This window comes from Camelus ferus, chromosome 10 (assembly GCF_009834535.1).
Source record: "Camelus ferus isolate YT-003-E chromosome 10, BCGSAC_Cfer_1.0, whole genome shotgun sequence".
NCBI lineage: Eukaryota > Metazoa > Chordata > Mammalia > Artiodactyla > Camelidae > Camelus > Camelus ferus.
This window is the reverse complement of record NC_045705.1, coordinates 20,733,035-20,877,213: the sequence shown is the minus strand read 5'-3', so window position 1 is coordinate 20,877,213 and position 144,179 is coordinate 20,733,035. Positions and strand designations below refer to the sequence as shown.

The 144,179-nt window shown below is 43.0% G+C and overlaps 4 protein-coding genes, 1 long non-coding RNA gene and 1 pseudogene across 6 annotated transcripts; 5 read left to right on the top strand and 1 right to left on the bottom strand.

The window, feature by feature from the left end:
* The first annotated feature begins 2,820 nt into the window (after positions 1-2,820).
* LMO2 (LIM domain only 2) lies at positions 2,821-14,003 on the top strand. Of its 2 annotated transcripts, none has more exons than XM_032488439.1 (4): positions 2,821-3,065; positions 3,882-4,107; positions 8,163-8,378; positions 13,002-14,003. In XM_032488439.1, the coding sequence occupies exons 2-4, from the start codon at positions 4,067-4,069 to the stop codon at positions 13,219-13,221; spliced, it is 477 nt and encodes a 158-aa protein (XP_032344330.1). In that variant the 5' UTR covers positions 2,821-3,065; positions 3,882-4,066; the 3' UTR covers positions 13,222-14,003. The 2 variants fall into 2 exon arrangements, with proteins under 2 accessions (XP_032344330.1, XP_032344331.1); XM_032488440.1 differs by lacking the exon at positions 2,821-3,065 and adding an exon at positions 3,477-3,758 and having other exon boundaries at positions 13,002-13,999.
* A 49,384-nt stretch (positions 14,004-63,387) lies between these two features.
* LOC102505956 lies at positions 63,388-64,078 on the top strand (annotated as a pseudogene).
* Positions 64,079-70,272: 6,194 nt separating this feature from the next.
* FBXO3 (F-box protein 3) lies at positions 70,273-101,389 on the top strand. The gene is given in 12 exon segments (XM_006195055.3): positions 70,273-70,424; positions 74,482-74,571; positions 76,461-76,624; positions 85,119-85,233; positions 86,789-86,954; positions 86,956-86,994; positions 88,098-88,143; positions 90,846-90,930; positions 91,768-91,890; positions 93,212-93,327; positions 94,550-94,740; positions 99,770-101,389. Coding segments are annotated over 12 exon segments (1,413 nt in total). The 5' UTR covers positions 70,273-70,320; the 3' UTR covers positions 99,944-101,389.
* A 2,529-nt stretch (positions 101,390-103,918) lies between these two features.
* Positions 103,919-122,154, top strand: CD59 (CD59 molecule (CD59 blood group)). The gene is made up of 4 exons (XM_032488438.1): positions 103,919-104,043; positions 112,315-112,399; positions 114,486-114,587; positions 120,609-122,154. Exons 2-4 carry the CDS (start codon positions 112,324-112,326, stop codon positions 120,812-120,814), a joined length of 384 nt encoding a protein of 127 aa, XP_032344329.1. The 5' UTR covers positions 103,919-104,043; positions 112,315-112,323; the 3' UTR covers positions 120,815-122,154.
* Positions 122,155-122,291: 137 nt separating this feature from the next.
* Positions 122,292-126,238, top strand: C10H11orf91 (chromosome 10 C11orf91 homolog). The gene is made up of 2 exons (XM_006195057.3): positions 122,292-124,996; positions 125,989-126,238. The coding sequence occupies exons 1-2, from the start codon at positions 124,507-124,509 to the stop codon at positions 126,072-126,074; spliced, it is 576 nt and encodes a 191-aa protein (XP_006195119.2). The 5' UTR covers positions 122,292-124,506; the 3' UTR covers positions 126,075-126,238.
* A 9,118-nt stretch (positions 126,239-135,356) lies between these two features.
* LOC116666600 lies at positions 135,357-143,078 on the bottom strand. The gene is made up of 2 exons (XR_004323542.1): positions 142,782-143,078; positions 135,357-135,544 (listed from the first exon to the last, which is right to left on the bottom strand). It is a non-coding gene; the product is annotated as an uncharacterized LOC116666600 (long non-coding RNA).
* Positions 143,079-144,179: the final 1,101 nt, after the last annotated feature.

The window sequence follows — 144,179 nt, the reverse complement described above, 5'->3', positions numbered from 1 at the left end:
ACTCAGTTGATATAGATTTCTCTTTTTTAGATTTTTTGGGGCCTTTTCACTATATAGGACACCCGATTTATTTATCACTAATAAGTCCAACATCCTGAAAACAACCATTAACATGCCCTGAAATGTTCTGAAATGGTTTAGGAGCCAGATGCCTGAGACAACTGAGTAGTTTAAAGAATTCTGCATGGGAACTGAAGCCATATTAAGACAAATCTTTATTTTTGTTTCCATATGTGAATGTCACAACTAACAGGCATACGATGCAACTTGGCTTTTAATGGTTGGGAAATAAGAAAAGAGGTAAATTGTCATTCTTGGCATGTTCCCAATGACATTTGCATTTTCCTTTCTATTAGAAGCCCATTTTAGCAAAAAATGGAGCCTTAGTCACTTGAAACTGCTCTTCCCCAGAAAACAATTGTAGATGTAATACACAAAAAGAATAGAAAAATGCCAACAGGAAGAAAGTAATCCACCTAGGGTCGGATTCGTCATGCGAACTGATTCAGTCTTCCTCTGACATTCACACTCAGGAAAGAAAACTGGAAATTTTCTAAATTTTAAGGTATTTAAGATTTGCAAGGAGTCGGGGGAGGGTAAAAGGAATTAAACTGCAATCCCACTGGTTTAGGATCGAGTACAGATTCCCCCAGCTCTCAAGAACCATTTTACATGTTCGAATTGCCTCGCAGTTACTGAGTCCCTCTTCTGCATCAGGCATAAGGTTGCTATGGAAGGATACAATAAGGTCATGATTGCTTTAAAATTATTCATAATAAAAACACATTTAGAGATTTGATTCTAAATGTTAAACTTAAATTTGAGCAATTTAATTGCCCGTTGAATAGAAATGAAATCCCACTGGTAGGCAGTTATTTCTTACAACCACTTTGTGTGAAATTGAAATCTTAAGATACCATTTCAAATATTCACTTTCTCTAAGGAAGCTCTCCCCAAAGAGTTGTGAAAGATAAGAAACTGACCCAAAGTCATCGATAGTAATTGTTCTTTCTTTACACACTCTGGTCAAAACAGAAGCATATTATTAAAAGGAAACCTCAAGCCCAAAAGTTAGCCATTCAGAGGTTACTTCCCAGAACCCAAGGATATATTTAATTTAACAGCTATCTTGAGCCCCATGCAAAATTATATAGCAAGGGAAGTAGCAACTTAATCAGATTTAATAAAAGCAAGCAGATGCAAATGTATCATCTAGTCACCAAGATAGTGAACATTAAAGTGGAAAATACATATACGTTTTGTTTAGGAGCAATAGGCGGTGAGGTGAAGGGACCCCCTTTGTTTGCTTTATAAAAACGGGATTTTTTTTTTAAATTTTGGTCAGAAATTCTTATTTTTAACCCCCATTTCACCTTTAAATTTAATTTTAAACTCTTTTTCAACTCTTCCAATGATATTTTGCCATAACATAGCAGCCACCATTTATGAGCGCTTAATATACACCAACGCTTTCCATGCATGTAATCTCATTCTGTTATTACCCCCAGCACATTACAAGTCCATGGGCCACACTGCATGCATTCACTCATTTAATATTCACAATAACCAATGCAATAGGTTCTGGCACCCCTCTTTGACAGATGAGGATACTGGGAGTTTAAATTCCTGCTGTTTGTCCAGGTTCACACAGGTGGGAAATGGTGGGTTAGAATGCAGGCAGTCTGACTCCAGAGGCACTACACAATTCTCTCTCTGCAGATTAAGGAAATTTCCTACACAGGCCACACTAGCTGATAAGTAAGAGCCTACATCTAACCCAGGGAGTCTGATTCTCAAGTCCTGGCATTTAAACAACACATTGACTGGTTCTAAGTAAACTGCTGATCACAACCTATAAGTGCATTTTCATTTCTGATTGTAGAGTAGTAGGTTGTACATATATATCACATAATTTAGGCTGGCCTAAAAATTCTAGTTTTCTCTTTTAAAATTAAAAACAAGGGTCTGAGCAGGAGAAGGTCTTTTTAGAGACTGAAGGCCTTGAGTTGGACCCAAAGCTGCTCATAAGGCTTCCTTTCACACACACACACACACACACACAAACACACGCACACACGCACACACACTTAGAGGAGGGGAGGATATTAGGAGAGATTTTAATTATACTCATTAGGGACTCGAGCTTTGGACATGGAGGTAAGAAAAGGACAATAGCATGCAGACTATAGTAAATTCTGGTTATACTTGTGAAAAGTTAGTGAGGATCAGCTCTGAACCAGGAAAATGAAGTGTACAAGGATGCACATCTGATTTCAACCACCAACTTTCACATGAATTCATGCAGGCCCTTCAGTGCCATCTTTAAAATGGGAATAAAATGTCCATGACTATGATCCAGATTGTTCATATAAATTATGGATTCTGAAAGCACTTGGTAGTTTCTTCTTTACAAGACTTGTGACTAATGTCATGCACAAGGAGGCCTTCAGTAATCATTTCTGAATGCAATTATTTTTCAAGGAACTTCTGATGAGGCCCAAGGGACCTAAAGTTTTGCTCTACAAAAGGGCAGGCTATTAGCCTCCTCCTCTTTCCTTCTGCATTCTCTCACTTCCCAGAATCTGCCCTTGGGGTTGGAGGGGAAACTTGAACTCAAAAATCAAGTGTGGCTTCTCTCTCTTTCCCTGACCCAGGGCAAAAGAACCTCCCGAGTATTGCTCTCCATCATTGGAGAGGCACTTTTTTCTCTGCAGAGTACTATTGTCACCTTACAGAGGCCAGTTTAATCGCAGGAGTCCGATTTTTGAAAGATGCTGAGGGAGGGATTTCTGCCGCCAGCAGATGGAGTGGAGAATCAGACCAGCGTGGTCCCTCCCAACCACCCTCCCCCCGGGATTAGCTGCCCCTGGCACTGCTCAGGCGTACCCAGCCCGTGCGGTCCCTGCTCGCACATCTCCTGTCGCTTCTCTGGAGCGCAGACGCAGTCACAAACCCGCAGCCAGCAGAGCCGCGCAGTCCCGGGCATCTGCGCGCACGGTGTCCGCGGACCTGGGATCTCTAACCCCGGAACAGGCGCGAAAGCCACTCGGAACGCGTGCATCTCAGTATGTGTTTATTTCACATTTTTGTCTCTTCTTTTTTCCTTGAGCGGCCCGCTGCTTAGTTTCAACCTTAATTTACCAAAAGGGAAACGCCACAGAGGGGAAACCCTAAAGAATGATTTAGAGGCAACCCAGCCACCTCTCCAAAGAGAGGTGTTCACTGAGCGACTCTCCCTATCCCCGACGCTGGTCCCTTTAAGAAGCCAACTCATTCCTTCTGCTGCTGCTGCTGCTGCTGCTGCTGCTGCTGCTGCTGCTGCTGCTGCTGCTGCTGCTGTTTGTACCGCTAATCCCAGGAGCCCCGTTAAAAAAAAAAAAAAAAAGGAAGAAAAAAAGGGGGAGGACTGGGCAGCTGTCTCTTTAAATGTGATTTCCTTCTATTGTATTTGAATCGTGATCAGGAAAAAGGAAATGAAACCAGAGACAGAGGGAAGCTGAGCGAAAATAGACCTTCCCGAGAGAGGAGGGAGCCCGGGGAGAGAGGCGCGGTCCCCTCCCCGCCCCCAGGCTGCCACCCCCTCCCTGCCCTCGGCGGCGAGCTGCGCGCCGCGACCCGGGCCGAAGGTGCGAGGGGCTCGGGGCGGCCGGGCGGGCGCGCACGATCCTCGCGGGCGGTGCGGAGCCAGCGACAGCGCGCGAGCCGATCCGGACCGGACGGCAGCGGCGGCGGTGGCGGCGGTGGGACCAGGATGGAAGGTTAAGTCCTGAGCAGCAGCAGCAGCTGCAGCCGCCCGGGGCCAGGCTGCGCGCCCCGGTCCCCGCCTCGGCCGCGGCGCGCCGGCAGCCCGGTGATTCGCTCTCTCTCTTTGGCGTTTGAAGGGAGCGCGGTGACTGTCCTTGAGCGCGGAGGGGCGAGCTCGCCGCCAGAGCGCCGGAGCAAGAGGAGGCGCAGGAGCGGCGGCGGCGGCGCCCGAGCACCCGAGGGGGTCCGAGCCCCGGCAGCTAGCCAACCCCGCGCCACAAAGGGAGCGCCCCCGCCGCCTGGCACGCCACCTCCCTCCCCAATGTCCTCGGCCATCGAGAGGAAGAGCCTGGACCCGTCTGAGTAAGTGTGGCTCCCCTTCCCCCGCCACCCACGATATCCATGGCCTCGCGCCCGGGGGCAGCAGGGTGGTGGGGATAGCTGGCGAGTAGGCTCAAGGTGAGCGCCCGCAACGTGCCCTTGGCTCCCTCTGCCTTCCGCGGGGCTCCCCTGTTCTCTCGGGTGACTCCGGAGCACCGGGAGTGGGGCTGGGTGGCGGGCGGCAGGGAGAGGAGGTCGGCCCAGCGCTTCTGCGGGCCCCTCCCGCAACCTGGGACGCTCCCCAAAGCCATCGCCGGCCAGAAAGTTTACACAGGAGCAGGCACAGGGGAAACTCGGAGGCGCGCAGGTGCAGTCTCGAGAGCATTAGAGGCTCGACTCTGCTCCCTTCTCCCCTCTCATTCCTTCCCGGTCCCCCTTTTTCTTTGTCCACGTGGTCCTGGAAAGGGGGACATTCCAAGTGGAGGCCTCCCGAGTCCCCGATGGTCCCTTCCCGGACCGCAGGTGGGGCGGCTGCCTGCAGCGCCAGGGACAGGCGCGAGAGGGGAGTGCGAGCGTTCACCTCAGAGCTCACGCAGGCCTCCAGAGGCTTTAGAGTAGCTAAGTACGGAGTTAATCTCGATACACGTACCCTCCTCGCCTCTCGGGGTCCACCGATGGGGATCTTTGAACCTAGAAAGTTAGTGCACCATTTTGTGTGTAGGTGAATTTTTCTGGTGAGCAGAGTTTCACGACTTTTATCACAGTCTCAAAGGGTTTAGGGTCAGGGAACCAGAGCGCTAATGAACTGCATTTGTTTTCTGAGCCTCTTACTGGTTTGAAATATCCCCTTCCCAGCATATACCTTCAACCCGTTCCTTAGTGTTAACATTGGGGAGAAAGGGTTGTTTAAGATATCATTTTCGCTGTCAGTGCAAATGCCCTTTTAAGATTCATTAGCTGTCTGGTTTTGAGAATTTTTATTCCTTTGAAGTCCCCAACTAATCCTTTGAAGGGATTTGTTACACAGACCAAAGGAGCTGGTTAATGATTTGTCCATTTGTGCTTTTAAGAGGCATTTATTTTGTTTTGTTTTCTTTTCTTTTCTTGCTTTGAAAGAATTGTGCTTTCCTGATTGAAGTAGCCCCTCCTCCCAATTTCAGTCTCCTATGGTGTTTATATACCTGGGTTTTACCCTCAGTTACCAGCATAAAAGCTCAGCATGTTCTCATAAAACACAGGAAGTACCATGATCCAGTGAGAATATAAACATCACTATTCAATCTTGAAGGTTCAGAGCCAGTTCTATAAGGAGCTAGGTTGGGTCTATCAAAAAGCCCAGTTTCCTTAAATTCGCAGGAGAAAAATAACATTCCTTTTTAAAAGTAAATATCTACAAAAACACTGGGTTTAAAGGGGGGTGGTTTGCTCTTTTATTTTATTTTTTTACAAACCTAGAATTATAACTTAGCCCTGAGTTTTTAGAGCCTAGGCAAGACCATAGTGCTATAATAAAAGAGTGAATTGGATGAATTACCTTTGAAAGGTGCCTAATGTCTTTTCAGTCAGCAGAACTTAGTCACTAATCTTTTTATTAGAAGATAAATCTGGAGGTTTCAGTTCCCTGGAGGAAGTTTGCTCTTTTCAAAGTTTGTGCTTTTTCACAGAGATAAGAAAATTGAAACATCTTAACCTCGTAACACAGCAGACACTACTGAAGGATGCTTCGTCTGCTCCATCCTTTGCTTTACTATTTGCCCATTGAAGACAGGCTTTCATAAGAGATGGACCAGCTAGCTGAGAAATTACTGCAGCATATCCCCCCCTCCCCTATCTCTCTTGGAAATTGTTGAGAAATTATCCCAGAAATCCAGGCTGAAGTATATTCAGGTGTAATATTCAGATGGGCTCTAGGAGAATATAAAATATTCATTTGAGGGTGAATCCTACTCAGTTATTGGCTTGGAATATCCACCAAAGATAATGTGATATTATCATTAATTATAGAAAGATAGATAGAGCCAATATCTTATCCTGTCCTTTCCTATCTCATGTCAGGCCATCACAATAGCTCTTTCGCTTAACATTTCTACTGAGGACCACTATCCTACCAGATGCTCTATTGTGGGTTTACTTGGGTCAGTACAACTGGGGTCAGTCTGATCAGCATCTCCAAATTACACAGAGTAGCTTGCCTAGGTATATGCATGTGGAATAGTTAGACAGAAAGGCAGCCAGAATTCATGAACACGGTGATTTCCTCTACTGTGCAATCAGTGGCCCCTGCCGCCTCCCTGAGTAACAAGAGCAGTTCATTTTAATTCCAGGCAGTTTTGCACCAGCTAAGTGCAAATTCTCTCCTTTCACAGTTGGTTGGCAGGATCAGCATTAGGGCATTCAGCGGTGTTGAGGCTCCACGAGTGTTTTTGAAAGCCTTAGAGTCAGACCACGGGCTGTGGAAAGGGAAGAGACGCAATTCTGAGCTGACACACAGGAAAATGTTGGGTGTGCTGTTTTTCAGGAGGGAGAACGGCAGTCCTTACGTATAACCCGTGGAAACAAAGCAAAGCAAGTCAGGCTTCAGTGAATTCTTAAAAACTTGAATTTTTAGGAGAAAACTTGTTTGAATTTCACATTTCCTTGTTCTAAAAGGAGATCATCACACAAAGCACACATGTTCTACAAAGTGTTGGCTCAGTTTCAGTATTCTGAAATACTCCCAGGGAGGTGTGCACTTTACAGACAGAGTCGCCTGGGGCTGTCACAGTGTGTTATCAACAGTGATTCCCTGAGCCTCACCATCCCAAGTGTAAATGGTTGTGGTCACAGGCCAATCAGGACACAAGGTCACTTGGTAAGTTAGTGTCAGCTGGAAATGGGAGACGCAGATTGATAGCCTCCAGGTACTGAGGGGGAAACTCTCTTTGGGAATTTCACAGTTGGAAGCAGGTCCATTTTTCAAAACGTAATAGATTTTTGAAAAATAGATTTGTGTTTGAGTAAGTTTCGAAAGAGTACTTGTTAATTGATCAACAGGTATTCGGTTTTTCCTGTGTCCCACTTGGCGCAAGAATCATTTCTTCCACTCCCTTTATTTTCTTTTGGCAAATAAAGTTATTTCTTTTAAAATGAGAAACAAAAGTATTCAGATTCCGATTAAGCAAAGTGAACTAGAGATGCTATGTGACTTCGTAATGAAAGAACACAGATCTCAGGCTCACTGTTAACAATTGCCTGAGTAAAGATTTGAATCCTTTTAACTATCTTCCACTCTATCAGAAACAATCACTGCCCCCTCCTCATTTTCTTTCCTAAATCATCTTCATCTGAATCAGTTTAGCTGTTGTAAAAATGTTCACGTGCAGAAGGGTCTAGTTGATGTCCTTTGTAGGGTTAACAATGGCCTTAATTAACACCTGGGATTTTCCAAGGGTTCATTCAGTAAGAAGGACGGGATGCAGAATTTCTGTTAAAAAGTAGTAATAATGAGAATTCCTATTATATCCTGATGGAATTTTTATCTTGCAAAGGGAAAGCAGCCTACAATAATTAGGGGTCCCTTTTCTTCTTTCTTCCTCACCTCTTCTTTCGTGCAGTTGGTGGGCCTTGAGGCAGAATGGCACACAGATTCAAAAGGGAGTTTGCAGATTTTTAGCCATCTAGGTAATCCCTGCAGCAAGCAACTTTTTTAGTCCCAGATGTCTCCTCTGGGGTTGGGCGGTGCCCTTGGGTCCTGGGGATGTGAGGAGGAAAAAAGGGAAGTGTGGAGACAGAGTAGGAGGGAGAATAGGATAAAGAAGGAGGGAGACAGAGGTGCTGAGAATGCGGCTGGACTGTGTGTGGGGCTGGGGTACCAGCTACAGTCGCCTTGAGTGCCTCTTGGCGCCCTGCACTTGCTTCTTACGGGGCCTAGAATGTAAGGTCCTACCAAGGCTGGCCGGGCCTCTCTGCAGTCTGGCCTAGGTGGATGTCCTCTCCTTTCTCCTTATGTCACCAACAGGCAATTGAGTGACGTTCCCTGTTGGGCCCAGGGTGATCCCTGACCCCCACGCTCGTCTCCCTGGGATGACATTGTCCCTAATGCTTGGCCTTCTTCCCAGGGAGCCAGTGGATGAGGTGCTGCAGATCCCCCCATCCCTGCTGACATGCGGAGGCTGCCAGCAGAACATCGGGGACCGCTACTTCCTGAAGGCCATCGACCAGTACTGGCATGAGGACTGCCTGAGCTGTGACCTCTGCGGGTGCCGGCTGGGCGAGGTGGGCCGGCGCCTCTACTACAAGTTGGGCCGGAAGCTCTGCCGGAGAGACTATCTCAGGTACCCACCCCTGGCCCCCACCCCGGAGCCCCGGGCAGGGCCTGTCTCCCCCAGCTCCTGCCGCAGCCCACCTGAGCGAGGTCCGGCAGAGGCTGGGTCTCAGCCGCCCCACTCAGAGAAGCAGGTGGCCTTTCTTCTTCTTCGAGAAGCATGGTCTCGGGGATACATCCCTATGGGGTAAAATTCTGATATGTTAAAGGCGAGGGAATGATAAACACAAAATCAGAACAGCGGTTCCCTCTGGGGGGCAGACAGGGGGAGAGGGTCAGGCAGGAAGGCACAGGGAAAGCCAAAGGAACGGGGGCTTTGTAGTTTCTGAGTTTGAGGGTGGGTTCCTAGGAGCTCATTTCATGCTTCAAAACATACACATAGGATCTAAATATGCTTTTGTAAGGTTCCAATATTATGTGATGAGAAATTTTAAAATAGAAAGCATGTTCTTGCCAAGGCACAGCAGGCAGGCCCTGAAGTCAGCTATAGGTTTGGGCCCCAGGACCATGGCTTTCTAGCTCTGTAACCTTGGGCAAGTTATTTAAGCTTCCTTAGCCTCGATTTTTCTCATTTGTAAAATGGGGATAATAGTGATACCTACTTCCACGAAGGTGGTGAGGATTAGATGGGGTGATTGATACATGTAAAGGGCCTGGCCTAGTGCATGAGTGTCAAATAGGTGTTAGCTGTTCTTGCAAGTAACACTCGTGACATCCATCATTACACTCTTTAACTATCTAATGAACAAAGAGATGGAGGAATGGAAAGGCAAAATAGGAACTCTAGAACACCCACTGAGATGGGCACTGAGGCCATCTGGGATGCTCTGGGTCACACTCTTGGCTATGTGAATTTCCCTTTGCCCCGAATGTTCTAGCATTTCCAGTTTTATATTAGCTGCTGCAAAGGTAACTCTGTGCCCTCTGCTGTCAAATCTGCTCAGCTGTGTAACTGTCAGTTTTTCGCCATCTTCCTGGGGCAGCGGGTCTATGGAGCTTGCAGCCCTGATACATTAGGACCACCCAACCCAGCGAAGCTTGTTTAGACTCCAGTGCCCTTGGCTGCCAGGCCAGCTCTTCCTCCCAAACCTGCCCTCAGAGCATTTTACATTAAAAAAAAAAAAAGAAAGCAAGCAATTCCATGGTGAAGGAAGCTTATCTGTTTACCCAGAGACTGACAGAATAAGCCTTTTTTCCCCTCCTAAATTCCCTGATAAAATCCTCGCAAATTTGGTGGTTCAGAGAAAAGAAGTCAGGTTTCCAAGGATCATGATTTTAATTTTGGTCTATTTTTTATTAAGTTGCAAGAAAATAGAAGCAGGATAAATAGAGATTTTGCTCCCTACCAGTTTGCCAAGTCAGTGCAGAAAGCAGACGGGTAAATGATTCCCATTGGACCCCCTGACTACAGCCTGTCAAATCATTTGAATCTTATTAAATGAAGTACAGATAGAGTCAGGTCAAAAGAGCCCAGGCTGCTCCCTATCTCTGTGGTTTTATGTAACATTCAGGAATAAACCCCGCGCTGCCTGGGCTTGTTAATCTTTTGCATTTTTAAAAAGGAGAGGGAAAAAATAGTCTGGGAGAACCCAATGTTAATTAACTTGTGTCTTGGTGACACGAAATAATTCTTCTCCCTGCTACATTCCTAGGCAACATGTTAATTAACTCTGTGTTAGTGCAGGCGGTTCCAGCCATCCTTTCATATTTATGTTATTGTTATTAAAATGGGCAGGAGGAAGCTTAAGACATGACACCTCTTGACAGAGGAGAAAAACTGTTTCTTGCTGCAGGGATGGCCCTTTAGCCATGCACTTGTTTGCGTGCATTCTTAACATATCTGGCAGTGTCTTTGCAAAAGGCAAGTTGGAGGAGGGACTAAACGGGTCCTGTGATGGGGTTCAGTCCTTCTCCCAGCCACCCCCCTCACCTCTTCCCCAGTCCCAGGAGAACTTCTGATGATTTCCAATGTAATTTCCAATTACAGTCCTTTTCAGACACTTAGCCTCAGATATTATGAGACCTCCATGCAGAACCTAAAGAAACCCTGTGCTATTATATTGTTTCACTGGGAACCAAGCAGTAGCTGTTAATGCCAGTGCCCAGCCCAGATCCCCTTGGATCCCCACCCTTTTTTTTTTAACCAATTTTTATGAGGAGCACCCCCTTCCCGCTCCCTCCCAGTGTTTTACTTTCAACATCCAGCACCTGCATCTGTTATAACCAAAAGTTTGCCCACTCCACTCCCCAGATGCCCAGCGGACCTGGCCCAGTAATGACTGGCACTGCTGGAGACTGAAGTCCTGCAGTCTTGCCTGGAGCCAGGGCCACTTGGAGACGTGACTCATACTCCTGAGTCCCTGTGCAGTCAGGCTGAATCTCCCCTCCGAGGGACTCAGCCCAGAGATTGCAAATTTGCCTGCCTTCCACCCCTTTTGTCCGGCTTCCCTCGCCACCTTACCGGTTTCCCCTGATTACACATCCTCAATAAATCCTGGCTGCAGGGTCCACTTCAGGGGTATCCAGCCTAAGGCACCAATTCTTGGTACCAGGGGTGAATGCTCAAGTTTGATGTCAAGTCCTGGCTATTTTCACTATTAGGAAAGTCTCATCACACCAGAGCTGGAAGGGGCTGCCGAGGCCTTTCTGTTTCTGCTCTTTTGCTTTTCATCTGCAGACACAGAAGCCAGGGCAGGGGACATCATTGGCTTCGGGGCACCTGGCTAGTTAGAGGTGATGCTGGGACCTGAACTCGTCTCCCCAATGTTAGTCCTCCATCCTCTCCTTCGTTAGCTGCCTGATGTGTGTTGTAATTTACCCCCGACTTCCCTTTAATAAACGCTCTCCTTCCATAAGGGTCACACCCCCAGGCGGTTGGCTTCATTCCACACACACTGGTTTGAGTCGTTTATCCTCGCTCGGGCCCAAACTCAACTTACTGAATAGTCAGGAAACCAGAACTGTCTTTCCACTCCGTGACCTCCAAGGTGGCAGTTCCCTACAGCTCCACCATCTGCTGCCTCGGGATAAAATATTCTCCCCTAGTAATGAGTTTGCTCCCAGGTGGTGCCTTGAAAACACTCAGAGATCTTCAGATGAAAAGTGGGATGTGGAGGGAAATTAGCTGGCCAGGCTGTAGCCACGAGCTCTCTACCCACACACCACGTCTTCCTGATTCCATTCATTTTGCCCACATGTTTCAAAATTTGTCAACTGTCCTTACCTCCCCTACAACCCCCAGAGTGTACCAGCTGTTTCTTTGCTGTTCTGAAGTTAATAAGAACTTCCTGGGAGAACATGCATTCACCTGAAACTACCCTAAAGGTTTTACGTGGGAAGGACCTGCTGACATGTCATGTGATCAGGCACGTGCAAAAATGACTTCCTGCAGCAAGACTGCCACCATTGGGAATACCCCTGAGATGCGTTAAAATACAGCCAGCGTTGGCTTTGCCCTTGGCCACTGGTGCTTTGACACGCTGCAGTTGATCCTTCTAACAGCCAAATGAGGTGAACACTCTGATCACTGCCATTGCACTAGCCCAGAGCAATCAGATGTCTCGCCAGGGTTGCTCAGGTACTCAGGGCTAGTCCTGGACTGAATCCGAGTCTTCTGATTCCAGTGCTTGTGCCATCCCACTCTTGCGGGCTGATTCTCAAACTTCAGCCTGCATCAGAATCACCTGGAAGTGCTCAGGAACACACAGACACACAGCTGGGCACCACCCTGAGTGTCTCAATCAGGGCAGCATGAGTGTGCATTCCTAGCAAGTTCTCAGGTGATGCAAATACAGCTGGTCCAGGACCACACTCCGGAAACCACCGCCCTAGGCTCTGCCCTGTTGCATCTCTCACTCTGACATTGAATGTTGCTTGAAATCAATGACCAATCAACTGAGACTTAGTTCTGACATTTCAATGTCAGAAGAGGAGTTTCTCCAGAGCCTCATGCCATCTGGGCAGCGAGGATCTTGAATTCAGTCCTTCTGTTCTGTGTGGCGAGATGCTGTTTGTCCTCCAGATCTCTGCGGCATGATTAACCACACCACATGTTTTCTGTTGAACTCCCTCTGTCTCCCAGTGAACAACCATGTGGAGATGGCCTTTGTAGCTTTGGAGGAGTTTCAAAACCAACCCTCCCCCTGGGTGGAACTAGTGGCTGTTGATGTGATAGAATTTGGGGGCCTCAGAGAGATGCCCATTTCATTGCGTTCCTGGTCAGTTTCCTCTCAAAGGGGCCCCCAGGGGTTTACGCCTGCTCCTCCTCTTCTAAAATGAGAAGTTCCTCTGGGAGGAGGCACACCACACTTGCCTAATCCTCTTAAGTCACTTCAGCCTAGAGTCTTTTCCACAGAGGCGGGGCCAGGGCAGCCTGTAGGCATGGAATGTGGTTGCAGCAGGCAGGGAGAGAGCTCAGCAAAGGGATGTGAGTTATGCCAAACACAAATGCCACAGATACAGTTTCATCCCAGAGGACCCTCTTCCTTCTAAGAGCAACTACGCACGAGTCGGCCGTCTGTCTGGACCCAGCTCTTCCTTGCTTCCCGCCATCTTGGAAATCCATCCTCAAGCCCTGCCTTCCAGTGTTCTCTGCCACTATCTTCTTGGCTTTTCTCTCTTTTTTGTCCTCCAGGCTTTTTGGCCAGGACGGTCTCTGCGCTTCCTGCGACAAGCGGATCCGTGCCTATGAGATGACGATGCGGGTGAAGGACAAAGTGTACCACCTGGAGTGTTTCAAGTGTGCCGCCTGTCAGAAGCATTTCTGTGTGGGCGACAGATACCTCCTCGTCAACTCCGACATAGTGTGTGAACAGGACATCTACGAATGGACTAAGATCAACGGGATGATATAGGCTGGGGCCCAGCATCCCCGGGGAGGCATTTCACTGAAGTCACTGTCTCCGTGGGGTCTTCACTCTTAGGCATTTTGGGGGATTTGAGGGTGGGTTGAGGCATTTCTTAGGGGGTGTAGACCCTGATTGGGCACCAAGAAGTGAGACACAGCATCCAAGGGACAGAATGCAAGGGACAAAACTAAAGGTGACAAAATGACTGGCCTCTAGGGAGAACTTAAGGACAGTGCCCACAGCCTGTTGGTAATAACTGACATGACTAGTGAAGGACAGGAGTGTTGGGAGGCGCTGGGCCATCATGGTGGGACTTCCCGTCTACAGATGGGGACTTGTTCCGTCAAGACTCATTATGTCTTTGACCTTTGAAAACTAGAGACGTGCAATTGATTTCTTTTCTTCCTGGCTTTTATGACAACCCTGTTCCAATCACTGTCCTCCGCACAAGGGAAGGGCAGAGAGAAGAGTGGCCATCCTTTCCTTCCTGGCCACCTTCCCAAGGCCTTAAGCTTTGGACCCAAGAGACAATGCATGGAGACAATATTTCAGTTGAGAATGAAAACTGCAACTTTTAACCAAACAATTATTTAAAGCAATGCTGATGAATCACTGTTTTTAGACACCTTAGTTTTGAGGTAAGGAGTTCCACAGATTGTTTCTATATAAATGTAAATCTAAAAAAAAAAGTTGTTCAACTATTTTATTATCTTAGATTATATCAAAGTATTTGTTGTGTGTAGTTAGAAAAAACTCTGCAGACAATAAAAATGACTGACTAAAATGCAGTGTGGTTTATTTGGTGATGACTTACAATTTGGGATGGCAGAAAAATGGCTTTTTATATTGCAAAGGAGAAGTAAATAAGCAATTTACTTTTAAGTCGAATAAAAATGCGCGTTTATGGCTAGGGTTTATATGAGGCAGGTACGTTTCTATATTACTAGCAATTAGTATGTAACAGGTCATCATGTAGCTCAGAGGGATGTGGAATAATTAGATTGTTATTGTAAAACATGCATTTCACTTCAGCACTGTACAGAGTGAACGGAATGCAGGATCATTGCCTTTGGGAAACCTGTAACCTAGAAAGGACACAAATACATAAAACAGGTTCCCTTTGGGAGAGAAGGTAATTACCGAGTTTGAAATGTGGCAAAGATGCTGAGCTTGACACTTCGATTTTCCAAGACGTGTGTCTCAGGGTATTTTATGACAAGTGGTTAAGAGAACTTTACTTTGAGGATTTAAAGCACGCACCCTCCTCTGTGCATTTGCCTCTCACGGCTTCTAGGTGGCCATGAACTGGCTCAGAGCGCCACCTGCTGCTCATCACCTCTCAGCTCGCTAGTTCAAGAATGGCCCAATGGAAGACAAAAGGAGATGTACATACTTCTCAACTGTTACATTAAAAAAATATTGGCAGAAGGAGGGTATAGCTCAGTGGTAGAGCATATGCTTAGCATGCACAAGGTCCTGGGTTCAATCCCCAGTACCGCCACTAAAAATAATAATAAGAAGAAATATTGGCAAGTACCAAAGAAGTCTGAGTGTGTGTAATTATCAAGATGTCAGAAACATGCGTCTAATGCTACAATTAATTGTGATATTCCTTTAAAAACCATCATCACTGAGGTTTGTTTGGTTATTTTCTTCTGGATGAGGAGAAATAATTGTGATGGCTCTCTTGGCCTGTAAACTACTAAGAGTGGTTGGAAATTTGACTGCTTATGGTCACCTATTTAAAACAAATCTAATTATATTGCCTTTCAGCTCAGATGGTGGTAAGGGGCTGCCAGTGAGGGGATGTTTGTTCTAAATCAACAAAGGGCAGTGGTTCTAAGATGGTGATCCCTGAACCAGCAATATCAGAATCACCTGAGAACTTATTAAAAGTGAAGATTCATGGGCTCCATCCCAGACAAAGTGAGTCAGAAACGCTGGGGATAGGGGTTCAGCGGTCCATGTTTTAACAAGCCTTAAAGATGATTCTGACTCATGCTCGAGCTTGCAAATGGCTGTTCTTAAACATTTCCCAGTTAGACAGATCATTTTCTCCAAGTTGTCATTACCTAATATTTGACCCAAAGGGTAATCATTGAGTAACTTTTCCACATGTAGACAAACCCTGTCTACCCATGGTGACCTATTTTGTCACTCAGCTAGCAGTTGTCATCTACCAGATCAATCCCAATTCAATCCACCATTTTTAACCATATCGTCATTAATAATAATAATAATAGATTTTAGTTATGTAAACTATCTTGCAGTATTAGGTAAAAATTAAAATGATTCTTGCCTTTGAAATGTAAATTTATTCTTAGTCTCCATGATAGTACAACATACATAAGGTTCAAGAACTCAGCCAATACCTTTGCCATCCTTGATAAAGCAATAATGAACTTTTCCATTTGTCAATGGCACCATCTCGTAGAATTGTGAATGCACAGGCAGAGTCTTTGTGGCAAGTCACCTGAGGGGCCCAAAGGTCTAACCCACAACTGACTTGAGAGGAAGGACATGTAAAGGGCCTTCATGAGGAACAGGCTCCCAGAGTCCACCCTGGTGGCCCTTGTCTGAGTGTGTAGCCCATTTGCCTGAGACCAAGAGTCAGGGAACCAGGCACCTGCTCCCTTCCCCAGTCCATGCCCTAATTCAGCATTTTGCTGGAACATCTTGCTTCCTCTCACCTTAATAATGTCTTATATCCTGAATCAGCTTCCTTTGATTGCTGTCTCTGGTAGAATCACTGCTTCTTACGGAATCTTGGAAATCTACCAAGTTACAACAGAGCAGTGGCTGGGAACTTTATCATCCGAGGACTTGGATTTGGATTGCAATGACATGTCTTTATTTACTTAACAAACATTTACACAGCACTTACCATGTGCCGGGCACTGTTGTATGGGCTACACAAATATTAACTCCTTTAAGCCCCAGAACAGCCCTGTGTGGCAGCTTCTGTTTATTGTCATCCGTGTTGACTGCCAGGGAAACTGAAACAAACACAGGCTTAGTCACCCGCCTAAAGTCCTACAGCCAATACATGGCAGAAGTAGGCTATAACCACCTCACCCTGTGCCCTCAGCCTCTCTCAGGCTCACCTCCCTGCACCTCTGGTTTCTCATCGACAAAATGGGGAAGATGAATACCTTTCTACCCAGGTTATTTGAGAATAGTTGAGTTCAGCCTAGCCAAAGATGTACAATAAAGTACAACAATACAGGATTAGCACCATAATAAAGATGTGTAAAAAGTGCCAGGGAAACAGATAAGGGAACAATTATATCAGCCCACGGGTGGCTGTCTGGAGTAAAGAGGACAGCAAGGAGATGAGGTGGGCAAGAGCAAAGGCTCAGAGACCTTGACCTTGCAGAGCAAGAGGGCAGGTGAGCCCAGAGCTTTCAAGGTGGTGGCGGTGCTAGTGGTGAGCTTTGGCTGGAGAGAGGCTGATCCCATAAGGGAATACGCAAGGGAGATGAGGTTTTCCATAGTTTTGAGACTGAATGGCAAGTCAGAATCCAAACCCAGGAATCTCTGAGGGGCGGAGGGAGGGCACAAGGGAGGTACAGATGGGCCTGGAACATCTTACTATTCTAGGAATTAAGGAAGTACTAAAAAAAAAAAAAAAAAGATATTGACATGTCACAGGGAAAAAGAAGCCAGCTTGAAGGAACACTCAGTGGCCAAATCTGGGGCAATTTGACTACCAAAATAGAACAGTAAGGAGTTATTAAAGCATTGAGGGAAAATAAGAATTTGTGAATTCATACCAATAACAAATAAATGGAGAGAAGAAAAGGCTCTTGTTTACAACAGAATCTTGAGTGCCAACTGATAAATGCAAAAAGAGTATGGGAGTTGGAAAATCATCACTCTGCCACTAGCACAGTGTAATGACAGAATCAGGCAAGAATCATCAATAGTTGGTAAATTTCAACAAAAAGCAGGATACTTGCACGGTCTTTAAGTGCCTTCTCATATATTTTTATTAGTTGCAAGCAGGGGAAATCAGTAATTACACAGTGGAGAAATTGGACAGCACCTTGAGCAGGTGGTCAATGAGGGGCAGATGGACAGTGTGTGCCTCCAGATGTGATTCTCTGTCCAGGACACACAGTCACTGTTAGCATTCCGCCTGAGAATGCAAGGACCGAATCTAAGTATGGGACTAATTACCAGACAAACTCAAGATGATGAACATTGTATTTTTAAAAAGGGAGGAGATGGACTGACTCTATTCTCAAAATGTCAGTGTCATAAAGAACAAAGAAAGGCTGTGACAGTTTTCCAGATTCAAGAAGGCAAAGGAGACCTGACTACTAAATCCAGCACCTGGTCCTTTACTCCAGTACTGGAGGGGAAAAATGCTATCGAGGACATCACTGGGTCAATTGATAACATCAAAATATGAATGGTAGATTAGTTCAAATTATTGCACAAATGCTAAATTTATTGAGGTTGATAACTGTACTGTGGTTACACAAGAGAATATCCCAACTTTTAGGAAACGCACTGAAATATTTGGGAGTAAAGGGTCATGACATATACAACTTATTCTCAAATAATTGAGAAAAATTTACATGCATGTGTGTGTGTGTGTTGTATGTATGGAAAGACAGAGAGAGGGCGGGGTGGGAGGAATAAATGGCAAAGCAAATGGGTAAAAAATGTTAACAGGCGAATCCAGGTAAAGGATATATAGATGCATTATCTTTCTTCTTGCAACTTTTCTATAAGTTTGACACTTCTGCAAATAAAAAGCTGTTTTTTTTAAATTTAGAAATCTTGACTTTTTCTTGTTTGGGCTTTTAATTGAATGAGGAAAAGAACAGGAAAGCTAAAGAGAGGAAAAAGAGATATTCTATTATTTGCTTGTTACAATTTTAATGTATTTTTGACCTTAGAAATAGAGGTCTTGTGTCTCAAGCCAGCAATTCCTTCCAAATATACACATATAATGTAAATGATGCGTTTAGGCGGATATACTTAGTGCCATTTTCTGAAGCAGGTTATTTCTCAACCTTATAAAATGAGCTTGCTACAAATTCTGCATTTCCTTTGAAATTAGGATCAAGATGTAATCACCTCGCTCTGAAATATGTGTATTAAAGGACTAGGAATCTAAGCTATAATGTTTTGTATGTAGATCTAAGAGTTGAGTTGAAAGAAGTTTCAAAGCACAAAAGTGACTTTCGTCCTCTACCAGTGGCTGTGTGTTAATTCTCCCAGAAAACCATCATTTCTCTGAGTTAATAGAATCTTTGAAGCTAAATCAAGTCAATTTCCATTGTCACATTGTGAAGCTTTTGAACTGGGCTCACTGAATTATCCTATTTGATGGCCACCTTGAAGATAGCTTTGTGGTGATTCTAAGAAAACCCCACAGCCTTTCCACCCGACCCGACCCAATTTGTTCTCATTACTTAATGAGCAGCTCAAGGCAAATGCCACCACCCCACCCCTTAGATAGATAGTAGGTAAGATAGATATGAAGGCAACGTAATGCGATAGAAAGAACGTTGAAATGGAAATTGGGAACCTGATTTTGCCTCTAATTAGTGGTGTGCCTTTAGGCAGATCCCAGTTTCCTCATCTGCAAAATAAGGAGTTTATTATAGACTATCTCTAGGAACTTGCTAATCAAAATTTGGTTTACAGATGTGTGGAAATTGGGCATAAGCATTTGTAGTAGCCAGTTTCCAAGATGCCTCCAGTGATTCTTACCTCCTGGCTTCACCCTTGTGTGGTCTCCACCCACATCAGATAGGGCTAACCTAACCAATAGGATGATGCACAGACAAAGAGTGTGACATTAGGTTATTTCCTAAAAGACTTCCATCAAGCTGTCTCTTGGATGACTTGCTCTGGAGAAAATCAGCTGCCATGACATGAAGACGTTCAATCAGCTCTGTGGGGACGTCCACGTGGTAAAGGGGAACTGAGACCTCTGGCCATCAGCCAGCACTCCCTTATCTATCGTGTGAGGAGTCACCTTGAAAGCACATCCTCAAGCCTCAGTCAAGTCTTCAGGTGACTGCAGCCCTGGCACAACATGAAAATGACCTCACAGGAGTCTCCTAAGCCAGAATCAGTCAACTAGCAGCTCCTGAATTTCTGACCCACAGAAATTATGTAAGATAAATAACCATTGTTTTAAGCCACTGAGTTTTGAGGTATTTAGTTATGTAGCACGCCATAATTAAAACACATTTAGAAACTTTTAAAGCAATTTGAATGTGTAATCTTTTGTCTATTGAATCTAAGATAAAAACAAATTGGGCTTTTAGTTTGTAAGCCTTTAAATTAAAAAAAAAAAATTCCATTCACTTTTTGTTGTGTTTTACTGAAGTATCAGCCCATGGTGGATTGAAAATTAAAAAAAACAAAAAACAAAAACTGGTGCCACTCCCCAGTGAGTCTGAAAATTACTGATCAGAATAATACAATCTTAGAGCTGAAAAAGCTTTTTGAAATTATCCATTCTAAATTTATAGCTTTCTGCAATTTTTCCAGCAATAAAATTCTGATTCTCAGCAGCAGTTTTATTATCACCATTATTATTAAACATGCCTTTTATTGAGAGACCAGATGGGAGGACACTGCATAATCCAAGTGCAAAATGGCTTGGACTAGTGTTTGCAATGGGGATGGAGAAAAGTCAGGTTCAAGATATCTTCCAGAAATAGCTGAAATTACTTAGCAGACACTTAAAAGATGATTGTTTTCTTGTTATTACTATTAATAGGGACTTCTTAATCAACTTAGGTGCCATTTATTGCTGAAGAACCAACAGGATGTACTGTATTTATATATCAATATATATATATAGGGAGAGAGAGAGGGAGAAGGGAAATTTATTTTAAGGGATTGGCTCATGCAATTGTGGATACTTGGCAAGAACAAAATCTGCAGGGTAGGCTGGCAGGCTGGAGACTCAGAGAAGAGCTACAGTTTGAATCCAAAGGCAGTTTGCTGATAGAATTCCTTCTTTCTCAGGGAGGTCAATTTTTATTCTACTAAGTCTTTCAACTGATCGGATGAGGCCTGTGCACATTCTAGAGGGTAAACTGCTTCACTCAAAGTCCACTGGTTTAAATGTTAATCTCCATTCAAAAAATACCTTCACAGAAATGTCCAGAACAATGTTTTACCAAACGTCTGGGCATGGTGATCCAGCCAAAGTGACACATAAAATTAACCATCACACATGACTAGTTCCTAACTGATAATATAACATAAATCCACATGAACATATATTGTAGTAAAACTAAAGAATACCAAATAAGGAGCAAATCGAAAGAGCCAGAGAGAAAAAATAGATTGAAAAAAGGGATGACAATGCACTGACAGTAGACTTCACACAAGCAATGATTAAAAGCCAGAAAACAGCATAATACCTTCATACTGCTGAAGGATGAAAAACTCTTATACCCAGCTAAACTATTATTCAAGATATAAATACAGGCATTTATGGCAAAAAAAAAAAAAAAAGACAAAATAAAGGCATATTCAGACAAGAAAGATTGAGAGAGTTTATCACTCACAATTTCTCATGGAAAGAACTCCTTAAAGGAAAAGGGAAAGGAAGGAATAAAATACAAGAAGCAGTGGCCTTTAAAGCAATTGGTAAGTTTATATGAACAAATCTAAATAAGCATTGATCTTATAAAACGATAAAAATAATGAAGAATGCAGAATTATAAAAACAAGAAGGAACTAAATTACTAAGCCTGAGCAACATATAAGGCAAGAGGGCTTATGATAGGTAAAGAGTGCAGAGATCATTGTACTATTCAACAGAAGAATAGTGATATTGATGAATCCTAGACTCTATTAAAAAGTTAAGAATGAACACTAATAGAATAGAAGTCAGATGTATAACTACAAAACAGTTGAGAAAACATACAGAAATAAAAAAAAACTTAACTGGATAGTAAGCAGTTTAGAAATTTAAAATTGATCATCAAGATATTGACATTTCTAAATTGTTGCAGAATAAATAGAACCATGACTAATATTTCACAATTTATATGTGATTACAATTGTTTGCAAGTCTTATTTATTGTTGGCTACAAAAATATGTTGTTCTTTAGGAAGTTGAGGGAAGGATGGTTAGGCACCACGTCCCCAACACCACCATTGTCTGTTCAATGTTTTACTTATGTTTAGAGAGTATAGAAAAGGAAGTGCAGAAAGCTGGATTTGTTGAAAAGATTGATAGAACTGATAAACCTCTAGCTAAAGTGATGAAGAAAATAGAAGACATAAATTACCAGTATCAGGAATGACACACAGGCAAGATGACTAGAAACCATAAAAACATTAACAAGATAATAGGAACTTTATGGACAAATTTATGCCAACAATTAGACAACTTAAATGAAATTTGTTATAAGACACAAACTACCAAAGTTCATTTAAGAAGCAAGAGATAACATAAACAATCCTATTTCTAAAAAGAAACTGAATTCATAGTATAAAAATCTTCTCACAAGGAAAACACCAGGCCCAGATGGCTTCTCTGGTAAATTATACTACTACTAAATATTTATGGAAGAAATAATACCAATTCTACACAAATGCTTCCAGAAAACAAAAGAGGAGAGAATACTTTCATTTTATGAGGCCAGCATTAATCTATTGTCAAAACTAGGCAGAGACATTTTAAGAAAAGAATACTATAAACCAAAAGCCTTTGTAAATATTGATACAAAAATCTGTCACAAAGGTTTAGCAAGTCTCATCCAGTAACATATAAAGGGCATAAATCATCATGACCAACTGGGGCTCATCCCAGAAATGCAAAGTTGGTTCAAAATTCAAATGTCAATCAATGTAATTTTCCATATTAAACAGACCATATGATCAATCTATAGATTAGAAAAGCATTTGACAAAATCTATCACCACATTCAACTTTCAGCCAACAAAGAGAAAAAGGAAACTTCCTCAACCTGATAAAGAACATCTATGAAAAACCCACAATTAAGTTCATTCATAATGTGAAAGACCAAATACTTTCAATTTCAGTTTGGGAAAAATTCAAGGATGCCTATTCTCATAACTTCTTTTCAACACTGTACTGAAGATTCTAACCAGTGTAATAAGTCGGGAGAAAAGAAATACAAAGCACATGGATTGGAAAAGAAATAAAATTGTCTTTTCATAAACAGAATGACTGTCTGTAGAAAATTTGAAGGAGTCTCCCAAAAAAATTAAATTAGAACTAATGAGTTTTGCAAGGTAACAGAATACAAAAATCAACTGTATTTATATATACTAGCAATGAACAATCAGAAATTGAAAAAATTAAATACTATTTAAAATAGTATAATATTAAATACTTGGGGATAAATCTAATAAAATATCCCAAACCTGTACACTGGAAAATGCCAAACACTGCTGAGAATGATTAAACAAGACCCTGATAAATTAAGAGTAATACTATGTTCATGGATCCAAAGATACAATATTGTTAAGATGTCATTTCTCCCCAATTGCTCACAAATTCAACACAATCCCAGTCATAATCCCAGGAAGCTTTTTATGGGTTAGAAATTGACAAGCTAATTCTAAAATTTGTATAAAATGTGAAGGATCTAAACAGCCAAACAATACTAAAAAAGAACAAAGTTGGAGGACTCACCTCCTACCTGATTAAGATAGTGGAATACTGGTGTAAGAATAAACAATGGCGTAAAGTAGATAGTCCAAAAATAGACTCACACATATATAGTCAGTTGATTTTTGACAAGATGCCAAGGCAATTCAGTAGGGTCATTCAAATGGTGTTGAAATAACTGGAAATCTGTATGGGGAAAAAAGGATAAATCTTAATCCTTCACACCATGTAAACAAATTAACTCAAAATGAAACAAGTCATAGACCTAAACGTAACCCATAAAACTGTATAACTTCCATAAGTAAACATGCAAGAAAATTGTGCAATCTATGGGTAGGCAATGATTTCTTAGATGCAATATTAACAGCATAAATCCTAAAATTAAAAATTGATAAAACGGGCTTTATCAAAAGTTAAAAATTTTGCTCTTCCAAAGATCCCATGAAAAAAATGAGGAGGCAAGGTACAGACTGGGAGAAAATGCTTGCAAAACATATGTCTAATAAAACATAGGTCTAATTCAGGACTTATAATCCTGAACAAATAAAGAACTCTTACAACTCAGTAATAGAAGACAACTCAACTAAAATGGGCAAAAGATTTGAATAGACCTTTCACTAAAGAAGGTATACAAATGGAAGACTACTCAGCAGTAAAAAGGAAAAACAAAAACCTACTGATGCAGACAACATGAATGGATCTCAAAATCACTGCACAGAGAGAAGCTAGACACAAAAGGCTATAATTGTATGATTCCATTTACATAAAGATCTAGAAAAGAGAAAATCATGGTGATGTAAAATAAATCAATGGTTGCCAGGAGCTGGGATGGGGGGTAGGGGGTATGGATTCACTTCTGAGGGGCAGGAAGGAACTTTTGGGATGATGTAATTGTTCTCTGTCATGACTGTGGTCATGGTTACATGACTATACGTTTGTTAAAATTCATTGAACACTTAAAATTAGTGAATTTGATCATATGTAAATTATGCCTCAACAAAGCTTATTTAAAAAACCAGACATGAGCTCTCACCGGATAAAGTTAGAAATATATGAACAGCTTTCTGTATCCTTTGACCGTATACAATATCTATGTGACATTGGACAATTTAATTAACTTCTCTGGGTCTTGGTTTCCTCAGGTGTAATGTAGGGATGATCACAGATTTTTATGAGGACCAAATTAAAAAATATATGTAAAGCACTTTGCATGGTGCCTGAGACAAAATTCAATCACCAGCTCAGGAATGCTTTCTAAGCCTCTTGTCTTTGTTCTGACTCACACAACGGTCTTCTCAACAACCTTCTCAGCTCCCTCAACAACCTTCTATTATGGCATGGCTTCCCCGGTAGTTTCCCTACAGGGAGAGTTGGCCCTAAGAGTGTCCAGTTCCCTAGATGGTTTTATTTCAGAATGTTATGACTGCATTCTTGATTATAGTTTAACCTCACATGAGATTAAACTATAATCTGCCTTCCTGTATCCCACCATCTCCGGGACACTGATCAGATCACGTCTAGATATGTGAGGCTGAGAACCTGATTCCCTAGTGTGAACAAAGGAGGCCCAAATGAGTGGGCTCCCCTGGCACCATTTCTGGGCCATCATGCTCTAGTGGTAAGTCAAGATTGTGACAATAAATGTCAGGAGGAAGCTGACCTATGCCGTAATCTCCAGTTTTTAAAAATATTTTTGGATACAGGAAGTATAGTTTATCTTGCTCAGGAGAGAGAGAGAGGCAGGGATGCTAATGAAATAGGATTTCATTTTTCTTCGAATAGGCATAAATCTGGGTTAGTTTGTGTGGCTATTCTGGTTTTTTTGTTCTGCAAGGAATTCCTGACTTTGAAATGAAATAGACATTATGGTTGAATTCTCACTTCCAGTAAGCACAAGTGAAAAAGAGAATAAATGCTCTTCCAAGGCTTCCTAACATTTCCCTATCCTGGAACATGTGGAACAGAGCGCTGTAGTAATGAGAGGAAGCTGCTTGTGACCCGGCAGCTTTTCAAGGATGACACAGACCCAGCTGTAACCCTTCCTAGGCACACCAGGGTTTCCCAGCACACCATGGCTCTGCTTCTGGCATGACAGCTGCAAATGACGTGATTACTAACTAGGAAGGGAAAATGGTCTAAATGCCGGCCAGTTGTGATACTAACTTCGTAGCAAGAGACCTATAAGGCACTCAGAATGCCTCAGTGTGGATCCGTGACCACATTCCTGGACAGTTTCCATGAAAGTGAATGGATACCACTGCTGAATTTATCTTTGCTACTTAGACATTGGTTTAATGTCTTAAGTTGTGAATCCAGGAAAAAGGCAGAATCTGGGGACATGTTGATGAATTTTTATCTATTCATTATCTTCTTTTTTGCTTTTTTTTTTTTTGCCCTCTTTTTTTTATTGACATATAGTTAGTTTACAATGTTGTACCAATTTCTGGTGTACAGCAGAATGTTTCAGTCAACCATATACACACCATTATCTCTTTTTGACTGTCTGTCCAAAGTACTTCTGTAGCAGAAACAAGATATTATAAATTATTTCTTACAACTGTAAAATTGGAAATAATAATTCCTACTTACTGACTTCATAAGGTCATTGTCAAAATAAAGTATTAGAGTAGCTTTGGTCACAGAGTAAATGCACTGTAAGTGGCTGCAATTATTATTTACATGTTCACATTCTCAGAACTAATTAATAGATTAATAAGAAGAGTCAAAATGTTAAATTTGCCCAATTCATCTTAAAGAAATATGATTTTTCTAGGTAATGTGGAGTCAAGATGTCTGGGAACTTTGTCAATGTTACTATTAGTAATAAATTGTCAAACAAAATAATAGAATCAGAGAATTGGGGACCTGGAGGAAAAGGCTATCACTTTCCTTTTTTAGAAAGAGAAAATGATGTAACAGAGAAAGAAAACCACAATAGCAAACCTGAAATCATGCTCAATAGTTTCCACCCAGGGTTCTTCCTCCGAATGCTATGCCACGGATGAAAAGATTTTTTAAAATAAGCGCTTCCAAAAAGCTAGACACTCTGCGAACAAGAGGTGGCATGAATACTATATTTGGGCAAATAAAGTCCCAATCTGCTTATCAGTTTCCCTAATAGATACAACAACCAGCACAAGCAAAATGCCTTGTGATTCAAAAGCTAACAGGACCCAGCTGACCAGATCTCCTGTTATTACCAGCGGAATCCTCCCAGCTATTACACCTTAGAAAAATATTAACGTGTTCAGTCAACAAAGACAAATCTAAAAGGAGAAGCAAATGATGCTATACGTTGCATTGCCGCCCTGATATTCAAATGGGCTCTGCTGAGCTGTGTCTAATGCCAGCATCATTTTTTTAAAGAGACATATCAGTTTCAGTGAAGGTTTTTATTTCACTTTCCCCATTCTTCACTGCCTGGACTAGGAAAAAATAAATAAAAAGAATTACCAGCGACATTACTTTTTAATTTAATGCCCTTGAGTAAGGGCAATAACAACGAGGCATGATAGAGATTTTGGGAGGACAGAGAATGGATAACAGTTGTTAGTGCCACATCTTCCATGAATATTGGTTGCAGCAGCTGTCTCTGCCGTCATTTTCTCAAGGTAATGCCTTGCTTCCCATTGTCATTGTATCTCAAAATCAAATTATTTGAATTCCAGACACATCGGCCACACACTGAAGGGTCCCTGCCAATTTTTGCAGCTCGCTTGGAAAAGAGCATCATGAAGCATTACTCATTTATACGACTCCCAGGATCCCGCTGTAAATTCAGCGTGCAGGACTGCCTGCAGGTGCGGCCCTTCAGCTTAGCTCTCTAATCCTGTAACCCGTTACCAACAACTCCTTCCCATAAATATTTGCAGAAAACCCCCCAGCCAGGTGTTCTACCTCTTTGAGCTTCCGTTGGTGCAGATGGAGCCCAGAGCTGACCTGAAGGCAGAAGCCGGCTGTTTTGCCTCAGTCTGACCTAGGAGTGAAAGCCCCAAAGCACAACAATGCGGAATTGTCCCCACAGCCACGCCTCCAACATTTTCATACAGATGAAGTCTAGTTAAAGTTGACATCTGTCCTGCAATAGTGAAACAGCTGATGATGGCCCATCTCTTGTTAGAATATGAGGGAACCATTAGCAAGGATGTTTTTGAAGTTTTTTCTTTAAGACCTAGGAAAAAATCTCACAACATAAATGAAAAAAATGTAATCCCAAATCTTATATATGCACGTAGATATACTTAAAATATTTAACTAGGGGGAAAATATATCAAAATTAAGTGATTATTTTTTCTTTTTTTAATCTTTTATATTTTATAAAACAGTTATTACTTTTATATTCAGGAAAATAGATGCTGTTTATAATGAAAATTTCCATCAGGGGAGTTTTTTAAACAGAAGTACTGTTTTCAAAAAGTTCACTATACAATCAGCCCGTAAGCCCCCATTCTGAAAGCAAGGGCTTCCTGCCCACTGGCCCCTGCTTAGATTAGCTGCCCCTTAGCAAGGGGGTCCTCTTAGCATCCCCTTAGCAAAGGGATGCTGGTTAAGGAGTTTTGTCCAGCAGGGCCAAAAGTGACCATATTAGTCCAGTTGGATTATCTCCTTTGAATTGACCCACACAAAGTAGCAAAGGCGGAAGAAGCGAAGGAAAGAGGGAAAGAATGAGCCACTTGAATGGCCAGACTGTGGCCTGCTTAGGATGGACTAAAGGAACCTGACAGCCGCAGCTGCCATAGACCCTGGACCAGCTTCTGATTCCGGGACTCGATGACATCAGGTCCACAATTCCTATTTTTACTGTGAGGTCTTGGTGGTTGGTCTTTCTGGTATCAGGGAGGCAGACCCATGGCAGAGAATCCTGTTCTCCTTAGTACAAAGGACAGCCTTATAATAATCTATTTGGGGGCCAGATTATACTTTGGTTCTTTTAATCACACGAGACAGGAATTGCAAGATACCAAAACCCTGACACCTGGCAAATGGGTTTCATAGATCATTTTATTCCTTATTAAGTACACTATCCAAACTAGGGCTACCACTAGCCCATATGGCATTTTATACAAATTTGAAAAAGCTAACCCTTCCTCAAATCAAAAAAAAAAAAAAAAAGTTAATTATTTCTCAATAATAACAATTACTAAAGGAAAATAGTAATTTTATATAAATTACATAGATAAATGATTCATCATAAAATGAAAAAATTCAAATGTTTAATGATAATATCAGAAATTTAAGTCACTTGGATCTGAACATTTATTATAAAATTGATAGACATCTTGCCTTGGTAGAAATAATTCTTTTTGACAGTTTTAATGCTTAATTTTGATAGCTTATATTTTATAGAAATAATCACCAGATTGGTAGGTAGTCTTTCTTATAACATTGTGAACTTTAAATTGGTCTTAACATATTTAATTTTGAGATGCCACATTCTTCACTGATATGGATATTGGCAAAATTAGTTGTACCTTGAAAGTTTCAAAGTTATTTGGAAATAGATCTGGTAAATTATTGTCACAAAAACATTACAATATTTTAGTTGGATAATATCAGACTATAAAAAGACCCCTTTATATTTTTAGTTCTTTATGCATTGATGAATGATGCATAAAATTCTCTAATATGCTCATCAGTCAATTTCAATTGTACGTTTTTACCCAGCTTTGGTACTTCATATTGACAGTAATTCTTCAAATCACATGAGATATCTAGAACGTGGCTACTCCAGGCGCCTGGCATCGGGCATCACCAGGAACTTGTTAAAAATGCAGAATCTCAGGTCCCACCTCAGCATTACTGAATCAGAATTTGCATTTTCATGCACATGAAAACGTGAGAAGTGCTGATCTAGGTCCCTATAAAGGCCATGAAATTCTTTCAGCAATATAAACCTTTCTTTTAAAGATAGTGTTATTGTTAACAATATGGAAAAAACAGAAATAGATTTTGGATCAGAGGTGGATCGACTGTGGAAATACCATTTGAAATAAATCCCCCTCCGCTCTCTGGTATTTTTCTGTTGGAGAAGTTGGGGTCAATGTCAAGAAACTGCAGTTTGTTGAGCAGCAATAATATCCTTTTGTAATTACCATAAATTCATTTCTCTTAAAAGATTTTCTTAGCCGGTTATATGCTTTCAAGGAAATAATAGACATTGACATTTGGCTCCCATCTAATTTTGCTTACAACATTAATTTTACCTTCACTTCAAATTAGTACTGAGCAATGCATTTTAAAGAGAATATTTTCAAAAGTATACTTTTGACTTATTTTTGAGAATCTATGTTTTTATTCATATCATCCATATGCGCTGCATACTCCCGCTAATTAAGTTTTAGTAGCAAGATGGCATCTACTCAATTTTCCCATCTCATATTCAACAATGATTTAAAATTTTATGTCCCGTAAATGCATTTTCAATATACTTCAACATTTGGTTGAAGCAAAAAGAGTAGTTATGTAATTTCTTGGATGATATTAAAAAATTCAGTGCTGTCAAAATAGATTTTTGCCACATTATTCAATATCAAATATAAAGAAGGTGCAAAACAAAAAATATAGAATGCCCTCAAATATTTTTTGAGGATCTTCTGTAGCAGTGCTTGTGGCATTGCTGAATCCAATTTTTCTTTAGATTCAGTTGTTGTAAGTTGTCGTCTGAAAATACATATATGCTCTCTTTTATCTTGTCATTATTTGATAGCCTCCTTTGTCCAAATATTCACATACAAAATATTTACTTGTTAGAAATCCACAAATCTAATAATATTATGGGTTCTCCATAGCTTATACCAAGTGTTGTATTTGAACTAATCCAATAATATTTGCATTTCTAACCTTTTTCAAAAGTAATTCATTCATTGCATCCACAATAATCTTAATTATTTAGTTTTATATTTCATGCCTTAAACATGTGTCTAACGTTATTTGTTAATCAATGTGCCATTAGGTTATCGAATTTTGTGTAGTTTCTGCCAAAGGAAGGCAATTCTCATCATTGTACCTGTAGTTTCCTGGATAATCTCTCTAGATGTTGCCTTACCAAAAGTTGAATTATGAATAATATGTGCTTCCAATGTTGTTTCTCATTTTGATAGTATCCTTCTTTGTCTGCACCTCTCTCAACATGCAGCTTTCAAATCATATATCGACTTTGAATTCTTAACACGATTATTGAAGTGCATTTTACCTTCTGTTTATTAGTGGTATGTGATGTACACAGCCAGTCCATGCTCACGCTTTCATTTCTGAGTTGATTTTTTTTCCGTACCTGAAGAATTTTTAATAAAGGTAAAACATAGAAATTACTGAGGCAGAATAATGTGGGGTTTTTATCATTAGTAAGAATTTATGAATAAATAATTTCTGAAAACTTCCCACCTGTACCAATGGTAGTTAAATTTGATAAACTTTGATGAAATTTGATGAAAATAAATTTAATAAAACATTACATAATTTCTTACATAAGGTAGACAACTTTCAACTAGAGTGTTGTTAATATCAAAATTATTAAATATTCAAATTACATAGCCAGGTACCAGGAGAGATCGACAGATAGATAGATAAACAGATAGACAGATAGATCTCCTGTTTAATGCGTTCTTTTTCTCTTCTGCATCCTAATCCAGTAGTCTACCCCCCATTCCATCTTCTCCAAAAATGTGTTTAATGGTCTAAATTATTCTTTTTGACTTTCTTCTCTGTTTTCTGATTTGAAATCAATTTTAAAAACTCTTTCATAGCGTCTAAGCAAAAATCAATAATTAGTATTTTATTTTGGAACTTACATGTATGTAACATACAAAATCCATAACAAGCGCTAAATATCGTCAAGTGTTAATATTCTTACTAACAGACCATCCATAACAACAAGCAATTGCTATTATATAATCCCCAGATCATTAAATAGCGATTTCTGACTGACATGCATCAAATTTATTTTGTGGATAATTTGAGCATATGTAGTTTGATGGTGATTCATATAATAATGAAAGTTCTTGTAGATTTACACTGGGAACTCAGCAATACCTTCTGAGGACAGCAAATAAACAGCAGATGATGTGATGCGACATCAAGCATTAGATTAGCTGGTGCGCTAACAATGGGGATTTTTCTCTTGACTTTTGAAATACTTACCTCTCAGCATGTCAATTAGAAAAGCAGTCTCTTGTTTAGAAGCAGAAATAATTTTAGATGACGTTAGATCTGTTGTTGGTTTTGATTATTGACTCGTTTTTCTTTTGTGCGTGGAAGCTGAACAAAATAAATTAAACCTCTTAAAACAAGACACTTTACTGCCATCTGCCGGGAAGTTGTAATAAATAGACAAACTACCCATTTTTACGAGTACTAAACATGCAAACATTTTTAGAATAATAAAGGTGTCTCTGACATGAATTGGTGCCATCTTAGGTGAGAAGCAGTGTGCAGTGCCCAACTGAAATAATCAGAGGTGGCTGCCCCAGTCCCAGCTCCATCTAGATTTTATTCTTGTTGCTTTCCATCTTCTGCCAAAGGAAAAAAATTCCAATTATAAAGACATTCTTGGTGTCCAGTCTGGTGTTGCTCATTCATATTTTGGGTAGATAAATCGAGGAGGGGGACATAACCTACAATTCAGCCTCTACAGAATGGCCACTCACTCCAGCAGGGAAGACTGATTGTTTAGGACTTCCCTCACCCGCCCTAGGACAGAGGGCTGAGCCATACTTAGTCTCCTATGGGCTAAAGCCGTTGACTCTGCAGGGAGCGGGCGTGGGGGAGGGCCTGGGCCCAGGCAAACAGTCAAAGGGAAAAAAAAACTCTGCCTAAAATTAGGGATGAGCCAGCAGGATCCCTGAACAAGAGAAATTTAAGTGGGGGTGGGGGTGGGAGTAGCGAAGAAGCTTTACACATATTAGTTATCCTTCCATGCAAACTCACAAGCATTTTGCTAGAAAATGGTAATATAACCTCTGGCATACTTTGCTTAGAAATGATGGTCATAAATCCATTAATATTTTTTATTCTCAGAAGAATACAAATTGTTAGATGGCAAGGTGATAAGAAATGCCCATTATACAATCTCACATATGTGAAGTAAAATGTTGAGTAAGTCTATGTTCCTTATAACTCAAATAGTAAAACTCAATATTGCCAATTACTAACACAGGGCAGAAAGTACTCCGAGCACCTGGCCCATCCTGGGCATTCATTAATTGAATGAATAAGAACAGTTCTCCTCCTGAGTTACCCCAAAAGTGCTAAGAGAGTACAGAGGATGCAAAATTGGAAGAACTGGGGAAGGCTTCCGGGAGGAGGTGTTAATTGAGTTAGATCTTGACAAGGAGGTAGAATGTTGACAGGCAGAGATAGAGAGAAAAGGCACCCCAGGTAGAGTTAACAGTAGCAACAAGACTGGAGAAGTGGGAGAACCAGGGGCATCCGTTGTCCTGGACAGGAGAGAACACCAGGAGAGCGTGGTGACAGTGTCTGGCGAAGAAGTGTCTAGCAGGGGCCATAGGATCTGGTGACTTTGAGGGTGGGCATGGAAGCCAGATTGCAAGGAAGGATAATGATTGAGTGCAGAGGAGTGAGGGGACAGGGTACAGAAGATAGGCTACTCCCTCTTGTTAACTTTTATTGATATAATACATATTTATTATTCTATTCTATATATTATAATAATTTATATTAATATAATATAGAATGTATATTCTATATTATTATTTATATTTATATTCCTAACAGCATAGATTAGTTTTTAGAGCTACTTTTTTTTTTTAAAGAAAGAAGTAAAAGGACATAGTAAAAGGAGATAAATGGGATGGTAGCTTGAGTGGTAGGATCAATGGAAAGGGATTTTTTTAGGCCAAAGAAGCATTGTTGTTATGCCACAGGGAGCCAGTTAGGAGGGAGAGATTGGATATGTAAGAAGAGGGAACCATTGATGGAGCAGTACTAATGGACATGAAAGGAGCAGGCTCAAGGTAATGGATGTGGTTGATATTAAAAATAGAAAATTTCTCTTTGCAGTAGCAGGACCGAAGCAGAGAGATCAGAGTGGGGCAGTGGTTGGGTGTGTGGTCCTGGGATCAGACAGTCCCGGGTTCCATCTCAGCTGTGCCACTTACACAGACCGTTCATAGTTACTCTGGCTCCTCATCTAAACTTGAATCACCATAATAACAAATGCATCAGCAACAAAAACAGCAGCGACTCCTGTCGGAGTCCAGTAGCCCTGGGAATGCCCTGAAATGGGACCTGCTTTTAAACTGCACTCGACTAAGCCCATAAGAATTCTATTCTGACCCTAACCCCGCCCTATAACCTCACTGGGGAGAGCCCACTTGAGGCTAGCCCTGAGTATCACAGGAAGCACTGTGCCAGCCTCTGAAATTTCAAAAGATATTCCAAGCCAAATCAGTCTGATGTTCTTGGGGTAGAAGCTGGAAAGTCCAGCATTTAGGGGGATGTTGGCCTCCAGAGCCACCCCACTGGTGGGTGGCACTGGGGAAGGATGATGAGAAAACTCAGATGGGTCCAAGGACAGAACCTCCCCCTCTTGTAGAGATGGCCAGAGCAGAACATGACCAGCCAACATATGTTGCCAAACTGCCTTTCCAAGGCCCTTGTTCCCAGGGTCCATGTTTCCCAGAGAAAGGATTGGGGAAGAACGCTTCTGTTTTGTTCTTTTTGGTGGAGCATGGGGGTGGTAATTGGGTTTATTTATTTTTATTTAATGGAGATACTGGGGAGAAGCCTTCTGAATTCACCAAATAGTTTCTGAATGCTGACCTCCTGTTGGCCCTGATCTTGACTGAGAACCTCTCTCTGAAGGAACTGGTGCACTATGGCTAGGACAGACTCGCAGGTGAGGCTGAGCACATCTGGGGCTCCAATCAACAAGAAGTGGGAAAGCACTGGACAGGAAGTGAACTGAGCTGCCATCTCCAAACCCCAATCAAAGCTAGACTCTGAGGTGAGAACTGAAGGACACACGGGTAGGGGGAGGCCAGACCTGGTGGCTGCATTTTCACCTTTTCTTTGGGTTACCAGCCTCTCACGGCTTTTTCCGCCACCGACATTCTGGCTGCACAGGGACTCCGCTCACCCTTACTACTCCCTTAATCCCTTGTAAGGCATCTGGGACAAGACTGGAAAGTACAAATAGGACCTTAGCAGATGCTGGAGTGAAATCTAAATTCAAAGCCCGATGGGTTATAAATAGGGCCACAGAGCTACAGAGACCATGGGATCCAGAGAGGAGGTGAGATTTGCTCCAAGATTGCTGAAATCCGTATGAAATTTCTGCTGCCTCAGTCAAATCCAAAAGTGGAAAAGAAACCCAGCAGAGAAGCAGCAGGGTGTCATGGTTAAGGGACCAGACCCAGGAGCCAGATAACCTGGATTCATATTCCAGTTCTGATAGTTGTGTAACCTTTGGCAAAGATCTATTCTCTGGGAGCCTCAGTTTCCCCATCTTGAAAACAAGGATTATACTAGTGCCTACAGCTTAGGGTTCTTACAAGGATTGAATAAATTAGTATGTGTAAAGCACTTACAACAGTCTTTGGCTCATAGTAGGTGTTAAGATTGGAATCTTATTATTAAGGACATGCTCAAGGTGACTGAGGGAAGAGAAAAGATGGAGGCCACCTGGGAGATAGGGAAGGAGGCAGGAATGAGATGGAGAGACAGGAAGGGGATCCAGGAAATGGAGGCCACCAAGAAGGACGGAGGACTGAGAGAAAAACGACTTCGAGGGTGGGACAGGGGTGAGGTACAGGAGACACTCAGGTAAGCGAGACAGAGGTGGAAAGAGGCACTGCCGCCTGTAACCTGGAGAAAGAGACCCACACTTCAGAGAGCCTGGCTCTCCTCTAGACTCACCACCCTTCCCACTGGCCAAGAAGTCCTGGGGGCCTAGGGATGTGCCCCTTCAGCACCCCCTACTGTAATTCCCTGTCCAAACCGCAGGAACCCTACTGCCAGGTGCTGCCTTCTTCTGGTCATGCCGTGCCAAGGGTACAGGCTTTCCCCACACCCAGGTGAGCACACCCCTATATTCAGAGGTGGCCAAGGGGTGGCTGTTTGCAAGAGGGTATGGACAGAGCTTTAACGCGGGGCCTAAGGTGTCCATATGTGCGCTTTGAAGGCCCCTCATGGTGCGGGATGGAACTGGGGGTGATGGTGGCGTGCCCCTGTGAAAGGGGGAAGGGGTTCCCAGTGGGGGGAGGTTGGTTCTTCGCTTCCCTTTGAGGTCTTTCTAACAGTCTTCGCGCTGACCGCGAGGTGGTGCTCCTTCTCTGCCAATGTTCCTGTCGGACCCCAGTCCTCAGTCTCCCCAGGGAGCGCAGTGGTGCTGCTAAAAAGACCGCGGGGAAACTAAGGGAAATGAACGCGGAGGAAATTAGGTTTCCACCGCACAGTTTCCTTGCTGCGGCTGGGTTTCCGCCCAGGTGTCCGCGGGGCCAGGCGTCTGGGTCACCCCGTGTAGGAGGTGCTAGGGTCCTCGCTCCAGGCTCAGGAAGGTGAGGCCACCGTCTCCCACTTCGCAAACTCCGTGTTTCTGATTTTCGCTCTGTGAGCCGCCCCCTTTCAGAGAGAAGGCCGAGGAAAACCTCGCAGGCATTTACCAGGATGCGTGGATTTAAGCGCCTGACTCTGGGGAGCGCGCTGTGGGGGGCTCCTGCCTGCGGCCCTGGCGCTGCAGGGTCCCCATGTGCGTTGAGGGGGCAGGGGGAGCCGGGGGGACCCCCGATGCATCTGCGCACTGGCCTGCGCCCCGCTCGCAGCACCTGGCGGGCAGAGGCGGGCCGAGACGGCTCAGGGTCTCCGAGCATGGCCAGCGCCACCTTCGGGACGTCGCTGGTCACCTCGTCCCAGGGAAGGTGAAGAAAGGAACAGGAGGGCACAGAGGTTGCAGCGACGAGGGAGCCTGGCTTGAGGGAGAGAGGTGGTAATATTAGATGGTGCCGGGGAGCTGGGACCCAGGCCCAGGCAAGACTCCTCTTCCCTCCTCTTCCTGCCCAGGCGCTGGTTCCACGCTCGCTTTTCAGGCGCCTCCAGGACTCCAAGGAATCCTCCAACCCGGAGGGCAGAGCGCTGGATCCAGCCAGCCCCGCAGCGCTGCAGGGAAGCTGCGTTTCCGAGGGAACGCACAGAGGGACTTCTTTTCCGCCAGAGGCAGCGTTTGAGGACTTGCTACCCCATGCCCTAACCCTGGAAGATCTGGAGAAAGGCTTTCAGGGCTCTCGACGCTGCAAGGTGCCCAGGAGCAGGTGGAGTGTGTCGAGTGGTGGGGGCTAACATCCTTCCCCATCGGACTCCGGCGTCTGTGTTGAGGTTGTGTGCCCTGTGCTGGCCTCGTCATGTCCTGCTCTGTGTCTCCAAGGTGGGGAAAGAAGGCCTGTCCTCTCAACTAACTGGATTCTGCCCTTCTTACCTAGCTTCCTAGCAATCTGGCTTTGGCAGGAGCTTTTGAGGAAAGAACTTTATCGGGCGTTCCACCGACAAGGAGACAAGAGACAAAACTCTCAAATCCGTCTCCTTGATCCAGGATTCAGGGTGAAATTTAAGGGGTTAGGGGAATTTCAAACTTAGAAACTGATTGGCCAGTCTTGAATTAGTCCCTATAAGCTACTCCTGCTGCTGGAAGCCAGATTTTCCTTATTAAAAGACATCGCTTTTTAAAAGGCCCTGGTGGCAATGGTTCTATTCTTTGAGTTCTGTAGACTAAAGAGTCTTAGTTCCAGGGTCATCGTGAAGACAAGGGTTTCTGGCTTGCACAGGCACAGTGCTGTTTCTTTAAAATGACTCATGTTTTGATTAATCAATCAACCTATTTAAGAAGACAAAAACCACTTTAAGCTGGTGCAATTTTACCTGCTGTTTCACCCTCCTGCCTCCTTCAGTGACTATGGCCAGCAGGGAGGTCCTGGAGGGCAAGTTCCCCTCGAGGTGCTGAGCTTTCGTTCCATCCCCAGATCATGACACTGACCAGGCTTTGGGATGAGGAGTGTCTGAGCCAGAGCATTGCAGGAGTCTGGGACCATCCGGCCCAGTTGGGATAGGACCACCAGATCCCCCGTGGGAAGAAATAGAGACCAACCTGCTGCAGGGGGACTCTAAGGCTCCCTGTGATGATCTGTGAGGAAGAAGGGGTATCCTAAGTGGGCTCTCCCCTGGTAGGACTAGGGGCAGGGAGCGTGTCAGAATAGGAGTCTTGTGGGTTCAGGTGCGATCAGCATAAGGTCAAGTCCCACTTCAGGGTGACCCCAAGAGCAGTACTGTCACTGTTGCTGTACATGTTGCTGCTGGTCTGTCTGCTGATTTGAGTTGAGAAGATCAAGAGGTCTATGCAGAAGGTACAGGTACAGAGCAGAGCAGGCTGGGAATGGGGAAGAGAGGGGCTCCGAGCCCTTCAGCCTCTCTTCAGCCAAGCATCCAGAGAGAGTGACGCAGTACGTGGAACTGTGGACATTAACACCTTTCTCCACTAAAATGAATCAGGGCTCCATGGAGGAAGGTTCTATAATTTTGAGAGCTGGGATTCTCTTAGAGTGTGGGAATAAAATGATTGTTTCACCATTTGCTAACAACCCATTTGCTAACAAAACAAATGGGACCAATAAAGTACAAATTGTCTAAGCTTTAAGCAGTAGGGAAATCTGCTACCAATGTAACATTGGTAAAGATCACAAGTGAGTCAGGGAACTGTTGACTGAGTCACTGAACAAATATTGAGTACCTACTATGCTCTGGACACTGTTCAATAAATAACATATATATAAATATAAAAAATAAGAATGCAGCTATAAATAACTAGACAAAAACCCCTGGTGTACTTATCTCACTTGTATTTGTGCATGTGTATCTTTGGGATAGAATTCCTAGAAATGGAATCCCTGAGTCAAAGGGCAAGTACAAAGGTAATTTTGCTAGATAGTGGGAAACGTCTCTTTCTAGGTATTGGATTATTTTACATTTTCATTAGTAGTGTAAGAGCATGCCTGTTTCCCAAGCCTTGACAGCAGAGTATGGTGTCAACTCAGATTTTTGCCAACCTGATAGATGTGAAATGGTACTCAGTATGGTTTCCCTTATTATGAATGAGGCTGCTCACCTTTTTATGTGCTTATGGGGTTTCTTTTCTAATAACAGTTTGTTCATATTTTTGATCTTTTTTTCTGTTAGGCTACTGGACACAGCTATGGAAACAATAGGCAGTTGCAGTAATCCAGGCCAAGAATGGCTAGGATTTGGATGAAGGTGGTAGCAGTGAAGAGGGGAAATATGGTCGGACTCTAATTGTATTTTGGTGGTAGAATCAACAGGATTTACATATGGATGTGAAATAAAGAGAGAAGTCAATAGCAACAAGGTTTGATCTTGAGCAACTAGATGAGAGGAATTTGCCAAGACGGAGATGGAGAAGATGGGGAGAATCAGATGTGGTGGGTCAGAGCAGGATTAGAAATGTGTATTAGACCTCCAAGTGCAGAAGTCCGGTAGCCAGTTGGCTATATGAGCCTAGTGGTCTGGAAGAGGTCAGGGCTGGTGGTAGCAATTTGAGAATCATCAACAGATGTTTGGAATTTAAAGTCTGAGAAAATGAGTGAGCATGGAAGAGGTCCCAGGACTAAGTTCTGGGGAGCTGCAATGTTTGAAGGTCAAGGAAAGAAGGAAGTGACAAAGGACACTTAAGGAGAGGCCAGAGGAGGAGGAGCAAACCAAGGGTACATCACATGGGAGAAACCAAGGGAAGGAAGTGTTTCAAGGAAGAGAGTGATCACTCATTTCGAATCTGCTGATAAGTCAAGGAAGGTTAAGGCCTGAGAATTAACCACTGGAATTAGGAACAGGAAGTTCGGGGTGATTTTGATAAATTAGGCAAATGTTCTTCTGTATTTTCCCTTTGTTCATTATATATTTTTTTCTTTTTAACAAATGTGATATAATTCATGGGACCAGTTTTTTTCACTTAACAACATATCTAGACATCTTCCAAGGCAATGTTTAAAAAGATCTCTTTCTTACAAATAACCAAATAATATTGCATTGTAAGGATTTTCCATAATTTGCAGAACTCTATTGCCAGGTATTCAAATTGCTCCAGTTTTCGTTATTAAAAACAACTTCCTATCTGAGGATAGTTTTGTTTTGTTTTTCTAAGACGATTATATAAGGTTTAACTGCTCAATCAGAAGCACTGTGGGGAATGGAGGGCATAACTCAGTGGTGGAGCCCATGCTTAGCAGCATGAGGTCCTGGGCTCAATCCTGAGTTCCTCTTAAAAAAAAGAAGAAGAAGAAGAAGAAGCTCTGTGAAACTGAATATTACTAAGTCTTCATAAGCATGATGGGAGAGTGCAGCAAGAGCCATGGAAGGGACAGATGAACAAATCTAACTTACCAAAGATGGCTGAAGCTGATACTTACCTAAATTATTACCTAAAGGCCAGCAAAAGCCAATCTTTTGAGAAATATTCAATAGTTCCCAGGTCTAAGCCAAACACTCTTAATCATTTTGAGATCTATTGCATGTGGACAACTACACCTATTTTTCTGAAGGTGGAAACAGTGCATGGATAACGGCTTGAGCTATGGACAGGTGAATATAAAAGCCTGGAAGGAGCCAGAGTTTCACCGAGGAATGAGAACGCTGTAACATTCCACGTGAGAAGGTATAACTACCAAGAGTTGCAAAACTTCCTTCATGTAGAAGGGTGAATGCCAAGGGGTGACAAGGGAAATTTGTGAAAGCACAGGTTGAGTGTTTATAGCACCTGGATGAGTGAAAACAGTTCACTGGTGTCAGTACATGCTTAAATTTGTATCTTTCACAATTGTTATGAATTGTCCACTCTTCTTGTTAGAATAACACCTTCAGGTTGACAGCCCTAATGTCCTAGTCTCCTCATATCCCCCGCCCATGTTCCAGCATGAGAAAGCAGGTTCCCCGCTGTGTGCTTCTTTAGAAAAAGGGGATAACTTTTCTCTGTTGGATTGAATGGGTAGTGCTGATCGGAAATCCCTGGACTTCAGGCCCCTAATGTGAATGTGCAGGATGGAAATCAGAACACATCTTCCCCTCTTTATCCCAGGAGGCTGAGGTGAGGAGTCAGAGAGATCATGAATTGAAATGAATGTGTATCCGACACAAGCAGAAGACATTGCTTTATGGGGCTTCACTTACCCATGTTAAGAACAGTGTGGTTTAGTGGAAAGATAGTAGAATGAGGAGCCAACAACGGTCCAGGGCTCAGGTGCAGGCACCTGTTTTTATAATGTATATGTAGATTAAGTCTCTGAGCCTTGCTTTGAATGAAGGTGAAGAAAGACAATAATAGTTATTAATAATATTATATGGCAGCTCCACTTTACTATTAGCCATGATGTGTGTTAAGCACTTTTCAAACACTAACACTAATTTTCTCACTGAACCCTTAATATATCCCTTTAAGATTTACTCTGGGACTTTGAGAATTATTTTGTTTTGTTTTTAAGAGGTGTAACTTTTGCATCATAATATAGCTATTTGGTTGGTATTTCCTAATGACTGTGAAAAGCCCTCCACTTAGGGCTTAGCTTCCCTTGGTTGCCTCACTGGGAAGGCAGCAGCAGAAAGTAGAGCAGAAAGAACTTTGGAGTCAGACAGACTCAGTCAATGAGCCCCTCAGAGACTCCGTTTCAACACCTACCAAATGTGTTGAGTGTGGCTCCAGTCTGAACCCAGGGGCAATTTTTTATTTCCTCTTCAGGGGTCTGGGTCCTGGTGTCAAGGCTGCTTTGGATAATATTGCTTCTCCTTCACTCTCTCCACTGGACATGGATATGGCCCCTGTCACCTTGTGCTTCCTGCTTATCCAACATAGAACTGACCTACATCCCCTGCTTTTGACCTTTCCCCCAACTGATTTCTGGGGCCAATCCGGAAAGAGACACCATGCAGTAATTTGAACAAGGACGTTTAATATAAAGAATTGTTAACTATAATAAGGAATTTCAGTAACAGAGGGTTGCCTAGTAAGAAGTAAAGGGAACTCTAAGTGATAAAGGAATAGCAAAGTCCACGAACGTAAATGCTGGAGAGGGTGTGGAGAGAAGGGAACTCTCCTGCATTGTTGGGGGGAATGTAGTTTTGTGCAGCCCTTATGGAAAACAGTATGGAGATTTCCTTAAAAAACTAAAAATAGAGTTACTATATGATCCAGCAATCCCCTCCTGAGCATATATTTGGAGAAAACTATAATTCAAAAAGATACATGCACCCCAATATTCATAGCAGCACTGTTTAGCAGCCAAGACATGGGAGCAGCCTAAATGCCCATTGACAGATGATTAGATAAAGAAGTTGTTGTATATATACACAATGGAATACTACTCAGCCATTAAAAAGAATTAAATAATGCCATTTGCAGCAACATGGATGGACCTAGAGATTATCATACTAAGTGAAGTAAGTCAGAAAGAGAAAGAAAAATACCATATATCACTTATATGTAGAATCTAAAAAAAAAGACACAAATGAACTTATTTACAAAACAGCAACAGACTCACAGATGTAGAAAATAAACTTACGGTTACCCAGGGTGGTGAGGAAGGGGTAGGAAGGGATAAATTGGGAGTTCAGGATTTGCAGATACTAACTAATTTATATAAAATAGATAAACAACAAGTTCATACCGTATGGCACAGGGAACTATATTCAATGTCTTGTAGTAACTTAAGGTGAAAAAGAATATGAAAACAAACAAAAAGATTAGGGGGTGTGGGCCTGTAGGTGAAAAGGACAGGTTACAGACTTAAATAGCATGGTCAAGGTCAGCCTCATTGTGATGATGAGATGTGAGTAGAGACTTTAAGGAAGTAGGGAAGAGAGAAGAACATTCCAGGCTGAAAGTACAGCCAGAACTATTGCCCTAAGGCAGAAGTTTGCTAATACTGTAGGAACAGTAGGCTGGAGTGGATGGCCTGAGTGAGGGAGGAAATGGGAGAGAGAGTCAAAATGTAACCAGGACCAGATCTTGTAGGGCCGTATAGACTGTGATAAGAATTATGATTTTTATTCTAAGTGAAATGAAGAATCCTTCTAGGATTTATTTTTTATTTAATTTTATTTTAATGGAGGTACTGGGGCTTGAACCCAGGACCTCATGCATGCTAAACATGTGCTCTACCACTGAGCTATACCCTCCTCCCCTCAAATCCTTATAGGGTTTAAATAGTGGAGTGACTTGATCTCACTTAGGTTTTAATAAAATCACTTTGGCAGCTGTGTTGAGAAGGGACCATAGTAGGGTAAGGCACAAGCTGGAGAAGGTTAGGAGTTTACTCTAGCAATTTATGCCTGATAAGAAGTAGCCTGTGCTAGGGATGAGCAATGGAATGTTAAGAAGTGGGTGGATGCTGAGTCATTGTACCTGCTGTTCCCTTTGCCTTGAGTGCTGTTCTCTGTATATCTGCTTGTCCATCTTCTTCAGGTCTCTGCTCAAATAGCACTTTACTAGGGAGGCCACCCTTGACCAACCCATACAAAATAGCAACATCATACCTATATATACCCTCCATTTCATCCTCATACTGATTTTTCTACGTAGCATTATCACCATCTGGCATATCTCTTTCTTTCCTTTAATTATCTCCCTCCCCTGACTAGGGTAAAAGCTCTGACAGTAAAGACTTTGGCTATTTTGTTCACTGCTCTATCTCCAGGACCCAGGAATCGTAGCTGACCCATAGTAGCAGCTCAAAAGAAATGTGTTAAATGATGAAGTGAAAGGATGGATCCCATCTTCTGTATTAGTTACCTATTGCTGTGTAACAAATTACCCCCCAAAAATCTAGTAGCTTGAAATAACAGACATTTATTATCTCACACAGTTTCTGAGGGCCAAGAATCTGAGAGCAGCCTAGTGGTTCCTCCTGGCTCAGAGTCTCTCAGGAGGTACAGTCAAGCTGTCAGTCAGGGCTGCAGTCATCTGAAGGCTCCAGTGGGACTGAAGGATCTGCTTCCAGGATGGGTCACTTCATGAGATGTGGCTTTTGGCAGAAGGCCTCGGTTCCTTGCCTCATGGGTTGTCTGAGTATCCTTACTTCCCTCATAGCAACAGGGAGAGAGAGAGACCCCAATGGCTTTTATAATCTAACCTCAAAGATGACATACCATCACTTCTGCCAGTCACACAGAGCAACCTTGAGACAATGTAGAAGGAGGCCAAACAAGGGCACAAACACCAGAAGGCAGTGATCATGGGATGCAGGGCCATCTTGGAGGCTGAACACAGCACTCTCTTTTACCAAGATCTTTCTCCTCCCAGTTCCAGCTGTTTGTCTGTAACCCACAGGGAGTAAACTGGTGACCCACAGCTATAGTCAAGGTAACTAGGTGGATTTTTTTTAATTATCATGTTTTAGGTTATTAGAGTCAACATTTAAAAATAATGGGAAGGGCAGGGAAGCCATTGGGATGGTCAGTTAGTGAAGAGTTGGTGCTGGTTGACTGTTGGGCAGTTGGAATGAGGCAGTTGGGAGGAATCTGAGAGGCAGTTGGAAGGCAGCTCTGACCTGGCTGGTGGGATGTGGGAGACTGAGGCTGGTGGGGAGACAAGGGCAAATTTTCAGAGGCAGGAAGAAAGGATACATAACAGTTCCTGAGCAGAAATCGAGAGATTGGGAGGGGATATGATCTGAGAGAGAATTGAATCTGCCATCAGTGTCCATGAGGCAGAGAGAGGCACCATAAGGGCAGGGTTCTGCCTTCCAGTAGCTCATGCCGGGCACAGGAGACAGACAGGCTCACAGGAAACTAGCCTGTAAGGCTAAAGGAAAGAAATTCAGTGACAGAGGTGCAAGACTGCATTGTTTGAGGCCAGAGGAAGGGGTGTGAAGTAAGTTTGGGGCTCTCTGATCCTGAGATGAAGGCAGGCGATCAGGAAGAGGGAAGGGAACTGACCTTGGGGAATAAACCCACAAAGCTTTGTGAGCAAATGATCAGAGAAAGAGAGCATTGCTTCATGGGGAAGAGGAGTCCCAGACCCAGCCTAGGGCACTCAGAGCCACAGGCAGAATGGAGGCGTGGCTAAAGGCAAGGGGCCTGGAGCCAATGGCATGGATTTGAACACTGGTCCTGCCCCTTGTTAGCTGTGTCTTCTTGAGCCATTATTACCTTCTCTGTGCCTTAACACCTCTATCTGTTAAATGGGTTCTATTATTGTACCTGTGGTGGAAGCTACACATATTGATGAAGTAAAATGTGGGGAGCATTACCTGGTACCTAGTAAGGGTTCAGTCGATGCCAGCTAGATTTGAGTGCATTTGGAGGGGGAAAAAAGAGTAGTCAGGCTGGAATCCACACTAAGGTGGTGCAACGTCACTGAAGTTTTGGGAAGAGAGGGTTTTAAAGAGAATGGGGTCAGGATGAAAACAGGAAACAGACATTGAGCACATGAGTGCATTATTTCATTAAGGAACTGTTATCAGCTCGTTTATCGATGAGAAAACCGAGGCTGATAGACAGGAAGAGAGTAGGAGCAGGTCACACAGCTGGCCAGATGTGCAGATGGAATTTGAAGCCACGTCTGTGCAGCCCTATAGCCCAAATGCCCGCACCACCCGCAGGAGCCTCTAGAGAAGGCAAGGAGATTGAAGACAGAGGAGGGGCCACTCAAAGGTGGGAGGGGAAGGGGCAAAGCTTGCAGCACAATGTGAGGCTGCAGCCCTGGGTCTGGATCAGAGCCCCAAGAGAGGAAATGGAAGTGGTGGATGGAGGTCACTCATCTGAGAACTTTGGCCAAGGATGAAGTTCCAAGGAGGAAAGAGGAAACAGCTTGGGTGTGGGAATCGTCCTGAAGGGGTTTATTCAGAGCGGGAAATGAAGGAGGTACTGGAGAGCCAGTGGGGTGTAACTGATGCAGAAAGGCCCTTTGGGGTGTGGGAAGGGCCGAAATCAAGGCCACTGGTGAAGGAACTCAGTTTTGGACAATGAAGAAAAGGAATATATCACTCTACCAAAGGAGTCAAGGGTGGCACCTCTGCTGGCTCTGAGGGGGGACGAGCTGAATCCCGCCTTGAGACACAGGTGTCTGGGTAGCTGGGAGGACACACCCAGCTGCAAACCTCAGCATCCGAGCAAGGGCTTGGGGGTGGGGTGGGTTCTGGGGACAGAAAGCAAAGCTGGGTCCCCGGCGGGGGCCAGACTAGCCTGCACTCTGTCCACCCACACCCCCATCCGGCCAGGCTGTCCATGAAGTGTTAGACCTAACTGGAGAGTTGAGTTTAACAAAACAGAGATTCTGCCTTCACTGAGGCCATTCAGTCTGTCGGGAAGACAGACAGGGGGATGCTGCTGTGATGGGTGAAGCACATGGTGCTGGGGGCACCTGGGAGGTCATAGCGCAGAAGTGAGGTCTCGTCTCAGCTAAGAGCTGAAGGGAGAGGCGGTGGGGAGGGGAGAGGCAGGCGAGAGGTTGCAGGAAGGGGCAGCAGCTTCTGCAAAGGACTGAAGGAGAGTGAATTATACCACACATTCCAGAAATGAAGTTCACAGCTTCTGGAGTTTTGAGGGGGAAGGTAATTAGGTTTACTTATTTATTTTTTTAATAGAAGGACTGGGGATTGAACCCAGGACCCTGTGCACGCTATACATGCACTCTGTCACTGAGCTATACCCTCCCCCTGCACTTTGTCTTAATGAGGCTAATGGGGCCATTGATGTCTTTTGAGCAGGCAAAGCCAGGACAATTTATTTTAAAAGCTGCCTCCGTTTCCTCCACGTGAGGAGGAGCATGCTGGTGGTCATGCAGGAGGCGGGGATCTTGGCCCTGAACACAGAGCAGAAGGGCAGACTCAAGAAATAGTCCAGAGGAGGACTTGAGAGTCTTGGCAGTTGTGAGGATGGTGGTGTTGGCTTCAGTGTGAGGGTCACATGGGGGAGGGATGGGGGTTTTGTGGGAGCCTGCGAGATAAGCTCAGTTTTGAAGCTAGGTTTCCATGTGCCTGTCGGCCCTCTGGTTGGCTGCCTCCCACAGGCGGCTAGAGTCGTGGGACAGCTGGGCAGTCTGGAAGAGATCTGGGAAGGAGTCGATGACTTGGGAGCTGTCAGCACAAAAATGAAGTCCCAAGTCTGGGGCCAGTGTGTGTAAGAGTCCTGCTTCATCTCCCGGGGAACAGAAGACAGCTCAGCCTGGGAGAGATGAGGAGGTCAAGGTTTGGTTTGGATTTTTAAGGCAGAGGAGACACTGGCGGGAAGGACAGGACAGAGGAGCTGATGGATGACCACTGGAGGGAGGGGACAGTTATGGATGGAGGCCTCCAAGAAGTCTGGAGTGGACAGGAGTGCAGGGGTCTGCCTTGGGCAAGAGAAGAAGGACAGAAGCAGGGGCTGAAAGTTCGGGGATGGGGGATGCAGATTCACACGCTGCTCTAAAGGGGAGGAGAGAGAAGGGAGCAGGGAAACTTGGGGAGACCTGGCCAAGCAGCACAGGGGGCTGGGCTGGGCTTGGAGACGGTCACTCCACAGGGGCAGAAGAGGATAATCTTTGACTGCTTTTGTCCACAAGACTCACAGCTCAGGTTGGGGAAGGAAACTGACAGGAAGCTGAGGCTTAGTGGACCACACACCCACCCTGCATTTCAAAGAAGTGAAGTGAGGTATGCAGGAGAGGTGGTGGGACTGCCCTGACAGACCTCTCTCCCCAGCGGTTTGGGTAGCCATTTCGTGGGAGTGTAAGGGGCCTCCCAGAAGAACCTTCACCCTGAGGGCATCTGGGCCAGATCTGATCACAGACCTTTTGGCAAGAAGAGCAGAGAAGCGCCTTGGAGGGTCCCATAGGGCAGCAGCCAAGCTTGATGAGAGAGGGGTCATTTGTGAGAACATATATGTGATGCTCCTGGGGGAAGGGGGGTCGGCAGGGGGCTCTGCGGGAGGAGAGGAGCTGGGGGAAGTGAAATGACCACAGGTGCTTGTTTCTGCTTCACACCCAGCTGCTGCTGCCCTGGGAACACCCCATCAGTGTCCTTGCACACGGACTGCCTTTAACACGATGCTCACACCCACCATGTCCAGGTCGGAAACAATTGCCCACCAAGTACACCGTTGAACGCTCACAGCCTCACAGCTTTGATGCCCATTTTGTAAAGGAGGAAAGAGCAAATCGGAGAGTTTAAGTGATTTTTTTCCAAAGATGATGCGGGTACAGTGGAATCCATCCTCAGTTCATCCTCACCTCTTCCTCTCCAGCTCACACTCCATTGTTGTTACAAGCAGTCTCCCGTCCTTGAGCTTAGCCTTAGCCGGCAAGTGGCAGCCAGGTCAGGATCAACTCCTGGCCTGCTCCTGCCTCCAGGAGCACAGCTGGAGGTGGCTGGAGAAACCTCCCACCCTGCTTAACAAACTCATGACCTTTAAGCTCAAGTAGGCCCAGGGGGCCTTGGTGCTGTCTGGTCATGCACTCTCCTGGACCACTGGCTCATTCCTCCTCCTCCTCTGAGCTCCCACCTCCCGGGAGCTCCCAGGGCCCCAGCGCACTCCCTGGTTTGTGGTGGGGAAGACCCATCTCTCACCAAAAGGAAACTGAGGTCTGGAAGGCAGCACTGATGGCAGAGGTGTGCTTCAGTCCCTGGCCCCCTGACCCTGAGTGATTAAGGGCTGGGCCTGATCCTGCACTGACCGCTCCCCAGCCCAGTCCACAGGGATCAACTAAATGCAGAAACCATCCCCGGCGTGGGGATAGCTCCTCTGGAACTAATTCGCACATTTAATATGCTCTTTGAGAGTGAAGATACTTTGAAAAGAGGTTCCACTGATACCAAGTTTATCTCTGAATGCAGGGCTATGGGAACCATGACAACGGCCCCCCAGGAGGAAGGCAGTGGTGTGCTGCCCTGTCCTGTACTTCTGTTTGCATTGGGAGAGACTTGGAACTGCAGAAGGCGGCCATGTCTCACCTGGGAGGATGGGGTGACTTGAGGGAACACACCACTACGTGTCTAACTTCTTCTGGAACCCTTGGGGCCAGCAGAGCTGCCGTGTGGTCCACCCTGTCCTCGGGCACCACCTTTGCCTAAAGAGCACCTGGCACCAAGGAGAAATGTGCTGTCATGCTGTCCTTAGAGCAAGATAACTCCTCGGTATTAGTGCCAGGCCCAGGGTCACAGAGCAGGAAGTCACACTAGGCCCCAGCCTCTCCCTACCCCAGGGCCACTATCCTTTGCTTACAAAGATATTCACCAAAGTTAATTTAAAAGCATTCGATTTCTAATAGCATTCTTGCTCCCTATCTAATGGCTGCTGGAAACAGGTAGGTGCTTCCTCCTTAGGCTCTGAGTCAAAGGGCCCTTCCTCAGTGGCCAATATTGTTTTTTAAAACCACAGATCTCAGAGTTGGCTCTGGTAGGGTGAGTGTCTGTACGGCTGTGTAGCCACACAGGTAACCTGCCTCCTGTCCCCGATAAGAGTCTCTGAAGGGTAAGACACACAGGAATCAAAGTTGAAGAAGTGACAGGTATCCATAAAGTCCCCTCAGTGGAGGAGATGGTCCCCATGGAGGAGGCTGGAGTTGGTGTCCTTCTAACGAGGGAGACCAGGCTCGGTATCTTGCTGGGAGTGGGCTTGGCGGATGCCTGTTTGCCTGGATGTTTGGCAGCCCCGGGAAAAGCCAAGTCCACAGAACAAGATTTTTCTGTTAGGTCTCAGGTCTTGGGCAGCTTGCCTTCTGCTCTGTCCCTGTGACTGCCAGGCCAGTTCCCGGCCCTTCGCTCCTGTTAGAACAGCATCCCTACCACCACCGTCTCCCTCACGCCATTGGTGGAAGCCTCTCTTGGGAGCTTCTCAAGTACCCTGCTTCCTGAGAACCCTCTGCTGCCCGGAAGCCCTCAGGGCCCTGGGAGTTGCAGGGTCCTGGAAACAAAGCAGAAGGCTTCACAGACAGATCCCCTACAATCCCCTCAAGCCATGTGGCCTGGAGTTTCCATAGTGATGGTAACAAGTCTAAGAGTCTAAACTGAAACCACAGCCTCTTCAGGCTCTCAAGTGGGACAGTGACAGGGATGAGGAATTGGAGGGGAAAAAGCTCCAAGGTGCAAGGCGGCGGGTGGGGGCCGGGGTGGGGACAGGGAGGGCTGGGTGCAGACCCAAGGTCCATTTTTCTCTCCCACTCTCTGAAATGACTCTCACAACTTTCCGTCTCCCCTCAAACCTCCCACACTCTCCCTCCGCTCCCTCAGCTGCTGAAGTGGGAGGACGGGGGCAGGGCACAACCACTGAAGGAATGACACAGCAGTTGAGGACAGGACAAACTGGTTAGAACCAAGATGGCAGAAGACGCAGCTTCCAGTAGACCTTGAACCTCATGGTGCACCCACAGGCACCATGACAGTTGCCCGGCTGACCATAAAAGGACCAAAAGTGGGTGAGGGGCATTGCCTGGAAATCCTTGCCCCTTCCCCAAAGTAGTTGGAGTAATCCTCCTACCCATTAGCATGTGAAATTGCTGAGCCCATAAAACCTAACAACCCCGCACCTCGGTGGTCGCTCTCGCTCTGTTGTTCTCACCTTCTGAGACGGCCCGCACTCCGTCTACGGGATGTGTGTCTACTTTTTACTTTAACACCCCACACCTCTCAGCTTCTCTCTCACCTTTCAGAGATGGCGCACATTCTGCCTATGGAGTGTGCATCTCCTAAGCCATTTTCCCCTCTGAGAGAGAGACTGCACCATGTCTGTGGAGTGTGTATCTCTCTAAATAAAAACACAAAAACTTGCTTTCATTTTACCATGCCTTGCTCTTGAATTCTTTCCTGCACGAGGCAAGAATTTATTCTTCCCCTCAACACTGCCACACTGCTTCCTGTTGAGCCAAGAAAACAGATAAACTGCCCCTGATATTATCAATCGCCAGCTATTTCACTTGGCCTGTGGACCCCACCCCACTTCCTAGTCAAGGACATTCCTCCTGCAATTGACCTCTATCCACCCGCATCCTTAGATGTTCCCTCTCTGTGGGACTGTTTTCCAGCCAATGAAATCACTCTGGGAGAGTTAATTTTTAAAAAATCAACTCTCTTGAGGTACTGTGTGGATATAAAATGCACCCGTTGAAAGTGTAAAGTTAGATGGGTTTTGACAAATACATATCCCCGTGTAATCACCACCACCTGAGGCATAGATCTTTCCCTTCAGCCCCTGAGGCATCCCACTGCTGAGAGGCAGTCCCTTGCATGGACGCTGCACAATTTGTTCATGCATTCGCCTGTTGCATGCAATTGGGCTATTCCTACTTTTTGGCTATTATGAATAAAACGTGCAGTGAATATTCATGTATAAGTCTCTGTGTGGACATGTTATCATTTCTCTTGAGTAAATATCCACAGGTGGAATAACTGGGCCATATGATAACTATGTTTAGTCTTATTAGAAACTTCCAAACTTTTCTCCGAAGTGGTCCCACTGTGAAGGAAAAGCCCAGCTGGGCTAACGAGCTAAGTCACAAATCTAAGTGTAACAAGTGTCGGTTTACTGATATAAGTTCTGCCGGGCTAACTCATAAATCTGAAGTTTAGTGTCAGTTTACTGGGCTAACAAGCTAACTCGTAAATCCAAGCTCAACAAGTGTCAGTAACGTGATCTATTCCGAATTGATAAGCTTCAGTGTACTGATTCCTTGCTTTTTGTTGTTTGAGCCTTATTGGCTAATAGCCCATACTTGTAATTAACCCTATAAAACCTCATGTGCACGTCTTAGAGGTGCTCAGATCTTCGGAGCAGAAGCCCCTCTGAGCCCGCCGGCGTAATAAATCTGAGTACTCCAACCCTCTAAGTGGTGCTTGTTTCTTGGCTGGCCTGTCATTTCCGTAACACCACCACTTTACATTTCCATAGCAGCCTGTGAAAGTTCCAGAAGCTGCACTTCGCATGGCTAGTCTCCCTATCTTGAGACATTGTGTGTGTAAATGGATGCTCACTTTGGTTGTAATTTGCATTTCTCTGGACTAGTGATGTTGGGCATCTTTTCGTGTACTCATTGGCTATTTATATACCTTGTGAAGCGTAGGTTCCTTATTTGCCTATTGCATTGGTTTTCCACAATCACAAATTCATCAGATTAAAGCAAGTACCTGTATTGTCTCTCAGTGGGTCAGGCTTGGCTGGACTGGGTCTTCTGCTCAGGGTCTCACAAGGCTGCAATCAAGGTGTTGGCCAGGGCTGCAGGTCTTCTTCCAAGCGCACATGGTTGTTGGCAGGGATGCATTTCCCTGCAGCTGTAGAACTCATGGGGATTTGGGCCAATGGGAGAGCTCTGCTGCTGCTACTAGAGCCTCATTTAAAAAGGCTCACCTGATTAGGTCAGACCCACCCATTGGTAAACTCCCTTTTGATTTACTGCAAGTCTACTGATCAGGAACCTTAATTATATCAGGCAATCCCTTCATATAATGTAACCTAATCACAGGAGTGACAGCCATAGTATTCACAGGTCCCACCCATACCCCAGTGGAGATAAGTACTATACGTGGGCATGGGTCATCTTTGAATTCTTTTTACCACACCCATTTTCAATTGGTTGGTTTGTCTCCCTCTCATTGAATTATATGAGTACCTTATACATTCTTGATACAAGTCCTATGCAGATACATGTATTGTAACTATTTTTCTCCCAGTCCCTAACTTGCCTTTTCATTTTCTTAACTGGTGTTCTTGGTAGAAATTTTTAACTTCGATGAAGTCCAATTTATAACTTTTTCTTTTATGGTTCACACTTCATCATATTTCCTCACAGGAAATCTTTGCCTACCTAAAGGTTACAATATTGTCTCCTATGCTTTCTTTTAGAAGTTTAATAGTTTTAACATTTACATGTAACTTTTTTTGTGTGACTTATTTTAACTTTTGTGTATGATGTGAGTTGAGTTGAGATATACCTTTTTTTAAACCAAATGATACACCATTTTACCTGCACTATCTGTTGAAAACACCATCATTTCCCCCCATTGAATTACCTTTTGATATGGATCAACTTCTAGACTATTATTCCATTGATTTCTATGTTTATAATTAAGTCTATAGCAACCTACTTGATTACTGTGTATTTATATTGTATTAAAAATTACATAGATTCCATTCTTCTGCTTTGTTCTTTCCTGAAAACTTTCTAGCTATTTTATGACTTCTGAATTTCTATATAAAGTTTTGCACGAGCTTGTCAACTTCCAAAAAACAAAACTAAGCCTGCTGGGGTCTTGATTGGTATTGCATCAAATCTGTAACTCAGCCTGGGGGGAAACGCCATTTAATAGTATTGTCTTCCAACCCATAAACCTGGTATATACCCCTATTTATTTTCTCCCAGCATCACTTTATGGTTTTCCGTGTACATGTTTTTCACATTATTTCATTAAATTTTCCTTTAGTGTATATCACCTTTTTAGATGCTTTTATATGTTATTTTTAATTTTCCAATTGCTCATTGGTAGTGTTTGGAGTATAATTAATTTTTGTAATATTGACCCTGAATTTTGTGACCTAGCTAAATTCACTTAATAACGGTAACAGTAGATTTTAGAATCTACTATTTATTTAATGGTAGATTAAAAAAAAAAAAGATTCCTTAGGATTTTCTATGCACATGATCATATCATCTGTGAGTAAAGTTGTGGTCTTTCCTTTCCAATCTGTATGCCTTTTTGCACTAGCTGGGACCTCCAGCACAATGTTAAATAAAAAAAAACAAAAAACAAAAACTGAGAGACCAGACATCTTCACCTCATTTTCTCATTAGGAGAAAAGGCAGCCTTTCCTGAGGATTGTTCAGTAGCTGCTAAGTCTCAGGCAACAGGGCAACAGTTCTGAATGATTTTTTCTCAAAGAAGCACACACATACACACAAAATTTTATATAAATTTCAGTGGATTGATCCCCTTGGAGGCCGTATATGTACCTTACTTGGTTCCATGGACCCCAATTTAATAAATCTTTGATGGAGGTCAGCCCCTACCTATGGAAATGAGAGGAAGATACAAGTGGGGTTTCAGCTGCTGCCAGAGAAATGGAAAACAAAGGGAATTCAACTGCTGAGAGTTATGAACACCCCACCTCCTCCACCACTACAAGTCTAGCACTGGTCGATGCCTGCACCAGATCTATGAGGGTGGCAGTGCACGGGCCCCGAGCCCAGCTGAGGACAGGGGTAACCTGAAAGGCTAGGGGCCAGATCTTCCCTAAGGAAAGAGAGAGCAATGATGCCACCTCGAGAAGGTGACGTCTTCAAGAGCTGCCAAGTGTAAAATAGGAGCAGATGGGCTGGGCTGGGTGATTCCCAAAAGCCTTTACAGTTTTCAGGATTCAATGTTCTCCATTAATGATTCTCAACCTTTTACATATATCGGAATTACCTGAGAAACTTTAAGACTAGCAACACCTGTGCCCCTTCCCCAGGGATATAAGCTACAATTAGCTTATGATGGAGCCCAAGCACCTGTGAGTTTATGAAAGTTCATCAGGTGGTTCCAATGTGCAGACAGGGTTGGGAACCTGAGATCCTCAGCCAGCCCAGTATTCTGCTGATTAGAAGGACCTGTTTAATGTTCAGGTAGGCAGAGCTGTGGTCTCATGCTGCCATCTCATGGTCAGATTGCTCACTACAGGCAGATCTCCGCATGTAAGTGTTTTCAGCCTGGGTCAGGAAAAAGCTAATTAAGAAGAGAAGAGGAAGGGGAAGGATAAAAAGATGATGAAGAGGAAGCGAGGAAAGGAGAAGGCCTGGATTCTCCATGACTCCATGGGTATACAGGCATTTCCCTTCCCGTTTTTCCCAGAATAAATAAAGTGTCCCCGGGCTGGGCGTAAGGGAAATTCAGAAGGAGAAAGGTTCAGAGGCGTTCCTGAGTCAGCAAAGCCAAGCAGGAGACTTGAGATCATGTGCTAATACATGTAGAGTGCCCGGGAAATGAGGGCTCAGTATGAGCTTTACCCTTATTTACACGTCATTGCAACTTTGGGCAAGTTCATTTCTCCAAGCCTTGGTCATCACTGCCCACCACGGCACTATTCTGTGTTTTTTTTTTCCCCATGTCACATTATTCTTTAATTCTATGCAATGAATTCATCTCCAGGGTATAGATTTTTGGATTCAAAATGCTCAAAATGAGTTAAGTTTTGAACTCTGATAGCGTTTTTTTGAAAAAAAAAATTTTTTGCATAGTATTTGGATTTTTAAAAATCACTTCCAAGTCATTTAAAATAAATACCTCTCATCCTTCTTATCATTTTTTTTCTTTTTAAAAGATACCCTGGTGAGAGATGTGAGAACTGCTCTTCTGAACTGTGGGTTTACCAAGCAGTTCAAAGTTCATGGATCTTACAAATAATGTTGAGTACTCATTGATCTGGGTCTGGAAAAGCCTTTCCCCTTCACCTCTTCATGAAATTAAACCTGAACAAAATCTGAAAAGGCTAAAAAAGTTTGTCGGTAATTTTCCAAGACATTATGACTAAATACTGCTTATAAAATACTGCTTACAAAACTGCATCAGCTTTGTCCCTCTGATGAATGCCCCATCATCACCTGTCTTTATCTGCTTCATGTTTACATTGGTGCAGCAAGGGGGTGTCACTGGGTCAGTATCTCTGCGCTCTGGTCATGTTTAGAGGCTCATTCTTAGAAAAATCAATCAACTTTCAATGAACAATTAACTTTCCCAGCAAAAAAAAAAAAGTTGAAACCTTGATCTGTCTAGCCAACATCACATGAGGCCATGGAAAACCAGATAAAGGGTAAGGTTGGATAAGTCCCAACAGATTCGAAAGATGTAGGTTAGTGAACACAAACAATAACCCATCTCTTACAAGTTCAGCCAGCTCGCAAGAGCTTCTCATGTGATGACAGCTGGTGGCTGGAACCAGCCTACTTTTGAAGCCCTGATTTCTTCCTAAGCAAGAAACCATGTGAGTATTTTGTGGTAGTTGTTGATGGTTTCCCCTCGTAGAAAAAAGAAGATAAACCGCTGAATTGGCTTATCATCATTTTCATATGAGTTTAGGTATCAAAAGCTAGACTTCTGATCATCTGACCACCATAAAAAAGATGAAAAAGACTTTGTAGACTAAATCTGGCAATGGAGACTTATAAGCAAAACATAAAGTCTACCCTTTCATAATCAGTCAAACTAATTGTCCTCCCAACGCTGGATGTTACAAACTCTAAACTAATTAAGAACCTGTTACAGTTTGTACAGCTCTTAAAAATGTAAAAATCTAGTTTAACCACCTTATTGGTTCAGGTGATACTAAGACATTAAATGACTTGTCTGAGATCACACTTCTTGTTCCCATCAAAGCAAAAACTAGCATCTGGGTCTTCTGACATGGAATCAAGTGTTAACATCTCTCCCCCTATGCATGTGAAACGCAATGCCCCTCCTTATGGGAGAAGAACATGAATGACAAAACAGAAAAAAAAAGCACAGCAGGGCAGGGACCGCATCTGTTTATCACTGTATCTGGTATAGCCCAACATCAGGTACACCAGCACTCAGTAAATATTTGTTGAATAACTTGCAACAGATTATAATTCAGGGAATGTTTTCCAAATGAGCCACCACTGGTTAGGCAGTATACAGGGCACATTTACATCATTGCCTTCATTTTATATGACTCTATTACCATCACCATTGTTGTTATTATCAGAGTTGTGCACAGTTAACACATTAGCTAAAGACAGGGGTCATCATTTCCTCTGATTTGGGAGAGAAGAAAAAGAAGGTCGGCAGAAAGGGGTGGATAGTATTTCTTGTAACCTGAAGAAAGAAGGGTGCACCTTAGACATAATTCGAAAATTGGCAATTTCTGCAGTTTATAAAAAATTGTCTGTTTTCACCACGTACATTTTCGTACGATAAATAATGACCCCTGAATTTTGACCAGCTGATGAGATTCACAAAGGAATGCCCTTATTAAAGGAAAGAAGTGAAAGGACACAGTCCATGGGTATTTTGATGGTTAGTTTTTCAGTCTTCCACAGGAACTAGTGCTTCTCAGCTCCGTTGTTTTTTTCTTTTTTTCTTTTCCCTGAACAATTTAGAGATATTGAATATAGAAATAAATGACTTAGAAGACACAAAAAAGGATGGCAGTCATGTCTAAGGATCTGTGCCAAAACTGCCCAATCGACGTCCTTCAAAACTAGCCTCTTCAGGAGAGCATGTCCTACGGAAGAAATATACACAAAATTTCTACCATATAAATCTCTTGATTTAGCATTAAATTTTATTTTTGCTGTTGAAGCCCTCTACCTGCTAAAATCTTGAGTGAAAGAGATTATAATACAGATCAAGACGGAACTCAGTTACAATGATGACCCCACCCTTTGCTGCTTCCTATACTGCCCCCTGGCACAAGGTAACTGCTAGAGAAATGCTAGCAATGGCCCTCACCACAGCTATTACCTCCACGTTGCCATCGTGGTCGTTGTTCCAAGCCTCCCGCTTCATCTTTGATGCTCTTCCCTGTGTCCGCGTGGACCCGCACAGATCTACCATATCCATTGCTTCTCCCAAGATGACAAATAAGTCACTTCTGCACTTCAGCACTGAATTTTTTTTTATCTAAATGATAAAGTACCTGCTCCATCTCTTCCTGTCTGGTCAAATTACCAAAGATGATTTTCAGGGTTTTCTTCTAAGACAAATACAAGATTTTTAAAAAATCTACAGCATGTGAGACCTAATACTAATACTAATGCAATACTAATAAATAGTACTCCTAGTAATGCAGTACTAATAAACCAACATGTGTGTTGGAGGTAAAGGCAAGAGACAGACACAGAAGCAGAGAACAAATGCATCTGAGTATAGAACACCAGAGAAAGTTCAATGGATCCTGACTCCAGGAGGATCTAAGAAAACCAGCAAAGCTAGGCTTTTCTGAGGAATATCCCTCAGTTACTGAATCTAAGCCTTTTGACCATTTCAGGGTCATCTTTGAAAGTCATCGCCCCTCTCCATAGAGAAACATTCACATACACACTAAATTTTGAATAAATACTGCTGGTTGACCCATGAGGGCGATACCTGGACCTTACTTGATTCCCTGAAGCCCATTTGAATAAAGCCTTGTCTAAAATCAGCCCCTGCCTTTGAAAATAAGGAGACCAAAGTGGACATTGTGTCTCCCTGGAGAGAAGAGGAAAACAACGTGACCGGGACTACCAAGAGACAAAACCAAACTCTGCGCTGAGGTGAGGACAGGTATTGCAAGATGGAGAGCTAGATTCCCCCATATGTTTATAGAAGTCACCAACAGGGGTCGCTATGAATATATCTAATCAGGACCTATCGAGAGCCCAAGATCGTGCATAACAATTGCAGAGACACACAAAAGAACAGACTACTACAACCACTGCCAGCCCCGCAAGCTCTGATCTCCGGCAGATTCAGGACATTTGGAGCCTCATCTTGCTGGAGAGGGCGAGGTTAGGGACTAAATCCCAGACCTAGTCCTGGTTCCTGTTGGTCCAGTGTCTATGTCACTTCCCTAGAACCAGTCCTGGTTTTTTCCCACTGGACCCTAAGCCTGTCAGGGTCTTTGCCTCCAGGAGCAGCGAAATCCGCGTCAGGCTTTCCTATCTGCGCACCTGCCTGGCTGCGAGTCGGGCAGCTAGGACATCGGTCTTCTGTCCCGCTGCTGCCTTTCCACCCTTTTTGCTTCTGCCGCCCGCTTCCCCTTCGCTGCCGCTCAGCAGCCTCGCTACCAGGTTTTTTCCTTTCGTAGGGAATCTGCCTCTTTTTCGAATAGCGCACTCGCTTCTGGGCTCCAGGACCTGGCAGAGCCCCTGCTACCCCTCCGCTGCCCTCCCGGGGCTCAGAGCTCCCCCTGCAAGCAGCTGGATTCCTGAACTCCCGGGCGCCTCACCCACTCCCGGGCTTGCAGACGTCTGAGACTCTCACCCAGTCTCCAGCCCTTCCCGAGACCTGACGCGACCCCTAAGAAGAAGCGTTTGCCATCCCTAAGGTGGCCCAGCTTCAAATGAGTACTTCCAAAAACTAGAGACAAGGTGACTTGTGCCTTTGTGGTTGGAACCCTCATGGGGAAATATAAGGGTACACACCCCACTAAGGTCGCACACAAGTACAAATAGAGGTCACGGGGTACCTAGGAGCAAGGGAGGAAGAACCTCCTCCCCGCACTCGGCTCCGGCGCAGGAGGTGTGTGTGGCCCGGGCCGGGCCGGCCTGGGCACAGCAATAAGGTCTTGGCCGGGTGTTGTTCTTTCTCTAAGAGGGAAGGGAAGAGGGGGGTGACTTGGGGGTTGTCCACAGAACAGCAGAGCTTCTTGGTTGAAGAAATGGCTTTGTTAGGGGGAGGGTATAGCTCAGCCGTAGAGTGCATGCCTAGCCTGCATGAGGTCGTGGGTTTGATCCCCAGTACCTCCACCAAAAGTAATAAATAAATAGATAAACCTAATTCCCCCCCTCCACCACCAAAAAATTGGAAGAAAAAGAAAAAGAAATGTTAGAAAGGAGGCTCTTCTGGAGTCTAGGCTGTCCTGCCTCTGAGCTAACCCAGACCTGCTGAGCCAGGACCTTGAAAACCACCAAAAGGCAGGGAAAACCAACCTCCTTGGTCCCTCCTTAAATATTGCCTTTCTTACCTCTAGGGTCTTAAGAGCACAAACAACATCACACCAGTCTGTAACCCTCTCAGCACTGAAGAACAGCCCTGCCGTTCATCAGGCTGGGATAACAGACATAGATAGACAACTGCAAAGTTCACAGTACACAGTATTTCTCCCAAGGACACGCTGAACAGTGCCACAGGACCCCTTCTTAGAGTGACTACTGCTTGCTTACTCAAAAACGTGTCCTCTAAAATCAGACTATTGGAAACTTTTTTGTTTGAAATTATTTCAGTACCACCCTCCCACCCCCACCCCAGTCTTGCCTGGAGGATCTAGGACACTGACACAGAGAAGCGACCTTGATTTACAACCCAGGTGCAGACGTTCAGATAAAGGTGTCTGGACATAAGAATCCACATTTCTTTTAACTTAGTGGTTTCCAAGGAAACGTGACCCTGTGTCCATTTCACAGGGTAGACCTGATGTGACCCTTTTATACTCACCCTGTATTGCTTGAAGTGCATTAAAACACTATTTCATCTGAATTTCACTCAGACTGCATCCTTCCCCCAAATTCTGTAATAACTCTATTTTTATTGAGAAGCTCCATAGTGACTGTACTGTGTGGTTTTTCTCATCGCAATGAACCAATAAATCTGACTTTGTCAAACTGCAGGTTTGTTCCCAGTGGTCTTAGGCTTATTGGGCCCTGACAGTACCAAGCACAGACTCACATGTAATGGAAGGAACTTCTGATGGGTTCACTGAACAGTCAATGTGGACTGTGAAATAGATGACGATATGGTGTAATTATATAGAGACGGGCAGTTTTCATTATTCTGAATATTTTCATTTCTGCAGTATTATCCAACTGTTTTCTTGAGAACATGTAGTTTATGAGAAAATGAGTAACTTTGTCTTTAAAGTGTGCAGTTCAGTGGTTTTTTAGTATAGTCACAGAATTATGCAATTATAACCACTAAGTTCAAATATTTTTATCACCCCAAAAGAAACCCTGTACCTGTTACCAATCACTCCCCACTCCCTCCTCCCCACATCTTCAGGCAACCACTAATCTACTCTCTGCCTCCTTGGATTTGCCTACATGGGACATTTCATGTGAATGTAGTCAGACAATATGTGGTCTTTCTGTGATTGATATCAACATGGAGCATAATGTTTTCAAGGCTCATCCACATTGTACCATAGTGCTTCATTTTGTTTCGTTTCTTTTTTCTTTCTTTTTTTTTTTTTTTGCCAAATAATGTTCCATTGTATGGATGTGTACCACATTTTATCTATTCACCAATTGATGGACATATGGGTTGTTTCCACTTCTTGGCTATTATGAATAATGCTGCTATGAATACTCATGTAAAAGTTTTTGTGTGAACCAATATTTTTAATTCTTTTGGGTATATACTTACAAGTGGATCATATGACAACTCTGTATTTAGCTTTTTGAGGAACAGCCAAACTGAGGGATCTTACACTAGAACCAGGACCCGCTATTTTGAGGGAACTCTTACTATTACATTATATAAACCGGTCATTATCTGTATGGTCCTTAATACAATTTTAATTTGAACAGACTTGTTCTAGTCAAGTCATAAGTATCAACATGTAAACTTGCTTTGATTAAAAATTTCTTCCAAAAAAAAAGGTGACAACAATTTTGCATTCCCACCAGCAATATATGGGGTTTCCAATTTCTCTGCACCCTGATCAACACTTGTAATTATCTGTCTTTTTTATTATAGCCACCATAGTGGATGTGCAGTGATATCTTATTGTGGCTTTGATTTGCATTTTCGTAATGACTAATGATGTTGAACACCTTTCCACGTGCTTATTGGCCACTTACATATCTTCTTTGAAGAAATACCTATTCAAATAGTTTACCTAGTTTTTAATTGGGATATTTGTCTTTTCATTGTTGAGTTGTCCTTTCCATGTTCTTTATAATTATTATGTATAAATAGTATACTACATATAGTATACGAGCCCCTTATCAGATGTATATTTTGCAAGTATTTTCTCCGATTATATTAGGGTTTTTTTTCTTTAATTTCTTGATAGGATCCATTAAAACACAAAAGGTTTTCATTTTGATTTTTAATTTTTTTAATTTTTAAATTTTAAAGTTAAGATTTAATTTTTAAAATTGATTTTTTAATTTTTTTCTTTTGTTGCTCATAGTTTTGGTGCCATATCTAAAAATCCATTGCCAAAGTCGTGAAGATTTAGCTGTAAACCTTCAAAGACTTTAATGGTTTTAGCTCTAATTTAGGTCGTTGACCCATGTGGAATTAATTTTTATATAAGGATCCAATCTCATTCCTTTGTATGCGACTACCCAGTTGTTCCAGCCCTATTTGTTGAAAATATAATCCTCTCTTCACTGAATTGTCTTAATATGTTTGATGAAAATCAACTGACTTAAATGTACAGGTTTATTTCTAGGCTCTCAATTCTATTCCATTGATCTATATAATTCTTTTTATGCCATACTACACTTTCATGATTGCTGTAGCTTTCTAGTAAGTTTTGAAATCAGGATATGTGAGTTATCCAACTTGATTTGTCTTTTTCAAGATTGTTTTGTTATTCTGAGTCTCTTGCATTTCCATATGAATTTTAGGATCAGCTTGTCAATTTCTCCAAAGAAACCATCTAGGATTTTTATAGAGATTGAACTGAATCTATAGATCAACTTGGGAAGTATTGCCATGTTAAGAATAAGTTTCTATTTATTAAGTTCTTCTCTAATATCTTTTGATGATGCTCTAGAGTGTTAGTGTACATCTTGAATTTCTGTTACATTTATTCCTAAGTATTTTATTATTTTTGATGCTGCTGTAAGCACAATTCATTTTCTTATTTTTCATTTTGGATTATCCATTGCTAACATATAGGAAGACAATTAATTTTTGTATATTGATCCTGTATTCTGCCACTTTGTTGACCTTGTTTATTTAGCTATAGTGCTTTTGTCCATCTGTGGATTCCTTAGGATTTTCTACAAACAAGATCGTGTCAAATGTGAATATAGTTTTACTTTTTCCTTTCAATCTAGATGCCTTTTATTTCTTTTCTTGCTTAATTGCTCAGACTGGAATCCCAGTATAATACTGAATAGAAGTGATAAGAGCAAATTTCTTTGTGCTGTTCCTGATCCTCAAAGTGAAGGCTTTCAAATCTTTCACTATTAAGTGGGGATTTCATGGATGCCTCAGGGTACTGATTGGGATGTTAATCTTACCCAAAACACCCTCACAGGCACATCCAGAATAATGTTGGACCAAATGTCTGGGCACTCCTTTATCCAGTCAAGTAGCTACATAACATTAAACATCACACCATTTATCACTATAACAAGATGGTACAAATGTATAAAAAGACACAAACTAATCATCTCCCTTCATTCCGTTACTTTTCTCACTCACCTTTTCCACATCTGCCTCTCCATCCCCAGAGAAGCAGTGTTAACAGCCAGTTAAAAAAGAAATAATCTTTCCATACCTTTCTTCATGATTTTACAGACACACTCACACACATATACACACACAATAGCATTGTTTCTTTTCCCCCTTAAAGGACTCATACTGAATTTGGAAGTTTGAGCTTTATAAAACACTCCTAACAACAAGGACAATAAAAGTGTACCTTTCTGGAAAAAGAAGTTCTACATACCTCATTTTTCCTATTACATACTTAGTATATAAAGGACTATAACTTAGTCATGGGACACCCATGAGATAAATTCCTAAAAATTTTAAATTAATAAGAAGATTTCCACATGGTTTTACTGACTCTCCGTTCCCTGACCACACTTAGATTCCTGCAACATATCCTTTTCATAGAATAAAGTAGGTTTTGAATCTTTGCATGCAAATATCACCACCTAAGTACAGATTAAAAAAATTAAAAAACATTTAGCCTCTGTGAAGTTCATATTCTGCCATAAGTACTAATAATATAAAGTGGGCTTTAAAATTAGATTACATGAATCAAAAGAATTACAGCTCTAAAAGAAAGCATATAATTAAAAATGATAAGGTTGCATAGTCAATAATCCCATGAATGTCAAGAACTGACTAGGCATGGAAAAAAATTCTAGTGCCTTGAAAACAGCCCCACACCTCTTCATTTTACTTGGCAAAATCCGACTCAACCCACGAACCTCCACTCAGCTGTCACATCGTGTGGGACTCTTTCCTGCACTGACCCGCCCACCACTAAATTAGTCACTTCCACATTTGTGCTTTCATGACACTCTGACACTGACATTTTCCCAGTTAATTCCACTGTGACTGTCAGTTGGGTTTAAGTTTCTTTTGTCTCCTGAACTGTCAGCAAGAGGTGGGAAGTTTCCATGTTTGTCCCTACTCCTTGGAGCACATGTGAATACACACACACACACACACAAATGCACCAACACTTACACACACATAGAGCAAATTACAGAACTTACCTGTCAATTCTGCTATTTTCTATTCCCAATTCCTTCCATTATACTTTTCCTTAATTTATATATATCTGGCTTCCTCTGAGTGTATTTGTTCTTTTATAACTTGAGCGGAATGCTTTATATATATATTTTTTGCCTAATACAGAAAATGTTTAAAATTTTAAATTTGCTTCTAGGTAAAGTTTTGCCAGGAAACATCAAAAATGTATTACATGCCATTCTGGTGGTCATTACTGTCAAATAATTCTGTAATATTGGCTTTAGTTTCTTCTTTGACCAAAGCGGTTTTTAGAGGATATTTTTATTTATTTGCTTTTTGAGGTCAAAATGATGGGGCTTTTGAGGTTCTACATTATTCATTTTTGATTTTATTGTATTTGGGTCAGAGAATGTGGGTCTCCTGTACTACTATACCGGGAACTCAGTGTTTTGTCTGTAGTCTATTTTGAGAGCCATTTAGAAATAGGTGACAAACTGTAAAAATGTTTGCAGTGTGGGAGAAACCGCCTGCCTCGGAACAGCAGCAGTACCTGGGCCATCGAGGGTTCTCTGGCCTAGTGTTGTATCCACCTGTCTACAGCACGGGGATTATTTTTGCAAACCTCTTCAAGGTCTTCTTTGGCAAGAAAGCAACGCGCATTCTCATGATGGGCCTAGATGCTGTGGGAAAGACCACCATCCTGTACAAACTGAAGCTGGGTGATACTGTGGCCACCATTCCCACAATAGGCTTCATCATGGAGACCGCGGAGCACAAGAACACCAGTTTCACCATGTGGCACTTGGGCGGCCAGGACAGGATCCGGCCTCCATGGTACCACTACTTCCAGGCACACAAGGTCTCATCTTTGTGGTTGACAGCAATGACAGAGAGTGCGTGAAAGAGGCCGTCGAGGAGCTCATGAGGATGTTGGCAGAAGATGAGCTCAGGGATGCCATTCTGATCGTGTTTGCAAACAGACAGGACCTCCCAAATGCCATGAATGCAGCCGAGATCATGGACAAGCTGGACCCACACTCTCTGTGCCACAGGAACCGGTACATTCAGGCCACCTGTGCCACCAGCGGGGACGGGCTCTATGAGGAACTGGATGGTCTGTCCAATCAGCTCCAGAACCAGAAGTGAGCTATGCTCTTCTCTCCTCCCCTCTCACTCCCTCCTTCTACCCTGGCTTTTCTCTCATGTGGCAAATGTGCCCCTGTGGTGTGAGTGCCAGGAGCTGTCTCCATGGTTGGTCACAGTGTGCTTCACCATACTGTAAATGTGCAGACAGCCTGCAACTGGGTTTTTAATTTCATGTAAATAGTTTTTGTTTCCAATGGGGCAGTTTCTGGTACTCCCATGCAATATTACTCAGCTTTATTTTTTAAATTGCAAAAAGAAAAGCAACCCACTGTTCAGTGCTGAGAAGGGATTTTAGGCACATGGGTCATCCAGGAGTCTCTGGGTGCTCCTCCTCTGGGCTTTGGATTTGTGTTGAGATCCATTTTGGTGGTTGGTTTTTAACCCAAACTTGGTGCATTTAAAAAAATAGTTACAAATACAAAATAAGGAGAACACTTGAACACATAGAAAGGAGAAATGTGCCTAGTGTAGGTTCTGCCGTAATGGCCTGAGCCCAGTCCACCAGTGGTCTGTTTCCCGCTGGGAACGTGAGATGGGGCAGAACCAGCCATGATCCATTGTGCGTGGTCACAATAGGGTCCCTGTGATCTGCTCTGTCTCGGGTCACCCCACACACTCATAGCATTTGTGCTTGTATTTGTGCTTATATAGCTGCCCAGGAGATGGGCTGGAGGCTGCAGCCACTGCTTTCTCTCGGCCTTTTGCTGGGTCAGCACGGGCACTTGGGTGGGAATGCTCTGGCTGGAGCGGAGCCCTGCAGCCCCCCTTGCTGGCCTGCCCCGGGCCTTCTGGGGTCTCACCGGCAGAAGTGCGGGCAGTCATCTTAGAGCCCCAGCCCCTCGGAGCCCCTGTCTACATGTGCTCTCACTCCCTCAGCCTGCAAGGGTCAGATTTGCCGTCGAAAATGATAACCTCTACTTTTTTCTTTTGTAGTTAGACAAACACTGAAGAAGCTGGAGCTGTTAAATTTTATCTTGGGGAAAACCTCAGAACTGGTTTATCTGGTGTCATGGAAACTCTTACTGCTTTCAATACACAATTAAGTAATCAACTGTTTTGTATACTTGTTTTCAGTTTTCATTTCAACAAACAAGCACTGTAGTTACAGCTCCTAGAGTAAAATCTCTTAACTCTTTCAAAAAAAAAAAGTTTGCAAATTTGACCCAGCAATTCCACACCTTAAATTTACTACTATGAATGTAACTGAAACTATTCCAAAAAATGAATGTATAAGACTATTGATCACAATGCTGTTTATAGTAAAATTGGAAATTTCACCAGTTAGTTTTGGCCATGACTGTGTTTCTCTGCGTAGACTAACTGGTGGAGATTAAATACTCTAACTTCTCTTTTCTCCCTGCTTCCCCAGGTGCCAACCAATGCTTCCCACTGGCTGAACCCAACCAGAAGCCAGAAGACAAGGGGACCCGGGCGAAGGAGTTCATACAGATCAGCCTCCCAGGGCACAGAGCCTAAAATAGGGCAGAGACTGATTTTTCCCTCCTTCCTGGAGAGTATCCCCCACCACTCACAAGAAAAAGGGATTGGCCCATCCAAGCCCACATACCAGGCATCACTGTTTCAGCCACTCTTTATAATGTCTATCAGAACCTGCAGGAACAACAGTGGAAAAACTGACCTGTTTAAGCCTCAAAAGGACACAGTAAGACTCCAGACACTAGTGGCTTCCCCAGCCCTAAAGGCTACAGAATTGGCAGATGGTGTTATCTGACACCCTGGCCTATTTAATAATTTGTATGAGAACACTGCATTTTCTCTGTCCTTGGTAGGACACATTGTTTCAATGACACCATCTGTGCAAACTTTGGGATTACAGGCCATTCTTGGCACATCCTCAGTATTCATCATTTTAGAAGCCACCAGTAGGGGACACTTTATATGTGTTCAATCAACAGGTCCAGTCACTATCCACGCAGAAAGTTCATATTAATTATACAGGCTGCAAGAAAACAAGAAGCAATGTTCTGGAAAAACAAAACAACAGACATTTGCTTGGTAAATGCAGGAATATTTTAAGTCTCGCCTAAGGGAAGAGCAAGAGACCAAGTCTGAGATTCTAGTCTGCATGTCTGCTGGAACTGTGCATTTAAATCTTTTACATCCATTCTAGGTTTCTCACTAGTCATGGGTTTGTCTGTATTTTGCTTCACAGGAACAGCTAAATCCATTCCAGATTTTTGTATCAACCCATCAGGCTGGCTGCCTTTCTGAGCAGCAGTGGCAGCCCCTAATCTCCCTACCACCCCGCAATTTTATCCTTCTCCCTGCTTTCAGCCATAAAGCAGAAGCATACTCTTAAATTTTCCTGGGCTCTGCAGAGGCAGGCCTCCTTCTGACCAATCAATATTAGCCTTTTGGCAGGTTTTTCTTTTGGACGATGCACCTGTTTGGGGCAACTGGTGTCTGGTGGTTCCATCCTGGTCCTCCCACCCCAGCATCTCCTGGGCTCCCAGATGTTGCGGCTATCTCACCATCACTAGGAGAGCTGACACCAAGACTTGTGTGGACCAGTCCCAGGCCTGCCCTGTGACCTGACAGGCCCCCTTGAGACTCTCCTAAGAACATTTCCTGCCCTCTGGGAGGCCCAATTGGACAAGACTACTTCCCAAACACTTAGCATGAGACAAAGTGGAGTGTGACCTTCATGCAGTTACAGTTCGTGGGCCCAGGACACACACCATCAGGCCATGCAGTGTAAATACAAAATATTGGGGCAGGGTCTAAAAAGCAGAGAAGGAGGACAATGCACATGAACCACCCCCCCACCTCCTTACCCTCCCACCCCAGCTACTCCTTCACCCCCCTTCCACCAACACCACCCGCTCCCATCTCTCTCCCAATCTCAATTGACAGTTTTCATTGTTCCACTGGCAGGTGCATCTAGGCTGGGCAGGAGGAGACTGGACACATCTCAGAGGGTGCTCAGTAGAGAGTGGCCCTAAACTATGGAGGTTCACACATGGGGGGTGGGGCACAACTAGGCCACCATTTAGTAGGAGCCGCTGAAGCTCAGTATCTGGTGACTGCCTGTCCTGCCTCCCAGCAAACTCAGCTCTGCTGATGCAGCTAGTTGCTAAACTATGAAAATGAGGGAGAAAATGAGACTCCAGGGCCATGTGGATGTGTGTCTCCCCAAGCAAACAGGGAGTGGATCTCCCACCTTCTAAAGAGTAATTGCATCAAAGCAGGAACAGCACTGTGTTCATCTCGATCCGTTACAGTCCGGAGCCCAGACCCTTGCATGTGTTAAGATACAAAAGGATGTCTGAGGGATTTGGGATTTTCTGGAACAGCCAATAGGAACCTTGAAGCCGATGGAGCAACGATGTAATTACCTAGAGGTAGGGCATTGTGCACTGAGAACTACTTGCCATAGACCACAGTGACACTGAGGTTCTAAAGAGAACATGTAAGTATATTTCTTTCTCAGGCATTACCTATTCCTATTCCTGAGAGAATAGAGAAATCTTTTTCTTTTTAATGCTACCCATGAACTTTTCTTCCAGAACCTTGTGCTTTTTGATCTACCATAGGAATATTAATGACAAGCAAATACTATTTTGGTGAAATCCTTCCATGCCCTTTATTTATTTATTTAATTTTTCTTTTTTTTTTTTTTTTTTAATGGAGGTATTGGGGATTGAACCTAGGAAAACCACTGAGCTACACCCTCCCTCATCCTTCCCTGCCTTTAGAGACTAGCTTCCAAAACAATTGGCAGACTTGGAGGGACTGTTTCTCCCACTCGGGCACAAAGGCTATGGAGCCCTTGCCCTTAGCCTTAGTCCAGGGGATCCGAATAGCCACATCCTGGCTCCCTCTTCCTACCCTGGTCCAGCCATTATTAGGGGCATGGAGGGTGGTAACAGGAAGCCACAGCCCAGGAAAGGGCTCTCCTCCATCCTGCTCACCTGCATTGCTCCCCTAACCTCCTCTACGTGCTTCACACCATGTTGGGGAGAAAAAGTGAGACCACTTCCCCAGGGAGGCATGGGCTGTCACAGAAGGGGCGGGCAACCTGATGGCACTTCCCAAGGTGGGAAGTGGCAGGGGATGACAGCCCAGGAAAGATGGAGGATGGCAGGTGCTCTGAGCCCAGCCAGTGGGAGAAGTAAGTCCTCTGCCTGAGCGCCTGTCAGATCTTTAGGGAAAAAAAGATAAGCATTTGAAAAGACAGAAAAACATGTATTTAAGTGCATATTTTTTCCTTTTGTCTTAGGCTCCAATATGGGTTGCACATCACTGTGGGATCCTGTTTCTGTTTTAAGATTTTGTTATTTTGCTCATCATGGGGTTTTTTGCATTAATTTTAATTTTTTAAAATATTGCATTAAAATATTATTCATCTTGACTATTGAGGGGTGTTTTGGTACCCCCTTAAATTTTGAATGCTTCTTGCCTCACCTTAATCCTGGCCGTGACAGGGTAACTTCATACTTTTGGTCTTCTCATTAGGTCATAACTGGACCAAATCCAAAGAGAGGGAAAATGCAACGGGACAACAGAAGCAAATGCAGTCTTTAACAAGTATTTAAAGCAAGTAAAGTAGCCCATCTGGGTGAGAAATAGAGACAAACATTAATTAGGATTAAATGCCTTTATAAGCATTTATCTGTATTAACAGGTATGGTTCCCTTGTAAACAGAAATGACAGTTCTGTCTTCATCCATTCAACCTGAATTTAAACTTTCTACTTGTCGAATGCCACGCTAGGCTCTGGGATTACAAGGATGAAAAAGACTGAGAGTTTACACTCTGGTGAGGGAGACAAACTGGGAACAACTGACCTGAATCCAATTCAGTAAATACTCTAAATATGTGCAGAAATAGTTTGCAAGTACAGAGACGTAAGCAGAGGGTTTTGTTTGTTTCAGTTTTGTTTTCTGCTGGTTGAGTCTCGTTTGTACTGTGGGATTTTTGTTTATGGAGGCGACTGAATGACGATATGCAAGGTCAATGCCGTGGAAAGGAGATTTTTACTACTTACTTTTCCCTAAAGAAGGGGGTCATGCAGGGTCCCAGTGGAAGCATCAGATTTGGGTCAGAAGGCAGAAGCAAGAGCAGGAGGAAAATTTAGGCCAGAGCCTTTATTAGGGTTTGCACTGGGTAGGGCACAGTAAACAGCTTGGGACTTGCTAGTGTGAACAATGAATAGTGGGCTTTGGGCTATAGGAGTGTTCTCTTCTTGCCTGGTACCTGGTGGTCCTGGGATGACTGAATTAGGACAGGGGAAATAGTGACTCGGTGTGTGAGTATTAGATAAAAGGGGTGATTGGCTTGCATATGAGAGCTGTACTCCAAATAAATTGGTGTCTTTAGGAATTAGCTAGCCCTGGGAAAACGCAATCTCTCTCCAGCTAGCAAGATTTTTAGAATGTCAAAACATCATAAGATACAGAAAATAAAGAACATGATTAATACAGTGGTGGGGGGTTATAAATATTACACAGACCATAAATATAAAGCATTAGTGGTTAATAGTATGGTGAATTGAAGAAGTGGAGTGTTTCGTTGTTGGGGCATGGGGTGCTAGGGGGAGAATCATTTCCACTTTTCCAAGGAGTTGGGAGAAAACTTTCTCCAGGATACAAAGAAGTTTGGAAAACTTAGCGACGGGTGTATGTATAGACTTGGGAAATTAACATTTGTTGAATATCTAGCCAGGTACTCTACACAAGCAAATCTTTATTGGTATCCATAAACCACTTTAGAGGGATAGTCTTAAGAGATGAGTAAACAAGCTGATAGAATTTAGGCTGGGCGACGAAGGCTGAAGAAAGAAATGAGGGATTTCTAGGTCGGAAAACGAAGAGAAGAGACGGATTTGGGGGCCAAGGGCGGAGAAAACTTATTGTGAGATTTGGGGCCACGCTTGGAGAATACTGGGTGTAAAATTTCGCATGAGGGCTGGAGTGACTCGGGCAGATGTGGTAACAAGGGCTCAAAGGCTCCGGGCTGGGCCAGTTTAGGTGCTAGAATGAGAGGAGAGAGTCCGGGAGATCCAAGGGCGAGCTCGCGGACAGCGGGCAGAGTTCACGTAGGTCGGCGGAGCGGGTATATGAGGTGCAGAGGAATTCCGGCGCGCTGGCGCCAGGCAGGCACGGCGGCGGGCGGAACCTTCCAAGGAACCGCCCCCAGGCACGCCCTATGGGCGGGGCTACCCTGTCCGTTACATAACAAACCTGTGCGAGCGGCTGGGGAGCGGCTCGGGCGGTGGCGGCGGGGGGCGGGGCCGGGGCGGGGCCAGGCCTGCACCGGACCAGGCAAGATGGCGGCCGTGGACACCGAGTCGGCGCCGCTGACCCTAGAATCGCTGCCCACCGACCCCCTGCTCCTCATCTTATCCTTCTTGGACTACCGGGACCTAATCAAGTAATGGGATGATGCGCGTGACACGGGTGTGGTCATGGGTGGGGGAGGAAGCGGTAAGGCAGGAAGGACTGAGGCCCCGCTCGCCGACGGGACCCGGACTCCCGCGTCAGCCAAAAGGTGACACCGGGGCCGCCCCTGATCCTGCAGAGCCCCTCGGGGGCCGGGGCGAGACGGGGGCAGAAAGGGCCCTGCTTTGAGGTCGTCCTCCCGTCCAAGGCCCAGGCCTGAGGAGCGTCGAGAGCCCTCTCTCCCAGGCCTCGGCGAGGCCCTGTGGGAAGCGGGGAGGTACTGTTTCCCGCTCCCGCCCCGCGGACCCCTGCGCCCTGCACCTGCCGGCCCTCGGGGTCTTTGCCGGATTTGGCCAGCCCTGGCCACTTTGGAAAGGTCCTCATCCGGGCCGAGTCCTCTTCTCTGCCAGGGTCCCGGACCTGCGGAGTCGGGCGCCAGAGTGGGCAGGTGAGATGCCCGAGAGGAGCCAGGCGACCCTCTGAACCTTGAGGTGCGACTTCTGCGGCAGCATAATATCTCGCAGGGCGCACTTTCGGACTTCTATGCGAGATGATTGTTTTGCTTTCAGCCTCCCGGCTCACGGCTGCGTGTTGGATTTTGTGTTTTGGTACTGACTTCCGGTGGTGCGATACAGGTGACCATCTTCTCTCCTGTACGCTTTGGGTTTCCCACATTACTGACATCTATTCCAAAAATAAACACCAGTTGCTGGTAAGAGTGGTTAAATGCTAGTTCCTTCAGCGCTTGGGGCTGCTGGGGATAGTGGAAGAAATGGCGCTGTTTACACCCTTGACAGCTAGTGGCATGGCTCTGCCTTTCTTATGCCACCGTGTATCTTTGCAGAGGAGGCAGAGTCGCCCTCTTAAGGATGGGTAGCGAGATTTCGTTTTGTCTTTTGGATTAACCATTGGATTGTAGCCATTTGATGATTGTGCCTTGTGTTGGCAGGCATCCTTTTAGAAATACAGGCTTCTAGGAATTACTTGTAGCTGTTGGTTGATCTAGCTAAGTGGTGACAGAGGGAAAACTCCAGTTTCTGGCTGCTATCTATATTAGTACCTGTAACACTTTTATTTTTCTAGAAAACAAATTTTTATCTGCTCAGGCTTGTTCTAAAGCAGAGAAATAAAGTTTATCTTTTCTTCGGAAAAGTCTCTTCTAGCTGTTTACTCTTTTCATCTGAAATATTCTGTTGATATAGTCTCTTAGAAATCTAACACATACACACCCCCTTTTGATCTTTGGGCTACATTGCTCCCAGAGTGATCTAAGAGCTGTCTGCCATCCTCCTCAAAAACCTATAATGCCCCTTGTTTACAGATTATAACCTTTTAAACTTCTGGGAGCATTTAAGGCCCTCATTATTTGGCATAGTCCACTCTAGCCAAGTAGACCTCTGCCAGCATACCACAACTTGTGGGGTTTTTTTTGTTCTGTGGATTAAGCTCTTGACCCTATCTGGAATGCCTTGCTCTCTTTTCTCAACTTGGCAAAATGGAATTCCTTTAAGATGCCCTCTCCTGAGTCCTAGCTCTACCTTCTTCCTTCCTCTGCCTGTTTATTCACCATACCAAATAGATTATGCATTTCTTAAATGTAGAAACTATGTTTACCTTTGTTGTCACCATTTATTCAACTGATTTTTTCTTTGAGTGCCTGCTATGTGCCAGCCTGTTAAATGTTTGGGATATACTAGTGAACAAGACAGATAAGGCCCCTCTCAAAAGCTTACAGTCTAGTTGGGAAAGACAGAAAAAACAAACATGTATAATTACAGGAGCTGCTATGTGCTATGAAGGAAATAAACCAATTGCTCTGTTAAGGAATCTGTTCAAATTGGAAGGAGCTGCCATATATGAAAGACAGCATATGAGCAGTCTTGGCAGAAGGAACAGTGTTTTCAAAAGATGACTGGACAATAGCATAGCCTGTTGGAGGAGCTAGAAGACTGGTGTTGCAGGAGGTAGGGAGTGACTCACAGGCAGAGTAGCTTGAGAAGAGACTAGTGAGATCATGCAGGACCAGGTGCGGAGATCAGATTTTATTTGAAATGCTTTAGGTAGTCAAAGTTTTAAACAGAAGTGACATGATCCCTCTAAAATGTTTGTGGAAGTGAACTGAGTTGAATACCGTATTAGGATTCTTAAGAGAAACAGAGCCAATAGTGTGTGTGTGTGTATGATTTATTATAAGGTATTTGCTCGTGAATTACTACGTGAGAAGTCCTACGATCTGCAATCTGCAAGCTAGAAGCCCAAGAGAGCTGGTTGTATAGTTTAAAGGGCTGAGAGCTGGAGAGCTGATGGTGTAGATTCTGGTCTGGGTCTGAAGGCATGAGAACCAGGAGCGCCAAGGGCAGGAGAAGATCAATGTCTCAGCTTAGCTGTCAGGCAGAGAACAAATTCAACCTTCCTCTCCCTTTTTGTTCTATTCATGCCCTCAATGGATTGGATGATGCCCACCCACATTGGGAGGGTCATCTGGCTAATTTAGTTCACCTATTTAAATGCTAATTTTTTCTGGACAGACACATCAAAAAATAATGTTTAACCAGCCATCTGGGCATCCCTTAGCCCAGGCAAGTTGACACAAATACCATTGAATTTTATCTACAGAAAAGTTTCCTGTGTACCACAACTTCTTTCCTGCACTATACACCCAACTTTGTCGAGTGTCCTGGCCATTGCTAAGCTGTGAAGTTTGGGGTACTTATTTGCTGAACTGGAATGGGTTGGATTGGATTAGTCCATTGGGATCATTGTATAATATAAAGGGCATAGTTTGAATCTCCTTCTCCTTTCCAGAGTGATTTATTGTGTATCATTCATAACCCTTAACCCTCTATGTATCCGAATTACATGTGACACTTTTTAGATACACACTTGCCTGCGGTACAGATCTCACCCCATGCAGACTTGAGTCAGAACCTCTAGAACAGTAGATCTCATCCTTGATGTGTATCACAATCACCTTTGGTGCATATTCCAGACAATCTTTTATGTTGTTAACACTTGAGACAGTGGAGGGAGAGAGATGAGAAGAGGAAATGGACTCTGAATTCCCCAAACTGGAGGGATTCTTATATTTGCAACTGTTAGTTTGGGCATCTCCTGAGCTTGGCAGATGAGGATGAGAATGTTTCTGTAAAATCTGAAAAACAAATACAAAGGCTCTTCTATTTACCTTCAGTTGTTTTTTGACATGTCTCACTCATGGCCTTCACAAACCCCATGTGATTGAAGAGTCCCTTAATTGATCAGCTATTGCCCAAGTGAGATCTTTCAATACCTACTTTCTCTAACTTGTGATTTCTCTTCTAAAAGGATAGAAATCTATTTTTTAAAAAATCTTAGTTTCATTCTTTTGCAAATTAATTATGTAGGGTAGGATTTACAGGATTGGAGCACTATTGTATTAGAAATCTCTGTATAATAAGAAAATCATTTGTTTCTGACATTCCATGTCTTTGAGCAGCTGTGGAAACTGAATCAGAACTGTTGTGAATCTGACACCTCTTATAGGTGGGCTTTCCAATAGCTGCTGTAATTAAAAAGTGTTTTGGCTACAATATTTCTTTCCTTTAAGAAAAGAATTAGAACAAACCAAAGATCTGTGTATTTAATACAAATGTCTCACAGATCTTAAAAAGAAAAAAGAAAAACGACTTTATTTACACTTGAATAACATTTCTTTCTATATGTAGAAATGAACTGCTCCAATAATAAATATAGGAAAGCTTTCTGATTTGAAATGAACTCTAATGGTTTATATGTTTTATAGACTTTTGTATGAAAATTTCAGTTGTAGACACTTTGGGGTTTATGTATGAACTCAAATAGTTAAGATTTTACTACTCACAAGGTAATTATACTAGCTAACATGTTAAACAGGTTTTAGAAAATACTGTTTCGCAATTATAAGGGTAGAAAGTGGAAAATAAGAAAAGCAAAAGGAATAAAACAAAACTTAACATTGAATATTTTCATCTTTATTTTAAAATTATTTTCCTGTTTTCTTTTATTCTAAACATGAATCTGGTTACTGCCAGTTGTTGCTATGTCAGTCGAAGACTTAGTCAGCTATCGAGTCATGATCCGCTGTGGAGAAGACATTGCAAAAAATACTGGCTGATATCTGAGTGAGTATTTGGGAAACATGTATTCTTGAATTTGGCCCTTGGCTTCCACAATGCTAGTCTAGCCTGATCCTCCTCTCTGACCCTTGTCTCTTTGTCTCCTTGGATGGCTCTTCTTGTGCCTGTCAGTAAATGCAGGTATTCTCCAAGCTTCTGCCCTCTGCTCACTGCCCTTCTCCCTCTGTGAAGTCTCCTGTATGCACTCTTGCAGTCTGTGGAGACTCCCTCCATGCTTCTAACTCCCAAACCTGAATGTCCACCCCTGTCTGTACAACTGTTTTCTGGATCCTTCCTTTGGATGGCCCATACGGTTCACTGAATTCAGTAAATGCTAATAAATCTGACAGAATAAAAAAGTGTAGATGACAGAAGGTGGGAGTTGGAAAAGGTGAAAGAAAGGGTAGGATTACTAGTATCTTTTTCTTAGATTGAGGGGAATCATAGTGATGAAAGTTGGTGAAGCAAGAAGTAGAGGTTTAAATATATTATTTAAAGCTGCAAGCTACTTGATAGAACTAAAAATTAATAGCAGACCCACCAAACATTGGGAGGAGAAAGAGTAGGGAAGAGGGAATTTTAAGTATTGCTGTATCCTGATCTTTATACTTTGGGGTACCAGTAGCTAGGTGTAAACTTGATAAATCAAGAACTAGAGGCATAAACATTTAGAATTGTAGAGATTACTTCCAGAAATAACTGAAGTTTCCTTTGAGGGTTTGGGCTTAGAACAGCAAACTGCCTAGTTTTTCATCATATGTTCTTTGATATTTTTTGGTTTCACTAACATACGTATATTATTTAGATTAATAAAGAGATACTTCCCTTCCATCACTGCCCCCGCCCCCAAAAAACACACATGGCACACAACACCCTGAATTGTTCTTTTTTCTATCCCTAAACCTGATCCTCCTGCATTCATGTCTTCATTGCAGTGTTGTCCATCTGGGCATCCAAGCCAGAAACAGGAATCATCCTAGTTCTCTTCTCTCCTCTCTCTATATTCATTCAGTTACCAAGCCTTTCTCATTTTAGCCCCTGTACATTTTTTGAATCTTTCTACTCATTTCACCTAGCCACCACATTTTTAGTTCAGTTAATCATCTCTTAACCAAGAGTGCCGCAAACCCACCTACCTCATCCCTGTGCCTCTGGTGTACACCACTCCCACACCACAGCCACAGTTCTGTTCTTTTAACTCTCCTGTGAAAACCCTTCAGTGGCTCTCCATTGTCTACAGGATAAGGTCCAAGCTCACTAGTATATTACCTTAAGGCCCTTTCTAGCTGCCTTATCCTGTACCACTTCTGACTCTTAAATTTATACTTCATTCTTTCTCTCTGATTAGACTGTATGTTTTTTTGAAGACCAAAAGTGTGCCTTATTTTTAATGTCCTCATTGGCTAAGTAGACAATAAATGTTTGTGGAATTGTACCAAATAGAAATATTGAATTATGTGATTCCTTTGTTATGCTGTGATTCTCTGGCTAATCTAATGTAGGTAAATTAGATTAGTATTATTGTATCATTAGATTCTAAATATTCTCTAAAATAGAGAAACTACATATATGTTTTAAAATATTATAGTTAGCATGTTTTTAGGAGTAAGCTGAAATTCATACCCCATATACAATTCACATTATATCTTATTAAGGATTAGAACACTTGGAAGAAAATAAGTCACTCACCATCCCACCATACCAGCAATAACTCTTGTTAAATTTTGTGATGTACATACCACTTTTTGCTATCTAGTCTTCCCTTGTAGCTAAAATAAATGAAAAGGAAGACAAATGGAACCACAGATTCCTAATAAAGTACATTGGTAAGTGTCTGAAATATATGCTAATTTCATTTCAAAAGATTTTTAATCTTACTTTTTAAATCTACTTAGGGAAGAGAAAACACAGAAGAACCAGTGTTGGAAATCCCTCTTCATTGATACTTACTCTGATGTAGGAAGATATATTGACCATTATGCTGCTATTAAAAAGGCCTGGGATGATCTCAAGAAGTACTTGGAACCCAGATGTCCTCGGATGGTTTTATCTCTGAAAGGTATTGGAAATGCACGGTCTCCCTTCCCCATTTTAGTTACTATGGTATAAATAGCTTAAATAACTTTGGGTTTCTATCATCTATGCTGGTCTGTGCTAATCCAACATTATCTGCTGTTCACCATTCACATTTGGACAAGGAAATAGAAAGCCTGTATTGCTAAAAGGACCCTGGTCCAGCGCTTGCCCTGTTTTTGCCTATCTCAGGATCCACATGATTCTTTATTAGAAAGGAAAGCTGAACTTTTTTTATCCTTATATTTGTTTCACATTATAAAAAAAAACTATTTATTCTAAAACTGCTTGAGGATAAATATTGTGATTTCTTTTAAAAGACCTTTTTTTTGTAATTGAAAAGTTGCCTGCTGTGTCAGCCATCTTCCCTATTTTCTGTAAAGTGTTTATTTGACAGTCTAATATTTGGAAAGACCAAATATCACAGACTTGGTCTTTAAACATGTAAGAGCAGCACAGGGTAGGGAAAACTTCCATCCCTGTTTTGATATTTATAGAATAATGAAAATTAAGACTTGAACCAAGGTCTGTTTGACTCCAGAATCTGTGTTCTCTCTCCTATTATTGTCCAATTTTGGCAAGAAATATTAATAAGCTATTTCCCATTGCTTGAATTTTTAACTTATGCCCAAGAAATACATAAATGGATTGCAGATATATTGCTGCTTATCTGCTTTAGCCTCCAAATTTTTTTCAAATTTCTCCACTAAAAGGAATTTTATATGTGTTTTGGTTTTGCTAAGCTGAAATTGGGATCAGTTCTTCTCAAATGTATTCCTTTTGAACCAAGGTCTCTTTTGAAGTGGCATTCTTTTTACATGTCATATTTCTGCTGCAAATATGAATGCGAATATGAATTTCATACAAATCATGATTGCATGACCAGGTACTTAAAACTGAATTGCTAGGAGGTAGAAGAAAGAATGATTTGGCAGAGAGAGTAGAGCTTTGAAGGAAAGTATCCTTGATTAATATTTTTAATGGCTTTTTTCTTGGAAGAAAATAATAGTATTATCTACTTGGTATGTAGTGTTAAATAATTTCAAGAGGAAAATAATTCTGAAAATAGGTATTTGGAGGTAATAAGTAAAATAGGTAAGGGTTTGCGGTAGCTATTACTTACTAAACACAGAGCTAGGCACTAAGCTAAGTACTTTGTATTATTGCATTTAAGTTGCTAAAATTCTGTGAGGATAGGTAATTGCTATTCTCATTTTATAGGTGAGGGAGGCATAAGAAGCTAAGTAAGTTGTGTGCAATCACAAAGCAAAGTCAGAGCCAGGATTTGAATGTAGGGCTGACTCCAGAGTTGTGGTCTTAATAGCAGCTGAAGGGAGAGGGGACCTATCCTACATTGTTCAGAATGTCTTAGGACTCTTAGAGAGCTAGTCCAATATTAGGATATTTGGAATATGAGAGTGTAGACATGGTTCTCCTTTGAGGCACAGAGCTACCAGGAAAGGAAGAAACTTAAGGATACATAACAGCTTCTTCCTTTTTTCTTTTTCTTTATCTGCCCACCCCCACCCCACCCCACATACACTCAGTTTGGTATCCTCAGGCTCCCTGCTCACTGCTCTGTACCTGGTGGTTGGAGGTGAGGTTGTCAGAGAATTCTTTGACAGCTCCCCCTGCTTTACTCCCAGGTGCCAGTTCTCTGGGGTCTTCCCCATGAGTTGGGATAGGATAAAGGCTTTGATATCTAGAAGCTGGGGATTCTGGAAATGTAGGCCTAGGAGTTTTAGGATGGAGTCAGGAACCTAGCTACTCAAGAGCCATAGTCCCTGACTTGGTTTCGAGGTTGTAGAGATCACAAATAGGAAGGAAGCTTGGAAAGCAAATAGACATTGGGCTTGGGAAAATTTTTTGAAGTATCTTGAAATCATGATATATTGACATACCTTCTACCAATCTATCTAATGGTATATATCATGTATCTTTGAATTGCATATTAACCTTAAGTGTTGGCTTAGACTTTTAGAGCTGGAAAGGACTTTGGAGATCATTTATACCCGGATTAACAAACTTTTTCTTTGAATGACCAGATAGTAAATATTTTAGGCTTTAGGGGACAGATGGTCTCTGTCACAACCACTCAGCTCTGCTGTTATGGCAAAGCAGCCATAGACAGTGCAAAACCAAATGTGTGTAGCAGTGTTCCAAGAGAACCTTATTAGGAGAAACAGGCGGCAGGCTGGGACTTGGCCTGCAGGCTGTAGTTTGCCGATACCTGGTTTATACCAGTCCCCTCATTTTATAGGTGAAGGAATGGGCTCTGAGAGTTTAGGTGACTTTTGCAAGGTCCCATAACCAGTAACTAACAGAGAGCTCTAATCTAGGTTTCTTGGCTCCTTTTCACTGCTTCCTCATATAAGTAGGCCAGGGGCAAGGAAAGTAAATGAATACTCGTTGAATGCCAATAAAGCATTTTATTAAGTACATGAAGCTTATTTAATCCTCAATGTAATTCTCTGAGGTAGGTGGTATTATTATCTTCTATTTTGCTGATGAGGAAACCAGATAAAAGAGGTGAAATAACTTGCCAGGGATCACAGTCAGTATAGTTGTCCCTTGGTATCCTCAGGGGATTGGTTCCAGAACCAGCTGAGGATATCAAAGTCCGCAGATGCTCAAGTCCTATTGTTGTAATTGGTAGAGCTGTTATTTCAGCCTGGTCTGTCTGGCTCCCAAATTCTATTATAGTAGAACGCACCTTTAAACTTTGATTTCACTGTGTTGTAAACACTGTATTGTCTTTTGCTTTGTTTGTTTGTTGTTGTTTTACTTTTTTTTTTGTCTTGCTATAGCTTTTCTTAATGTTGCATGTTAAATGTCCAATATGTAGCACTAACTATATAAAAGTTTCTTTCCTCATTCACCTTCTGGTTCAGGCAGCATATTCAGCTTGTTTTCTTTTGTACTAAACTTTTTTTAGTAACCTTTTTATTTCGTAGTAGTTTTAGATTACAAGACAGTTGCAAAGATAGTACAGAGAGTTCCTGAGTTCCTGTACACCCCTCACCCAGCTGCAGTTTCCCCTAATGGACCACCCTGTGGGACATTTGTCAAACTAAAGTCTTCATTGGGATATCACTATTAACTAAACTCCATACTTCATTGGGAATTCATCAGGATTTTCCATCAGTGGAATCCTTTTTCAATTCCTACATCCAGTCCAGAATACCACATTGCATTTAGTTGTCATGTCTCCTTAGGGTCCTCTGGTCTGTGGAAGTTTCTCATTTTTTTCTTGCCTTTCATGATCTTGACAGTTGGAAGGAGTACTGGTCATGTATTTTGCAGTATGTCCCTCAAAGTGACTTTTTAAAAAAGTATTATTCATGGTTGACTGGAGTAATGGGTTTTCAGATTACCACCAAGGTGAAGTGTCCTCATCACATATCTTGGGGTATGTGATACCCACAGGCTATCACTAGTGATGTTGACCAACCTGTAGAAATGTGTACAGATCATAAGTGAACAACTCAGTGAATTATCACACTATGGACATGCCCACTGTAACACCCTTCAGGTCTAGAGGTAGAGTAATTACGTGTGCCTAGAACCCTCTGTCTTTCTCAGGGATGACCACTATCCTGATTGCTAATGCCACTGAGTAGTTTCCTCTCTTTTTGAACTTCATATATTTTGCATGATTAAGTGTGTATTTTGTGTGAATTATTTGTTTCATTTGTTAGATTCAGTTGTGTTGTGTGGTAACAGTAGTTTGTTCATTTTTGTTTGGAGTGTAAATAGTCCATTATATGGTTAGACCATAGTTTATATATTCATTTCACTGTTGATGGATATTTGGGTTACTTCTAGTCTTTGGCTATTACAAATAATGCTGTAAATCATTATTGATGTACTTATGAACTTATTTCTATCAGATAAATATCTAGGATTGAGTTTGCTGGGTTGTAGAGTGTGCTTGTATTAAATTTCAAAAGATACTGTTCATTTTCCAAAGTGGTTTTATTACTTCACATTCCTACTAACACTTTAATGTTGATATTCTTTTTATTTTAGCCTTTCTGGTGGTTGTGTAGTGGTGGTTTTAATTTGCATTTCCTTGAAGATGTAGAATAATGACAGTTTTATCGCTAGTTTTCCTATCCCTAAATGCCTTTTCTTTATTTTTCTTGTTTTATTGAACTGGCTAGAGCCTTCAGTACGAAGCTGGATAGAAATGAATAGGGAGCATACTTATCTTTCTGACTGCAGAGGGAAAGCTTTCAACATTTTTCCTTTAAAGATGATGTTTACTGTCAGTTTTTAGTAGGTACTCTTTAGCAGATTGAAGAAAGCTCCTTCTGATCCTAGTTTGAGAAAAGGGTTTTTTGTTTTGTGTTTTAAGTGGATACTTGAATTTTTCAAATGCATTTCCAGCCTTGTGGTTATCATATGACTTTTCTACTTTATTTTGTTAGTGTGCTGAATTATATTGATTGATTTTCTGAATGTTAAACCAACTTCTCATTCTTGAAATAAATTTACTTTGGTTGTCATATATTATTTTTTTTATATACTGTTGGATTTTATTTGCTCGTATTTGGGGTTTTTACTTCTATGTTCATGAAAGAGTTTGGCCTGTAATTTTCCTTTCTTGAGATGTTCTTGTCAGGTTTTAGTATCAAGATGTTGCTGGCCTTGTAAAAAGATCAGGAAGTGTTGCCTCTTTTTCTGTTCCTTGGAAGAGTTTATGTAAGCTTGGTCTGATTTCTTGCTTAAATGATTAGTAGATATACTACTGAAGCCATTCAGTCCTGGAGTTTTCATTGTGGGAAGGTTTTAAATTAAGGATTCAATTTCTTTATCAGATGTAGGACTACTCACATTTTCTACTTAGTCTCATGTCAGCTTTGATAAGTTGTGTTTTTCTAGGAAATTGTTCACTACATCTACATTTTCCAATTTATTGCCATGAAGTTTTTCAAAATATCTTCTTAGCTTTGTAATGCTTGCTGGATCCATAGTGATTTCACCTTTCCATTTCTGATACTATTTGTGTCTTCTCTCTGTAATTCTTGATCAGTTTTGCTAGGTAGGAGCTAATCAATTTTATTAGTATTTTCAAAGAGCTGTCTTTTGCCTTTGTCAATCCTCTCTATGTTCATTTCTTATTTCATTAATTTCTCTGGTTTCTTCTCCTTGAATTTACTTTGCTGTCACTTTTTTCCTGGCTTGAGATTATCACTTAGATCATAGATGTTTTCAGCCTGTCTTGTTTTCTTCAAATGCATTTAGGCCTGTAAATTTCCCTTTAAACATAGCTTCACCTTCATCCCACAAGTTTTAATATGTTGTATTTTCATTAACATGCAGTTCAAAATATTTTCTGATTTCTTTTGATTTCTTCTTTGACCCATGGATTATATAGAAATGTATTGCTTGATTTCTAAACATTTGGGGCTTTTTTTGTAATCTTTTTAATATAATTTATATTCTAATTCCACTGAGATCAGAGAATATACTCTGTATGATTTCAGTCATTTGAAATTTGTTGTGATTTGTTCTATGGTCCAGCATGTAATCCGTCTGGGTAAATATTCCATGTACACTTGAAAAGAATGTACATTTTGTCATTATTGCCATTTAGTGCTATATATATGTAATTAGGCAAAAACTGTTGATCATGTTCAGATCTTCTGCACTCTTACTAGGTTTTTTGGTCTCCTTGTTCTGTTAGTTACTGAGAGGTGTGTTAAAATTTCTCACTATGGTAGGCAGAATTGAGAGAGTTCCCAAGATTCCCATCCCTGGTGTACATTCTTGATACAATGAGAGCCTCCCCTTGAGAGAGTGAGTGGTGCTGTGGATATAATTGATTTCAGTCCTGTGATTAGGTCATATTATATGACAAAAGTGAAGGGGTTTTGCAAATGTAATTAAGGTTCCAAATTAGTTGCATTAATCAAAAAGGAAATTATCTTGAGCATGGCCTGACCCAATCAAATGAGCCCTTAAAAAGAACTGGGCCCCCTAGAAGTCAGAGAGATTCAAAGCAATGGGTGTCTTTTATCTTGGACATGAATAAGCAAACTGGCATGTTGTGGAGAGGGCCAGGTGATAGGGAATGGCAGGTGGCTCCTAGCTGAGAGCCTCCATCCTACTATTGCAAGGAACTGTGTTCTTCTAACAACCAGTATGTTTGGAAGAGGACCCCAAGCAGAAGGTGCATAAGATGAAGCTAGCAGCCCCAGTTTACACCGTGATTCAGCCTTGTGGGACCCGAGTAGAGGAGCCACTTCAGTCGTGCCCAGAATTCTGACTTACAGAAACTGAAATAGTAAATGAGTGTCGTTTTAAAGCTGCTAATATTGTGGCAGTAGAAAGCTAATACACCCACTGTAATTGCAGATTTATCTTTTTTTCCATTTTAATTCTTTTTAATTTGAAGCTGTGTTATTAGATGCACAAAATTAGTTAGAATACCCGTGTAGTGAATTTAACCTTTTTTGCAATTACAGAAAGTCCTCCATTATCTCTAATAATGCTATTTGCCTTAAAGTCTATCTTGTATGATTTGAGTAGAGCTATTTTAACTTTCTTTTCTGTATCTACATCTTTAAGATGTGCCTCTTGTTTATAATTATGCTTTGTTTTTCATCTGGTCTGTCTTTTAATTAGATTATTTAGTCTGTAGTTAATATAATTACTAATATATTTGAATTAAAATATACCATGTTTCTTTTTTTTTTGAGTAAACGTAGATAAAAGATACATTTTACATAGAGTGTAAGGCAAGAGAAAGGCAAGAAAAGGTGTTGGAATTGGGTGCTCAAGTTAAAGTAAAAGTAGGTACACACTCCATAGACAGAGTGTGGGCCGTCTCCAAAGAGGAGGGAGCAAAAAAGGGCCCATGTTTCTATTTTTTATTTGTGTCAAGTGAGTAGGTGTTCCTTTTTTGCGTTCTTCTTATCTCTTATTCCATACCTGCTTTCCTTCCTTATTTATCTAACTTTTTTAGTGATTAGCCTAGAGATTAAAATGTGTATCTCTGACTTAAAGTCTGTTGTAACTTAGTGTTTTTACCACTTACTGGACAATGAGAGAATCTGAGAATATTTGAATTTCAATGACCTCCCTCCTGTCTTTGTGCTATAGTTTTGTGGTTTTGATTTTCAACATATCTTATATCCTTGGAAACATTATTTTATATATTCAATACTACCTTAGATTTACCTCCATGTTTACCTTTTCTGGTTACTCTTCATTTCTTCCTGTATCTTCATGCCTCCATCTGGGACCATTTTTCTTCTGCCTAAAGAATTCTTTTTAGTATTTTATTTTTAATGAGGGACTGCTACTGCTGAGTATTTTCAGATCTTTTTTTGTCAAAAAAATGTATTTATTTCATCTTCGATTTTGAAGTATATATTCACTGGATATAGAATTCTAGTCAGTGGTAATTTTTTTCAGCACCTAAAGATACCGTTCTGTTGTTTCTGTTGAGAATTTAACTGTCATTGTTGTTCCTCTGAAGGCGACTGTGGCTTTTCCCCTTCCCTGGCTGCTTTTGAGATTTCTCTCTGTCTTTGATTTTTAGCAGTTTTCCAATAATGTGTCTAGATAATGATTTTCTTTGTAATTATTCTCTGTGGGGTTTATAAGATTGATGTTTTCATCAATTTTGGAAAATTCTCTCAACCCTTTGGTACTGCTGAAAGCTTTGCTCAGCTTCTCGACCTGTCAGCTGTATGTATGCTTTCAGAATTGGCAGTTGCCTCAAAGACGAGGTGGCTCCAAAGGCCTGGCTCTCCTCTCTGTTTCCCTGTTCTTCTGGACCTCCTCCGCCACCACCCATACCCCCAGCTCTCACAGCCTGTAAGTTCTCCAAAAGCCTTGAAACCAGTCTTCTGTTGTTCAGTTTTTCTAGTTCTCAGCAAGAGGTTTGGTCCAGCAACCTGGTGGGCCATTGCTAGGAGTGAATCTCTTCCCTTGGTATTTGTAGTTACTGCTTTCTAGAGCTAGAATGTATGGCAAGCTTGCAAACATGAAAAGTTGAGTCCTAGGTAATGACCTCATAGCATGAACCTACACCAAGCTCTGTATTTCCCATTAAGAGACTAGGTTAAAACTCTTGAACAACATCAGTTTAGAGACCTTCTGGAGAGTTTTTAAAATAGAGAAGTGTGAGTATATTAGATAAAGAAAAATGGGATATGCTCTAAAGTTTATGTTGTAATGTGAAAAAATTATTGCGGGTCTCATTGGTGCCTACTACTCCATATTTTAGTTAGTGCCAGTGTTTTCCCTAGTAAGAGAAAATTGAGGAATTTGCTTGCTCAGTCCTTCAAATGTCAGAGCCCATCTAAAATGATGTAACATTTCTCTGAACTTTCAGTGCATTTCCTTATATTTCAGCAGTATATTCTGGACAGAATTCACTTGCTCATTGTCTAGGCGATAGATTGCATTTCTTCTTAGATTTAAGGCTTAGGGTTTCTGCATAATTTGCTTTTTTCGTGCATTTGCAGAGGGTGCTCGAGAGGAGGACCTGGATGCTGTGGAAGCTCAGATTGGCTGCAAGCTTCCTGATGATTATCGATGTTCATATCGTATCCATAACGGGCAGAAGTTAGTGGTTCCTGGGTAAGAAATTCACTATTTTGGTTATTTTTAATGATACAAGTTATTTTCTAGAAATGAAAACAAATTGTATTTATAGTTAGTTAACAGATTAAAGGAGTATAGATTGTAGCAATCTATAAGACAAAATCTACAGCTTGAATTTGATTTTACCAAAATAAATGTCTCAAAAACATCATTTTTATCAACACATCTTTATAGTTAAAATGAAGTCTTGTTGGAGGGGGTACTACGGGACATAAGGTAGATGTGTGTATGAGTATAATTTAACTAAAACTGTTCTGAACCCTTGAAATGTTTATTTTATTACAGGCCAAGTAAATTGTTTTTGAGAGCTTGATGTAATTTCTATGCATCATACATGTAAAAAGCAATAATTTGTTCAGAGCTACATAACTCAACTAAGGAAAATATAATTTTGTCCTATTCAAGCGTAGCCTATAATTGAGTGGACTGCTTTAAACTTACTTCTAAAAGATATGAAATATCACTGTGGAACCTTTTGGTAAAAGCAGACCATGCATTAGCTGTCACATTTGCTTACGGTTTTAAAAGCTCTATGCTTTGAATGGTTCTACTCTTTTGTTCCTTTATGAAATTAAGTGTTTTCAGAGACATTGCACTTGTGACATGCTAATGAGAATTTAGGGAGAGTTTTGCATTGTTCTTATTGGAACATGGTATCTCTGTGTGTGCAAAGAATCATATGAGGCTCTGTTACCATTGCAGATTAGAGTTGAGTGAATGCAGGCAATCTGGGAGGTGATCGCACTTGAGATTACAGGCGGTATTCAAAAATCAAATATTGGGCCATTAGGACTAGATTAAGCCTAAATTAGTGGCTTTTTTTTTTGTAATCTATTTTCCTGTCAGACTGAAACTTGACAAAATTGAAAAATTGTCATATTTCAAGAGCAAACAGCAGGGAACTTTATTAAAAGAGTTGCTCAGAATTGCCATGACAAACAGGTCATGATTCCAACACAGAGATTTTTATCTACCGTCCGCCCAAACAGTGAGACTTAGGCTGGGAGTCTCATCCAGCCGCGACTCCTGTGTTATTGTCATGTGTAGTGTTCTGTGAGATGAAATTAGACCCCACACGTCCCAAGGTTTTGAAAATTTGGACAAGGTTTAGACTGATTTACACCTATACTGTCTGGTAGGATAGGGTAAGTTAAAGGTTGTATCAAGATAAAGGTGTCAGAGAGAATTTACCCCTTTAAACATTAAACTAGTCATACATGCATGTATAGAAAAACACTGGCAGTTTATGGTAGGATAGGTTTTTGAAAGCAGTAACACTAGTTCCTTTTTAAAAGATTGACGTTTATACAGTTTAGACATTTAGGCTTTTAATTTACATCAGAATCTTTCCACTCAAGAGTTTGAATTTAATATATACAGAAATTGTGATGTTTTGGGTATTCTCGGTTTGAAGTGACATGTTATCAGTTCTCTTGAAGTTGTCAAAGTGAAATTATTATTCATCAAAAAGATGAAGCACAGCTGGGTTTTTGGCATTGCAATTGATTAAATTTTGAGTCTGTATTTTCAGGTTGCTGGGAAGCATGGCGCTGTCTAATCACTATCGTTCTGAGGATTTGTTGGATGTTGATACGGCTGCTGGAGGCTTCCAGCAGAGACAGGGACTGAAATACTGTCTCCCTTTAACATTTTGCATACATACTGGTTTGAGTCAGTATATAGCAGTGGAAGCTGCAGGAGGGCCGAAACAAAAATGAAGTCTTCTACCAATGTCCAGTAAGTAGGAAGTATGCCTAAACGTGGCTGTAAGTGGTATGAGCGTATAAAAGTGTGCATTAGGAATTTTCAGGTTGTAGAATGGGTATAGAGCGTTATGCAACTTAATTATAGACCTGTCTAACTAGGGGGACTAGTATTCTGATATAATGGCGTGGAATGTCAAAAGAAAATTTTACCAATGGACAAGCAGTGCAAACTTGTACATACAGAGGGGAAGCTGTGATTTGTGTTACATCACTTTAAGTTTAAGGAAAACTAGTGAGCTTTTTGTTGAAGTGACTAACTGTACTATACATTTCTAACTTAAAAAATTTAACTTTTGAACATCATTTGCTTCAAGTTCTAAGTATAGTAGAAACATTCTAAACTCTTTCTTCAGTAGCTATTTGAGTTGTTGAAAAATGTAGATTGTTCTTAGGAGACTTTTGTTATGATTTCAATATAAATACTGAAAATATCATGGCATTTGGTTTCTTAGTCATTCCTCAGTTGCAGACCTTCTGCCTTTATTTTTGCCTAGATGTGAACTTTTAACTTAAAAGAGGAATTGAAAATAGAAAACATTTTTCATAGTTATCTGAGACATGTAACTCCATATAACATTTGAATTATTTAAAGAGCTTGCATAGCTGTTAAGTTTTTTTTTTTCTGAGCATTTTCACATCTTTTATAGGATAATGACTTAGTCTCTGCATTTACTGAGAGAAGTGACTAATCTAGAATCATTCAGGTGTCTTGACTGAATCCAAAGCTCTGTCTTCTGGGTTCATAGGCCATATATCTTCTTACCGTTTTAACTTCCTAATTGTTTTCTTGAAGGATAATTTTTTAATTTATTGTAACAGTAATAGCAGTATATAAGCACTTTAACTGTTATTGAGAAGTACCTGCACTCTTCTAAGGACTTGATAGGAAGAGCTTAAATACAGAAATCAAAAGAGCAGGAACTGAAAAGTGTGAGAAATGTCTGAGTGTTGGGTGGAGCACTTAAGTTATTTTTATCTGTTTTGCCTTGTCCCCAGGGAAGGATACAGATAGTGAACAATGAGAAATTAAGTAAAATGTATTTTGCTCAGTTGTAATATTCTTTTTCTCACTAGGACCAAATGGCTCGGAATCCAGCTGCTATTGACATGTTTATCATAGGTAGGAGAAAAAAGTCTTCTTTTTCCCTTCTTCCTTTTGGTCAAAAATATTCAAGTTGGTAGCTAGCGATTTCATATTTCTTAAAGCTTGCTGGTTCATAAAGTACTATATCTAGTCTCTCATTAGAATAGCCCTCGTATTGTATTTGAATTTGGTTTCTATTTGGAAAAAAGCCATGCCTTTACAACCTTGTGCTCTTAGGACTCTGCTGTAGAACAGTGAGATGTATAGAATTGCTAGGAATGTGTATAGAGTTCCCTTACACACACATGCATTTTCTGTCAATCATATTAATACATAATTAGAGACATAGATACATGAAATAACTATACTTTTTCTCTCTTGGTGCCAGTGCTGTAGTAAAACACTGATAAGTCACACTGGAGACTGCAGAACAGCAGTCTTCAGAGACCAGTGTAAACTCTGGGCCCTGTAAACTGCTTGGCACATCTGATTTTTCTTGGCCTTAAAAGGATTTTGAGAACAATTTAATTTGTATGCAAGTGCAGCTCACCCCTTTGCCGTTCATGCATTCTTGTTTTGCTTAGATTTTGCTCACATAAGAGAAGATTCCTGACTGTCCATTCTTCTTTTTAAAGGTGTCTCTGGCACATATTAAACATCCTCATGTATTAATAGTAAAAGGGCCTTGCAGGCCAAGGTATCTGTATCTAATTATGTCTCCTAATTGGAACCTTGAACAGAGTATCCGTCTCTATGTGTTCAAACTATGGCACACTCTAGGTCTGACTTCACAACGTCAGGAAGTTCTCTCACCTATGTAGTAAGTTATAAAACACTTTGAAACTTGGCTCCTAGCTTTCAGCTCACCCTGATTTGTGTGGTCTGTGGTTTCTAAGTTAAGCACCCTCTGGGGTTATGCCCCTGCTCGTTGCCCTCTTTGGCTTCTCTGTGTGATAGAAGATGATCAGCCTGGCTCTAGGCCACGGGTGCTACCCAGTTTATAAACTAAAGGCTTCCTGAGCTCTAAGGTGAGCTCCTGGCGAGGCTCTTAGTTTGGTGCTGGTCTGACATGGTGTGAAAGACACCACCGTTACTGCGCAGTACCAAGGGCTGAGGATACTCTTCTAGGAGCTGGATTTTCTCCTAGAATGAGAGAGCAAAGCAAAAGATTTGAGATGCACTAAGAGATGAGGTGGGAAGCTAGTGCTGTAAGGAAAGATGGGAAGGCATTTGATCTGCCTTTACACTACTGATAAAACCCCAGTACCATCAAAGAAATGCCAAGGTATGGGCTTACTTTAAAAGGTAAACCACCTTAGAACATATAAATTACATCTTGATTCAACTAAGTTTGACTTTCTTTGAATTTTTGGTAAAACATAAGATGGAATCTTCTGACATTAAGAAAACTGATGTGGAGGTAAGTTTAGTGGTGAAGGCTGCATGAAAAATTTTGTCCTCATTTTAAAGAACACACTTTGGTATGTATTATAATAAATGAAGGTACATTAAAATATACCATGCCAGTTTCCTTTTTTGTGTAAATCATTAGAAATTTATTTTTTCTTAACATTGTATTTCATGAAATACACAAAATGATTTTTAAAACTCTACAGGGAAACTACTTCTCAAAATTGTACCTTCTGTGAGTTTTAATGACATTCATGTGGCCCCTTTAGATAGATGATCAGTGATCATTTGAACACAGTAGCATTTAATAGAGGATCAGAGTAGGCCATTAATAGACATTGAGAAGAGTAAACTATTATAGTTTACCTTCTCTCAATTGATAAGTTTAAAATTTTAAAGCTGTAGACCCTCAGACTCAAGCTTAAATTGTATCTTCAATCATCCCCTAAACAGAATACTAAGTAAATACATACTTTAAATTTAGCATCTGACATTCAGTGTGGCAGAGTGCAGGAACTGGGTTAGTAGAAACAAGATTATGAAAAAATTCATTGAACAACATTGATTAAGGGACTAATTTGTGCTCGAGACTGAGATGTATTAACAGTAAACAATGGGAGTCTGAGAAAGTTATGTTGTACTGCCTAGAAGAGGCAACATAATTCACGCAAATACTTGTTATTCACCCAATCACTAGATCGTGGCAGTATGGTCTAGACTGGACCATCCCAGTCTTTCTTCTCTGCTTCAAGCAGGTTGCTGAGACTATGGAGGGCCACTGTACATTTGAATCTGTAGTAGTGCAACTAGATCACTTGGGGACTGGCCTGATTCCCAGAATTCCACAGTGCTGTACCCCTATTAGATGTCCAGAGTGAGCTTGGCTTCTGCCAGAATTTTGTGCATGAATCAGGATGTACCTGGACTAGGGATGTACCCTGATCATCTGAGGATAGGTGCTGGTATTTTTTCTCTAGTTTCTTTCTAGACATAGCTGTATATCCTTTGTTTCATATGTTCTAGAAATTATAGACAGAAGGCTTTTCATTTTTGTACCAGAACAAATTAAAGTTTAAAAGTCAGCTATTTAATTATAAGTGTAAGAAGTGATTTGAAGGTAGGTTGAGGATTCCCTAGCAAGGTAGTTGAGAGTAAGAGGCATAGAATTGAGGATAGAAATTTACTTAATAAAGGATTAGTCGAATGATATCTAGAAATGTTTCTAGTTTTGATAGCACACCTTAAGCATAGGGAAGTTGTAATTGTTTATTTCCTGTATAGATTTTAAAAATCTATTTGTCCTTTTTCTCCCCCTTCCTTGTTTATAGGTGCTACTTTTACTGACTGGTTTACTTCTTATGTCAACAATGTTGTATCAGGTGGCTTCCCTATCATCAGAGACCAGATTTTCAGGTATTTCACTTGAGGCTTTTTGGATTAGAATGATTATAAATTAGAAAAAAACCATCAGTTACAGATCATGAACTGAAGTTTCCCAAGAAGGTTAATAACAGAGGCTCTCATCTGAAATCTCATTATTTTATTCGCACTTTAAAGCCAAGACATCCAAACAGTTGAACAGCCAGTATTTTTTTCATCTTGAGGAATCAAGAGAAAAAAGTGATTTTGATTTAGAAGTTCTATCTTTATAGTAGTTTTATAATTTTTTCTGGTGAGGGGAAGTTGTTTGCCAATTAATAGCTTTATCATGAATAGCAAATCAGTAACTATTAACTCCTGAAAACTGTTATTTATTATCTCTAAGTGGAACATTCAGGTATTAGAGACAGTATTAGAGGTAATATTGGTTCACAGTAGCTTGGTGGACAGAAATGACAGGTTAATTACACATTAGAGGCCTCTAGAATAACATACTAACACATTTTTATTGTCAGAGTCACTGTTGATAGGCCATAGCTCGGTTTTCAGATGTCCCAGTAGTTTCCTTAGCTCTGAAAACTGAGATGAGCTCTTTTTTAGTTTCTAAGGTAGTTACAGACCCATTATTGAACCACTGATCATTGAACCTTGACTGCTGTCATTACTGATTCAGAGTCTGCAAGATTTTCTAGTTTGTAATTTCTAGTTTTCTTCTGAGCTTAATGACTATACCTTTAAGGTCTCAAAAGTGATTTAAATTTTTGATCCTAAAGTAAAATATAAACTATTTTGCATTATATCTTTAAATCTTTTGTCTGACAGAATTGACGTTTATTGATTTTAAAATGTTTAATTTTTAAAATTACCTAGATATGTTCATGATCCAGAGTGTGTAGCAACAACGGGGGATATTACAGTTTCAGTGTCCACGTCGTTTCTGCCAGAACTTAGCTCTGTACATCCACCCCACTATTTCTTCACATACCGAATCAGGTAAGAATTTTAAATGGGGTTAACTTTCAGTTAATAGTGGAATATATCCTATGGATGTGTCATTATTGCCTGATCTGACATGCTATATAAAACACATTTTGAAAGGCAGCTTCTGGCTGAAGTGTGGAGGTAGGTGGATAACAAAAAATTTTCCTGCAACATAGTGTTTATAAAGTACCTTGAGTTTACATCAACCTGTAAGTTATTTCTTCAGATATAAGTATTGCACCAGGTACCACTGGCCACTAAGTTGTAATTATCTTGAAAGGTCAGTATTCGAGTTATAATGCATTCTAACAGCTATGAAATTGCCCAAGATAAAACCATGCATTTAAGTTTTATCTTGCCAGTTAAAAGTCTAATAATTATTTATTGAGTGCAGCCTGTATATTAGGCATCGTATTAAGCACTGGATTTGGTTAAATAAAAAACAGATGTTAAATTCATTTTAATTAAAAGTACACTGTACTATGAGATAAAGACAACTCATTGCTCTAAGGGATTAAGAATGCTTTGTTTTTAGATATATTTTAAAATATTTTATGATGTATGTATTTTAAAAATACATATACTTGCATATATACATACTGGAAATAATAGTAATGATCAGGAAGCATTCTAGGATTTTGGTATTATATGCAGCCTTTGATATGTCCAGTTACACATGTACAGACATTTGTTGTTTTAATTGTTTAATTTAGATCCTGCCTAGGATTGAGATATGCTTAAAATAGTAACACATACACATGCTTATAAGGTACTCCAAATGAAAACAAGAGTCAGCAAGTTCTCAGAGAAAGGGGGGTAATAATAGTATTGGAAACAGAGTCAAAATATAATCCCAGTAACTGAATAGTGGGTGCCCTAAATAGTGACATTTTGCTTTGAACTTTCTGGAAGCTAATGGAAAAAAGAAAAAATGGGTTGCATAGCCTTGTAATGGAAAAAAAGGCTCTCCTTTTTTTAGAACAGAAGTTTTTCTTGGCCCTATATTCTAGAAAGCATTTCCTACACTGATCTTTATTTGAACAGTAAGGATTATTGTCACCATTGTGTTTGTAAATTTTTATACTGCCCTTTCTATTGTTGACCGTAACTGAAAGTCAAGTGTGTAAATTGAATGAAAACATTTCTCTGGGGGGAGTCAAGCTAATCAGGTCAGTATCTTCGAGACCTTACAGGAATAGATGGATGATTCACACAGACTTTAGGTTGGTTTCTTAACTTCCTTTGAAAATTCCTTACAAAATCTTAGCCCAAATACCATAGTTCTTAAATAGAAGAAACCAATGTGTCTCTACCACCCTGTTCTCTTCTCCAGGATTGAAATGTCAAAAGATGCACTTCCTGAGAAGGCTTGTCAGTTAGACAGTCGCTATTGGAGAATAACAAATGCTAAAGGTGATGTGGAAGAAGTTCAAGGACCTGGAGTCGTTGGTATGTAACCCAAGATTTGGGTTTATACATCAGTTGCTTCTCAGACATTTTGGAGAGTATATATGTGAAGCATAGCTTCGCAAATGTGTGAGGTGGTAGTTAGTGGATAAGACTGAATCTTTTTAATAGCTGTGTTTTAATATGAAAGATAATAGATTCTGGATTCTCTTAACTACAATACTTTGCTTCATAAATACAATGTGTAAAGGTCATTATTTTACCAGTTTAGTTCCTTAAACGTGAACTTTTCTAAAATCATAGCAAACAGGTATTCAGGGATTGAATTTCCATTCTGTGGATCACATGGGCTCCTTGCTTTTTCTTCTCAACTTAATTTTTTTGTCTAGATAAATTATTTAGTATCATATTCTAAAGGATTATAAGGCCTAGGGCAGAAAGAAAATAAATTTCATGTTGGCTATCTTTTTGAAACTTCAACGGAAATGTTAAAATTAATAGCACAGATTTTTATTGTTTGTTGATTCCAGTCATCTCTAAGCTGATTACCACTGGCATTTGGCTTTTTAAGAAATTATGATTATCATAAGTTTCTGAGCCCTCAGATTTTTCAGGTTTTATGTGTGTGCTGCAGGAAAGTGATACTATTTAAATTATGTACTTCTGCTATTTATCCTAAGCACATATAAAATTCAGGTTAAATTAAAGTTGTTCTAATTAATTGCCACAAATAGATTCATATTCTACATGTCTATTTAAGGAATTTTTCCTGGATTTATTGAAAGAATTTTTTTAAAGCTGTAATTCTTTTTCTGTCATTTGGTCCATTGGTGGAAGAACTCTCCCTTGTGACTACCATTTTGTCTGGGCTAAATGCTTAAGATGCGCCTTCAGAGTTTTATGTCTCAGTCTCTTGCTACTTTTAAACATTTAGAGTATCCTTATCTCTGTTTGAACTAGTGTCTGTGATACTTTTTATTCCCATCTCTTAAAGATGCTGTCTTCAGTGCCTCTCCTTTTTTGTGTTTTATTCTAATAGATGTCATCCCCCAACCCCCACACATACTATAGGGAATTAGGGGAGTACAAAAAAATGTCAAAATACTCATAATCCCATCACTGTTAATATTTTGTTATATTTTCTTTTAGACTTTTTCCCTAATTATGCACTTACTTTAATATAGTTTAAAGAGGACATATCTTATTTGCTATAATGAAGAACTAAATTTTATACTTTGGTTTATTGTTACTGTTTTCTCTGCAGGTGAATTTCCAATCATCAGCCCTGGCCGTGTATATGAATACACAAGTTGTACCACATTCTCTACAACATCAGGATATATGGAAGGATATTATACCTTCCACTTTCTTTACTTTAAAGACAAGATCTTTAATGTCGCCATTCCCCGATTCCATATGGCATGTCCGACATTCAGGGTGTCTATAGCTCGATTGGTAGGTTAAATTTTCCTCTGGTGCTGATTTACGTGACTTTGTAGAATTAACTCAATAGAGGATCTTTGTTGATTAGCCAGACAGACAGTTTGTAAATGATATTCCAGAGAACCCTAGAGATTTTGAGGGAAGTATCTTGGAGGGGAGCGGGAGGGATATGTGAATATGTTGGGGGAGGTGGACAGTAAGTAAACTAGGCCCCATATTCTTCAATCAGAGTAACTCTCCTATTATGTTTTTGTGTTGTTGTTGTTGTTTGTTTGTTGTTTGTTTTAAATAGACGTTATCTTTTAGAGCAGTTTCAGATTCACAGCAAAATTGAACAGAAGGTACAGAGATTTTGATATAGCCCCTGCCTCAACACATACATAGACTCCGCAGTTATCAGCATCGCCCACCAGAGTGGTACCTCTGTTACAATTGATGAACCTATGCTGACACATTATTATCACCCAAAGTCCATAGTTTACATTAGGGTTCACTCTCGGTGTACATTCTATGAGTTTAGATGAATATATAATGACATGTGTCCACCATTATGATGTCATATAAAGTAGTTATTGGTTTTAAAGGTTCAGTGTCTTTTCCAGTTTCCAAAGACAGTTTTGTTGCCTAATGAGAATCACCACACTAGACCAGTTAGAATTGCCTTTATTTTATTTCATTAAGACTGGGGAAACAATTTCTTACAGTGTTTTCGCTAAAACTCCCAATTTTGTAAAATAATACAAATACCCTATATAATTATTACAAAGAGGATTTAATGGGTAGACTTGTACTTTTAGTAGTCTCTCTTTGGGATCATTTCCTAAGTCAACTATTATGTTTTTAAAATCTCATTTTTAGGGTTATGGCAGGTATAGCAGTAACCCCAATCTTACAGGCTATAAAATGATAAAAGAAAATTATGAAGCTCCAGTGTAATCAAGTCGTAGGTGTCAAATGTTCAGAAAAAGATCTCTGGCTCCTGGGATGACCCTGATGGGCAGGTCTGAAATCAGTCTGGGAAGGTAGACATGGCATTAACCTGACTTAGAGCTGCTGCATTCCTAACTCCAGTTTGGAAGAGAAGGATGAGGAGGAGACTTTAGCCCACTATGCTTGTGTTTCTGGTGAAAAGAACCTCTAGCCTGGGTTTGGAAGTGAACTTTAGCTTCCCTCCCAGTGAAGGATTGCTTTCTACTGTATATTTCCAGTACTGTGAATTTGCTACTTCCTAAAACAGTCTTCCATTTTTGCCTAGCCCAGTTTCTGTATGAGACTGGATCATCTTATCCTTAAATGTTCGGTACGATTTATCAATGAAGTTATCTAGGGCTGGAGCTCTCTTTGTGCAAAAGTTTTGAAATATGAATTTCATTTATTCAATATTCACATTTTCTGTTTCTTGTTTCACTTTTGGTAATTTGTGTCTTTCAAGGAATTTGTCCATTTTGTCAAATGTTGATTTTTATTTCCATAAAGCTATTCATAATATTCCTTTGATATCCTTTTAACAGCTGTAAGAGCTATAGTCATGTGTCCTGTTTTATTCTTAATATTGTGATTTATATCTTCTCTTTTGTTAATCAGTTTAGCCAAGGGGTTATTACTTTCATTGATCTTTCAAAGGAACAACTTTTGGTTTCACTGATTTTCTCTATTTGCTCACTTTCTATTTCATTGATTTCTGGAGTTTTCTTCATTTCTCTCCTACTTACTTTGGGTTAAATTTGCTTTTTTTTTTTTTTAAACTTCTTAAGGTAGAATTTTAGATTATTGATTTTAGATCTAAGCACTGTGTTAACTGCATTTCACAAATTTTGAAGTGTTTTCATTGATACTTGATTCAAAATATTCTCAGATTTTCCTTGTAATTTAATTTTGATCAATGACTTCTAGAAATGTATTAATTTCCAAACATTTGGAGTTTTTCTAGTTAACCTTTTGGTTATTCATTTCTAATTTTGTTATGGTTAGAGAACTTGCTGTGTGTAATTTCAGCCTTTTTAAATGTTCTATGGCCCAGCATTATGGTCTACCTTGGTGAATGATCTTTGTATATTTGAAAAGAATGTATATTCTGATATTTGGGAGAGTATTATTCTATAAATGGCAGGTTAAATTGGCTCACTGTTTTTCAAGTCTTGCGTATACTTACTGATTTCTTTTGTGTGTTTGTTCTCTGAGAGACAATTGTTGTAATCTCCAACTATAATTACAGTTTTGTCTATTTCTTTTTAATTCTTCATGTATTTTGAAGTTCTATAGTTACATGTAAATATGTTTAGGATTGTTATATCTTTTTAATGAAGTGCTTCTTTATTGTTATAAAATCTCTATCTCTGCCAATATTCTTTGTCCTAAAGTTGCCAATATTCCTGACCTAAAGTGTAAAGAGTGCTGACACAGGCAGTTTGTGCCGTTAAGTTTCTGTTGGGTCAGCTTGATCCTGCTGAGGCTGGTTTTTAATGTTTGTTAGGGTAGGTATAAAGTAGTCTTTACTTACGGACAGTAGTTCTCAGATTTTTCTCTCTCATGATCCCCTTAAGGTCTTATAAGTTATTGAGGACTCCAAAGAACTCTTGCTTATGTGGGTTATATGGTATTTATCATGTTAGAAATTAAAACTGAGAAGTTTTATAACATTTACCCCTTTTTTAAAGTTTTAAATTCTTAAATTTATAATTTCAAATTACAATAATAAACTCATTCCATGTTCAACCCTCTGTTAATTATGTTCTTACTTAGAGTTTTAGTTTCCTCCCAATCCCAAATAAGCATATAAAATCTTGATCTGCTTTGTGGGAAATATTTTCTCTCTCTCAAAGATGAGAAATCAATGAAATGAGAATTCTGAACTTACTTCTAATCAACATGAAAGAGGCAGTGGGGATTGTGTTTGTATTGTGTTGTGTTTGTATTGTACCTTTCCTGTTTAAAAATTAGTTTTCTTGATATGGAAGCTGAGTTGTTCTCCCTATTTGTCTTCTAACCGTATATTATCGTACTTAATACTTCCTTTTGCTTTATACTTTGAATGCTGCTATAAAATTTTCTTTTGGTTGTTCTTGAGCCTTTTCTTGGTCTAGGTGGTTTGCTTTTGGACACTTTAGAGGCTCCTGCTGCTTATTTATTTCCATTCGTGTCCATGTGTTCCTCTTTCCATCTGTTTGTGTATGTACGCTTTTGTCTGAGATCATCAGCAGTCCCCCTCTTTAGCTACACTGATTTCTTTAACAGTTTTTGGTTTTTTTCTCCATTACGATAATTCATACTACCTGGATTTAATGTTTCAGAATTTCCTAAGCCTTAACTCTCTCCCCTTTTTGGACCTTCTACTGAATTTTAAAGTTTTCATTTCCTAGATTAAAAAAAAATCAAAAGATAAAAAATAATGAAATGTATTTATGTATATTTTCTATGATTATTATTAGTGTTATAATAAATCCTAAGTGACAATTCCTTTGACAAATTTAAAGGACAATTCCTTTCTACCATATTAATTAATTTGCTGGCTCAACAAATATTTATTGAGTACCTACTAGGTGCTGGGGAAAATGCAATGAATGATACAGTCAAAATCTTGACCTTCAGGGATGTAATGTATTGCATAGCAACTATGGTTAATAATACTGTACTGCATATTTGGAAGTTGCTAAGAGAGTAAATCCTAACATTCTCAATATAAGAAAAAAGCTCTGTAACTATGTATGGTGACGGATGTTAACTAGATTTATTGTAGTGATCATTTTGTAATGTATACAAATATCAAATCATTGTTGTACACCTGAAATTGATATAATGTTGTATGTCAATTATACCTCAATAAAAATAAAAAATAAAAGAAGAAGAAAGTTGAGGAAATTAAAAAAAAAAAATCTCTGGCTGGATTCACATTCTAGTTGGAAGAGACAAAGTGTAACAAATACACACTCTACTTACGTCAAGTGGTAACAAGTGCTCTGGAGAAAAAGCAGGGTAAAGGGGCTGAGGAGTGTCCTGTTGGCTTGTTCTGATGTAAAGATGTGTCAGGGAAGGCCTTGGTGACATTTGAGTTCAACCTTGAAAGAAGCAGAGGCAGCAGGGTGGATGTGTGATTGAAGGGTGTTCCAAGCAAAAGGACAGCCACTACAGAGGTCCTGAAGCACCAGTGTGCTTGGTAGGTCTGAAGAACTGCAAGGAGGCCAGTGTGGCTGGAGGGGGAGAGTGGCTAGAGACAAGATCACAGGGCTGTGGGGTGCTGTACATGCAATGCCAGAAAAGCCTTGGTGGAAGGATTTTTGCTGCCATCACATCCCAAGTTTCCCAATACTTCCTACATTACCAGCTGTTCAGAATTCTGTCCAATATGGCAACCCTTTCACTGAGTCTTCAAATGTATTAGAGAGAAAACTGACAGCAGAGTAAGTCAAGACTTGATTAGAGACACTGCTTAAAAGGAATTGAAGTTTCTAAGAGATATTCAGATATTTGATGTTCAATGTCACTACTTTCCTATTCTGAGAGACTTTGACAGGTTAATTTAAGAGTAGAGGCTACCTATGGTGGTTGAGTTGAAATGTTATTTCCTTATAGTAGGAGCTCAATAGAAATCTTAGACCTCTTGTTGACAGTACATAAAAGTTACCAGTAGAGGCCACACTTTATTAATATTTTCACATCCTCTTTTTTGTAAGCATATAGGTTAATAAAGAATTGTTACTTAACACATTAATAAATTCATTGAAATTTCATCTTGGGTTGTTAGGAGTGGTCTGTTCGCTACCTTGTATGAATTCAACCACCATGTAGGAAATAAGTACTATATTGATGAAATATATTTACCATTAAAACCACATAGAACATTTTTAATAGAATATATAGTCCAGAATCTTGTGTCAGCATGTGCATTATGAAAATGTATAAAAGTCTGTAATATTCCATAAAAGTATAAAAATTCATATTTGGCACGTCCAGTTGTTTAGATTCTAGGTAAATGAGAATTTGCATTAAATAAGTATAAAAAACAGATGGAAGTTCTTATCAAAAGATTGTTTTCTCTTTCAAGGAAATGGGTCCCGATGAATATGAAGAGATGGAAGAGGAAGAAGAAGAGGAGGAGGAGGAAGACGAAGACGATTCGGCAGATATGGACGAATCAGATGAAGATGAGGAGGAGGAGAGACGGAGGAGAGTCTTTGATGTTCCCATTCGGAGACGCCGCTGCTCTCGCCTTTTTTAGCGATCCTCTGCCGATGGAAGCGCTGGGATGAACCCAGTCGGTTAAACAGATTTCTCAATAATGTAAATAACTAAATTGTTCTCAGCTCATAGCAGGAAAGCTAGCATGAAATATTGTGCCAGGCCCTGGGTTCTATGCGAACGCTACCTTAGGAACTGGATTGTTTGGGTTTGCTTTGTGTTTTTGAGGTGGAGGAGGAAATGGGAGTCTTCTTTTTTTTCTGTCTTCTAGAAGGCAATGGGAGAACAGTTCTCTAGCTAAGGAACAGACAGTTCCTTGTTTTAAAATATTTTATACTTATGAAAAAAAAGGTACTGGGAGGGAAATTGTTTCGAATAAGGATTTTAAGTGAAGCAGAAATGCCTACACAAGGATAAAGAGAAACTATGTGACTGAATGATTCTGTGAAAAGATTTATAGCATAAGTTACTTAGAAAGGAACAGAATTTGTAATTAGGCTAATCCATTTAGTGATTCCTTATATATTTTGTACTCACAGGGAACTAATTGACTAAATAGCTTGAATGCTAATTGTTTGTCCTTTCTTAGACAATCTGTCCTTGAATTTAGAGTTTTCATCACAACAACCTTGAATTTAAAGTTGAACAGTGTGACTTTGACCTTAAATTTAGTCATCAACTCTGCCAGCCTTGATTTTAATTTAAAATCTTCAACACGACAGCCTTGAATTAATTTAGTCTTCGGTACTATGACCTTTATCATATTGTTCACAGATGCATCATTTTTGAAATGTAGTGTGTAAAAATATGTATTGTTATTAACAAAAGACTCTTCACAGTGTCTCATGTCTAAATTTGTAAATACTGCTTCTGTTTTGTTTCCCCTTTATATACTTGACCATCTTAATTTTGTGATAAGTGACATGAATTTTATGTTAAAGATTATGTTTTCCTGAAACATGGATTTTTTTGTAATTATATAATTGAGAATTTGGAATGAAATCCTCCAAGTGTCAAAAACTCACATTTTGCAAACAAATTTTGGTTCCAATCCTGTATTTTTTGTAAATGCCTATTTTCTGTAAACCAGTATTAATAAGCTGTTGCTCTTAAAATAGCAGATGAGATCAAAACTCATTGGCCTATTGCCAGAGGCCCATTCAAAATCATTTCCTGGCTTTGACTACACCCTGTTTGTACTCTACCTTCCATTTCCCCCAAGAACAGTTGTTTTGTAGGGAAAACTGTAGGAAGAGGGAGATACAGATATGATTAACAGCTGTCCTCAGGGGCCATGAAGGCAAATTTAGCCTTTCATATTGCCACATGTCAAAATGTTCTGAAATTGAGTAGTTTTTCCTGCTTAATTTTTAAATAGAGCATTAGGCTACCAAATCCTTCTGTTATGCCTGTCTCTTTTTTCTTAAATTGACCCACTGGTTTTTTGAAAAACAAACTTTCCCAATAAAGCAGTACTTTAAAACTAGTTGGAAGTTAAAACTGGCCCCAGGATCTCTTGCCATTCTTTGCATCTTTCTTTTTGAAAGGGCTTCTTCTTTCTCTCAGTTCTCAGCGTAGTCAAGGTGCCCCAAATCTCTTCTGCCACCCCAGCCAGTCCTTGCTCCTCAGAATGCTTCAAGCTTATTCCTCAAAATTCATGTTCTCTTAATATGTTGAATGAATGGGCTCTAGTTCATACTAAGGTGTGATTGACTAGTTGATAACAACCTCAGGTGTTTTATTTCATTAGCAAGAGTTTGTATTTACACAGAAGAGGGATCTAACAGTAGGTCAGACTATGCTTTTGGTGGAGTGAAGCCCATTATACCGGCTCCCTTCAGAACACTACCTCTTTTACTCATTTATCTAAAGCTTGATGTATCAGGATGAGATAGATAAGTAAATAAACACTAGCTGAAACAGATTAGGGATTTTTTTCTCTTGTGAAAAGTCAGAGGTAACTAGTTCAGGGCTGATGGTGGCCCAATGGTGTCAACTTTCCAGGTTCCTTCCACCTTCCCATTCTGCCATTCTTAGCCTTTAATCTTTAAGGTCACCACATGGTTGCAAGTTGGCAACCAGAGTCATGTTGTATTCCAGGACGGATGATGAGAAAGGGGAAAAATTAGATGGAAAGTAGAAAGTCCAACATAAGACTTAAGGAGAGGTAAGTCAGCCAGGTCTTCAGTAGGAGGCTAGGTAGGAAAGGGGCAGGAGATGCAGGTATCAACATGGGTAGCATGGAAACCTGGTATGAAGGAATTGTAATGGCCCAAGTGAGACATACTACAGGTCAGAATTAGGGCAGTAGCACTAGAAGTAGAGTGAAGAGAGGATGAAACTGAAGCATCTAAATGATAAAATAGGCAGGAGTTGGTGATTGGATGTGTGGGAGTGTAAGAAATGGAAGTTGATTCCCAGGTATGGGGCTTCATTTGTGAAAAAAAGAAGAATTGCAGGAAAAGCAGTAGAACACTGGAGATGAGTTCAGATTTGGACACATTTTGAGCTCAAGGTGTCTGGGACATATAGATGGAGATGTCCAGCAATCAGCTGGATATGAATATGAAGATCCAAGAAGTGGTCAAACTGGAGAATAAAGATTCACAAATCATCTGCACACATATATACAGCTGTCCCTTGACATCTGTAGGGAATTGGTTCCAGGACTTTCACAGATACTTAAATCAGCAGATGCTCAAGAGCCTTATATAGAATAATGTAATACAGCCAGCCCTCAGTAACTACAGATTCTGTAGGTTGGCTGAGTCCACCGATACTGAATCTGGATATGGAGGGCCAACTGTATTCCCAAAGGAAAAAGTGGGTGCACTGTAGTCTCCCAGGGAATACATACAGTAATGGTGCTTGTTCCAACCCTGGCAACACCAGATTATGAGTGGATAGGGGGAAAGAATCTTATAACTGAAAGGTCAAGGAACTGGAAGCAAAACCAGGAGAGAGTGGTATCAGAATCCAAGAGAATTTTAGACAGAGAAGAGCTTGTAGAATGCATAGAAGAGACTGTGTGTGAAAGAGCTTTGTAAACAAGATATTGTAGGAAACACATGTATTACTAATTTAAACAGACACTTTAAATATCAAAGCAAGTCCTTCAGATTTGAGATTCCCATTCATATAAAGAAAAGCCAAGATAAAGGCACCACCAAGAGAAATTCATTCTCTGACATCCCAAAGCCAACAGAAGATCATGGTGGAAGGCACATACCATAATTAGTTATCATATGATTTCCCCTGCTTGGATTTTATCTCATGCATTCCTCCTATCCCAATTCAGCATAAGCAATCCTAAAATGTGATACCTTCTTACCCATATCCTCAGTCTCATGGTCCCCAACAGAGGTCAATCTCTTGCAGAAAAGACATACTTTTGGCCTATTTTTCCCCACTCACCCTTCCATGGCGCTCTTTAAGCCAGTTCTGAAGGGGTGATGGCAAAGTGATCAATGGAAACTTTAGATTACATCTTCACATAAAAATGATGTTCTAAATGGTGGTTCTGGTCCCAGCCTGGCTAATAGCCTCTAAAACCACAACAGTTTATCTTGGCTCCAAACAAGTCTCAAGGCACAGATGTGGCTCTGAAGAATACTGGGCCGGGGCACAAGAGCCTGAAAACAGAAAAGAGCTTGGCATGGACACACACAAGTTTTTTTTTTTGTTTTTTGTTTTGAAAAACATTTTAATATAATTTTTTTTAACAAAGGAGGAAAATTCCTAAGTCTTTGAGTTTCTAATTGTTTTTGTTTTCGAGAACAAATCTAAGGAAGAACACCATAAACTTTGTTTTCAGGGCTTTCAAAACAAAAGTCTTCATCTACTCCTGGCCACAGGTCTTTTTCTGAACCAGGGCCGGAGCCAGAGTCACCAAGCGCGCCCCGGGGGCTCCCGGACCAGGGTGCGAGCGGCGAAGGCCAGGGATCAGAAGCCCGCACTTAGGCTGGGTCTGGTGACCTTGGGCGGGCCGGCTGCGGCTGGCGCGCGGGGGCTGCAGAAGAGGGCGCGGGTGGGGCCGGCGGGAGAAGGCGGAGCCTGCCCGAGCCGAGGCTATAAAGACGGACTGGGCGGCCCCCCCCGCAGCGGTGGCGGCGCTGGAAGAGGGACGTCGGGCTCCGATAGGTAAGGCGGGGGGGCCGGGCGGTGAGCCAAGCCTCACTCCCAGCCCGGCGCGGGGGTCTTCGGCCGGCGCGGAGGCCCCCGGGCGGCTGGGCCCGAGCTCTCGGGGACCCGTGACTGGGGTGTTCGGAGGGTCGGAGCATGCCGTGCCCACCTTGCGCCGGCCTCCGCGCCTGGGGCCGGCGAGCCTCCGAGCCCTTCTCCCGGCCGGCGGCCCGCAGCGTCCCCGCGCCGGAGACCCCTGGCGTGCCCTAAGCTCCCGGCTTCCTTTCTGTACCACGAACGAGAAGCGGGGAGCGGGTACGCCTTCCGAACCACCCCACATTCCGCGGGTCGTGCTCTCTGTCCCACCCCTCCCCCGCCCGGGAGTATTTTTTTCGAACCTGACCACTTGCCCTCACCACTAGCCCTTTTATCTTAGGGGAAGATACCGCACCTTGAAAGGAGGTGAATGCTGCCCCTAAGAAGTCATGGACAATCATTTTTTCCCCTGGGGGTCTAAATTTTGAGTTTTAAAAAGAGGAGTGGGGCCGTTACTTAGACGTTTTAAGTCCAAGTTTGGTTTTCTCGGGCCGGCTTGGGCCGCACCCTTCGTAGAGTCTGATGGCTGACTCTTAAAGGAAGCGTTAGTGTTTTTTTCCATGGATCCTGGAAGCAACGTTCCATTCTCCTCTGACGCACAAGGCTTTTCCATCTTAGCCCAGAACCACGGGGAGGAGAACTGGGGTTTGTGACTCACCCTAGCAGTAGTTGTGTGACTGCTGAAACTCGGGTCTCCTATGTGCCGGGTCCTTGCCTGTGAAATAGTGCTTTGGGCCTGGTTGCCACCTTGTGAAGGCGCTGGAGGCTTCCTCTGGTTTTCAAAACTTTGACCAGTCTTTCCTTCCTTTCTGTAAATACGCCATGTCCACTTTGACAAGCTGATTGGTTGTGATTTTGTGGCCAGCTGATTCTTTTTAAAATCCTCTTCTTACTTGGTGGCGACTTTCCTCAAGACATCAGGGGGCCCCAGCTGAGACCTGACTGCCCACCGCTCTCAACTACAATAATTCTATTTCATTCTAAATAAATCGGCCCATATATTTTACAGACCTAGAGACATAGCCCACACTATATCAAGAAAGCTTGTGATAATGGGCATTTCTTGAAAAGGAGAGAGAGACCTCAAATACTTGTGAGATAATCCATACATTTATTTGTGTACAATTCTGATGATTGCAGATCAGGGAAACAGTCTTTCCTACTACTTTGCTTTGCCTTATGTAGCTTCCACTGTCGGTGATGATGGCTCAGCATAATCTGAATTGTGATTTGCTTGCAGAGACGTGACATAGTGGCCAAGGGCCTGGGTTTGAGTTTTGGTTTTGCATCTTACTTCCTGGGTAATCCTGAGCAAGCCATTTAACCTCATTTTCTTATTGGTAAAATGACAGGCGTTACTTCTTAGGGTGTTATAAGGAGTAAGTGAGATAATTCATGGAAAGGGCCCCATGTGACACCTGCTAAGTGGAGATCAAATGCGGCTGTTAATATTTCAGGTACTCATGTTCCCCATTGGGGGCATCTTGTTTTCAGTTCTCCAGGGAAGGCACACGCAGCTCAGAATATTAGTTGAGGGAGACGCCTAATTGTGGGCCAGATGTGTGAAACTGGCTTTTGTATTTTCAAACAGAAAACTGTGCCAAACTTTGCTGTAAGGAAAACATCTTGTTATGCTGAGTGGCTTGTAAGATAAAAGCCCATATGAAATGGATGTTAGGGGTGAGGAGAGCGAGTGTCTGATGAAACGCATCTTTGATAGTTGCAGATTACAAGCGCTTGAAAAGAAATGCATTAAAAATTCTGGGCCAGCTCTGGAAGAACCTTATCTAGCCAACCACAAACAACCATGCCCAGAGGCACTTGAGGTTTTCCAAAGGGGAGGACATGTTTTTACCATGCCCCATATCTTCGTTACACAGTTGGCTCTGCAGGTACAATCTCAAAGGGCGGGGCCAGTGAGGAGGCTATCTGTGACAAGAGGCCCTGTTTAGAGAACTAGGGAGCTCCTGGAACAAATTGCAGGGAAGGCCCTTCCCTGTAGGGGGAAGAGGCACATTTGTGTGGTTTAGAGGGTTTTGAGGTGATTGCCAATGGCAGCGAAAAGTGGCTCAAAGCGGCTGGGAGGGGCTGTTCATTATGATGATGGCTTTCCGTTTGTCTCTCCTTGCTGATGTAATTACTTCTCTGAACTGAGTGATCTTTGTGTAGGCATCTCAGCTTGCCTGGTTGCAGCAGGCACTGTACGTGTCCAAGGAGCTAAGAAGGCAAGGCCCTGGGCCCCGGACACTACTAGCCTCCAGATAACGTTAAGCTACTTGTGAGTTCCCAGCCCCTGGTGAAAAGAAGCAAGGTCCACCCAATGTGGCTGTGCAACTAACCTGCTGCCTTGGAAGGGGTAACTTCATCCACCAGGGCCTCCATTAATTTCCTGTAAAATAAGAACATTGGATTTAATTTTTGAGGATACTTCTAGCCTTTAAGTTTATCAGCCTCTAAGGCTCCAGGCTCCCAGAAACAGTAACCATGGTTTGGGGCATCTGTGAATCTCCTGGCGACATTGCAGATGTGAAAAATCTCTTCTTGGTGGCCTCAGTTTAACCAATTTATTTCAGAGGCTGAATTCACAAGAACTCTCCCAATCATAGAGTAACTGTAGTTAAGAGCTCAGACTTGGGAATGCTGCTCTGCTATGTACCAGTTCTGAGGTTGGTGTATTCATTTTCTATTACTGCTGAAACAAATCACCACAGACCTCGTGGCTTAACACAGATTTATTAATCTCCAGTTCCACACATCAGAATCAGGGTGTTGGCAGGGCTACATTCCTTTCTGGAAGCTCTTTGGGAGAATCGGTTTCCTTGCTTATTCAGGCTGTTGGCACAATAACGTCCCTGTGATTGGAGGACTGAGGTCCTACTTCTTGGCTGAGTGTCAGTTGAGGACCATTCTTGGCTTCTAGAGGCCACCTGTATGCCTTAGCTGTGGCCCCCTTGCTCTGTCTTGAGAATCCACATTAGTGGGCGAAGTCCATCTCACTCTTTGAATCTTTGGTTCTCAGTGTAGTCCCCAGTTAGAAATGCTAATTCTTGGATCCCACCCAAGACCTACAAAATCAGAACCTCTAGGAGCAGGGTCCAGAAATCTGGGTTCAACAGCCCTCCAGGTGATTCTGATGTCTAATAAGGCTAGAGAACCAGTACAGTTTCCCGATTTTATCTTCTTCCTAGTCCTTAGCATTAGTTGGTGTCCACCTCTGCTAGATTGTAAGGTTCTTGAGAGGAAGGCGTTGCCTGGTTCAGCAGTCCCTGTAGCCCAGTGCCTAACATGGCACCTGCTCACAGTGGGCTCAGAGATGGTCTGAGAGATGACCGGGGGGGTAGGTGTCAAGACTGAACTTACTTTGCAGAGTAAGTATACCTTCCAGTGAATTCCTTAAGTTTAAGTTAGGTCATTAAATAATTGGAGTTTTAAATGTTTTATGTTCACATTCATTTGGATTGTATAGATAGATATTTGGGGGGACTGGGTGGGGTTTTTGTTTGGACTGCAACACCTCTTTGTTTTTCTGTTTAAAATAATGGAATACAGGTGCACACTATCCATAAATTTGCTACCCAAAACTTTCAGGAACTTAATTAGGGATACCTGTATTCGTAAATCACCTTGTGACTTTTAGTTTCCCTTGCGTCTCAGGTGGAGGGGATGAGTTTTATGGTAGATGAGATTGGGTTGGGTTTTCTTTAGTACTTCAGAGATCTTTTGTTTTAAACCCTTGCTGCTTTCTGCAAGCAAATTTCTGCACCATCTCTGATCTGTGTTTGAAAATTTCCAAGTGGTAGGGAGTTTTTCACATTTCATCAAGGGAATTGATTTCCAGATGCACTGGCACGTTGCACAGTGCCTGGCACATGGCAGGGAGGGAGGAGCGGGTGGGGGGTTGGAAGCCGTTGCTCGTTAGGGAGTCCAGAATGCCCTCCTAATTGATCCTAGTGCTGTTTCTGGAAATAACACAGAATAACCTCTCCCTCCCTTCCTTGGTGGCTGTTATCGTTTTTGAAGATGGTAACTATCTCTGACTATACCTTTCCAAATAGAACAGCCCTGGTTTCTCCCAACCATTTCTCCTGACTTCTGCAACTGTTTATTTTGCTGTCCTGATAAACTGGAAGAAATTTAGAAATCTGGCACCCAGAAGTAAAAATATTATTTCCAGGTCAGGCCTGAGCCCAGGACAGAGTAACCTGGATTGTGTATGTATTTGCCTATTTTCCCTTCCCTGCTGTGTCACATTTTAGCCCATACTGAGCTGTAAAACCCTAAAGTCTTATTTCTGTATTTCATCATTCTATAAAACCATTATTATTCCTTCACAAATTAGAAACTGAAGTAAAGGAGTTGACTGCTTTAAGGTTATATACATGGTCAGCAAAGTGGGAGTAGAATATAGGTCTCTCAGGACTATCAGAACATCACTCAAGCCTCATTTTTTACAAATACGGAGTGTGACTACAATAACTGTTTTCAGACAGACATAAGAGAATATATGTACATGAAACATTTTTTACCTCGATGTAGCCAATTTTGAAAGGTGATGTATGTTTTTAATACTTAATCAGGTTAAGTAGTAGGAAAATAAAAAGTTAAACTGCAAATGAAATGACACGGAAGTACATTAAAATATTCTATCATACTAAGAGCTCTTTCTATAAAAATGTTTACTGTTAAGAAAATATATTTAAGCATAAATAAGCTGCTCGTAATTCTATCATTCTGTTAATCAGATGTTCCAGAATGTTTGGATAAGTTGATAAGGTGTTCTAAGCATTTTTTGTATATGTGTGTATAAATATATATATATATATTTTTTTAAGAAAAAGTAATAAAATAGCTATTTTTAAACTGACTTTTTATACTTTGTTGGTTTTCTTTAATTGAAGTATAGTTGGTTTACAATGTTGTGTTAGTTTCATGTGGACAGCAAAGTGATTCAGTTATACATATATATTCTTTTTCAGATTCTTTTTTTATAGGTTATTACAAGATACTGAATATAGTTCCCTGTGCTATGCAGTAGGGCCTTGTTTTATATATAGTAGTGTGTAATGTTAATCCAAAACTCCTAATTCATCCCTACCCCTTTCCCCTTTGGTAACCATAGTTTGTTTTCTATGTTTGTGAGTCTATTTCCAGTTTGTAAATAAGTTCATTTCTATCATTTTTTTAAGATTCCACATATAAGTGATATCATATGATATTTGTCTTTCTTTTTCTGGCTTACTTTACTTAGTATGACAAGCTCCAGGTCCATCCATGTTGCAAAAAATGGCATTATTTCATTCTTTTTTATGGCTGAATAATATTCCACTGTACACACACACACATACACCCCCCCACACATCTTCTTTATCCACTTGTCTGTCGATGGAAATTCAATTTGCGTCTGTGTCTTGGCTATTGTAAATGGTGTTGCTATGCACAATGGGGTGGGTGTCAGCCTTCCATGTCTGTTACTCTCATGGCTGTGTAGTTCCCAACCATGGAATTGTACCATAATTTATTCATCTTCTTGTTGGACATATATGTTGCCAAATTTTTATTATTTTAAACAATGCTTATATATCTTTGACTGTTACTTATTTCTCTGATAAAAAGTCTATTTGGAGCACTCCTGAAGAAATCCCTTTAGAGTAGTAGGCTGGTTCTTTCTGATACACATCGTCACGGGACAGTTCTCTGCCTGACACCCTGTTTATTGTAAAGGTGTCATTCATGCCAAGGACCATTCCAAGGGAGGTCTCCTGGAGCTTGCAGCTCCTGCCAGCCCCACCCCTTTCCAGTGCCTAATCCCCGCCAGGACCCCACTCCCTTCTCTGATGGGGATGCCCAACCAGCACTCCCTGCCTCCCTGCCTGGGAAACTCAGATGGATACCTTCCTCTCCTTGTTCGATTGCAGCACTTCTGCCTAGTCCCAGGGCCTATCTAAACTGAGTGTGTAAATCATCCTTTCTACCCAGACACTGCTGCATGTGAGGAAGCATGGAGGGAACTGGAGTGGGCCTGGATCATGAGCTGGGAGGGGACGGCTGTGATTCTTTCACTTCACTCAGCTGGCTCCAGGCAGAGGGCAGTGCGGGGCATCACGTGCCAGCAGGAAGGATTGGTGGGGGAGGGTCTACCTGATCTGTTAGGGTACAGAGATCTCAGTGCCTCCATCTCTCAAGACCCCTGGAGAGTCCAGAACTCCAACTGGAGGTGTAGATGTGCCTGTCTGACTTAGGGCAGGAGGTCTGGGTGTGGTCAGAGAGGGAGGTCCAAGGCGAGGCTGGAAGTGGTAGCTAGAACCACCACTTCTGACCTGCCTTGTCAAGTAAGTGGTTGTTTTATCTCACCTAGTTCTCCTGATGTGGGGAAGCACCCATGGAACTGCCCGCTTGTTACAGATGAAGAAAATGAGGCTCGGTTGCTGTAGCAGAGCCAGGCCTCATGTCTAGGTCTTCACCAGCCCGGAGTCTGAGCTTCTGACCACTAGCCTCGGGCAGCCTCAGATCCTTACCTCGCAGGGATGCCATGGGTACCTAACCCCGGGCAGGTCAGCCTCGGGCATGGCATTAGTAGGCTGTGGTAGGTTTTGAGAAGTCAGGGGGAAGTGGGGGTTTTTCAGCTTGTAAAGAGAGGCTAGATCCAGGTAGATTTTCTTCCAGCCTCCCCACACTTGAGAAAGTGACCTCTCTCTCTCCTGGGCATGGCTTACTCAATGGCATTTCCTCTGGGCAGTGCCAGGCCCTGCCCTTTTCACTTCCTAGTTCTCCCCTGGCCTCTCTCAGCCAATTTCTGAGCATCACATGACCTTCCACAAAGCTATGAGAGATGCCATTCCTAACCCAGAAGAGGGCAGGGGCTCACCCACCAAGAGCCCCATCTGTCTACCAGGCAGAGATCCTGCCTGTGGGTTTCAGGAGAATAGGATGTGGAGCCACTCTGATTTGGAGCAGCTGCTGCCCCCTCCCCCCCACCCCCATTGGAAGATGGGCTCAGGGAAGTCAGGGTGGGGTCAAGAGACTCTTTAGATCTGCTACTCATGGTTTGGACTTAGGAAAGTTAAAAACCTCCCTGTGTCACAGAAAACAAACTTATGGTTACCGGTGGGGAGGGGAAGGGGGTGGAAAAGGATAAATTGAGAGTTCAAGATTTGCAGATGCTAACTACTATATACAGCAGGTAAACAACAAGTTCATACTGTTAGAGCACAGTGAACTATATTCAATATCTTATAGTGACCTATAATGAAAAAGAATATGAAAAATGAATAATATATATATATATATGATTGAACTATTATGCTGTACACCAGAAATTGACCCAACATTGTAAACTGACTATACTTCAAAAAATAAATTAAAAAAAATTAAAAAACCTCCATGTGTCTTGACCTCCTCAGGTAAAACGTGGGTTCAGGGCATTTCAGCTCTCCCCTCCTCTCCCCTGATGCTCACTGCCACACGTCTAGGTATTAATGTAATGGGGACTAGTTACCAGAGTTACCTGGAGCCTTTCTTAACTTTCCCAGAGTGAACAAGGAGGTGTCCCCATCATACTTGCGAAAGTGAGGAGCCGGAGCTTCTGTGCACACTAATAAGCCTTTGCCTCCTGCTTTGCCGCTGAATGCATGTAGGTGCCCTCCAGAGTCACCCCTTCTGTCTGATGCACTTGGTGGTGTGGCCTGGAGAAGTGGCCCTTGCTGGGCTCAGGCTCAGCTCAGCCAGCAGCTGCGGGGTGGGGCCTGCAGAGCTGGAGTTGCAGGTGCTGCATTAAATACTTCCTCATATTCTCATTTGTGTCAGTGACCCTTATGGGAAAGATAGTGCTGTCCCCACTGCACGGTCATGAAATCGGAAGGTTGGAGGGACTGAATTTATTCAAGGGCACACGGTTACTGTAGGTGAGAGCTGGTGGGCCCGGTGCACTTTGAATCCCTGCAGCCGCCCCTCCCACCAGGCTCGACAGCGTTTCTTCAATAAGCTGAGGTCTTGGGGCCAGGGAAGGACCACGCACTGCCCCACCGGGGAGCACCCTTGGTTCGTGTCACCTGGCCTCGTAGGTTCTGGCTTTCCTTGTCTGCTAGCTCCTTCCCATGTTTTCCTGAAGCCCCCAGGCCTTCCAACTCTTGGTTTCTGAGATACCCAGCAATTGTCTGTTTATTCGTGACAGCACTTTGTGTTCCTTCCCTCCAGATGCTGTAGATGGTCACAATGGGAAGCAAAGGAGGGTTTGTCCTGCTCTGGCTCCTGCTCTTCCTGGCTGTCTTCTGCCATTTAGGTGAGTAGCCCGGAGGGGCATGGCTCCGGATCATCTAGACCCCCATGGCACTGAACTTCCTTTTTCTTAGGCCTCAGGAAGACCAAGCTGTTGTCACTGACCCTAGGCCGGGCTTTGGCTCTTTCGCCTTCCTGTGTTACAGGTCCTTCCTGCCTTATAGCCTTGTCCTCAGTGGAGCAACATCCTGAGTTACAGTTCTCCCTGGATTATAGAGCTGCTTTTGTGGGGGAGGGAGTACACTTGGCAGCTTAAATTTCATCCCTCTCCCTGCCAACTGCAGGGGCTACCGACGGATGCATCATTCGAGTGCTAAGTTCAGCCCTCCCGCCGTGGGCTTCTCCTGTGTGATGCCACTGCTGCGGGGGGTGACCATACTTAAAGCAGCAGCAGCTACTGCCCAGGGCATTCACGTGCCAGTCACTGCTCTAAGCATTTTACATGTGTTTGCTTATTTAATCCTCGTGTCAACCTTATGGAGCAGGGACTATTTTTATTGCCATTTTACAAATGACAAGACTGAAACCCAAAGACATTAAAGACTTCTGAAACATCACACTGAAGTGGTACAGCCTGAAATTGAACCCAAGTAAGCGTAGCACCAGAGTATACCCTCTTAATTCCTTCACTGGGCCACTCCTCCCTGGTTCCCGAGGGTAGTCGTTACCTCTGCAGCAGGAGGAGCAACTGTGTTACCTGCTTTGCTTCATGATAAAGTTCAAATGTCATCTTCTGCCTGTGTCATGTTGGTACTAACTTTTTTTTGAGGGGCAGGGATGGGAGGCAGAAAAGAAAGTAGCTCTGCAGTGAGCAGTAACAGAGGGTCTCTGTGTGTGGGAGCATGTCTTACAGCTTACAGCTTTGGTGGCTTCCATATAGTGAATGCTTACTGTGTGCTGGGGACTGCGCCGGGCCCTGTCGCATTTCATCTTTCCAGCATCCCATGAGGGCTCAGTGCTGTTATGCCCATTTTACAGTTGAGGAAACTGAAGCAAAGAAGACACATTGGAATAAGTTTTCCCTTTCTGAGAAAAGAGGGGAGTCAGAACTGTCCTCCCTCCCTGCCTGTACTGATTCTAGCCCTGGTGGTTTGTGATGTGGTTCACATTGCTGTCTCCATTCTTCCACCCAGTGGATGTCCTGTAACTAGAATGGCCTGGTCATACCCACTTTCCGACATTTATCTACGGAGCAGGCTTGGGTTGGGGCCATCAGCTGTCCTGTGACAGGTCTCGGGGCACTCAGGTCCTTCCTCCGGGAGTTGGGGTATGAAGCAGATCCCCATACCGTCGGTTCTGAAGCCCATGCTTGGTTTCCCATGATGGTCTTCTAATCATCCTGAGTGGGAAGAGGCAGGAACCAGCAGCACTGGTGGGGCAGACCAGGTCGGGGGCAAGCAGGAGGTCAGCGGTGATGGTTTGATATTCTAGCTCCTCACATTTGGTCTTGGTTTAACCATGTCATTCTTCTGTGAGATTTTACATATTTCATCTTTGAGAATGTCTTTTCACACAGATAGGCACCACCAAATACTGATTATTAGTCCATGAGAATGTGATGTTATAGGGCGTATTTGTTGCTTGGAGGGTGTTTATAGAATTCTGTTAGTTTATCTTTTTGATAGATTCCTTTTTTTTTAGGAGAGAGGAGGTAATTAGTTTTACTTACTTATTTATTTGTTTAATGGAGGTACTGGGGATTGAACCCAGGGCCTTGTGCACGCTAGGCATGCACTCCACCGCTGAGCTATGCCCTCCCCGCCTTGATAGATTCCTTTTAATATGTCATTACATTGCAGATTAATCACTTCCAGTTAAAGGCAGGAGAAAGCTTTTCAATTGCAGTTACATGCATTTTGAAATACAGAAGTTCCCTTTGCACTTGCCTCAGGGTCCAAATAAATGCTGCTGGAACTGTAATTTGAGCTTGGAAAAATGTATCTACTTGAGATTTGTGTGGGAATGGAAGTCCACTGTGAGCTGCCGACCTCTGACCCACACTAATGGAGACAATGGGCTTGCCCCTGCTGCCAGGAGGGCGAGTCCATGCTGACCTGCCAGGTCCTGACGGGCTTTCTTCCTGACCCTAGGTCACAGCCTGCAGTGCTACAGCTGTGTCGACCCACCTCATGAGTGCACCACGATTGTCAATTGTACTCATAATCAGGATGCTTGTATCATCGTTAAAGCCGGTAAGAGCCTCCCCCTTCCCTCTCTTTCTAAGTGTAATGGGGTGGAGAGCGCCTGGGGGGAAAAATCCGTGCCACGCTCATTCTCCTTAGACTTGTGTTCAACAAGTAATAGCTACCATTTAACAGCACCAGTTGTGTGCTGCACTAAGGCCTTTCCATGCTTCCCACCTCCCACTCGGGGTCATATTTTATTCCCATTTGGTAAATGAGGAAACTGAGGCTCAGATTAAGCAACAGACTAAGGTCAAGGAACCAGCTCAGGATTTGAACGTTGAAATCCATCTGATTCCAGTGCTTCTTAAGAAATGGCTACACTAGCTGCCTCCCAAACTTTTGAGGGCCTACCGTGTGCCAGAGCCTGAGCCAGGGGCTTGGGATACAAAGATGAAGAGAGGCGACAAGGAAAACTGAAAGAGGCCTGTGTGGCTGTCACAGATGCCTTTGTTTATTTGTACCCCTGTCTCATTGCATGCGGAATTTAGCACACATACAGTTCTGAGGGGACTCGAGCTGAGCTCAGGACAAGGAGGAGGTAAGAGGACTAAGAGGGGGAGGGTGTTCCCAAGAGAGGCAGCAGCAGGTGCCAGGGCTCAGTGGCCTCAGAGAGAACAGTACTCATGGGCATGGGTGGGGAGCTGCCATCATTGACAAGTCCCATCAAATCCGCATTTTCCAAATTAGTTAGACTGTGGAATCGCCACTTCCGTAAATCCTATTAAAATAGAGTTTAGGAAGTGGTGGACAGAGGCCAGAAACCAGCAAACACATTTTCCCCCGCTCTTTCTGGGTGTGGTTCTGGATTGAATTGATGTGTGGAGGTGATACTGGTGAGGAGTGGCTATTTCAGGGTCTCCTCAGTGTACAGGGTAAAGCCCCGGACTTCCATCTCTAAGAGATGAAAATCAAAGCACCGTTCAAGGGTATTCACTCTTACACCCTCTACGCAAATTCTTCCCAGTGTCAACCTCAAGGAATGCTGAACATAGCAGGTAAACTCATAAAAGAGTTTTATGAGACACACAAGTTCAGAAAAACCTGGTAGAGAGGAGGAGATTAATTTCTCCAGAAAGGAAAAAAATCCCTCAATAAGTAAGGACAAATGAGAATTACCCTGTCTAAATAACAAGAGTATCTGGTGATTTTGATAGAAATTTCTGGAATCCAGCTCAGATTCCAAGGTCTACATGCAAGGTCCTTGATTCTGTAGGGGGACAGCCCTCTGCCTCACCTGGAGGACTGTGTTAACTCATTGTTAAGGTAGTAAGCATGGTAAGGCCCTCAGAACAGTCATTCACTCCACAAATACTTGAACACCAGTTACGTACGAGCACAGAGACCCACTTCTTAATTTGATGATCTGTGTCTCTTGGACCCCCACTACAAAAAGTATTTCCAAACAAGAGAATAAAGGCAGTATTACATGTGGAATAAGTATTAGGATAGCAATTAGGAGCTTTGAGCTCTGATCTCTGTCCTGCTACCAGTAAGTTCTTTCTGTTTTTTATTTGCGAAATGTATGTGTTGGATGGTAGAGGTGGGGAGGAGAAGGAAAGGCAGAAGTCGACTAGAGCCAGAATCTTTTTCCCAGCTTTCAAATCCCATTGTTTCCTATTTGAATGGTTAAACTTTTGTTTTAATTTTTCCCCAACTTTTTTCAAGTATGGTTGACAAAAGCTGTATATATTTGAGGTATACAACATGATGACTTTATATATATATATTGTGAAATGATTACCACAATCTAATTGACACATCCAGCACCTCACATTGTCACCTTTTTGTGTGAGATGAGAACACTTAAGATCTACTCTCTTAGCAAATTTCAAATAATCAACACAATATTATTAACTGTAGTCACCAGTCTGTACATTAGATCCCCAGAACTTACTCGTCTTATAAGGAATGGTTATGCTTTTTAAAATGGTTGATGTAAACAATTTGGCAGGCCTTTTAGAATGGCCAGAATCTGAAACACTGACAGTACCAAATGCTGGCAAGGAAATGGAGCAACGTGAACTCTCATTCGTTGCTGGTGTGAATGTAAATTGGTACAGACAGTTTGGCAGTTTCTTAAAAAACTAAACATACTCTCATCATACAATTCAACAATTGCATTCCTTGATATTTACCCAAATGAGTTGAAAACTTATGTCCACACAGAAACCTGCACATGGATGTTTATAGCAGCTTTATTCATAATTGCCAAAACTTGGAAGCAACCAATATGTCCTTCAGTAGGTGAGTAGGTAAATAAATGTTGGTACATCCAGAGAAGAGACTAAAAAGAAACGAGGTGTCAACCCACGAAAAGACATGAAGGAAACTTAAATGCATATTACTAAGTGAAGGCAGCCAATCTGGAAAGGCTATCTACAGTTATCATTCCAACTATATGATATTTTGGAAAGGGCAAAACTAAGGAGATAATGAAGAGGTCAGTGGTTGCCAGGAGCTGGTGGGGAGGAGGGAGGGATGACTGGTGGAGCACAGGACTTTCGGGCACTGGGACTAGTACTTCGTAGGAAATGGTAATGATGGATACATGTTGTACATTTGTTAAACCCCATAGAATATACAACAGCCAGAGTGAAACCAAATGTAAATTACGGGCTTTGGGTGACAATGATGAGTCTATGTAGGTTCATCAGTTGTAATAAATGTACCACTCTGCTGGGAGATGTTAATGCAGTGCAGGAGGTTGTTTGAGGAGGTGGGGGGCAAGGGGCTAGATGGGAACTCTGTACTTTCTGCTCAGTTTTGCTGTGAATCTAAAACTCCTCTAAAGTATAAAATCAATTTTCTAAAGGATAATGTGAATCTTAAGTATTTTTCTTCTTCTTATGAATGTAAGCCCCAAAACTTCAGCTAGACATCAGTCCTTGAAATACAAATATTCAGACCTTACAGTAAGGCAGAGATTAACAAACATCTAAACTCCCTTCCAACTCTCATTGACATCACCCTGGGAGAGGCAAGGCACACTGTCATAAACATGAGTCAAAGGCCAGGCATATGTCAGAGAAATCATTTCACTAATCCAGCCACGCTTTTCTCCCAGTCCAAATGAGACTACTTATCTCCCAGAGTCAGTAGGGCAGGTAGAGGAGAAATGTGTAGATAGTGCTGTGCAGATTAAGTCTAGATGAGAGACAGGTGTTGGGTGTTAATTCAGCCACCACTTAAACAGTGTCCTGGCATCCTGGCTGGGTCCTTGACGTGTAAACCATGTGCTTAGAGTCTGGCAGAGCCTCTGGTAGCAGTGCCAAGCAGTCATTGCTGTAATGGCCTTTCAAATAAGAGACACACTTAGGGATGCCTAAGACAACTGGGGACTGTTGCTTGGTAAAGGTAGACTCAAGGCAGATCTTCAGAGAGATTGGGGAAGATGTGCACAGCAGAGAGAACTTCTAACATTCCAGTGGCTCTGATGTAGTCCCCTTTTATTCTGGTGATTCTGATAGTGGCTTTGGTAAGAAGCTCACCATTGTTAGGTGGTTATGCAAATAAGATAATTTAAGTAAAGTGCTTGGCTCACTGCAGGACATGTAGTAAATGATTATTGGTAGCAATTATTAATAAATTACTGTCTGCTCTCCCCAAGCTGTTAGTCTTATCTAATTAACATTCTGGTAGCTTTAATGCTTCCCCAGTTCCAGTGCCTGATCACTGTTCCATAAAGCAGTGACTTGTCCTATTCAACAGCATCTTTTAGTACAGTGTTAGACGCGTCCACTTAAATACTTACGACTTAAGTAAGCAGAGCCACTGGAACACTCGCTCTGGCCTCTGCCACTTGACCTAACTTCATTAAAGTCCAGTCCAAACACTCATCCCCTCTGAGAACAGTTATACCTGCAGTTATAAACTATGAAGTTTTATTCCAAACTAATGTATAAAATCAGGTAAATTAGCTACAAGCCTTAAATAAGGAAATAGGCATCTGTATTTTTTTTCTTTCCAACACAGAAGAAAAGAAAATGATTCCAGGGCAAGGACCAACCTCTGTGTCTGTGTGTGCCCAGCACCTAGCACACAGTCTTGGCCCGTAGACAGTTATTTTGGGGAGGAAAATCTACCATACCCCCTCTCTCTCACCCTAGTACCTTTTTTTTTTTTAACTTATTTTTTCTAAATATTAAAAAACCACCATAAGATACTTGGCATATATACTTTTGGCCTTTGTGTGCAAACATTGGGATCGTAATGGCATGGTTTTTTTTTTTGGAAAACTTCCCTATGTTACTGAACAGTCTAATTTTTAAGTGAAATTTTAAAATATTTTAAAAATAAATTCATCCAGTGACTTTATTTTAAATCTCAATCCGCACAGAAACATATGAATTAAAGATAGTCTTCTGTGAAGGTAACACTGATAAATTATCTGGGAATGCTTCCAGAGAACATTAATGTATTTACCCCCACACGTACACTCAATACAAATGGATCACATTCTGCATACCGTTCTACATCTCTCCTTTTCTCTATGGAGATATAATTCACGTATCTCAGTTCCAAAGTATGTTTTAAAGTGTACAGTTCACTGGCTTTTAGTATATTCACCAGGCTATGCCACTATCACCACTAATTCCAGAACATTTTTATCATCCCAAAAGGAAACCCCACACCTGTTAGCAGTCACTCACCATTCCTCTGTCCCAGCTACTAATCTACTTTCTGTCTCCATGGATTTACCTATTCTGGACATTTAATATAAATTGTAGTCCTTTGTGACTGGCTTCTTTCACTGAGCATAAGGTTTTATTAAGGTTCAGCCATGTTATTGGATGTATGAGTACCTCATTCCTTTTTATGGTCAAATAATAGTCCATTGAATGGACATACCACATTTTGTTTATCCATTCGCCAGTTAATGGACACTTGGTTGTTTCCATTTTTTCAGCTGTTTTGAATAATGCTGCTGTGACTATTTGTACAAACTTCTGTGTGAGCATCGTTTTCAGTTCTCTTGGGCAATATATTTACCTAGGAGTAGAATTGCTAGGTCATATGGTAACTATTTTTAACCATTTGAGGAAATGCCAGACTTTTCCAAGATATGTGCACCATTTTACTTTCCCATAAGCAATGTATGAGGGTTCCAATTTCTTTACTTCCTTGCCCACACTTGTCATTTTTCAATTTCTTGATTATAGCCATCATAGTAGGTGTGAATTGATCCTCATTGTGGTTTTGATTTATGTTTTCGTAATGACTAGTGATACTGAGCATCTTTTCACATGCTTATTGGCCATTTGTATATCTTTGGAGAATATCTACATCCTTTGCCCATTTTTTAATTGGGTTGTCTTTTTATTGTTGAGCTGCAAGTGTCTTATACATTCTGTATAATACACTCATTGGATATATTGTTTGCAAATGTTTTCTCCCTTTTTGTGGGTTTTGTGTTTTTAATTTTTTAAATAGTGTCCTTTGAAGCACAAACATCTTTAATTTTGATGAAGTCCAATTTGTCTATTTTTCTGCATTAAAAAAAAACTCAGACTCTTCTAATGTCTACCCACGTGGCCTACGGCATTCCTTATCTGCATGGAACTTCATTGTGTGGAATGCTGCCATAATTTCTTCAGACACTTTTTAATTGACAGACTTTTTTAGTTTCTTGCTGTTACAGATACTAGCTCAGTGACCATTCTTGTGCATGTATCTTATTTTCAAGTAGCGTCATAGAGTAAATTCTAGAAGTGGGATTGCTGAATCAAAGGGGGCATGTGTTTGAAAATCATGGTAAATCTCCAAACCATTAGTATGATTGCCTGTTGCCTCCCATCCTATACCAGCTCTGATGAGACTTTGGTTTTATGGAAAAGTTCCATTCAGAGCTGTATCATCATGAACTTAACCTCTATAACCTAACTGGGATGCATATTCTTACCCAGTTGTCTCTACTTCCACAGGATAAATTCGAAGAGGTAGAGCTGAGGGTTCAAAGACAGGTACAGGGCTTTACCTACATGGTTGCTTACCCTCATGTGTGTGTCTGTGTGTGTGTTTCCTCCACAGTGCCATCGAAGTCTTACTACCAGTGTTGGAAGATTGCCGATTGCAAATTTGAAGTCATTGCGAAAAGCTTAGGGGAGAAGGAGCTAAAGTACAGCTGCTGCCAGAAGGACCTGTGTAACAGCAGTCACGTGATGAACACGGCAGGGAAAGCAGTTCTGCTGGTGTCCCTGCTGCTGCTGGTAGCAGTCCGGCACTTTTGTCTCTAAATCTGTATCAGGAGAGCTTCTCCTAAACTTCCTGTTTCTGTATATTCCTTATTTCCTGTGCTGCTGCATCCCAAAGGCTTTATATTTTCCAACTGGATCCTGTTGGGAAAGACTAAAACTAGCTTGAGCAACTTGGATAAGACAGAGGAACTCTGAGACTCTGAAGCCCAGTCCCATTGGCAGAGAAGACCTGTTTGAGGGGATAAGTTTGAGTGACGGGGATCTGAATGAGGTTGCATGCCTCCTCCTCTAATCTTTGCAGGACCAGCTTTGCAGTGACAGCTTGAGTAGATTCTCTGCAGTCCTCAGTTATTTCCCTCTGGTTCCTTGGATATAGTTAGTGTGACCGGTAGTTTTGGGGGTGAGTGGGGCAGGCAGGGTGCTCCTTTCCATCAGTCTCTCTCATGAGGAATACTTTCATTCTCTCCCTTTATGGCCCCTGTCTTGCCTGGTAGGCATGATGATGTTCCAGATGTGGGCTGTCAGTTAGGGACAGTGAGATTCTTAATGCACAGTGATGGGGATGACTGCTGTTTTCTCAACTGGGAAGTGTCTGGCTGGGAAGGAGTAAGCTTTCCAGACAGTGCAGCATGAACACAAGGTTTGTCTTTAGAAAGATATCAGTGGCTAAAATCTGAGTTTTCCTCTATCCCTAAATTTTGTGTTGGCTTTGCTGTCTTTCACTAGAAAAACTCAACAGCATAAATCAGTGTTGTGTTAAAACTGTCCCTCTCACCACCCCTTCCACCTTTTTTATTGGAATGGTAGGATACCTTGGCATTCTATGCTACATGGGACTTGCAGTTATTAAGTGTGCTTCTTTTAAATGTTACTGGTAGGAAGACTCTCATATGTATATATATCAATGTATGAATGCAACAAGAAGAGCCTTTGGAGTTGCGATTTGAGACCTCCAGATGTCATCATGAACAGTAACAGATTTGCAGGGATGTGTTTTACCGGCCAACATCCAGCCTGTTGAATCCTGGTTGAGTTGGCACAGATAATGTAAAATACATTTGTAAGGGCTATTAACATAATCACAAATGTTGAGGTTTTCAGAAGCTCTACCAGTTTCCTGCAAATTGATACATCTTTTCAGGAGGGCAAAGCTTTGCGTTTTTTCTTTTGGGTGCTAGTGAATAATTTTCAAGATCCAGTAGACTTAATGACATTTGTATGCTTACAATCTCGGCTATATTAGCAGCATAGCTTGACTTTTGCAGATGAAGGTGGAATTTTCTTGATTAATTTTTTTGGTAAAATTCCATGATTATGTAATCTGTTAGACAAACTGGAATGAATCCTGCCTTTCTGAAAATAAAATCTAATCAACTGCATGAGTTTGGTGACTGACCCAAAAGGATAACAATATATGCAGCGTGCCCAATGGTAGCAACTGAAAGGAGAGAGCTTGGGCAGAACCAGCTTTCTTCTGTTAATTCCATTACTTGAACACAGAGACTTCCTTATCAACACCGAGCATTGCCTTGGTGCCTGTGTTCCCTATTGGCTCAGTGTCTTTCCTGAGGTCATCTTTAATCTGTTCCGAGACAAAATACTCACTGTGACTCTTTCCTCCATAGAATTTTTTCTGCCAGAGGAACTTCTGATCATGCCCACAGCCATTGGCTGAGCAAAGTGGCTCATTTCATATTGTGCTTTTTGGTTCTGAGGAACAAGAACCAATTTTGACTTACCTCACCAAGCAGAAAATGAACTTTAGGGAACTTTGAGAGGGAATTCAAACAGACTGCAAAAAGCCAGGAGTTGGGCAGTTCCAGAATTGTTGTTCAAGATTCAGATGCCAGGGTGAGACTGACTGCTCTCTTGGGTCCTGTGACCACTTTGGGACCAGAGTACATTGAAAAGGAAATTCTGTAGATTAGAATCTGGGTGCTGCTAACTGGGGATCTGGGGAGAGGGCTTCTGGGAATCAAAATCAGCAAGGGTCATACAGATGGCCTTAAGCTTCAGGGTTACTTTCTGCAGAAGGTTGCTATGACTCATGCCATAGACTAAGGGTTGGGTATCTGGACCCAAAGGCAATACAGCAAAGGCCAGATGAGTGGAGAGTCAATAGCCTTTGCACGGCTCTACAGGAACTTTCACAGTGGTTTCAATATTGGGTGGCGATAATGCCACTGGATTTTCTTTTGGGGGATGAGCTATAGGTGGAAGGTTCCCCCAAGTGGAATTCATAGTATGTCCTGAAGGATACTAGCCCGTTGTCTAACTCGGAAGTAGAGCTTCAAGATATGTGTCTATAATTCTTGCAGCCTTGCAGTTGGCCCCATGACTTATATGCAGTGTGTGTCCTGATGGGAGCCTGCCCAACCCACGTGTTTTGGGCTTTGGACCTCGAGAGTATGAACCATGCCTAATATGGTTGAATCCTTGGCAGGGCCAGATGATTTATCTTGCACATTGTATGTCCCTCATCAATGTTCAAAGTCTTCTAGCTCACGTTGGTCTTGTTGCTTGCAGACAGACCTTGACTAAGGACAACAGTTCCCTGTAAGGGATTCTTGATGTGCTGAGAAGCCATAGAGCTGGCTGGAGGCAGTACTGACCTGACGTGCGTGGTGATGAGGGGTGCTTTCTAATACGAGGTTCTATGCTCCGTGTTTCACATGTATTTTTTTTTTTTATCTATCATCATTTCACCTTGCTTAAAAGGAAGTCACATTTGGGGACGTTAGCTGAATTGCTCAGTCACCAAGTTAATATGTTGGCAAGTTCAGGATTCACGCTCAGCTCCCCAGGTCAGCCACTCAGCTGCCCTAAATGTACTGCCTAAATGCACTCCAGTCGACTTTAGAGAGAAACCCAGAATGGGACCCTGGTGCTTTTGTGCTTTGAAGAAATCAATTTCTGTCTTTTCTTAGAAAAGAAGACATTAAGTTGTATTTTATTGGACACGTAGGTTATCCAGCAGTGTGAGCTTTACATACCTAGTTAGAACTTTCTGGAAACAGGAAATAATTTTGCAATGTTACCGGTATATATTCCACTTCATAGCAGTACATGTCCCTAAAAGCCATCCAGAGCCAAGGCTAGGCATGACAAATCAGAACATCCCTCAAGAGGCCGAGAACCTGTGAAGGCGTGATGGCCGGCAATACATCGAGATGCAGAGCTGGAGTGATGGAGGGGAAGGGGCCTCCTAGAAGAGGCTTTCTGGACTATCTCTAGCAGTCTGATGGCTGAGAACCAGGCAGACTGCACCCCAGGTACTCCCAGGACCTCCTGGCTGGAGAGGGCTGTGGCAATGGAAAATTACAAACCCCAACTGCTGTGAGGCAGCCTAAGTTAAATAGAGATTTAAATGAGAGTGTAGGGTGGAACTTCCACCCCACCACGTCAGGTTTCTTAAAAGAGTGTTGTCGCTAAGGGCGTAGGGGAATCGCCGGGAAATGATGGGGAGCGCAGCCCGGCAGACCTGCGGGATTTCGCATTCCTGCCGCTCCGCAGGCCTTTCTCACGCCAGGGGCGTGGCCTGTCGGGGGCGGAGCTACATTCTGGGGCGTGGTCGGCCAGGACTTTAGAACCCCTTTAGGGGCGGGGCGAGAGGGTGGGGCCGCTCTCCCTCGGGGCGTGGCCTGTGGAACCTCAGAACCCCCCGGCGACTCGGGGCCAGGGCGCGCGTCTCCCGGCACGGGGTTCCTCCCACGCAGCCTCCCATTCAAAAGATGCCGAAGGGGCGGCGCGGCAGCCAGAGCCCCACGATGAGCCAGCGGCCGGCCCCGCCCCTCTACTTCCCGTCCCTCTACGACCGCAGCATCTCCTCGTCCCCGCTCAGCGACTTCAATATCTGGAAGAAGCTCTTCGTGCCGCTGAAGGCGGGCGGGGCACCGGCGGGCGGGGCGGCTGAGGGCTGGCCCCTGCCCCAGGCGCCCTCGGCCCCAGCGCCCCCGCCGCCGCCCGGACTGGGTCTTCCGAATGAGCGCCCCTGTCCTCCGCCCTGGCCCTCTGGCCTGGCCTCCATCCCCTACGAGCCTCTGCGCTTCTTCTACTCGCCGCCGCCGGGGCCTGAGGTGGATGCCTCGCCCTCGGCCCCTGGCCCCACGACTCCCCGGCTTGCCTCTGCCTCCCATCCCGAGGAGCTGTGCGAGTTAGAGATTCTCATTAAGGAGCTGGAGCTGCTCACCATCACTGGAGACGGCTTCGACTCCCAGCGCTGTGCGTGACCTCGACCGAGCCCACTGATAGCCTGCCTCTGCTGCCTCGTTGGCTGCATGCCTCCCCCAAAGCCCCTCCCTCGAAATGTGGCCAGGGGCTCAGACACCAGCCACCAGGAGCCCCAGATCCCAAATTCATCCCCCAGAATCCAGACACTACCATCCTGGATTTCAACCGATTCCTTCCCCCACCTTAAATCTGGACTTCATGGACCCTTTTGTCCCAAACTCTAACCTCCCTCCGTCCTGAGTCCTTTCGATAATCTAAACTCTGAGCCCCTAAACCTGGAATTCCACCCACCACAACTCCTAACCTGAACTTTAAGCCTTCTGCACAATACTACTACGACGCCCCGAGTCCCACTGCCCACAGACAGCCCCTATCTCTAGAGACGGAACCTTTAGTGTTTATCTTAAAGGGGAGTCCTAGATGAGAGGAAGGGGAAGTAGGTGAGGGTCAGTTGGAGTGTCTATAGGGGCAGATGGGAATTGTGCAAGACCCAGAAGGCCCAAGGACATTCACTGAGGGCTTTGGGACCCTCCACTTCTCCATGCGGGAAGCTTGCCTCCTGGTCACCCCTGACCCTGGCAGCCACCTGAACTAAGGTGTGAAGTCTTAGACAGACCAGGTGTGCTGATGTGGGCAGGATTCCTCTAGCATGCAAACTGAGTCCTTCCTGTTAAAGGGCAACGTTGTTAAATCCAGTTCTACTCCCAGAAGAATCAAATTGCACTGTGAAATACTTAGTAGGCATAGGCTGTTCCACAGACTTTCTTTCCCAACACCTGGTCTAGCTAAGGCTAGCACTTGACCACTGGAGGAGGGTAGGTGGTTCTAAAAGGACCATTCCCACTATTGTGAAATAACCTTGGGTCATAATGGGTTTGGGGCTCATGTAGGGAGCGCACAATTGCTTCCCAGAAGCTTGCTTTGAAAGTATTAGAAGAAGCCCTTATCTTTCCTACAGCTAAGCTTGTTTTGCTTTCCTGCAGATAAATTCCTGAAGGCACTGAAGGATGAAAAGTTACAAGGACTGAAGACCAAGCAGCCTGGAAAGAAGTCAGCCTCTCTTTCCTGAGGAGCTGCCCACCAGAGCTTAGGCAGCTGCCTCCTTAGGTGTTAGTGCTTAGATAATGTGTCCCATTTGTTATTTCAAAGATTGTTATTTTCTGTTCTGTACTTACTGCTGTTCTCGTTGCTCCCAGCACATACTCCACATACAGTGCCAACTTGCATGGTAAATCTCATGGTCTCTCTCCTGTCTGTGCCGCTGCTGGGGGAGCTCTCTCATGGGGTCTGGAAGCTGCTGCCCAGCTGGCATTTCAGGGGCTCCCAAGACCAAGGAGGAGGGAATCCCCAACACTGCCAGGTCAGGAGAGGATTGGGGAAAGCCAAAGTTAACATACATTTGGTTCTGTTGCCCGTGCCCCCACTCAGAAAGGCTTTGAGGACTGGAACAAGGGGTTAGTTTTCAAACAGCTTTAGTCCTTGAAAATATTTTGTTTAGTTTTTTTTTTTCTTAAATGGATTTTGGACCACAAAACTCTTTGATAACCTGATCAAAGTCATGGTCCTTCCTAGAAATTCATGTATTCAAGAAATATCTAAGTATGTGCTAGGCACCCTGCTAGGCTGTTGGAAATGGGGGTGGACACAGACAATAAATGTCAGTCATAATATGCTGTCATAGAAGAGGGCAAGCTAAGGGCAAGAAAAAGAGTAGGGAGGGTGGAAGGAAAGCAGGGTAGCATTTCAAAATAGTTTCTTGAAGAGGGAACATTTAAACAAGGTTTGACAGAGGTTGAGGGCAATAGCCAGGTGGCACCCTGGGGAAAGTTTCAGGCTGGAGGTTGGAGTTCACTGGGATGTTTAAGGCTGAGCAAAAAGCCCAGATGACAGGAGCAGGAGGAGTGAGGAGGAAGTGGTAGGGATGAGAGCAGAGAGGGTCTGTTCACGTGGGACCTTACAGACAATGGTAAAGGTTGTGGCTTTTGCTCCAAGTGGGATGGGAAGTAGTTAAGAGGGTTTTCAGCTGACTTGTGCTGTGTTGAGAACAGAGTAAGGAAGGACACAGAGAAAGCAGTTAGGAGGCTGTGGGAATTAATAATCCAGCTAAGCTAGAAGTGATGTCATAGCACAGAGCAGCACAGCCCCATCTGCTTTCCCCCTTGCTGGGCGAGAGGTGTCTCAGGGGCACCCGCTGCTGCCGCCCCTCTGCCAGGTGCTGTCTCTGGCGAGGAAAAGCAAAAGCTGAGTGGCACAAATACACAAGTAAAGGCTAAAGTATTTGATGAAACGCATCTTCCATCAAGAACATTTTGATGCTTGGCCTCTGGACTCCCTTGTGCCCTCACCGTGCCAGCAGCAGGTAGATCACAGCCAAAGAATCTGAAGTTTGGGCCACTTTCAAAGGAGAATGAAAAGGAGTAACTGGTAAGCCAGGCATCCTAGAAGAGAGGTGAAGAAGGGGTTTGGGAGGGGGCAGCATTCGGCTCTGACAGGTAGGGCTGACAGGCCAAGTAAGATGAGCCTAATTGTTCCATCTTGGGTTTAGCAACATCAACTTAGCATTGATGATCTGGTCGAGAGCACTTTCGGTTGAGCGATAGGGGTTAACACCTGACTGGAGTAGTTTTAAGAGAGAACAGGAGGAGAGGAATTAGAGACAGTGGGTGCAGATGACTTTTTAGAGAGCTTAGCTTCAAGGGGAGCCCGAGATCTGAGCAGTAGCTGGCAGGGCAAGCAGGGTTAAGAGAAGAGTTTTTAAGGAAGGGAAAAATGACCATGTTCTTGGCCAGATGGAGAATGATCCAGTAGAGAGAGAAAAACTGACGTGGTGGAAGAGATGTTTCTGAACCAGGTCCATTTGCTTGACACACAGCAAGCCAAACGCTGAGATGCCAAAGTTTGCAGCAGAGAGGACTTACTTGCAAGGCAGCCAAGCAAAAGAGAGAATGAGAGAGCAAATCTTAGGCCCGCCTCCTGGAAGGCATGGGGCTGGGATATTTATAGGAGATATATATGTATATAATATATACACATGTCTGTGTATGGATATGTATGCATATATATATAATATGTACATCATATAATACATGCATGCATATAAACTATATACACATATAGTATAATATATACATATATGATATATATACACACATATGAAATATGTATATTATATTGGTGTACATCCATCCCTAGGCCTGTCTAACTGAGACCTCAGCATTTGTTGGGGACCAATCAATTTTTTGTTTGTTTCAGTACAGGTAGGGTTATTTAGAGATCCATCAAGAGGCAAGAGAAAGGCCACGAGGTACACAAGGTGTGGGGGTTGGGTGCTCAGAGTAGAGTAAAAGTAGGTACACATTAGACAGGAGGGAAGGGGGCAGGGCACAGCCACTCAAGGAATGACAGCAATTTAATACCAAAATGGTGGAAGATTCACCAAAATGGTGGAAGATTCACCAAAATGGTGGAAGATTCACCAAAATGGTGGAAGATTCACCTCCTAGTTGGCCTTGAGGATTGAGGTTTGACTTCTAACAGACCTTGAGCTTCATTATATGCTCATTGTAACAGCGTGATAAGTAACATGCCCACAGGCGCCATGACAGCCCCCAGGCTAACCACAAAAGGCCAAAGAATGGGCGGTGGCCCAATGCCTGGGAATCCCAGCCCCTTCCCCAGGGCAGTTGGATTGATCCCACCTGTAGGCCTGTGAAGCGACTGAGACCATAAAAAGTGACGCCACCACGCCTAGTGGCCTTTTTTTGGCTCTCTCCCTTTTGGAGACGGCCCGCACTCTGTCTATGAAGTGTGTACCTACTTTTACTTTAACCTGAGCACCCAATTCCCACACCTCTTTCCTTGCCCTTCTCTTGCCTTACACTCTATGTGGTATGTATCTCTCTAAATAAATCTACCTTTACTCAACAGTGGCTGGCACTTGAATTCTTTCCTGCACAAAGCCAAGGACCCACACTTGGCGGGGCATGTTCCAGGGGCTCAGTCGAGACCTGGGCCTCGGCCCTCCTCACGCCCCACATCCGTTTTCCTGCGTCACCTCTGGCGCCCAGCGTGGGCGTTTATAAAGAAACAGGGCTCAAAGGGCATAATCTCACTCTGCCTATTGGGCTACAGCTCCCCTCTCTTCGGAGGGTGGCAGGGGCTTCTCCCACGTCATGCAGATTCAAGTAGCCCTTAGGTGGCAGCAGATGCTGCCTGCAGGATCTGGCAGAGACCAGCTCTCAAGCCGTGAAGGAGCCCACCGAGCCCAAGGCTTTTCTCCTCTGGATCTTTTCTCATTCTCTCTCTATCACACTATCTCTCTGGACTCGAGAAGATCCATTAAGGCAACCACTCGGACATCCAAATTAAGACCACGTGGCAAATAATTGGCAGCCTGACTGGGTGAGCTTCCCCTCCGTGGCTCTTTTGATGCAGGAAAACGGATGTGGGGCGTGAGGAGGGCCGAGGCCCAGGTCTCGGTTGAGCCCCTGGAACATGCCCCGCCAAGTGCGGGTCCTTGGCTTTGTGCAGGAAAGAATTCAAGTGCCAGCCACTGTTGAGTAAAGGTAGATTTATTTAGAGAGATACATACCGCACAGAGTGTAAGGCAAGAGAAGGGCAAGGAAAGAGGTGTGGGAATTGGGTGCTCAGGTTAAAGTAAAAGTAGGTACACACTTCATAGACAGAGTGCGGGCCGTCTCCAAAGGGGAGAGAGCCAAAAAAAGGCCACTAGGCGTGGTGGCGTCACTTTTTATGGTCTCAGTCGCTTCACAGGCCTACAGGTGGGATCAATCCAACTGCCCTGGGGAAGGGGCTGGGATTCCCAGGCATTGGGCCACCGCCCATTCTTTGGCCTTTTGTGGTTAGCCTGGGGGCTGTCATGGCACCTGTGGGCATGTTACTAATCACGCTGTTACAATGAGCATATAATGAAGCTCAAGGTCTGTTAGAAGTCAAACCCAATCCTCAAGGCCAACTAGGAGGTGAATCTTCCACCATTTTGATTGCTGTCATTCCTTGAGTGGCTGTGCCCTGCTCCCTTCCCTCCTGTCTGGGCGGAGCCCAATTCCACCTCTCTACACAGTGTTGGTCTGGTTCTGGGGAAAGGGGGCACAAATTAGGGGACTCCAGGAGTTACCCTTCAGAAATTTGTGGCCCAGCCCTCCCAAATGCCCTCGGGGCATAAGGCCTCACTGCATCTGTAGGCAGGAGTCACAGGCGGGCCCTCTCTTTGTGGATCCCAGGTTTTGCACCCCTGAAGGAGAGTTGCCAGCGAGTGCTCTGTTCACGGGTCGCAGGTTTTCTTACCGTTGGTGGGATCGCAGGTTTTCACAACCCTGAGCGCGAGTTGTCAGCGAGCACTCCCTTTATGGGTCGCAGGTTTTTGCACCCCTGTGTGGGGTGGCAGGTTACACAGCCTTGTATCCATAGGCAGGAGTCGAGGGCAGGCACTCCCCTTGTGGATGGCAGGTTTTAGCACCCATGGGTGGGGTCGCGGGTATATGAGACGGGGTGCCCCTCCACACCCAGGTCTGGGGGTGGAGGCACACCCCGTGTCATGTCTACAAATAAAGCAGCACAGCGTCCTGAGTTTGCGGAGTGTGGGGAGAGGTGATTGGGAGAAGCTGTGGGACTTGTTCTATGCAGGTGTAACTAGGCTACAGGCCTCTGTACGTTCTGAGGGTGCCCCCTGATGTCAGAATGTCACGGATCGGACACTAGGTACATGCTTAGTTGGAGGATTCGGGGTCCTGTCCAGTCTTAACCTACTCGGCTTCACTTAGACGCAGCTGACTCCAAGTTTCTGAAAAATAATTCAGGCAAACATCTAGTTATATAAGTTACGTGCTGCTTGGAGGACAAGCAGGCCTCAAAACCTTCAACAATTAGGGAAGGCAGGTGAAATGGATTTAACCCACAGTTTCAGAGAGATGAGGAATTGCTGGAATGGCATCCTTGAGTGGGCGAGAGGGGTGGGGTCTAGTTTACAGTAGAGGGATTGGCTTTAGATGGGAGCAGAGACGGGTCATCTCTAATAGCAGGAGGTTATGTCTGTGGCATCAGAGTGCAGATGCTCATAGATGGGCAAACAGCATGGTGGGAGCCCTGGAAATTACGAACACTTGCCCAGAAGTTTGTCCTGAGACCTCACAACGTGCATGCCTACAAGGCCCAGCCGGACACACTGGAAGTGGGAGCCCGCGAGCCAGGTGGAGGCTGGCGGCCCACTGAGCACCTCCCTGACGGCGGGGGCAGTTCCAGCTGCTGCTGCCCAGCCAGGAGCGTGGGTACGGGGTCAGGGGCAAGCTCCCGGTTTCTAAAACTTAGTAACGAATTCCAGTGTTTCCACAACTGAATGCAAGACAAATAAAAGGCTGGACAGTCTCCCAGAGTTTGCAATCTCTACTTACCCATGGAAGTCCTCCCACCCTGGGAATTCCCGGTCCTGTCTCCCCTCCCTAGCAAGAAACCAGATTTCTGTTGCCCTAGGCTGGTTGTTACTAGAGAAGCTCCTTTGTTCTCCCAGCAACCTGCAGGCTGGCAAGTCAGGTGAAGTGGCTGGAGACTCTTAATGAGAATAAATAAGAAAAAAAATAGGCATCAGGAAAGCCTGGCGCAAAGCTCAGGTGGAGCGCTGTCCGGTGGGGGTCTGCTTCCCACTCCCACCCCCGAGTCCCAGTAGCCCTCATGCCCACCCCCTCCAGGCTCATTTGGCCACCAATTAAGTTGACTAAGCACATCATCCCCCGTGCTGGGCACAGAGGGAGGCAGCTGACATGAACAACCTAATTCTCACCACCACCTTGTGAAATAGCACCTGCTCTAGGCTTTACAAGTGGGGGAACAGGGGTTATGAAAGATGAAGTGACCTCTGTTACCCCCGGGCACAGAGCCAGGACTGGGACTCAGGCCTGTCAAGGTTCTCCCAGAATCTCCTGCTGCGTGGGGCGCAGAGCGAGCGGAGGCCCTAGGCGAGCCGTCAGAAGGGACCATGCGGCTCGTTACGGGTAGGGCGTAGTTCTGGGGTTGGCTGCATTGTTCCCCACAACTTCCCAAGTGACAGTGGGGTTGATAGTATTATGGTATCACAACCAAGGTCCCAGGAATGCCCACACCCTGCCCTGTCACCTATCCCCTCATTCCACGGCTTTGATCACAGGTTCTGTTATCAGGACAGTGGGGGAGGCAGGTCATGTGATTGTCACCCCCTCCAGAACAAAATGGAATGGAAGATGCTGTTCCTTAAAGAGAAGGATGCTTGGCAGATGAAAACAATTCAGGGAGCCTGACTGAGCAGACACCATATGCGAGGAGTAATATATGAATGCAGCTTGATCAGCTCGTGAGAGCCAGTAGTGAAATGCTCAGGAATCTTGTAACCTGGCTGTTAAATATTCAAAATTAAACTATATCAACATATAATTAAACTATATTTAAAATTAAGGTAATAAATATTCAAAATTCAGCAGTTGCTAATTATTTTGTTACATTTTACAATTACCTACAGTCTTGAAGTTATATATGGCTCAAGTGTGTATGTTGGAAATACTGTACAATGGTGTGCTAACATTTATTCCTTCCTAACGACCTCACGTTGTTATCTTGAAATTGTCCACAATGGAAGTATTTATACTATGGAAACTGGCTACTCCTCCCTTCCGATTCTGCACAGAGAGTCGGTTAAACACTGGGCACACCACCAGATAAACAGAAAACAAAATTCATAGCTGAGCTAATGGGAAAGCTGCTTTGGAACATTCAAAGCAGGGCTGAAGGTATAAATGAAGTTCCCTGCTGCCCGCAGCTGGGTTGTCTACTCAGCTACAGACGTGGAAGAGGTGGAACAGAAGAACCCGGTTGTGCCTGCCCACGAAGGCAGGCTTCACCTTGTGTCGGGCTCAGGGAGCCCGATGCACTGACTACTAAGATGGAGTGAGCCTACCCACTGGCGATGCAGGGCCCAAGGAATGACCTGGATCCTGACCAATCAGATTAGCAACTTCTCTCAGGGTGTCAGGGTGGACGGTGGGCAGAGGGGACAGTCTGTGGGTGGGGGCCTGAAGTCCCTTCTCTCTAGTGTTAACTAGTTGAGCAAGATGGAACAGGAAAGCTGCCAGAGTGTGAAACTGGCTATATCATGACCATTCCATCAACAGATCTGTCAGTCCTGAGAGAAGCAAGAATTTCAAGTGTGGCAGGAAAACCTTCCACTCCCTTAGCCGAGTAAACTGTGCCCCTCCCTGTGGCTGAGGAGTCAGGCAGAATCCAGGGCATGCAGGGGCCTGCCTTCTCCGAGTAGGAGGAGGAGAGATCTGATCGCGCTCTGAGGCTTTCCCTCTCACTGGAGGGGAAAGCCACATTGGTGCCTCACGGCACACTGGTACCTTCCTTTCAACAGCGTCCTGATTCCATCCCCAACCAGATAAGTGACCTTGGGAAAGTTACTTAACCTCTCTGAGCCTGTTTCCTCGTCTGAAAAATGGAGACACTGCTCCCATAGGATGGTTGGGCGGTGGACAACAAACAAGGTGATAGATGGGAAACTGCGCCCACTGGGAGTCATTACCATCCCGTTTAGGACTCAGCCCTCGCTGCTGAGCTGCTAGTCCAGGGATGGGTGGTGGCCTTGGGCTCTGAGCAGGAGTTTGGTCTGACCTGCAGGGAGGGGGAAATGTTGAATTTGCAGGGCCCTAGAGCTCAACCCCACTAAAAGTAACAAGGGGGTGGGGGGAGGGTGGCTGGGAGTCAGCCTGGGGACAAGGGTGATTCCTATCTAGAGGGGGCCAACCACATTTCTCTCAGGCAGCATCACCTCTCCCACCTCAGATATGGTCAAGGACTCGGCCCCTCTGTGGGTGATGCCCCAAAGGGAGGACTTTGGTCATCGCCCAGGCCTTCCACCCTGTGCACACCAGAGCAGCAGCACATCCAGGAAGGTATTTTTGCAGCGACTGGAGGGAAAGAGAGTAGAGAGGAATCCAGAAAATGCATCAGTGACACAAAGCAGGAGAATCACTTATTCCAAGGCCTTTTTTGGTTGGGGGGAAAGAAAGGGCCACTCAAATGAGCTTACTTAAATAACAAGAGTGGATGACAGTAGGGTTCTTTGGTTACAAATAATAGAAACTAATGCAAGAGAAATAAACAAAGGAGGCATCCAGGCCTTTAGGACAAAAGGAATGAGGTGCTGCCACTGAACAGCTCAGCTCCAACCACACTCCTTGGACAGCAGATGTGAATGGCTCGTCTGGGCTACACATCCTTCTCTGTCCACGCTGGGGAGGGGTGGCCAGGGTCCTGCGATTGCAGCTCCCCCAGAAGCCCTTGGAGCAGGGCAGCAGCTGCTGACACATCACGTGTCCCCTCCTGGGTCTCATGCTGATTGGCCCAGGTGGCTGCCCTCCTAGCTCGCTCTCGCTCCACACACCTGAGCACTCTCCTGCCCTTCCCGTTGGCTTCCTGCCAGAGTGAAGTTCACAGGATTGCCCACAGTGATCCCTGGTTATGGTTCCAAGAGAAGAATAGGGGTATTTCACCAGTTGCCTCTGAGCTAACTCACTAGTCAGGGGAAAGGAGAGACAGCAGCCAAGTCCAAGTAAAGCAGCCAATGACTTCACAGGAGCCTGAGGGAGGAGGATTCCTCCAGAAGGCGGAATAAGTGTTAGCTGTTCCATCTATCCATTCCCAAACTCACCCAGGGTTCATCTGAGTGCAGTACAAACATTCTATAACTCCAAAAACTGTGCACATAAACGAAGCCTGTGTGCATTCACTGATTTGTTCATTCATTTATTCATTCAATGGTTCTTTCAGTGAAACAGGTTCTTAACTTCTTTTCCTCATCTGGAAAATCTGCATGATAATTCGCCCTGCCTGAGGTTGTTGCGAATTAATTGACATAATGTGTGTAAACTGCTCAGCTCACAACCTGACACAGCCAATGAGCACCATCCTGGGGTTTGCCGGGCAAATTTGCATCAAGGTTTCTGGTTATTCACACAAAATCCTTATTTCTCTGTGTGTGGGGGATCCGCTAGGTGGCGGCATGGATTTAGACATGGGATGAAACAGCCCCCTTCCCCTCTCACATCCGGGGCTAACGTTTATCAGCTTATTCATTATCATCTAGAAGAAAATCCAACTTGGAAACCTTTAGGGAGGAGGGGACACTGTGGCCATTGCAGGCAGTCACTGCAAAAGTAAACACGGGTGCTGCACCAGGCCTTTCCCAGAAGCGGCAGGTGGCTGCCTACTGAGAGCCGCGTTTTACTCACACAGGGAAAATCTCTTTCCAGAACCAAGTTCAAGGCGGAAAGTCCAGTTCACATGAATAAAAGAAGCTGGACTGAACTCATTAATACTTGTTATCTGTATTGGTCAGCTTGGACTGCTGTAACAAAATACCAGACTGGGAGGCTTAAACAAAGACATTTACCTCTCACAGTTCTGGAAGCCGAAGTCCAAGATCATGGTGCTGGCCGATTCAGTTCCTGGTGGGAGCTCTCTTCATGGTTTGCTGTTGGCAGCCTTGCTGTGTCTCTGTGTGGCGGAGAGAGAGAGATGTGGTTGTCTCTACCTCTTCTTATAAGGACATTAATCCCATTAAGAAGGCCCCACCCTCATGACCTCATCTAAACCTAATTAAATACCAGCACATTGAGGATGAAGGCTACGATACACAAATACGGGGCTGGGGGTTGGGGGGGAGGGACACAATACACTTGAATTCATAGCAGATCTGTGTTGTCTAAGAGAACTTTCTGCAGTGACAGATGTTTTATATCCGTGCTGTTTAATGTAGAAGCCATTAGCCACACGTGGCTGTTGAGACGTGACATGGGGCCAGTGCATCTGAGGAACTAAATTTTAAATTTTATTTCATTTTGGTTATTAAAATTTTTTTAAATCATTTATTTATTTAATTAAAAATTAAATTTGAATTCTCAATTTTTAAATAATTCATTATTTAAATAGCCCCATGGGGTCAGTGGCTACCATATTGGACAGTTCAGGTCTAGTTAAAAGGATAGATATATATTTTTTTCTTCCTTATTTAACCGATTAGATTGTGTTGAGTTTGGAAAGAGGGAAATTTGAGGTTTAATGTAGGCTTGATTTCCAGAGTTAACTGATATGGGAGCAGATAAAAATGGTATCTCTTTATAAACCAGTGAAGTGAAGCCACTGTGAAGATACAGTGGGTCGGTGGCTGAGCCCACTCACCCCCTCCAAGCAGCAGCTCCTTCCTGGGTAAGCCTCCAGGAATCTAGGTTCCCTCTTTTGTCCCTCCTGGAGGTGATTTGGGAAGAGTCACAGGACATCAGGACAGGCTTGCTTGTCAAAGGTGTGGGGTGTGTGTGTGTGTGTGTGTGCTTGCATGTGCATGTACGTGATCAGGCCTCTTGCAGAAAAAGGCTGTGTGATCTGTGTGGGAAAGAGGCAGGTGTCCAAATCTGAATTGTTCACTGCATCCTTCCCCATCCCCACCAAGGAAATTCACAGGTACATGTCAAGAACTGATGTCATTTTACAGTTTGTTAGAGGAACAGAGCAAAGGTGCTCTGACAGGACCAGTTCTAGAGCTGGAAAAAGTGTCTTGGGGTTTGACCAATGGGGTTTGGTGACACTCTTAGAGTTTCTCGCAAGCCCTGCACAGCACCACACCCATCAATACCAAGTATCAAGCACGAGGTATTGAGGGATTTCTCTGTGCCAGGTCCTGTGCTCAGCACTCTACATAGAGCTTCTCATTAATATTTATAACCTGAACCCATGCAGAGGATGTCCTCATCCCCACTGACAGAATCACCAAGAGGTGTACAGCAAGGATATGGCCAGGCCCATCCAAAGCCCAAACACTTAAACCTTTACATCACTTTTTGTTGATTGGTTTTCATCTATTTTCCCTGCTCCCCTCCAGCCCACCTCAGCCAGTATGAAGAATGTTTGTGCAGTCAAATGTCATAACCACCAAGAGTCTGGACTCCAAGTTAAGGGCAGGCACATTTTCTCCTGATCTCAGCACAGGTGAACTTCACTTTAACAACGCTGTCCCTGAGTAGTTGTATGAATAGTCTTATGGAGTTTTCCCAAACAGACCCTTCTTTTCTGCTGGCTTACCATACGATTCTGGTAGTGAGTTCCATGTTATTCTTACAGAACTGATCACCTTTGCTTCTGGACCTTTAAATACACCAAGCCCGTGTGTTTTGCAAGGAGTTGCTTGCTGGGGCCGGGGTGGTATGCCCTGGGTGAGTTGAGTCTTTTGGGTGCTCAGAAGAATGACCCCTGGGAGTGATGGGACTGTGGAAGCCGTGGGAGATCTCCAGCTGGTTCCAACTAGTCTCACCTTGTCCAGGTAATGAAGGGCCTTTCCCATCACAGCACCAGTCACCTCTCCCTAGATGTCCTGAGCTCACCCTCTCTTCTGGGGGCCTAGGAGTGTTCTGAGCTGTGGAAAAGGGAGGTTGTCCACAATGGGGGTCCAGAAAGGGATGAGCATAGGAGTCACTCCTGGTTGATTAGTGGGTAATGCTTTGGCTCTGACAGATAGTGAGTTCCCCAATGGTAGAAGTATTCAAGCAGAGACAAATCAATAACAATAATCTGACACACCTGCAGAGTGCCCTACAGCTGTAAACTGCGTGTGCTCCTTCCAGCTCTCTGGTCACTTCATGGACTAGATCTTAGCTTCATTTCACAGATAAGGCTCAGAGAGGGGACATGACTTGCCCATAGTAACACAACTAAAATGTGGTAAAGGTGAGGTTCAAACCCAGGTCTGGATGATGCCAAATCCTAAGATGGGGATCCCTGTAAAGTGTGATAACAGTGGTCGTGACACAGATTCAGAGCTAGAGTAAATCAGCCCCCAAACTGAGGAGATTTTGGTGTCCTTTCACCCATATGGAATTTAAAATCAAGGAAATTCCTCCAGTCTCACTCAGTGATGATTATATTGCTTTTTTCCCTAAACATTGAATTACATTTTAAACCCTCCATCTCCCCCTCATTCATTCCCCTCTCCCTCATTTTGAGTACCTGCCTTGCTGAAGCCCTAATTCTGCTTAATCATTGACCAGGTAAGTCAATACTGTGACACAGGCTGCAGGACTCATCCTGTGCTGATCGCAGGGTGGAAAGCTGGCTAATTTCCCTGTTAAATTCTCTTCCAAATGAAAGAGTCTGGGATCCGATCGTTTCAAAAACAGGAAGCTACGTCAGTTCGTTACATGGTGATTTCTAATATTTTGAGAATTTGTAAATGCTTGTTAAAATCTTTTCCTTATGGGGACTGGAGAAAGAACTATTAAATAAGAGAAAAGACAAAATGTGGACATAAATACCCACTAACACCTTGGAGGGAAAATTGCCAGTAAGACAATGTGCTTTATTTCATATTCAGATTTTCCAGGAAAAACAAACACAATTTCAATTAAGTGAAACAGACTAATGCAACAAAGAAATGGAATCACAAAAACAAAATTAAAAAAGAAAAAGAAATAGTATGACTGCAAAATTCTACCTGGTTCACCTGTTTAGATGTGCTCCATAGAGCACTGAATTTCAGAGGCTGAATAAACACCAAAATAATGAGTGAGAGTGTACTGTGGTTTCATCCATAAAGTACATGGTTCCTGAAATTGTCATTGGGATTGCACAGTACATCCCTCAGACTGGTTATTCTTGTCCTTACAATTTGGGCTCCTGATTTCATTTGATGGTGACAGCTCTGAAATTTGGGTTTGTAACGCTTGTTGATTCTTGGCAGTTGGCAATTTGTTCTCTATCCCATGGGGATACCACGGGCATCTTACTGATCAGTTAAAGATCCTTGGGGAGGAAAGCCGTGTGTAGCACAGTCAGAAGATGTAATTGCAAAGCCTGCCATTTTCTAAATACTTCCAGAAAGAAGGGACTTTGGTTTCATTTGGCAGGCGCTTATGAGGTAGAAAAAGCACTAAGTAAATGGTGAATCCTTCACATTTTGGGCTTTGTGTCTCAAGGACCAGTCTCCCTTGACCGTAAACTCTGAGGGGAGGTGCTGTGTCCTGCTCATCATTGAATCGCCATCACCTGGGTGGTGTCTGGTGCTTAGTAGGTGTTCAGGAAAGTTTGCTCAGCCAATGAAGGACTGAATGGGTGACTGTGTGGAAGCTTCTCTCAGTGCTTCCTGCATAGTTTCAATTAGATGAAAGAGGATCAACAGGATAAAATCACACCCGGACACGCACACCCCTGGCAGGAAGACAGCCTGCAGCCCTTCTCCAGGCCTCGCGTCTGCCCAAGTCACAGCTTTTGGTTTCTGGTCTCAGCCTATGGTTCTCTTTTACCTGGACCCATTCTAAAGAGGTGGTCCCTGAGACACAGAAGGCCTGTTTGGGAACTTCCAGTTTTAGGGACAAAACATTAGAGAGATGCAAAATTTAGTTCCCAAGGCATCTGAATATTAATACATGCAGCAACTTGGGCCATTTGGCAACCCCTGGCTTTCACAGTCTTAAGACTATGCAGGCCCTTTCTCTTGATGCCGCCAAACCTGACCTAGAAAATGGACTGTTCCAGGAGCAGGCACACAGCTTCTGGCTTTGCCATCAGATGGAGCATGAGAAATCCAGTCCAACAGCTGGCTTGTGGATCAACCCTATGTCCCAAATCCAACTGTTTCTAAATGTCTCATAGGCAAGACATCTGGGTGGTAGCTTGGTTTTTCATTAGGTCATGTTGGCATCCCTGGGGATGTGTCCTCAAAGGGAGTGGCTTCTACAGGCCCTGCGGGGCTCCCTTAGGCCTCAGCCATCAGGCCCCAGGGACTGGGTGATGGAGTGGGCACCACAGGCAAAAGCAAGCCCTTTAACGTGTTCTGTGATGGCCCAGCAGAGTCCAGAGCAAGTTCACACAGCTCATAACAGGGACCAGACAACGTGGAGTGCTTTTTACCTTCAAGAGTTTGCCAGACCTCTTTGGCTTAGAGGAGGGCTTGGTGGTGAAACTATTATACTAACAAAATCTTTTTTTTTCAGTTCTGAGGAGTCAGGTGGCCTCTCCCTAAATGCAGATTTGTCCACGTGTAAACAGAAACACTAAAATGTTGTTAAAATGAAATGCCCAACTGTACCAACTAGTATTCGTCATACCTGTACCTCCAAGAGGTCATAGAGAGACTCAAAGCAATTATGTTTCCCTCTGCCCCTCTGTGTACCTTTACAGGTAATTAAGCAGTTTCCACTACTTGGTTGCACACCCTTCCCAGGCACACCCTTTCTGGCTTCCAGTGGCCAGCAGAGCTCTTGAGCCGAATGCATGACATTCACTTAAAGATGCCTAGTGGCCATCCTGGGGAAAAAGCTTGTTCTCCTATTTCTGGTGAGGACCCAGCAAAGAGAGGCTGGCTTTGTCTTGTGTCTTTTCCAGTTCTCTGGGGCTGTATCTGTCAGCCACCACTTCCTTTCACTTGATCACTTCATTTGTCCTGAAAGCTGGAAGCAGACAGGGTCCAGGAAGAAAGAAAAAATGCAGGAACAGGGAAGCCCTCCGTTCCTGGGTCCACTATCCTATTCTCTGCAATGTCTCCACCCCATGGTGAGCCCTGTAACAGCATTTTGCAGGGGCTCCTTTATTCCTCATCACTGCAGCAAGACAGCGTCTTTGAGGGTGTCTGTAGTGCGTATCTGAGCTTTCTTTACAGAGGAGCAGAGAGAGGAGGGAAGAATCCTCCTTCAGTCTCGGTGCTTTCTTGCAGAAAGCCTCTGCAATCAGGCTGCCGTGGGAAACAACACTATGTTGTCGCCCAGCTTACCCAAATCTCAGTGGAGCCACAAAAGCCCAGGGTCGTGGCTCTCCACTAGGGCATAGGGACTCCTCAGAAACATTCAGAGTTGGGTTTTTGGTCGATTTTTGTTGCAGGAGATAGACTTCCTCGTCTATAATCTAAACCTCCTTGGCCTCAAGGCTACTTCTTACTCAGTAATCTGCTTTCTTGGACCTTTGCTTTGAATACCACCCATCGTGGCCTCTGAGGCTTGACCACTGCTTTTAGGCTCTGTGTCTTGGTAGTTCCTAGACAAAGAATCTGGTAAGCCTAGCCCCAAGTGTCGAGCCACAACTTTTGTGGCTGGTCAGCCTAGGATTTTGTGGCTCCGGGATCAGAAGTGTCTCCTTTCCAATCAGCTTAGATCAGAGGGCAGAGCACAGAGTATAACACATGGTCTGTGGTTAGGACTGAACATAAGGTGGGTATCACAATTGCCGGGACCAGCAATGGGGGCTCAGAGAGATGGATGGTCTTGGGACTTTTGTGTCCCATTCTAGCGCCATCCCTGGACTTCTTGGGAGCCACTGAGAAGGGCATGTGAGCAGATGTTGGCTTATTCTGCCCCGCAACACCATCTACCCCAAGAATACAGTCACAGAGAGACTGGAACTGCTCCTCTGGGGCTGGGGATGGCCAGGGTGAGCTCTTCTTGGCTGATGAACTCATGCCCCAGGTGGAGACCAGGGGTCTGCCAGGCCCGCAGATGCTAACAACCCCCAGTGGGCGCTGCTGTGCAACTGGCTTGTGAAGGGGATGCCCTCTCACCACCTGGAGGCGGCCAGATGAGAAGCAGGCAGGTTTAGGGCCTGAAAGCCTTGGCTGTTTTATTTTACCATAAACAGTTCTAATAGCCTATGAGCACTCTGTTCCCGGTGGAGGCCAAGGCTCCCAAAGTTAATCAGAAAGCAAAGCATGACGAGGCAGCAGCTACAGTCAACGCTCTCAGGCAGTACTTGCCTTTGGCCAACGTGTCTAATGTGCTTGGTGACAATTTCTGTTCTGGGTTTACCCCCCCATATACATGATGCTACGTGCTCCTCACAGCCACCACAGGAGGTAGGAAATGCAGCGGTTCTTATAACCATTTCACAGACAAGGAATCAGAGACTGGTTTACAGTGAGTTGCCAAGGGCTTGACCGTTTCTGCTTTTTTCAAAATTCCCAGACCAGTGATACTCCTCTGATTCTGTTTGGCAAAACCTCCTCTCAGTTTGGTGTGGGCTGGGAGTGGGCGCAGTTCAGACATAAAGTAGAGATGGAGGAAAATAAGGGGAGGCCACAGTAAATTCATGTAAAATACACTGATGGCCTCCCTCCATAATTTACAAAAGTCTCGTCAAAAGTCAGAGAATGAAAAGAATCCATTTCTAGATTTCATTATATAACGAATGGCTTTCACTGAAGTGTCGATTTGTCCTGTGAAGACAAATTCTGCCCTATCACAAATTTCCCTATTTTTGAAACCTGCAGAACCAAAGCAACTTAATACCCTCTAAAAGAATTTGTTTCTGGTACTATTAATTCTACTTCCTAAATACTCCTTTCCAGAAACACCCTACATTTTCGCATTTATCCCAGGGTAGGATTCTGGAGCAGTTCACCTTAAGAAATCAAGAGACCTCTCAATTCTTGGGACACTGACTTATTCACAAGAGTAGAACCACAATAATATCAGTTTCACTTGAAACCAGTTTTGTCTCAAAAGACTATTGAGAGGCTCGCCAGTTTTTTCATCATGCAAGTCTGTGGCCATGAGCCACATTAAGAGCACCTGAGCTAAGATCACGTGTTTCAATTTACAAGTATTTATCATCAGCTGAGCAAGATGTCGTGCTAACTGCACCTTGGTCAGAAGTCACTTCTTAGACCCGGCAGCAGTATCAATAGGACTGGTGTTGGGGTGGGAAGTGGTCGGGGCAGGTCTGGCCAGCCCGCCAGGGTTCCAGCAAGCCGCGTGCTCACCTGACAGGGGAGTCAGGGATGCCCCCTCCTCTCTGTGGCCATGTCCGAAGGGACCACTCACGTGCTGGCTGCCATACTGGGAGGACTGGCCAATTTCAGGCTGTAGTAGGTTCCTTTTGAAGGACCGGCTCACTCATGCTCCCTCCTCTGGGTACAAGACCCCAGCAAAACCCCTCACTGAAAGGGTTGGTTCAGGGGTGGGAGGTGGTGCTTGTGTCACATGACCCTGTCTCCTTGGTTACAGCTGATTGTCGGCATCTGACCCAAGGGTGGCTCAGTATAGGCAGATGAGCTGGACCAATCCAGTTCTCAAGAATTTGCAGGGAGGATGGCAGCCAGAGAGGGCTGCGTATGGAAAAGGAGAGGTTATGTGGGGTGGGTCCTGGGGTGGGTTCTCAGCTACATGTACACTAAGGAGAAAATTGAGAAGGCTAGTGGAGAAAAACAGAGATGAAAGCCCATATGGAGGGGGAAACACCAGAGGGAGGACGGCCGTCTCCACCCCTCCTGTTGGGAGCTGTGCTCTGTCTCCACGCAGGCGCCCTGCACGGGCAGGCACTCCTGGGCTTCCTGCGCGTTTTGCTCTATTGCACTTTGCAGATATTTCATTTTTACAAATTGAAGGTCTGTGGCAACCTTCTGTGGAGCAAGTCTTTTGCACAATTTTTCCAACAGCATGTGGTCATTTTCTGTCTGTGTAACACTTTGGTAATTCTTGCAATATTTCAACATTTTTCATTATTATATTTGTTATGATGATCTGCGATCACTGACCGTTGATGTTACTATTGTCATTGTTATGGGGCTGCTGCTAGCTGCAGCCACATAAGACGACGAACTTAATAAATGTGTGTGTTCTGACTGCCCCACTGACTGGCTGTTGCCCCGTTTCTTCTCTCCCTCTCCTCAGGCCACCCTGTTCCCTGGGACACAAACAATATTGAAAATAAGCCAGTTAATAACCCTACAATGGCCTCTTGAGTGTTCAACTGAAACAAAGAGTTCCACGTCTCTCATTTTAAACCAAAAGCTAGAAATGACTAAGCTTAGTGAGGAGCACATGTTGAAAGTCTACACAGGACAAAAGCCAGGCCTCTGGCACCAAACACTTGGCCAAGTTGTCAATGAATGCAAAGGGGGAGTTCTTGAAGGAAATTGAGAGTGCTGCTCCAGAGACCACACGAATGATAAGAAAGTGAAACAGCTTTATTGCTGATATGGAGACAGTCTGAGTGGTCTGGATAGAGGATCAAACTAGCCACAACATTCCCTTAAACCAAAGCCTAATCCAGAGCAGGGCCCTAACTCTCTTCAATTCTGTGAAGGCTGAGAGAGGTGACGAAGCTGGAAGGAGAACAGTTGGAAGCTAGCAGAGGTTGGCTCATGAGGTTTAAGGAA

Bases quoted from the DNA above. Each gene is read 5' to 3' on its own strand.
- LMO2 (XM_032488440.1), top strand. The intron at 4,108-8,162 runs GTAAGTGTGGCT...CCTTCTTCCCAG, and splicing joins AAGAGCCTGGACCCGTCTGA to GGAGCCAGTGGATGAGGTGC. The intron at 8,379-13,001 runs GTACCCACCCCT...TTTGTCCTCCAG, and splicing joins TGCCGGAGAGACTATCTCAG to GCTTTTTGGCCAGGACGGTC.
- CD59 (XM_032488438.1), top strand. From the start codon at position 112,324: ATGGTCACAATGGGAAGCAAAGGAGGGTTTGTCCTGCTCTGGCTCCTG. The intron at 112,400-114,485 runs GTGAGTAGCCCG...TCCTGACCCTAG, and splicing joins GGCTGTCTTCTGCCATTTAG to GTCACAGCCTGCAGTGCTAC. The intron at 114,588-120,608 runs GTAAGAGCCTCC...TTTCCTCCACAG, and splicing joins TTGTATCATCGTTAAAGCCG to TGCCATCGAAGTCTTACTAC.
- C10H11orf91 (XM_006195057.3), top strand. From the start codon at position 124,507: ATGCCGAAGGGGCGGCGCGGCAGCCAGAGCCCCACGATGAGCCAGCGG. The intron at 124,997-125,988 runs GTGCGTGACCTC...GCTTTCCTGCAG, and splicing joins CGGCTTCGACTCCCAGCGCT to ATAAATTCCTGAAGGCACTG.